This window comes from Brienomyrus brachyistius, chromosome 14 (assembly GCF_023856365.1).
Source record: "Brienomyrus brachyistius isolate T26 chromosome 14, BBRACH_0.4, whole genome shotgun sequence".
In the NCBI taxonomy this organism is placed as follows: domain Eukaryota; kingdom Metazoa; phylum Chordata; class Actinopteri; order Osteoglossiformes; family Mormyridae; genus Brienomyrus; species Brienomyrus brachyistius.
Window position 1 is genome coordinate 18,706,299 of NC_064546.1, and position 108,623 is coordinate 18,814,921.

At 42.3% G+C, this 108,623-nt stretch overlaps 6 protein-coding genes and 1 long non-coding RNA gene across 23 annotated transcripts; 4 read left to right on the forward strand and 3 right to left on the reverse strand.

Moving 5' to 3' along the window:
• Positions 1 to 1,970: 1,970 nt before the first annotated feature.
• LOC125707297 (T-cell activation Rho GTPase-activating protein-like) lies at positions 1,971 to 7,559 on the reverse strand. The gene is made up of 10 exons (XM_048974340.1): positions 7,392 to 7,559; positions 6,156 to 6,230; positions 5,989 to 6,042; positions 5,575 to 5,629; positions 5,231 to 5,385; positions 4,832 to 4,993; positions 4,323 to 4,432; positions 3,900 to 4,068; positions 3,643 to 3,751; positions 1,971 to 3,387 (listed from the first exon to the last, which is right to left on the reverse strand). The coding sequence occupies exons 2-10, from the start codon at positions 6,180 to 6,182 to the stop codon at positions 2,342 to 2,344; spliced, it is 1,887 nt and encodes a 628-aa protein (XP_048830297.1). The 5' UTR covers positions 6,183 to 6,230; positions 7,392 to 7,559; the 3' UTR covers positions 1,971 to 2,341.
• A 2,967-nt stretch (positions 7,560 to 10,526) lies between these two features.
• nenf (neudesin neurotrophic factor) lies at positions 10,527 to 15,290 on the reverse strand. 13 transcript variants are annotated; one of them, XR_007382377.1, is made up of 6 exons: positions 14,796 to 15,290; positions 14,354 to 14,414; positions 12,409 to 12,512; positions 11,210 to 12,105; positions 11,020 to 11,057; positions 10,527 to 10,981 (listed from the first exon to the last, which is right to left on the reverse strand). XR_007382377.1 is itself a non-coding variant. In XM_048975174.1 (4 exons), the coding sequence occupies exons 1-4, from the start codon at positions 14,940 to 14,942 to the stop codon at positions 11,929 to 11,931; spliced, it is 489 nt and encodes a 162-aa protein (XP_048831131.1). In that variant the 5' UTR covers positions 14,943 to 15,290; the 3' UTR covers positions 10,527 to 11,928. The 13 variants fall into 13 exon arrangements, 1 of the variants encoding a protein (XP_048831131.1); XR_007382375.1 differs by having other exon boundaries at positions 11,096 to 12,105; XR_007382372.1 differs by having other exon boundaries at positions 10,527 to 11,171; positions 11,286 to 12,105.
• A 254-nt stretch (positions 15,291 to 15,544) lies between these two features.
• Positions 15,545 to 22,192, forward strand: pacc1 (proton activated chloride channel 1). 2 transcript variants are annotated; one of them, XR_007382366.1, is made up of 10 exons: positions 15,545 to 15,723; positions 16,475 to 16,568; positions 16,709 to 16,918; positions 17,361 to 17,515; positions 18,115 to 18,254; positions 18,374 to 18,515; positions 18,987 to 19,094; positions 19,193 to 21,013; positions 21,176 to 21,272; positions 22,044 to 22,192. XR_007382366.1 is itself a non-coding variant. In XM_048975173.1 (8 exons), the coding sequence occupies exons 1-8, from the start codon at positions 15,691 to 15,693 to the stop codon at positions 19,352 to 19,354; spliced, it is 1,044 nt and encodes a 347-aa protein (XP_048831130.1). In that variant the 5' UTR covers positions 15,545 to 15,690; the 3' UTR covers positions 19,355 to 21,042. The 2 variants fall into 2 exon arrangements, 1 of the variants encoding a protein (XP_048831130.1); XM_048975173.1 differs by lacking the exons at positions 21,176 to 21,272; positions 22,044 to 22,192 and having other exon boundaries at positions 19,193 to 21,042.
• A 3,885-nt stretch (positions 22,193 to 26,077) lies between these two features.
• LOC125707302 (trifunctional enzyme subunit alpha, mitochondrial-like) lies at positions 26,078 to 34,977 on the forward strand. The gene is made up of 20 exons (XM_048974350.1): positions 26,078 to 26,232; positions 27,059 to 27,100; positions 27,181 to 27,251; positions 27,444 to 27,577; positions 27,932 to 28,070; positions 28,214 to 28,333; positions 28,556 to 28,658; positions 28,828 to 28,950; positions 29,421 to 29,539; positions 29,634 to 29,690; positions 29,818 to 29,927; positions 30,348 to 30,482; positions 31,293 to 31,461; positions 32,898 to 32,984; positions 33,084 to 33,224; positions 33,344 to 33,412; positions 33,569 to 33,764; positions 33,882 to 33,996; positions 34,096 to 34,241; positions 34,457 to 34,977. Exons 1-20 carry the CDS (start codon positions 26,166 to 26,168, stop codon positions 34,600 to 34,602), a joined length of 2,289 nt encoding a protein of 762 aa, XP_048830307.1. The 5' UTR covers positions 26,078 to 26,165; the 3' UTR covers positions 34,603 to 34,977.
• Positions 34,978 to 35,462: 485 nt separating this feature from the next.
• LOC125707304 (ras-related protein Rab-10) lies at positions 35,463 to 40,139 on the reverse strand. The gene is made up of 6 exons (XM_048974351.1): positions 39,486 to 40,139; positions 38,061 to 38,121; positions 37,592 to 37,730; positions 37,241 to 37,330; positions 36,832 to 36,933; positions 35,463 to 36,422 (listed from the first exon to the last, which is right to left on the reverse strand). The coding sequence occupies exons 1-6, from the start codon at positions 39,610 to 39,612 to the stop codon at positions 36,336 to 36,338; spliced, it is 606 nt and encodes a 201-aa protein (XP_048830308.1). The 5' UTR covers positions 39,613 to 40,139; the 3' UTR covers positions 35,463 to 36,335.
• Positions 40,140 to 47,772: 7,633 nt separating this feature from the next.
• LOC125708173 (uncharacterized) lies at positions 47,773 to 54,680 on the forward strand. The gene is made up of 3 exons (XR_007382434.1): positions 47,773 to 47,870; positions 49,495 to 49,569; positions 52,953 to 54,680. It is a non-coding gene; the product is annotated as an uncharacterized LOC125708173 (long non-coding RNA).
• A 6,920-nt stretch (positions 54,681 to 61,600) lies between these two features.
• On the forward strand, positions 61,601 to 105,482 carry LOC125707577 (DNA (cytosine-5)-methyltransferase 3A). Of its 4 annotated transcripts, XM_048974813.1 has the most exons (25): positions 61,602 to 61,778; positions 61,942 to 62,001; positions 63,955 to 64,124; positions 64,299 to 64,462; positions 69,041 to 69,145; positions 76,406 to 76,757; positions 81,330 to 81,376; positions 81,491 to 81,637; positions 90,437 to 90,661; positions 91,700 to 91,858; positions 92,577 to 92,684; positions 93,420 to 93,576; positions 94,433 to 94,582; positions 94,988 to 95,032; positions 95,410 to 95,489; positions 96,175 to 96,287; positions 96,543 to 96,726; positions 97,397 to 97,481; positions 98,041 to 98,186; positions 98,865 to 98,955; positions 99,919 to 100,067; positions 100,737 to 100,822; positions 101,205 to 101,274; positions 101,406 to 101,524; positions 102,046 to 105,482. In XM_048974813.1, the coding sequence occupies exons 6-25, from the start codon at positions 76,406 to 76,408 to the stop codon at positions 102,185 to 102,187; spliced, it is 2,655 nt and encodes an 884-aa protein (XP_048830770.1). In that variant the 5' UTR covers positions 61,602 to 61,778; positions 61,942 to 62,001; positions 63,955 to 64,124; positions 64,299 to 64,462; positions 69,041 to 69,145; the 3' UTR covers positions 102,188 to 105,482. The 4 variants fall into 4 exon arrangements, with proteins under 4 accessions (XP_048830769.1, XP_048830770.1, XP_048830768.1 ...); XM_048974812.1 differs by lacking the exon at positions 64,299 to 64,462 and having other exon boundaries at positions 61,601 to 61,778; XM_048974811.1 differs by lacking the exons at positions 61,942 to 62,001; positions 64,299 to 64,462 and having other exon boundaries at positions 61,603 to 61,778.
• Positions 105,483 to 108,623: the final 3,141 nt, after the last annotated feature.

Below are 108,623 nucleotides of genomic sequence, written 5' to 3' on the forward strand. Positions count from 1 at the left end.
AGGCCCAAGGCTGGGGAGATGTTGGTAAATACACACGGCATACATTCTAAGCCATAGGCAATTTACAGATGACAAGTGGACTAATTGCATGCCTTTGGGATACATCAGGAAAGCCATGTGACATAAGGAGATCATGCAAACTCTACACACACAGAGCAGAGGTGAATTTCGAACCTCTAACCCTAGGCAACAACTTCACCAACTGAAACATGATGACATTAATAATTAAAATCACATAGGGCAAAAATTGAATTACAATCTGCAAGTAATAGATTTGGATTGTGTCTTTCACTTGGATCTATTTTCTGGGAAGACCATGCTACGTTCTCAAAAGTTCAGTGCTCAGCAGAATCTCGCTTAGGGCTCCGGAATGCCCAGGGTTACACTGGCAAAAGTTCAGTGCTCAGCAGAATCTCGCTTAGGGCCCCATAATCCCCAGGGCTACACTGGCAAAAGTTCAGTGCTCAGCAGAATCTCGCTTAGGGCCCTGTAATCCCCAGGGCTACACTGGCAAAAGTTCAGTGCTCAGCAGAATCTCACTTAGGGCCCCGTAACCCCCAGGGCTACACTGGCAAAAGTTCAGTGCTCAGCAGAATCTCGCTTAGGGCCCTGTAATCCCCAGGGCTACACTGGCAAAAGTTCAGTGCTCAGCAGAATCTCACTTAGGGCCCCGTAACCCCCAGGTTTACACTGGCAAAAGTTCAGTGCTCAGCAGAATCTCGCATAGGACCCTGCAATGCCCAGGGCTACACTGGCAAAAGTTCAGTGCTCAGAAGAATCTCACTTAGGGCTCCGGAATGCCCAGGTCTACACTGGCAAAAGTTCAGTGCTCAGCAGAATCTCGCATAGGACCCTGCAATGCCCAGGGCTACACTGGCAAAAGTTCAGTGCTCAGCAGAATCTCGCACAGGACCCTGCAATGCCCAGGGCTACACTGGCAAAAGTTCAGTGCTCAGACGAATCTCACTTAGGATGCCCAGGGCTACACTGGCAAAAGTTCAGTGCTCAGCAGAATCTCACACAGGACCCTGCAATGCCCAGGGCTACACTGGCAAAAGTTCAGTGCTCAGACGAATCTCGCTTAGGATGCCCAGGGCTGGCCTTGGAGGTAGGAAACTACCTTCTGCCATCAATGAAAACACATTTCTGTGGCCTCCACAACAGTCACACCGGCTTCTCATTTGGAGATTAAATATTTTTGGCATTGGCATCCCAAAATAATGTTTTTTTTTTTGACAGCATGTTTTAAGGGGGGGATTCTTGTGCGTACAGTAGTAAACGCAGACAAACAAAAACAAGTATGGGAAAAAAAGGCACGTAATGTTGTCATGAAATGAACGGGTGAAATTAAGGAGATGAATAAGCAAGAATATGTTTTCTTATCTTGTCGGACATCCTTCCAATCTGAACCAAGACTGTCTGGCAGCATTAAAACTCAGTATCATTTGACGGATCATGAGCACAAGATCTAACACAGGAAACCCTATCTGTTTTTTCTGATAGCATCGTCGCAACAAGCAGGCAAATAAAATTCAGAGAAACTGTGGTTTGGTTTCCTCTTTTTAATGTGGCTGCAACGTTGTCGTTGAGCAACGGAACATGGGCTTAGGAGAGATAGCACGGCTGGTAGAGACATCTTTAAAGTAGTTAGGTGGGACATGTGAGATTAGGATGGAGGAGTTTGGCTTATTTAGGTCACAGCAGGCATGCAGGCATACAGCAGTACTGTATGTAAGGGAGGCAATATGTTTATGTCGCACCTGCAACCCACTCAAGTTTCGTTATGATTGGTTGCTGGCACAGCCTGCTTCCTGACCTCTCTGTCACGTGTGCCGCTGGATGGATGGCAGGGACTGAACCTCTGCGATTCACACCTTGACGTGCAAATGTCAGAAAATGCCAGCCTTCACCACAAAACCAATGCAGGTAGGCGGGATGCGTGTGAAACAAATACAGTCCCCATCCAGAACTTTAGCAATAAAAATTCAATTTATTGTAGTGAATGAGATAGATAACATTGAAAAGAGAGACAAAAAACATTTTGTCTCTGAACACTATGTTATACAAAGGTACAATTCCATAAAATTTCAGTTACATAGCATATTAAAATAACTGGTAGCTTCTGATTTCTTACATAGCTTTTGAGTGACAAGACATACACACTTATAGAACACACACATAGTATATATTCTTTTATATACAGTATAATCCATAGTTTTCTTACCCAGAAAACATTTAAATCTGTACAAAAATTGTACAACTTCTGAACCTGTAACTTTACAGAAAGCTGGTATATTGCACTAGTCCCTGAATAATTACATGTAAGGGCTCTAATGGTAGCTCACACGTAAGACTCCTTTGCCGTCAGTATGGCCTCTATCAGGGGCTGGCTGATTCTGCGGCTCAGTCTCTTGGAGCTGCCGTCGGATACCGACTCTGACATGGCCCTCTGACGGAAAGGGCCCACTGGGGCTTCCTCTGCGGTTCCCTCATAGGAGAACTTCTCTGTGAACAAGTCATTGGTCGTTGACTCAAAGCTGAGTCTTCTGTCCCGAAAGAAACTGCGAGCGTCCTGCACAGTCTTTGGCTGGAACTGCAGGGAAGCAGTGCTGTTGATTGCTTGCTCATATGAAGGGGGTGGGCTGGGAATCCTGCTGTCCACCAGCTTGAATACCTCTGTGGTGGACATGGACAGTGGTCTTGGCTTAGGCACTGGATCTGGCCGATCTGTGTCGTTCTCGACCTCATTCTGCGCAGCTTCAGACTGGATAAGAGCCTCCGACTGTGTCGGTACCTTCTTAAGACTCCACCTGCTTTTGAACTTTAGATTTTTCGGTTTCTCTATCCTCATGGACATGGAGCGTCTCTTTTCCATTTTGGCGTGATTCTTCGGCTCCTCGCGGCGTACGGTGGAGAAAGCCCGGCGGCTGGGGTTAGACCTCGCCACGCTCTTGGTGATGGTGACAGCATCATCGGAAAGGCTGGAGGAAGCACTTTCCAGGGAGCAGGAGGAGGAGTATGAGCTGTCTACGTGGCGGGCAGCTTGCCTCTTCGAGTTCCGGTTGAGTAACAGGAAGCAGGTTTCTGAGGTCTGTTTCTTCAGTAGCTGGCTGACCGACCGCTCCTTCTTCAAGTCATCATGGCTCCTGGCCACCATAAGAAGGGGCTTCCTGCCAGTAGGGAGGCAGATGATGGGCTCTGAGCGCCTCCTGTTGAAGGGAGGCGATGTGCGCAAATCACCGTTCGTCAAACTGGAGTCCACCTTTAGCCGGTTTTGTTTGTTATGATGTGCAACGCTCAGCTGGCCTTCCATGCTGCCCCCTAGGTCACAGTCGGTATCTGGGTCATTGCTCTCATAGGCCAAGTCTTGCTGGTGCGAGAGTGAATCTGAAAAAGAGAAAGTTTGTTGGTCTTGATAATCTATGCACATCCTGCAGAGGTTAATCTGTGCACCATACACATTCATTCAACACTAGAACATCAAGCAGACAGACTGACAGACAGACAGAGATACAGAAACTTAATGGATCCCAAAGGCATTTGTTTTGCAAAGTTTCTCAGAGAATTTTAGGAAGTACTAGGGATACATGGCAAATGCACTGTATGGAATTTAAATGGAATTTAAAAAAATAAATATTATACCTAAGTTATCAGAAAGTTCTTCGTCGTCAGGGTCTCCAAGAAGAGTCAGAATGTCTTCTCCAAATATTCCACAACAGTCTTCAATCAGGAACTGGGTTAGGGATGTCACCTAGGTGAAAACAAAATAGACATTTCATGAGCATTTTGCTTACAATGTTAAGATCACACTGGTATCACTTTCATATATAGGTAGTATATGACTGAATATATCATTAAGAATGGATTGGCATTAAGAAACATCTTATAATGCTATTCACCTTCTCAACCATATCCACATCATCCCACTGCAGCAGATTGGGTGATATACAGACTGCTAGGTTCTTAGCATCCATTTTATTAGTGCTGGAGTTCCTGCTGATGTGTAGGAGGACACACAGAAGGTGCTGCAGAAGCATGGCATTGGCCTTTGGAAGACTGTCATGTACCCTGAAAAAGTCAATGAAAAGTATATATTACCGTTATTGGGCTTGGTAATTGTGTATCATTCTCATTTATAGTACAACAAGACTTGTATTGCCAGTTGAGGAACATATTCATCTGGAGTCTGTTTTGACAGAAAGCTTAAGGAGGTTTTCACTGGAGACCGAGTACTACTCATTAGATTAGTCGATTCCCTTAATTAAGCTTGATTTTTTTTTTTTTTTTCATGGGAGCTGTTCATCTAGTAAATTGACACTTACAGCTTAAGCTGAATGCGCTTTTCTGCAGGGTCTTCACTCTCCAGAGCCATCATCCAGGCCTGGGAGTAGTCAGCAACCAGCAGTCCCCCAGGAATATGTCTCAGGAAATCCTAAAATTGAAATCATTCAACAGAGCATGAGCTTGACTACTGTCAATACTGCTATTGTCCAAACATGTTGTCCAAAGTACTTTTTCACTCTAATGTCTTTTATGGGACACACTGCACATATGTCATGTCTCTCAAATAAACTGTAACAACCCATTTCCAACATTAGGCCATTGATTCGCAAGACTCTCCCTCCCTTTGATCAATAAAGTATTATCTTATCTGATACGTTAGGTACTGAATGATGCTCCTCACTAAAATATGTGACGATGACATTTTTGAAAATACTATTTTTATTTGAAAGACACCAGATTTCTCTTTTTTTTTTTTTTTTTTTTACAAATAACATTCCTGTGACCCGAAGATGAAACAAAAAAAAATAAAGTCATGTTCTGCTCCTACCTTTAGAAGAGCAGCCAGTAAGGTGGTCTGCTCCACCTCCATTTCCACCTCCACCCCTCTGTCAAGCTGGTCCTTGATCTCTCTCAGTCTTTTGGCATTGGCAGGCTTCCGGAATATTCCCTCAGCAGAAGGACCCCTCTTCAACAACAATTTCAGCACGTCCTGTAAAGGGCAGGGGGGAGAAAATATTCCATCAGTCTCTACATCTGCCACAGAAATCTTAAAGAAGTTACTCTTCACTGGCTTTTATCGTCATACTATATCTTGAGCTATGATGCAATTAATGTGTATCCTGTGAAATTTGAACTATGGAAATTTTGTTTTCTCTCTGCAGCCAAACAGTAGCTATGGATGACAATTCATGATCCCAAACCCAAGAAGTCTAAAGAGATGGCCTACTTTGATTGGCTTAGGAGGGCTTCCGTCTTCCTCGCAGACAGCAGAGAGTGGCTGTCCGAAGAGTGCGGTCCTGAACTGGCAGCCGTGGGGAGCCTCAGCTTGTGAGTCTTTGTTCTTTTGAATTTGCAGAAACAGCCTCCTCCACCTGTTAATGCCTGTTTAAGAAAAACGTGAGTCATTATTACACTTATTGTGTGATGTACGCCTGTGTAAATCCATCACAACTTTTCTAACGCCAGTCTACTTATTGTGCAAAGAACACGTGGAACTTTTTCTTTATTCAGTTTCCTAAGCTGGCAAATTTTTTTTTTTATCCAAAATGGAATTTAAGCGCTCATACTCACCAGTAATCTGGTCTGACACGTTTTCCACTGCAGTGGAAGATTTCCTTACATCGCCCTGGAAACAGATTTAATTATATTAGATAGTGGAACTAAAGATCGGTGTGTAGATATGACTGAATCAGAGGATTTCTCAGCTAGATCAGATCTATGTGCTGCCCTCAAGACAGGAATTCATTTGAAAGAAACCATCTTCAAAGGTCTTCCATCCACAAGCCTGCAGTCCCGGCCTGCTGTCTATCAGCTAATGACACATTTTCTAACTGTTTTTCTCATTAACTGGCATATATTTATTATAAACATAAACTATTTCATCCCCCATGTGCTCTTATCGTTATTGTTTACCTTTATATTATATTTTTTCCGATTGCCGTTATAAAGGGACAAGAATTGCAGAAAGGGGAGTGGAGTACTTACATTTGAAGGCAAGTCGATGCTTGAGTCCATGTTGCCTTCAGTTAGTGTTTTAGACTGATGGGGGGAGAAGAGACGTGTTAGTAAACATTAGTAAATGTGTCTTTAATGCATTACTAAACATCACAGGAATGAAAGACACGCTGTGAGCAGGAGTGCAAGGAACTTACCACTGTGTAACCAACCAGCACTTTCATCAGTACGCGTGGTGATGACTGGGAAATTGCCTTCTGTCGTCTCTTTCACTAAAGTGAGAAAACCACCTTAAGTTATCCGGTTCCACAACCCCTACTTCACCATGACAGGTGCACGCACCATATTTTGTATATATATTTACATTTATTTTGTATGGCAAGATGCTTTTTTCCAAAACGAAAATACAAATGAGGCAAATAGCACAGAGCACTAGGCTGAGCTTCTAATGAATATCCAGGTACAAGAGTAAGCAGCACTGGATCATCTTCCAAAAAAAAGGGAAGAAATTAAAGATACTATTCAAATCAACAGAAAGTGAAACACTAAGAGCATTTGAGGAACTGGTGTATGCTAGTAGAGGTACTGCGTCAAATACAGTATTTTCGGAAATGCAACCCAGCCCTCCTAACCTAAAAGCTCTCAGTTCACTAGCCTGAAGGGGTCCTGCTGTTGTACCATTGGGAGGAGTGCTTAATCTGATTCGGCCTAGAGACCTGTCTGCCTCTATGGATACATAAAGGCTTCATGTTTTAGGAGCAAAAACCTGAGGTAGACGGCCGTACATAAAACACAGACTGGGGATCTGCGTGTACACGTCACCCCAGGGGTGTCAGTCTCTGTCTGAATCAGCTCAAACAAAAATACCATAAAACAAAAAAAACCTAATCACAATAAGCAAACATGAAACCATTATGCAAATAGATGCGGCTCACGAACCCGACAACTGCACTTATGTATGCGAGTGTAATTATAAATGCGCTGCTGATCCAAGTTGTGTTACTCATCCTGAATTGTGATTGTATATTAAAATATATATTTAAAAAACATCACACATAAAAAAAAAATCCATATACTTCCATAATCTGAAATTAGTCCAGTGCGCATCAAAGTTACCTAAACATCTTTAAGCACAGAACCATAATAACCTAAAGGACCAATCTCTCTCTCTCTCTCTCTCTCTCTCTCTCTCTCTCTATATATATATATATATATATATATATATATATATATATATATATATATATATATATACACACACACACACACACATATAGTCTACAGGCTTGCTCTGCTCTGAACGATATTCTATTGCATCTGTAACAGTGACAATAAAGATATCTTCTTCTTCTAAACTTTCCCACTAAATAATCTGAAATTAACAGGCCTGTACAGACAATCGGAACATAATTAAACACCGGAATGAGACTTACCTGTGATAGTATCTAACCAGCTTCCCTTTGCCTTCACGTGGGCTACAGGCAAATTAGCAGCATGGTGTGAGTTACCGACCCCAGCGAAGGCAGAAGCAGAGTGCTCGCTCGTGTACACCCACATGTGCTTCATATACGCAGGAAGCTCTCCGATGGTAATGGGCAGAGGAAGCAGCATCACGGGCTGAAAGCACCACACACTTCCTCTTACCTTAAAGAGCGGTGGATGGATCGCTGTGGAAACTAAAGCGTGACGTGCCCGTCTACGCGGAGAGGTGATTTTTTTAGAGGGTATGGATGGAACAGTGCTTTTTAAAGAAAACTAACTTGGGGTATTTTATTATGTACTAATCTGTGCTTGTTCTCTGCCCCCCCCCGTACTTATCTGTGCTTGTTCTTTGGCCTCGTTCATGGAAAAATTGGTAAACACCTTGGCCAACATTCTGTAGCTCTTAATGAGTATTTTTTCAAGTGGGAAAACAGAGTGAGCAATTGGTTCTGGAACAAGAAAAACAACATCTATACGGGGGTAGAGGGTACGGTGGCGGGGTAGCCAGCAGTGCCGCCTCACACCTTCAGCCCCGAGGTTTGAGCCTCGGCCATAACTCCACCTGCGGCCACTTCCTCTGCTTCCCCCTCCTACAATCCAAAAGCATGTTGATGTTAATTGGAGTTACCAGTCTGCCCACAGCTGTGAACTCAGTGCGTGCCCTGTGATGGGCTCCTGAGTTGTTCCCTGCTTTGTGCTCATATGTTCTGGACCCCCTGCAACACTGTACAGGACAAGTGGTTACAGATGATGGATGGATGGATGGATGGAGGGATGGATGGATGCTTGCTGAAAACAACCACTGGTGAATAAAATCAAGTCAATGCATGTTTATTTTATCAGGCAAGATGAGAGCTGGCCCTTCTTACATGTTAAAGTGCATGTACTGGGTATCTTTAACATACCTGGTCGATAAAGATCTGATTCTGTTCTTCGCTCCTCTCGTCCCTTTAGTCTTCTCTGGCGTCTGCTTACAGAAATCGAGTTCTTTGATGTTTTTTGTTTGAGTCTTTATTTAGCCTCTGACTCTGCATACGCACGAGTTACACGGAGGTGGAAAGACAAAAACAAAAAACCCAACCCATGCGACATGGCTGGTGCAGTGCCAGGTAGACTCAGAGGTCTAGTGACATCATCAGACCCCGTCGCAGTTTGTCATATTGCGGCAGGGGCACGTTAAACCGCAGGTTCTCCATTAACACAGGTGTTACGGCGTCACGGCCGATGACGTGATGCACATGTCAGTTCATGAACTGAAGACTTCCTACTCAACACGTTGGGGAGGCGGGGGGTGAGTGGCTGAGGTGGAGGTCACAGGACTGTAATGTCTGACATTCAAATGATGAAACCATTAAATGCCATAAAATGCCACCTACGATATTTCCAGTATCAACAGTATGTCAACAGTACTGCAGAACTCAAACTGAATAATAAAAACAGTCAGTCACCCACTTACTGTCATCTGATTCAGATGCACGCATTCTAAAGGAATCAAATTAGCTTTTTTGTGTAATTTTGATTGATGTCTATTAGCCACTGAAATCCAGCCTAAGTTAACCTGGTTTAATCTTTCCGGACAACTGGACAGCTTATCCTTAGTCAGCTGAAATCCACATCATTCAATTAAAGCGACAATAGAATCGAATAGTGATACATTACTGGTCACCATAGGGAAATTCCCTTTACGCCTGTCCCATCTTGCTCTCCATGACACAAACATAGGGGCAAGAGCAAGCTTGGGGGGTCACAGCACAGGGTCCACCCGCGTGCAGCGCCCCCGGGAGCTGGGGGGTGAAAGGCCTTGCTGAGGACCCCAGCCATGGCATCAATCTGTCAGGCCTGGGATTCCAACCAACAAACTACTGATGACAGGCAAAGCTGTAACTCACTAAGCAGCACACAGGCCTCGAAACACACAAAAGAGCCAACAAGCATGTGACATCCGACAGAAAAGCTTTCTTATTCTCAAAATCGAAGCTGAGCAAACATTTCCAGGTCTCTGTCCTTTATTCTAACTCCTTAGAAATATTTACAGTACAATGATGTGGAAAAAAATTCAATATGCAAACAATAATTTCAAAAACATTGATATTTTTGACAGCGGCCAGACATTTCAGCAAAAATCCCCTCAGCTCTCATTACGTGACTCACTTGATGAAAAAAACACAGTTATAAAGAGTCTTCTACAGAATTAAGGTCACCCACAAGCTGCCATCCCCATAACTGACTGAAAATTTAAAGTTAAAAACGGACCCAAGAGCCAGTTTCATACACTGTTAACATCAAAAATGCACATTACCCAGAAAAGTGAAGTACTGTGAGAAAATCATGAGTGATCTTTTGCATGCAGCAGTGCGGATGTGTGCCAGAGACCACTGCGATTTAAAAAAAAAAAAGATATGACAGAAAGTGAGATTTGTGACTCAAATTATACTGTAATTGGTAACTTATTTCTTAAAGCCCCCCCAAAAAAATCAAGCATCCATTTTCTCTCAGCCATATGCTTGCTTGGCAGGATAACACGAGGACTGCTTCTATGTGACGTCCTCTGTTACAATTTCATCTATTGAGTCAGAATGATTGAATAAACAAGAATAAAAGACGCTCGCTAAATGTATCCTTCATCCTTCAGTAGATTTGTTTCAACCTCCCACAGAAAAGAGATAAAAAAAGGTTGTTTATCGTCATGGTCTGTGTTTTTTCAAATGCATCACAGAGTGTTCTGGATGCCACATTGAAGTAGCTACATTTGCCTGGGGAAAAATAAATAAATAGGCATAAGAGGAATTTTGGGTAGCGAGGAAGAGCAGTGATGCTGCCCATGTGTTTGTGAATAATCAGTGTTTTTCATTGACGATCAGCATTTCTCTCCCCAAGTAAATACACTCAGACCGTAACGCATCCTCATACCAACACGGCCACCTTTTTCTTGTTCCCACCCACTGTCACTAGATCAGTTTTCATTACCATCCCCAAATAAATTCTCAATACCTTGCTTCAATCCCCATGTTGCGTGGCTCAGTTATCACTTCCAGAACATGCTTTATAGTGTACTACCGCTAACCAGAGACAATGGATAACAAAGGTTGCACGGGGATGCATTTATTAATATTTATTCATAATTAACCTAGTACCAATAATGCATCAATTCTGTGACATCAGAGTCTAGAATTTTCATTTCACAAGCATATCACCCAAAATAAATCACAGAATTTTAGTGTACTAAAATACAGTAAACATATTTTGTACCATAGCAATCAGACACTTCACAAATGCTACAAAATTAGGTAGAAGAAAAAAAATCTAATTGTAGTCTGTAGCTGGAAACCAAAGCTCAGAGGTGAGCATTATACCACAAGGGGAATGGAAAAATATTTCCTTTAAACAACTGTGTCTCAGATTCAGATCGATTCACTTACTCAACTGAGATGGGAATTCAATTTGCAGAGTTTCCCAATCCAGTCCTCAGGGACACACAGACGTTTTTGCTCCCTCCCAGCTCCCTGTCAGACAGTCCACGTTTTTGCTCCCTCCCAACTCCCTGTCAGACAGTCCACGTTTTTGCTCCCTCCCAGCTACCTGTCAGTCAGTCCACGTTTTTGCTCCCTCCCAACTCCCTGTCAGCCAGTCCACGTTTTTGCTCCCTCCCAGCTACCTGCCAGACAGTCCACGTTTTTGCTCCCTCCCAACTCCCTGTCAGACAGTCCACGTTTTTGCTCCCTCCCAACTCCCTGTCAGCCAGTCCACGTTTTTGCTCCCTCCCAGCTACCTGCCAGACAGTCCACGTTTTTGCTCCCTCCCAACTCCCTGTCAGACAGTCCACGTTTTTGCTCCCTCCCAGCTACCTGCCAGACAGTCCACATTTCCGGACTGTCTGCGAGTCCCCAAGGACCGAACTGGAATGTACTACAATTTGGATCCCATTTACACCAGACGTCACAATGAGTTTCCTATCAAATATGACAAGAGCACCGTCCACTGATCCAAAGATGTGACCTCCTTCATAAATACACCAGATAAATTAAATGACAACATACCCTGAAGCCACCAATCTGTGGCATGTTCCGGTACCAGCAGTTGGAATACTGGTGGAGATCAGAGGACTGATAAACCAAAAGCAAATCACTGCTCATAATTCCAGGCTTAAACCAGGTTACAGTTTGAGGTAATGACCTGGCATTGGATTCATGCTCCTTTCACAAAATGAAACAGGCTAAATAGACTTAAAGGCTAAGTGAGTTTAAACTTTTACCCCCTTAGAAAATGTCACGAGGTTCAGTCACAAACAGGACCATGTTAACTACATTACATGGACTGAAACACTCAAATACCTACTTATGCAAAGGCATACTTAACTTTAACTCCATGAAGAACACATTTTAAAAGTATGAGAGACTGACGCACTGTTGTAGATGGTACCAAATATTTGCATCATTGATGTATAAATGTGAGTTTTTTTTTCTTTTAATGCCAGATGGAACAGACTTTTTAAAACTCGTCCTTGATGCTGAAATTGGGCTGATCTTCAGGCTGAAAGTGTTTGTTGGGGCTGCCGTCCTCGTTCAGGATGCGCCTGGCTGTGTAGCCCACAATTGGATATTTCGCTTTGTAGGTGTCTTTGAATATGCTGTCCAGCGACTGCAGCTCTTCCTCAGTTAATCCGGTCTGTCGGGTATAAAAAAAAAACACAAGTTCCAAAGTTACCTCACAATTCAGGCTACAGGAGTGAAGCCACTCCTGATACTGCAGCTATCAGCCTTTAGGTTGAACCCTGTGCCCTAACTGCAGTCTCCCTCCACTGTTCCCATTGCCTACATTCTAGGCAAGCTTATGTCCATAGCATACAAACTGTCATCCATCCATCAATCTTCTAGTCGCTTATTCTGGATGGGGTCACTGGGGTCCTGAAGCCAGATTTTGGCATCCCAGGGTACAAGGGCTTAGTACCAGTTATGTGCCTCTACTTACAGTGTCATGCGTTAAGTCTTCAGGGTCCAGAGACATTTTAGCAACAGCTTTTGTGCAGTCCCTCCCTGCCAAGGCATTGTACGGTGCGCCTCTCCCGTAAAACTCTGTAAATAAAGGAAATGTAATGTTTCACCAACAGCGGCGATTTTTAAAAAGACAGTCCGCACTCTTACAGAAAAGGCAAATCCATAGGCTGACCCACAGTGAACTTAATTTTCAAAGAACAGAATTAATACTCTTTGTGTTATTCAAAATTAGCATGAACTATATAACACAATAAGTGCTGGTTTGATATATTAACCAACCAGGGGAGTCGTAACGGGGTAAAGAGAAAACCCTAAAACATAACAGCATTGGTCTGGGTTGGGGGCCCAATATGATATGCTATAAGGGGGCCCAAATCCATTTAAATAATGTAAATAATTCTGATTTTATACAATTTGTTTTTAAGAAAGCAAATCTCACACACATAAATACACTCAGTAACAAAAAAAAGTTAAAGCATCAAGACGGAGTGGTGGAAATTAAATGATGAAAGGTCATGTGACTGTATCGCAATGATATAATATCAGATCGAACAGAGTTGGCTGTATGGGCACACTGCTGGTCCCACGTCAGTAGGGGGTGGTATCCCCCCCCCCCCCCCCCGGCATAATACATGGGCCGATATGGTGAGGAAGGGAGTCGTACAGCCATTGTATCCTCTCCTGTGGCAAGTCGGCCCACAGCTGTTGTAACTGGCCCTCGAGATCCTGCAGATTGGCAGTTGACGTCCGAGCTGATCCCATACATGTTCGACTGGGGAAAGATCGGGGGACCTGGCTGGCCACAGGAGGACCTCAACGTGAAGCAGGCAGTCCATGTGTGGATGTACGTTGTGTTGTTGAAAGACTGTACCAAGGTGCTGTGTCAGGAGGGGTAAGACATATGGACACATGATGTCACTGATGTAGTGCTGTACCGTCAGGGTTCCCCGAATCACTACCAAAGATGACCTGAAGTCATACCCTATGGCTCCCCACGCCATGATGTCATATCCTATGGCTCCCCACACTATGATGTCATACCCTATGGCTCCCGACACCATGATGTCATACCCTATGGCTCCCCACACCATGATGTCATATCCTATGGCTCCCCACACCATGATGTCATGCCCTATGGCTCCCCACGCCATGATGTCATACCCTATGACTACCCACACCAAAATGCCAGGAGCAATGCCAGTGTTTCTCTACACAACACTGCCACGATTGATCCTCTCCCCTCGGCGCCGCCATACACACACACAATGGTCATCCGTGGTAATGCAGAACCGAGATTCATCACTGAATATGGTATGACGTTACTTGTCATCAGTCCATGCCTCCCAATCATGGTGCCACTCAACACCAGTGCAGGGACGGCTGCGTTTGAACGGCAGCCTACGCATGGGATAGTGAACCCTTAGTCCGGCTGACACCAGTCATCGACACATAGTGCGGGATAACATGGGCTGATGTAGAGAATCTAATCCCTGTATCTGGATGGCAGGCGCAGATGTCTTGGGGTTCTGTAATGCTTGGCGTGGTCTGTCTTAGGCGACCAGAACCTTCACGACGTGTGTTGGTGCCCTCACATGCCCATTGGCTCCAACATCAGCCGACTGTGACATCTGCATGTCCCACATGCCGGGCAACTGCACGATACGACCCCCCAGCCTCATGCAAATCCACAATGCCCCCCTATCAAACTTCCTCAAGTGCTGGCAAAGCTGTTTAATGCATCTAGGCAGCGTCCTCTGTGTCTGGGGAGTAGACTTACCAGCTCCTTGCAAATCCAGTCATTTATATACCCATCACTAGTCTCCACGTAAACCAAATTACATTCAAATAGGACTTCGAGGTGCTTTACTCTTTTTGTTACCGAGTATATGTACTGTATATAAAGTTATTAATTCACTTACCCTTCCCTTTTGTTACGTCAAATACCACTCCTTTCACTGCCAGGTAGATCGGCTTCCCTTCCTGCAATACAAACAATTAAGCTACGGTGGACTTCACACACACCAATTATATAAATCATATTTACACCCACAACACAACACAGTTTTAGCAAAATGATCGATCCCGTTCTGTCGCCGATGTATTATTATATTAACAGTTCACCCTAACTGTAAACAAAAACACACACACTTGTGGCTCCGATCATAAAGTACTAATTTACACTGTAGAGAAGCAGCTTCTCTGCCGATTTAGGGTTTTAAATTATCACATATAAAACCTAATGTGGACAGATTGAGGAAAAATAAAACTCTCGTATGGAGAGTTTGACAGCTACAGTTGTGCTCCGAGTTTTAAGACACGAGAAGGTACTCGACTCGAGTGAAATTACATTATATTCCTCACCTCCTGGCCGTTGTAACTTTGTAGATCGTCGTCAGTGAACAATCGGACGGGTTTGCGCGCAGTTTTCGGCTTTAATGTAACCTCATCCGCAGGACACAGCAGAGCCTGCAGGAGGACCGAGGCCAGCACTTTCCACAGGGCTGCCATTGCGGAAAGCCTCCTCTCACCGTGATGAGCCGCCGACTTCCTGCTTTCTTAGCTCCCGAATTGCATACATAACATATCCATAATTAATAACAACTTCTAAAACGGAGACAGCAGGAGGTCACGCTGCTTTTAGAAAATCAAATCCACAACAACGAAATAATAATAAAACTTTAGGGTGATCACTGTTTGGGAGATACCGGTCTTAATACAGTCTGAAAGATCACGTGAGGGTTCATTCATGACAATCCTTAACGCTTAACGTCAAAAATACTACGGTCTCTTATCACTATGTTATCTATATGTGCAGCGTTTAAAGAAACACAATCACACTTAATTGCACGGTTCACTGCGTTTGCATTGCCTTAAAGGGCACTCCCGTATTTGTATTTAATAAAAAAAGATCTGTATTATATTATAATTCGCAAAAGGTAACTTCATGTCAATGGTATGTGCACGGCACCCAAGCAAAAACAGCGGGCCTGTCGCTGCACGTTAAATGCGAAAGGGCTGTTTTAATGACATGTTTCAGTCTGGAAGTTCTCATCCGTATGGAAGTTCAGGAGGCGGACTTGGGAGGGATATGTGATGTCAGGGCTGTGCAATGTCCCTGCCGGATCATCTGCCTCCCCGGTAACTACTGCATGGAGCTATTTCTATGCATTGGGACTCGTTTTTAATGGTCATCAAATGAGCAGGAGGAAAAAGCTGGTGCCCATAAAAAGTCCATAATAATCAGCCGATTCTCGGGATGACAAGGGAAAACTGTCGGACTTACCAAAAAGTAAGTTTTGTGGCTTGACTGTTAGCTGTTAAAACGTTATATCCCACATTTTGAAAACCCACTGAGCGTTTTAAAAAGTATTTCTTGTCCAGTGTTCTGAACGTGGTGAGCTGTGTTTCGTTGTTTAGTGATCGAAAGTACCAAGAATAACGTGAGAGAAAAATGAACAAATGTTCATAAAAAAAGTGGAGGAGTCTTAACACTCGATACGTGGTCATGTGATTCGTCCCTGGAGCGCTTTTCAATTCTTGATTCATACGTATTCCGCTTGTTGTAAAGACTTCTGTGTTTTTAAAATGTAGACGGATTTACAGCTGGAAGGGAAAATATATAATTTTATTGATATGGTTTTCACGTTCCATTCACAGAGCGTCAAGACGTATATTTGTACTAGATCCAGAAGTTTCCGGTCTGTTTATGACAGGATATTAAGTGGATTTGGGCATGAGATCATATAAAAACATTATTATTATTATTATTATTCATTAATAACAATAATAATAATTATTAGTATTTTTATTTTTATTATAACTAGCACGTCCAACACAACACGTCCTTTTTTCTAATGTTATTGTGTAGTTGTGTTACAATAGGCTTTTTGAAACTAGTGGAAGATAATGTTCAAGTAAGTTCAACTTTTACAGTAATCTTCATTTTTCAAACTGCTCTGGGGGAACATCCCAGAGAATGTACAGTAAAGCAAATAAATGTCACATATTTTTATAATTCTTAAGCTTGGTCTCTATTACAGTTCAGCGATGATGCTCGACAGTGTCCAAGTGTCTGCCAAGAGAATGGCAAGAGCGACCAGATTCTTGATGATGGCGATGACAGCGATTTACCAGGCGGGTGTTACAGTACAGAGCAAACAGCTGTAGATGTAGCAATGAAACAGGAGTGAAAAATGGACTTGAGAGAGTAAAAAAGCTCAGTGGAGCCTCGTGACAGAAATGATGCTTGACTGATGCGTATTATTGATCCTCAGGTGTGGAAGACGACACAGGAAGCATCTCGATAGGGTTCAACAGGGCCTGTCTGAAGAATGTCTTTACTGTTCTTCTTATCCTAATATACGTCCTGCTGACAGCCGTGGCACTCTTCCTCGCATACCAGACCATCTCTGACTTCAGAGAGAAGCTTAGCCACCCGGTGATGTCAGTAACTTTCAAAGAAGTGGACGAGTACGATGCAGTAGGTGGGTGATTGTGGCGTGCGAGCGTCTCCGGCGAAGCAGGTGAACTCCTGACTTCTGAACGGGGCGCTAATTTCTGAATTTCTGAAGACAGGTGTTGGGCAGCTTGTGGGAGTTATGCTTACGCAAAAATGTTCTGAGGGCTGAAAGAAAAATGACTGGTTCGGAGAGATAGCTAATCAGATTGTAAAGGAGGTGGGTCCAAGCAAATAGAGGAGGCAGGACTAACCAATCAGATGTCTCGGTCCGCCTACTCTAGTTGCTTGGACCCACTTCCTCTACAATCTGATTGGTTATCTCTCTAAACCAGTCATTTTTCCTTCGGCCCTTTTAGTATAAGTAAAACTCACATGAGCCGTTGGCCAGTTGCTTCTCCTACAACGCAGCACAGCTGCCCTGCTACACGGCGAACCTGTGACCGGTGTTGTTTTTTATTTTTGACAAGGTATCGCCCTGTATCTGGGGAAGGCCACATTGCTGAGTTGCCAGCACCACCTGCATGACCACATCCCAGCTCTGGTATCACCAGGAAACCCTGGGGATGGGGGCTGCGTGATGGAATCGGTCTCCTACATGGATCCTTACTCCAACCAGACCAGGGTAATCTGCATTGAGCCTTAAAATAAAAAGCTGCCTGACATATTTATACATCATTGTCTATTATTTAAAGACTGATGCAGCCAATGCAAGATGAATCCCTAAATGTGTTATTCTACAGAATTTACTTTAGGTCTAATCTTTTGACTTATTTTTTCCTTTTAAACAGAATTTAACTTGTATACATTTTGTCCAGTCAGATTACATCCATCCATGCATTTTCCAGATTACATATTAGCATAAACCAGTGATTCCCAGTCCAGTCCTCAGGGACCCACAGACAGTCCATGTTTTTGTTCCCTCCCAACTCTGAGGGAACTGGGAGGATGCAAAAATGTGCACTGTCTGGCAAGGAGCTGGGAGGATGCAAAAATGTGGACCGACTGTGGGTCCCCAAGGACTGGATTGGAAAACACAGACGTTCCATCCAGGGTGTACTCCAACTTGTGTGTCTTGGGCTCCTTGGCCCCACGTCTCCTGCATCCCTAATAAACGATTGGAAGAAGGATAAACGGACATACACATACTAATTCAGTTCTTTATTTACATTATTGATTAGCTATCAGATTTTTCAATATAACAATCTTTCTTCCTCACCAAAGGAAGTGACTGTGGTTCAGGGGCCAACCGACATCAGGAATCGCGAGCTGATTTTCCTGCAGTTTAGCCAGAATGAAACAGAAGAAGACTTCAGCTCCATCACTTATATGCTCTTCTACAAATTCGCCGACTTGACTGCAAGGTATAAAACACCCAAACAAAATACTATAATGTATAAAATAAGATAAGGGCGTCATAAATTCTTTTTTGTTGGTTATTGTATGATTTGAATGAATTGATGGTGTTGTCCATTGTCTCCAGCTCAGATAAAGCAGAGTTTATGAAAGAATGTGTGAGGAATTACTCCATGTGGACCTTCTCGGGAGGCTTTCGAACTTGGGTGAAGATGTCCTTGATAAGGACGTCCGGAAGAGGGAAAGAGTCCGTGGAATTCCGGCAAGAGGTAAAGGCCTTTCGCCTTGGAGAACCTTGTTTTGATTTTGATGTCGAGGTCTTTCCTATTTTAGCTGTACTATCTTATCTTTTATTGCCAGCTGTTGAGTGTTTTCTGCAAGCGTAATAGGTTTTTATGCTATTTTGGTTTTATTTATTGTTTTTGACACATTACAAACATGACACATGCTGTGCACCTTTAACCTCTAAGACTTTCTGCAGCTTCCTCTCTACAAGGGAAAATGCATACAAAGAAATATCCTGTAGCAGCATCCTGTCCCCCTCATGCTTAGACTCCCTTTTCAAATGTAACCATTGAGAAACACCAAACAGAATTTAACACAAAGAAATTAGAAGAGGCAAAATCTGGAACTGTTTAACAGAATCGGTACTGACTGAAATTGATCATGATTTGTTGTATTTGCCTTTCTAATTGCTGTTTAAAAAGGTATTTACTTAAAAACTTGCTTGTTCTCTACAGTCCAGTGTGGTAAAGTACAATGACAAGAGGCCCGAGTCGGAGAGGACCAATCAGCTGTTTTTTGTTGTTTTTGAGTGGCGTGACGTGTTCATCCAGGAAGTTAGGGACGTAAGTCATCGTGCAGTTTGTTGTTTTATTGATATGGGGTAACAGCATGTGACTTTGTTTTTATTTCATTCCGCTTAATCTCCTAACCTGCTCGACAGATTGTGACGGCGAACGCTTGGAGCAGCGTCGCGATTCTCTGCGGCGTCTTCATGGCCCTCTTCAAGGTGGCGAATTTCGCCAAGCTCAGCGTCAAGTGGATTATGAAAATCCGCAAGGCACACCTGAGAAGGAGAGCCAAGGAAATGGCACAGGTTACCTGAAGGGCTTTCTGGAGATGCTGCGGAAAGGTCACAGACTTCTCAGGGAACCCAGACATGCCAGTAATCATGCCAACCTCTTACAGATCATTGATAAGATGATAACTGAGTCAACCAGCAGCGTACAGCAGAGATATAGATGATTAAAGTCAGATTTTTGAAGGTTCTTTTTTGTAGAATGTAAAAGAGTGCTAGCGTGTCTTGCTGTGTTTTAGTCAGTAAAAATCAATTTAAAAATTAATTCTGCTATATAATGCATTTAGTATTCATCTAAGCATGACAGTATTAATTCATGTCTTGTTGTTCCTGGATGACTACTTTATCATCCAAGAAGGCCAATTATGTGTATATATTTATGTTTGATTGCTTTTTATTGTTTTTTACACACTGTGTTATGCTATTGTGCAAATGGCCTGTTGGAATTCTTTCATGATGTCTTTCCTTTTAGGGAGTCTTACTTTGCAAGGTTTTGCAATGACAGTTACTCATCTACATCATCCATGAGTATTTCATTGTTACTCCACCTGAATATCAAAGCTGCCGCCATCGTTGAATTTTCTCCCACAATTATGTTGTGCCACATTACTAAACCACTTGTGTAAATAATAACAAAGCTGTCATTATGGGACGCGAGGTAGATTCGTCTGCAGAAGTGAAGAGAGTATGAAATTTCTTGCAGAGGTCATGTGGCAAATCCAGATCCAGCCAGTAAAAGGTCACACAAGGGGAAAATGAAAGGTGTTTCACAATGTAAACACCCCCTCATTAAAAATGTGCTGAGGTCACAGCCTTTAGCCAACAGCAAAGGGGTATTTGACAAGGATGGTGCCAACAACGACTCAGGACTCCACCTAGAATGATACGCAAATCAGATTTTCAACCTCTGTTGAAGAGCAGCAAGAAAGTAAAGCACATGAAAGGAGCCAAGAAATATTTGTAGTTGGACTTGTAATCCACCAATGAGTCCCAGGCAGCTCTAACTTAACCTGAAGAATGGAGCAAAGGTCAGGTCAGAAACGAAAGTCCTGGTCTTGGAGATGCCAGCATGGAGGAGATGGTGTGATGTTTTGGGCTGGTGGTGATCTGCCTGCTCTGGTTTCTTCATGGTGCAAAGTTGACTGCAGTGCTCAAAAGTAAGCCTCTGGCACTAAAGCAAAAGATATTCATGCATGACAAAGTTCCATCACATTCTGCCAAGAAGACAAGAGATGTTGGCGACAGTGGCCTTAAATATGGCCAACTAGTGGAGTGAACAGCATCTTCGCTCGATTTCAGTCCCTCCGAGAAGCAGAGGAGCATCATTAACATTTTGACCACTTATTTGTGATATATAAATAATGCAAATTTGATGCATTTTTTAGTAGTATATACTCATTCATTTTTGAGATAGTGGATAATTCATAATTTGCATTATAGCGAGATGCAGCGTGTATAGAACAATGAAATTCTTGCAGCTTTTAGCCTATTCAGTCTTAGAAAGGCAGTGCTAGGAGTTATATTTTTAATTATGTATTAGGTTTGTTAAAATAAATTGTTTAACATTTTTGATTTTGATTTTTTCTGCCATTTGATTGATAGCTCGCTAGGCCCCGAGACCAGCTGTTGAACAGCAGTGTATTTACAGTGTGTGCGTGTATTCAAATGATCGTGCAATTGCAACTTGTAAGTAAAACACTGGAAATCTTCCTGAACCATTCATGTTTCGTTCACTTGTTTGTTTGTTTGCTATATCTTAATGTTGTGCCAGGTGATGGGAGCGGTTTGGTTTTACTCTGACCTCCTGTGCCCATTTTCTTTCATGTGGGTCCATTGTGTCGTTGGCAGTTGTAGATTTAAACAAGTGGCAGCGAGAAAGTGCCGCAGGTCCAGTGTTCTGTGGTATTTCACTTGAAACTTTCACCACTGAAATGGCAGTTATATCGTAAGTACAACATATATAATATGGTCAATATTTATAGCATGTAGAGTTTTGCAGTCATGAAGCATTTCCATTGTGTACAACTACTGTGAAACAAAAACCCAATTTAAGTGCAAAAAATAGGGTAAAACATTACATAAGTTTTCTGTAAGACAGTATGCAAACATAAGATGCCGTGTTCTGATTAGGGAAGTTGTGGTTCACGGTTTCTGTTGCCTAGTTTATTAATTAAATATAACTATGTTGACATTTTGGCATTTGCCTACAGTCTAGGTTTTCCCATAAAAAAAAACACACTACAATTTTGTGCGATTTAAAAAATATTGTTATATGTCCTTGCAAACCTGACCTGATTCATTATTTGTCATTTTAATAATATAGTATAGCTTAGTGTAAGTATCATTACCGCAGATTTAGGGTTTTTTGCTACACCTGCAGTTACAGGAAGAACGAGAATAGTAACGGAGTGCGACCCTTTGCATGCTTCTGTTTTTTTTTTTTTTAATTGATGAGTCAACCCATGGAATGACGGGGGCGTAGGGGGGTTGGGGGATTACCCAGGCACAGGCCTATGTGGCCCTCACCCCCAATTATGTGGTCCATGGTCACCTCGCAGAACTTTCTGTCAGCTGATACTGCATAGCTACTCTGTTCTGAATTTCAAACGGCACCAATCATTTGTATCATTACCTTTACCCAAACTGTGACCATGTCGAAGGTTAGTTGGATGTTCTTACTTTTTCAAGTAAAATGTGTCTGGTTCTTACTGACAAGCTCCTGAGGCTAAAGCAGGAGAAACTAGCGGTGGCAGCGATAAATCAAGAGAGAGGGAGCGGAGGCAAGACGGAGAGCGGCGTGTCACGTTAAGGGAGAAATCTCCACTGGTGACGTTCATGAGACAATCCTGGGAAAGGCGGAGATTGCTAGGTTATGCTCGTATGGTGGTAAGCAGCTGAGAAGTTGTTTTTGTTGACATGGCGAAAGGTCAAGTTGAGGTGTAAGTTGCAGGTCTAGATGCGTTCCACCAATGAGTCACTATATCACTTTCAGTTTGGCAAGGTTCTAGGTTTGGGGATATTAAGTATGGTTGGATGTGTACATTTATTGACACCACAAAGACATGTGTAAAATTTTTACATTTCCATACTTACAGGTACAGAGGTGGGTGGTGGGTTCACTACCATGGACCTGCACGCCCATGTTCACCCTAGTGAAAACAGGCTAGAGATGTGAGATATCAGTGACCTTGGACCTTTCTTTGAAGACTGACATTTTAGCTACCATGTTGTCTTTGCCTCTCAACACGTATGACTTGCTATTATGTCCTTAGTCACTAGTAATTTCTGACTGATTAATCTGTAGTTTATTCACATCGACAATATATGTAATGTTGCACGTCAGTATTGCACAGAGAGAGCAAAGCACACTTTTGACGGTTGAGTTACTTGAAAATTGTTACAGTAGACTGATTTATAGTAAAAGGCTAGGCAAAGTTGGTACTGCAAATATTTTAAAACCAGCAAGCTCCTATGCTGATCCACGATGAGATTTCCCAGCCCAGTCATAGAATTAACCTGTATAAACGGGAAAAACTGGGTCGGGGTGCAAAAAAAAGTTGAGAACCACCGATTTAAGGTGCATTTTGTGTATGTGTTTTAGTTGTTTTATGTGTTGGGTGGCTTTTTCTGCCATCTTGTGGCAGAACAGTCAACCAAACAGTAATCGGTTTCAAAGGGAAACATCTTTTTAATCCTTTAGAGCGCTAGACATTTCAACTATTACCTAAAGTAACGGATGTAAAAATGGATGGGTGGGAGTTTAAGATATAAAAATACATGTGTAAAGCCCACTCCCTCAGTTTTTATATATTTGTACCCTATCAATGATTTATTCTGCAATTTGCCGGTAATATTCTGATAAATTTACCCCTTCTTGACGAAACGTCTCAGTTTCATACTAATGTTAGTTCTTCTATCTGTATGGCCGAAACCTCGGCAGCCACAAATCTGAGCTGAGCGTGCATTTCTCTTCGGCTGCTAAACCATGCCTGATAAAATGTAATGGGATTTGTTGCATTGCACTATAATTGCGTACTGTATGCCGTTGTTGTATGTGTCATAACACTGCATTTAAGAAACATTTGTTACGCTTTAACAGCTTAGATGCACAGAGTTAGGTTTGCATCAGACAGTGTAGCCAAAGACTTTGTGATTGTTTGTTCTTCTCGGTTAGTTTAGTTAAGTAATATTATACATGTTTTGAGTTTAAAACGGAGCGTTTTCCTCCAGGGACACCGGCGGGGGCGCGCGCCTCTGCAAATCTCTTTGCCCCAAGTGAAATAAAATTTACCGGTTTGAGTGAAAATCTTTTAAACCGTCTGCAAACAGCTTACCTATGAAATGCACAGTTCAGCATTTTTACGGTATAAGACCCGCTTGTTGTTTTAAACAGAATTTGGATCGAGAACGAACAAGAACCACTGCAAGAAACAGTGTTGTTAAATGCTCTATAGATACACACAGATGATTCCGTTTTATATTTCACACTTTTTCCGCGTTTTTGTGCATTTTCTAAATTATTGCCGTGCCTTATCTTAGGTCTTTTAATAAAAACTCACTCGGTACAATCTGCGTCTTACAATATGACATGTCGGCCTACCTAGCTGTTAATACCGGTACAGTATACTTGTTAAAGCAATTATTTCTGCTAGTTCAGAAAATACATTTAGATGACAATGTCTTGTGGGCTAATACGTACTGGTGTGCTGTGTAAACTGTCACTGACGATTTGCTTTTTTGTTGGGGAAGTGGTGATCAGTAGATTGACCGGCTCTGTCGCTGTATTCTCAGACTCTTTTCATGTGCTGTCTGAGGAGATGGCATCAGTGGTCGCTCTGGTTGCCCACTTTCAATCTGTCACCGTCTTGCTGGAGGCAGTAAAGCGACTAGTGGATTCCCGGGGTATGGAGGACCCCAAATTACTTTTGGGGGCTGGAATTGCTGGGCTCTTGGTTAAATTACTTAGCCTTTTCTCACACATTCTACGAAAAACTCTCAAAGGATTAGGAAGACCAGAAAAAACAAAATATGGAAGCCAGAAATAGGCTCTGAGGATCGTTCATAAGAAGAGGCAAGCCAGCTCAGGGTATACAGAGGCAGAACTCCATTTGGGCTGAGTGCAAAAGAGACTTGCAGGAGTGTGGTCTGTTTTTAAGAATTAGTGTGATTTTAAACTTGTAGTTCAAGGGAAATAATACAAATATTTAATGGTGTCCTGATAATCTAATAGTTTTAATGTGAATCTGCTGATGTCTGTTACTTTTCATACTGCAGAAATCCTGCAACGGACACCTCCAAAGCCTGCAAGTGCTGCAGTTGAGCCAGCAGTCTGGCTGCCATCTTGATTTGCACCTCCAGTATGCTCTTCTTGCCTTTCTCAGTTCAGCTGTAGTAGTGTTTGAGGCTCTCTTTCACCTTTGTGGAGCAGTTCTCCACAGCTGGTGAAAACTGTGTCAACTCGTGTACCAGGAGCCCCTGCGGTGACCTGCGGGACACTGACTCCTTACCGTCGGATCCCCAGGCTGATGTCTGAATTTCCGTCACTGGACCATGCTGGATCCTGTACCTGGATCCCAGTCTCTGTATCATAACAGGAAGTACCCTGCTTTACTCCACCTTCCTGCCACGAAAGGAGTCGGCTCTGGTATGTGCTAACTGTCCACGAGCTGTATGTCTGGCATCTGGCCGGGAGCCGGTTCATCATCTCCGCTCGCATTAGGTGCCACGACCTGGCTTCCTACATAGATGTCGCCCAGCCCTCTCAAGGACTTCTCTTCTTCCACCATGAGGGTGTCCATGCCACCACCATCCAGCCTGACTTTGCACCACTCAGCTTGGGGTCCAGTCCCGTCTTGTGTGAGCTCTCTTGCCTGGATCAATAGTGTCTCTCAAAAGCATGGAGTCAAACCTACGTTGACCAATAGAGAAGTTGCCTTGCATAATGAACCTACCAATGATATTTCTCTGGACTAACAGCATGCAGAATACAGGTCACTGTGCTCAGAAGCACCATGTCCTTGGGTGGATGAGATGAATGTGTATGTCTATGACATTTAATAAATGAGGAGATACAGTGTAGGGTCATGTATGTATTGGTGAGTTTATTCTGCAACAAGAAATGCTGGTCCTAGATTCTAGGGCACAATTATTTGGCTGTTTAGCGGACTTTAAAGTGTTCAGCTTTACTCACAGAGTAGTGATCATGCTTGTTGGGATTATCAAACAAACAGTTTTTGACCAATCCAGTTGTTGCACAACAGTGTTTGTAGTCTAAACATTACATAATGTAAATATTCCACAATATGAGCTGTCCTATGCAGGGTTGCGGGGGGTCCGGAGCCTATCCTGGAGACTACAGGCGAAAGGCAGTGAACAACCCAGGATGGGGCCCCAACCCATCACAGGGCACATTCACACACCATTCATTCACACATGCACACCTACAACCAATTTGGCAATTGCAATTAGCCTCAGCATGTTTTTGAACTGCAGTGGGGGGGACTGGAATACCTGGAGGAAACCCCTCAACTTGGTGAGTAAATGTGTGGAGCCATGGTGGAGGCTCGAACCCTGATCCCAGGGGTGTGATGCATAGAGGTAGCTTTGCATTAGGCAGTGTAGGGCAATCCCCTCCCACGCATGCAAAATATGCAGGAACTCTTCTCCTTATAGCATTTACGTGACGTCGTCTGTTGTACACCAGATGCCGTGCGAAAGAATGCAGTTCACACCCCCACGCCTAGGTGGCGGTATCACATTCAGTGAACAGCATTCGCTCCTTATAGAAACATCGACACTTCATTCTGATCTCCGATCTTCCTTTTCGACTGAGGCAAAGATGGCAGGTATCCGAGCTCTGGGTGTCCTTTCCAGGCTTACTTCAAGGAGACGCTGCCTTCTTGCAGGTAAGTGAGCGGTTTTTCCGGACGCCATGAACGTCCCAGCACTTACGTTTGCGGGGAAAGTTATATGCGTTTTATTATGGTGCTCGTGGACCCCGAGTGCGTGCCATGACCCGGATTAGTATCTAAATCAGCTCATAAACTTATGTCTGTGATGCTCCATTTAAAGAATAAACCCACCTGCTTTATTTATTTGTGCGTCATGAAGGTGCTTCGTGGCAGAAGGTAAATCAGGTTCCAAATCAAGTAAATTGGTAAATCATTAACCTCGTTTTGTCATACCTCTTACGAAACTCTGCGAGAAGTTGGTTTGGAGTAAAGTAAAACCTGCAACAGTAACATCTCAGTCTAGTTGTGTATGTTTTTAAACGTGCATCTATCATACAGTGGTATTTCAGATCTCTGTACAGAGGTCACGGTGTGTTGTGTGTGGAAAAGGTTTGACGCGCTATTCCGGTGCACAAGGGGACATTGTTGGGAAACGGCCAAAGGGTGCTTCGTATGTGTGTTGACACTCCAGTCATTCTCAGGGGGCATGGGGTTCGTCTGTCCTTTGCCCTTGAAGCCGAAAATGAAGTTAATATTTGAGTTTCAAAGCGAGACTATTTGAATTGATTGCATTCTGTGGTGCCCCAATTGAGAAACCTATGATTATCTCCACAGTATCTGTATTCATGATTTTTTTTTCCTTAGAATATTTAGTTTCGCTCTAAGCGCGATTTCAGTTCAACAATTTTGCGTCTATTTAAGTGTAGTATAAATTGTGTATGATATAAAATTTTTGTGTGTGTGTAATTTATATCTTTTGTCGTTCGTATGTTATTTTCAGGCCAAGGATGCCGGAATATCACAAGTTCGTCTGCCTTATATGGTAAGGGTTTAGATGTTATCCTACTGTTGTAATTTTTTCACAGCATTCTTGCTGACTCTTGCTGTATTGCCTTTATATAGCTCGCACCCATGTCAACTATGAAGTCAAAGATGATGTGGCAGTCGTACGGATAAATGACCCCAATTCCAAGGTGGTAAATCTGTTTCTGCTTATTGTTTAATAAGCTGTGTATGTCTCAGTAATCGTGAATGTGGCATAACTGAATTTTAACATCAGACTTTTGTTCAGTGTCTGATGGGTTTAAACCCATCTTTCGTCACGTGTTGTAATGATCGTTTTTCTGATTGATAACCTCTTAACGATCTCGCCTGTTGGGTTGCAGGTCAATACGCTGTCCATCCAGATGCAGGCCGAAATGACTGACGTGATGAACGAAATCTGGGCCAATGAAGCCATCAGAGGCGCCGTCCTCATTTCCTCCAAACCTGGCTGCTTCATTGCGGGGGCTGACATCAAGTTAGTCATACTCAATGCACATTTCAACAATGACGACGACTGCTTTTCTGTGCGTGTACCACAATTGCTACATTGTGACTTGGCTGACTTTATACTATTCAGCCATCGGTCGATCTTTTAACAGGGTCAGGGGGAGGGCGGGTCTAGCACACTCTGCTAGAAATGTTAGAAAATTAAATGAGAGGGGAAATAGTGATTGAAGGCGCGGATTTTTCCTTGGAAGCAGCAGGTTTGAGGTCCGTGAGTAGCTGTATGCTTGTACCCTGATTTTGTGAATTCTGAACTGTGATTGTAAGAGTACAAATTCCAGTGACATACAGAAGCCTGGCAATCTGTACTTTTGTCGTGTGACAGCATGATCGAAGCCTGTAAGACCACAGAAGATGTGACGAAGCTCTCCCAGGAAGGACAGAAGATGTTCAACAAAATAGAAAATTCCAAAAAGCCGGTTGTCGCTGCCATCAATGGCTCGTGTTTGGGTGGGGGCCTGGAGGTTCGTTTGTCTTTCGATTTTCATAAAGCCTCTGTAGGGGGAATCCATAACATTTCATGGCTCCTCATATATAGTGTCTCTCACCCCTATAGTGTCAGATCTTACTGAGGGAATAATCCAGCATTTTGGGGTTTTCCTTTCAGTTCGCCCTCGCCTGCCAGTACAGGATAGCAACCAACAGCAAGAAGACCATCCTGGGCACCCCTGAAGTCATGCTTGGCCTGCTGCCAGGGGCTGGTGGAACCCAGAGGCTGCCCAAGATGGTATGTGCCTGCTGGAATCCGGGTCATGTGATTGATACAGAATCTAATGCCAGAGCCTTCCGTTCTCAAAGACTCTAGGCGTTCAAACAGAGTGCATCCTTTCACAGCCATTATTATTATTACTAGGAGTGTAGCTGCTGGATCCCGAATGTTGTTAGTAGTAGGGGTAATAGTAGTAGTAGTAACTTATTGATGTTTATTTTAACATTATTTTATTAACAGGTTGGACTTCCAAACGCCTTGGACATGATGCTGACTGGAAGAAACATTCGAGCAGACAAAGCGAAGAAGATGGGACTCGTACATCAGCTAGTGGATCCACTGGGTAACGTCTCTCTCTCCATGAACAATGATGTTACATGCTTGTCTTTTGTTTAATGATGAACACGTTTCATTTAACAAGATCCATAGCTACACGTCATTCTGCCAGCAGGTTTCTCATTATTCCTGTGTTTTTCAGTCTTCCTGTTTTTTTTTTTTTTTTTGTTCGGCAGGTCCTGGTCTTAAGGATCCAGAGCAGAGAACAATAGAGTACCTGGAGGAAGTGGCCGTCGAATTTGCTAAAGGGATCGCCAATAAGAAAATCCCACTCGCCAAGCCTAAGGGTCTGATGCAGAGTAAGTGTCTTGCTTGCGGCAGGAGGCTCCACAAAATCACACAGAAAAAATTGACGGGAAGTTTAGCTAAATGTACAGCGATTGCCGATCCGTTTACTCCCATTGGCAACACCACCAGCAGACTGTTATTTTAAGGGCTAATTAAATTTTTTTATCTTATCCATTGTGTTTTGTTACAAAAGCTGAAATAGACATCATGTCAGTTTTACATAACTTGTTACCATTTGTTTGTTGCTCTTCCTGATGCTGATCTTGTGCCCTGTGCAGCCCAGGATCAGTCCCAGCCCTCCTTCAATAATCACGTCCTTATAATTGTTTTGAATTGTGAAATAGGTTTTTCTTGTAAGAGCCGAAGTGCTGTGGGCATCCTCTCTTTGGTCCTTGTGTCGTTTCATATAAACGGATGTTCGACGCTGAGTTTCTCGGTTTTGGCAAGCTAGTATTGACATCTGTATAATCTCTCCTCAAAGAATTACAAGATTACATCATGGGAATTGAATTTGTACGCAAGCAGATTTACAACACGGCGAGTAAAAAGGTTATGAAGCTGACCAAAGGGCTTTATCCTGCGCCTCTGAAAATCATTGAGGTAAGTGAACGGATCACAACAGACCTACACTTAAAGATTGACTTTGAAATTATCCATCAATATTCATCTGTTATGTCATTTTCTTCCTGTTCAGTGTGTTCAAGCTGGATTAGACAAAGGACCGGACGCTGGGTACTTACTGGAATCACAAGTAAGGGAAATTAAAAGCTTTAACGTTTTAAATTCTCTACTTTCTGATCAAGGCATTAGCATTTTGTATAACTGATAGGTGCAAACATGGCACAGAGATTCTGAATCGCTTTTCCCTTTTGTTGTAGAATTTTGGTAAATTAGCAATGACCACGGAATCCAAAGCTCTGATTGGTCTGTATCACGGCCAAGTGGCATGCAAGAAAAATCGGTTTGGGACTCCTGAGAAAGAGGTTAAGTAAGTAGACACAAATATTCAAGGGAGAATTCGTCTCGAGGGATGAGAAATGCTAAATCATTGTAGTACAGTTAAGGAATTTGAAAGGATTTGGTCTTGTATAGGTGGTTCAGACAAAGTGGTGCTCAGCTCTGTACCTGTTTATCCATCTAACCAACTAATGGAAAAATTAATTTATCCCTTTTCTCACTACTTGCGCTGGGCAGGGCTACATGGTAAATGGAGTAATAATAATTTATATATAAGATCTAGGCTGCCGTCGTATCAAATATATCGTTGGTGCTGAAATCAAATCGCCACGCTACAAGTAAACAAACCATTTTGACATTATCGAACCACTGCAGTATTTTAAACACTCAGTGAATTCCTGTAAGATTTTTTTTTTTTTTTTTTTAACTGCTTCTGGTTTAATCCTGACAGGACTCTGGCCATCCTGGGAGCAGGTCTTATGGGGGCAGGCATCGCCCAGGTGACTGTGGACAAAGGCATCTACACCATCTTGAAGGACACTACGGAGGAGGGCCTGAATCGAGGCCAACAGCAGGTCTACAAAGGGTGAGTAGGACACTGGCTGCTTCTTGTCAATGAGGGCTGCAGAAAAATGGTTATATTATTAATCGATTAGTCGATCACCTGATTACACGATTAATCGATTAGTTGGGCCAAAACACGGTTTAAAGGAAAGTGCAAATGCTTTTTTTAAAAAAAAAAAAACGTGTATCTTATTAAGTTAAATTTGAAACGGCAGCTTTACACAGTATTGAGCAATGTTTCTCAACGCGGTGCTTGGGGAGCCCCAGACAATTCACGGTTTTTGCAAAAATGTGGACTGTCTGGCTGGGAACTGAGAGGGAGCAAAAATGCGGACTGTCGGGGGCCCCCCGGACCGGGTTGAGACTCGCTGGTGTAGAGAATTGCTGTCTAAAGTTGACAATGGCCAAACAAAGATTTACCATCTCCACCATATTTAACTTGCTCATACTTCAGTATACCGTGTGTTACTGTAATACTGCTCAAGCCAGTAAAAACAAATAATTCAAAAATATTTACCCATTTTACTACACCACATGTATTTGTGTTTGCGACACATCTGCTCTCTGTTGGTCTGGACTGATATTATTGCTGTACATACGTGCTGACTGCTGAAGAAGCCATGCACAGACTACGATGGCACACGGAAAATGAAGTATGAGCAAGGATTAACTATTCATTATACTCAATTTACGTGACAAACTTACATAATGCAACAAATCAATGACAGAATTCACTGTCGCTGATTTTATTAGCCCTGCTGTCAACTGAATCCCAACCCCCCACAGTCCCCCCACCCACCCCACTTGAGATTTCGCCTCACTTTTTCCACAGCTTGAATGACAAAACGAAGAAGACCATTACGACGTTCCAGAGAGACACCGTACTCTCCAGTCTGAAGGGACAGCTGGACTACGGCGGGTTCGAAAACGCGGATATGGTCATCGAAGCGGTTTTTGAAGACATTCGCATAAAGCACCAAGTCATAAAAGAGATAGAAGCTGTAAGTAACAAGTCATCTTTCAAAGGGGGGGTGGGTTTGGGGGTTCAATTCCCCCTCCCAGTTTCCAGATTTGCATGTTCTCCTTGTGTTGAATGGGTTTCCCATAGCTACTCCAGTTTGCTTCCTCTGTGTGTGTGTGTGTGTGTGTGTGTGTGTGTGTGTGTGTGTGTGTGTGTGTGCGCCCCCTAGCTTCTTATACAGGATGTACCTCAGCATTATGCTGCCTGGACTAGGTTCCAAGCCCCTGTGACCCTGACTACCATTGTTGCCTTCAGACAGATGGTTTGAATCCCATAGTTTGTGACATTTGCATACCGCCTTGTGTTATGCAGCGTTCTGCTGGGAGTTCCGGTTTCCTCCTACGGTCCAAAGACTTGCAGTTAGGTGCCTGTAGCGTGTGATTGTGTGTATAAGTATATATCCCCTGATGGCCTGGTATCCTGTCTGCGATGCACCCCAACTTTGTGCCCTATGCTGCCACCTTGTGACCCTGATCAAGATGAGTGTTTGGAAGATGAATAAATACACCCAGGCACAGGTCGTACTTAAAATAAAGCAGGACAGTGTATTGAGGAAGCTATATATAGTTACTCATCTTTATTATTTGAATGACATCCTTAATCATACGTAACAAAATACTGAGGATATGCTGTATGGAACATTGCAGAAAACGCCGTTTGTGTTTTTGATGTCCAGGCCTGTTTTAAAATGACTGTAGGAAAATGCGCTTGCTTTGTTATGTTAAACCGTAACATTTAGCCTTGAGTATCAGAGTACTGAGTAGACGGAGAACACTGAAAAAGACAAAACATGCTTTACAGTGACCGTGAGGGGAAAAAAAGCTATCCATCGTCAGTGACGTGTTTTCCAGTGCTGAGAGAACAATGCGGGGCAGACACTGGACAGCATTCCACACACTGGCTGGGACTCGAACCCACAACCCGGGGGAGGGGGGGGGGGGGTGGATAAGGCCAGAGTTCTTCCCATTGAGTCACAACACTAAACTTAGGAAATTTAAAGACTGAGAGTTTACAGATGAAGGACATATCAATTCACAAAAACTGTTATGCCAAATAATACCTAGAACATTGATCGATATGCAGTTCTGTATTTAACAGCTGATATCGATGATAATGTTTTAAATGTGTCGTGTTTAGAAGTTGTTACAACAGCCCAGACCAGAATTAGCAGTTGGAAGATGGATAGATTTCAGTGTCCTGAAGCATTCGGCCAAGTTGAGAGTTTGTCTGTGTGTAAACAGTCCTTCCTCCCAGTTCAGGTAGACCATCCAGCATAGATTATCCATCTGTCCAGATTATCCATCTATCCTATCCTGCTCAGGGTTGTGGGCGTTGATCGTCCAGCTACCAGTTAATGTATATGAAGTAGATACGATTGTTTATGCTGATGTCGTGACAGCTTGCTTGCTGTTTTAGGTCATTCCACCTCATTGCGTTTTTGCGTCCAACACCTCCGCTCTCCCCATCAAAGACATTGCCTCCGCCAGCAGAAGACCAGAAAAGGTGAGTGAGATGTGGACGTCATGGTCATGATGAGTGCTTCTCGATTACAGCTATGCCATGCTAACACTAATTATATCAATAATGCCTTTATTCCTCCAGGTCATAGGCATGCACTACTTCTCCCCGGTGGACAAGATGCAGCTGCTGGAGATCATAACTACTGACAAGACCTCAAAGGACACCACGGCATCAGCAGTGGCAGTTGGCCTAAAGCAAGGCAAAGTCATCATAGTTGTTGGGGTGAAATACCACACTCGTGTCCATCCCCCATGCCCGCCCCACCCTGCCGCCACCAAGTCTCCCGGCTCCCTTGTGCTCCACCATCAGTGATGACCTTCTGGTGTTCCCCTGATTCACAGGACGGGCCAGGATTCTACACCACGCGATGTCTGGCTCCCATGTTGGCTGAGGCTGTAAGGGTGCTACAGGTCAGTGTGTCCTCTATATTCAGGTTGGGTTTAAAACCAGAAGTCCACAGACTTCGGATCGTGTTTGCTGTGATTTTTCGTGTCCCCTTTTTTTTTGGGGGGGGGGGGGGCCTAACATCGTAGCCAATGTTTGGTTTTTCTCACATTATCCAATAGGAGGGTGTGGATCCTAAGAAACTGGACTCTCTCACGACGGGCTTTGGGTTTCCGGTGGGCGCGGCCACGCTGGCCGACGAGGTGGGCATCGACGTGGCCGCGCATGTGGCCGAGGACCTGGGCAAGGCTTTTGGCACGAGATTTGGGGGTGGCAATGTGGAGCTGCTGAAGACCATGGTGGAGAAAGGCTTCAAGGGTACGGTTTTCATTTTTGAAGGTGTCCTCATCACCTTCGTGGTAACTGATTGCTTCCTGCTTCTTCCAGTATACCGTTTTTTACAATTTATTTTTGAAAATTCATTTGTTTCTGCAGGCCGTAAATCTGGAAAGGGATGCTATGTTTACCAGGAAGGAACTAAGCACAGAGAGGTTAATCCCGAGCTCGGAGGGATCGTGGAAAAATACAAAATGGCACCCAACGCGGCAGTGTAAATTAGATTCCTTATCATTTGCCATCTGTTTGTTTGACCCGTCAGTGTGGAGAATGCGTGACCGGTGACATGCGTTGGCGCCTTCTGTCCCCGCAGCTCGTCTGACAGTGACGTGCAGTACCGCCTGGTATCCCGCTTCGTGAACGAGGCAGTGCTCTGTCTGCAGGAGGACATTCTCAGCAACCCCGTGGAGGGAGACATTGGGGCTGTTTTTGGCCTGGGCTTCCCCCCCTGCCTTGGAGGTGAGATCGTCGACATCTTTTTTTTTTTTCTCTCATAAGGGTTGTTAGCATTTTTAAATCATAGCTGACGTATCATCAGTATTTTACACTGTCAGTTTCTGCAGTGCAATGTCCTTTTTAGGGTCAAGTAATACCTCAGTTGGAGGGACGGGGTCGGATGAACTTTCCTATCCGGCACATGAATTGATGTCAGAATTGCCTCCATCTCTTTTCAGGTCCTTTCCGCTACATAGACACATTTGGGGCAGCCGGGTTGGTGGAGAAGATGAGGAAGTTTGAAGGCGTTTATGGAAATCAGTTCACTCCATGTCAACTGCTGCTTGATCACGCCAAGGATTCCAGCAAGAAGTTCCACAAGTAACTGAAGAAGTTGCCAACAAGTGCTCTTACTGCCTCATTAAACAGGAGTGACTGATTTAGTTTTAATCATCAGTCACTTACTTGTAACATGAGGACACTTATTCAGCGTTAGAAAAAAGAAAATCAGGTGTCCTGGTTCTTGAGATGCCTAACTGTATGTATATTGATTTTTTTGTGGTCAGTCCAGGGTTTCATAGAATCCCCTGCATTTTTTGTATGTAGTCTAATAAACAGAAACATAACAGCTGCTTCTGGGTACAGAGTATTTTGATACATTCAGTAAGGTTTGAGATTTGACCTATCGATCGCATCGGCACTGAGGTATGAATGACTCATCTAACAATATGGAATGTGAAATAAAGAGCAAAAAATCTCATTGGTTTTCTTGTGTTTTTCCAATCAGCATTAGGCCAGAAATCTGTGCTCCTCATACCTTAATTCAGATCAGGAATGTCTTATAGAACTAATGCCGATCCTGGCTCATACGTATTTGTATTGTTTTATTAATATTTAAAAATGCTCTGGACTTCAACAACACTGGAAGGTTCCAGGGAGCTGTTAGAAGCATGAAACGATTCATGTGTAGTTCACTATTACTACATATTGAGACCCCTGGCCAATCACAGCAGAGAGTGCTGCTGTATTAAAATCAGTGATGTGCCAGACCTTACCGTGCACTTTTCTTTTGGGGTGCAGAAGCTACCACTGACAGGCCTGAAGGTGGAGGGATTGTAAGAGGAGTCCACGCTTTAGGAAAACTGCTCTCAGAATGATGAGCTCACCAGTGCTGCATCCCCATAAACGTCCAGCACGATGGTACTGTCCATTCCAGTGTGCACCAGAAACCACACACATCAAATGTATTCTAAAGGATTTGCAAAACTTTAATCATTCAAAGTGTTTCAATCTGTCACTTTGTGCAAGTTCGGTTTAACCCCACCCCCCTTCACAAGAGCAGCCTGTGTACAGCCCCGCCCCTTCCCAAACCAAAAAAAAAACATGCAAGTATATAACTAAAGAAACCAAAACCATACATGTAAAATAAATCCCAGTGATAAAAATGATAGTTATCTCAGTCTTATGCAAGGAAAAAAAAAATCAACTGCCTATAGTTCCATTTATTTCCTATATTATGGTATGTGGAAAATAATACTTGTCAAGTTACACATGTTCAGAACGTCACCCATGTGACTCTCCCTCTGTGGGTTACAATCCTACTCCATGTAAGGCACAGGACGAAAAAAAATCAAGCCCGAGTTAAAGCCAAAAAATCTACCGGTCCATCCTGGCACTCTCATATACGGATAATTGCAAAGCCCAAATAGTTAAACATAAATCCCACTACTGTACAAAAAAAAAAAAAAAAAAGTTAATGCTAAAAGTGTTTATTTCATTATTTCCCGAAAACAAGTGTATTTAGGGTCAGCTGAAGTGCACAAGCGTCCATTTTCCAAAGCACTCCCGCTGAAGTAAATGTAGTGCAATGTTTTGCCTACAGAACCCACACGAAAGAAACGGCCGAGAGACCGCGCGGATTTTATGTCTAAACCTTTCGATTTTGTAAAACGTAAGCTGATGTGGAAAAAAAAAAAAAGTTTATTTTAAAAGAAGAGGGAGGAGGGGGGTGGGGATCTTTAATCAGATAACAGTTTACAGCTGGGTTTCTTTATTTTTCCGTGCCCAAAAATCTGACAGGGACACAAAGAAAAAGGGGACAGGGAAGATGATCGATGCTTAGCTGCAGCACTTGCCCTTCCAGCCAGTAACTCCTCCCACGGTGCTGATGTCTACATTTTCACTGTTGGGTTCTTTAACAGGCGTCTGCAGCGTAGTGACAAAAAAAAAGAAGCAGTTTATCAATTCCGCAGCTAAACCGTAAAGATCCGTAGTGCGGCGAGTCAAACGTTTTCCATTGTGTGGGGTACGAATTTAGCGCTATACATAGGGGAGGCTTAGTGCCTTGTGCTAATGGACACGGGCGATCAGTAAGCTATGTTTCGGCAGGGAACGTCAGTCAGCAAGAATGGAGCACCAGGTCTTTGGATCAATGTGATGCTTTCAGACGTGCCAGGATGTTTGAGATCAATAGCCCTCGGGTTCAAGAGAAGTGACGTTTCAAGTACTAGATAAATATATATGCTATATATAAGGGGAAAGTTGCCAAGTGTTACACAAACGAAAAAGGCACACTTCTACAACACAGGGAGCTTGCCAGTAATGTTTAACTCACCTTTCGAAGTATGTCTTCCGCTAACGTGAGAAAGGCCTTCTCGATGTTGATATTAGCTTTCGCGCTAGTCTCGAAAAAGCGTATGCCGTGTTCTTTTGCGATCTAGAGAGGCGGTGAGAAAAGGAAAGGTGTCAGGGACTCCTGCCGGAGGCCATGGGGTGTGATGCTGTGGACTAGGGATATGATCTATAATCCTCAAGGTCCGAGCTTTGCTGATTTTCCAGCCCTCCTTTACCCGTCAGCCAGGTGTGAAGCCTCTGTGGCCAATCAGAATCAGTAATTACCTGGGACTACCAGGGAGAACTGAAAACATGGACTGGATTTGGAATCGAGGTCCAGATTTCAGGAGCCCTGCTACAGACCAACTGAAGTACATTAACAACCAGCAAGCCAAAGCCTCCCATCCTACCTGCTCCCCCTTCGACTTAGGAACCACGCGCTTGTCTTCTATGTCACACTTGTTGCCTAGCAGCATCCGTTCCACATCTTCATTTGCATGCTAACCAAAACAGAATTTCTATTAATCAGATTCGCATATCAATTAGCTCTAAAGTTGCACACAGATATACAGCATTTTTGCATAACCAGTATCTTCTGTTGTCTCAAAAACATAGTAGCCTTTAGCTGTGCCAAATGATTTCATTTTAGGACTGTTAATGACAAACTTTGCTACACACTGCCTAGTTTTATCTGAAAGCCCTAATCAAATTGTCTTTTGGGTGGGATACGGATCCATTTGCACTTCTTAAAAATATCTCACCTCATCTATGTTTCGCAACCACTTGCTGATGTTTTCGAAGCTTTTGGCGTTTGTGATGTCATAGACTAGCATGATGCCCATGGCTCCTCTGTAATACGAAGTCGTAATCGTGTGAAATCGCTCTTGTCCTGCCGTGTCCCTGCAGAGGACACAACATAAAACAGTATTAATAATAAAAAAAAAAACACAACAAAAGCCTGAAATTGAATCCTATCAGCTTCAGAAGTGCTGCTCCTCATCTGACTGACACAATGACCGATATTCCAACAGTTGAGATAAAATTAACAACTCAAAGACACAAAACACGCCATAAATTGACCCAAACAGAAGCCAAAAAATGTTTTCCCGAAGCAAGATAATTACTACCATTTTACTGTGCATGCTTTTAACAATATATACATGGCAAATTGCAATATCAAAAAGCCAAAATCTCAAATGTTTAGCTTTTGCTTAAAATGTTTCAGCTCACCATATCTGTAGTTTTATCTTCTTTCCTTGTAATTCAACTGTTTTGATCTTGAAGTCAATTCCTGAAAATATATGTGGATTTACTTAGTTACCATTCATTTTTGCCACACAGACCTGCAGTTAAACTGGTAACAGGAAATTCAACCAATGCCTCTCAAGTAGTGCATCGTCACTACACCGAAAATCACACTATCGCACATTAACACCCCACACAGTGAAACATTTTGAAATATTTCATCAGAACACTGAATTCTGTCACCAATGACAGTCTGCCAAATTTATGTCTTCCAAATTATATAAACAATGCTTTTTACGTGATGTGTTTAAGGGAAGGTATTTCACATTTACAGAATGCCTGTTTGGGGGAATTGATGGTGATTTCCTATTAAACTTGTACCATTATTAACAAGTACAGAGTAGATGCTGTAGTAGTTCATGAAGTTCCTTGTGAATCCCTCTTTTTCTCACTTCCTGTCTGAATGTCACAATGTGGTTCCAGGGAAACGTGATCCTCAGCTACTGATTACTTATATAGAGAGGGTATGACAATAAAGCAATTCATCTGAGTCCTGCGACAATAGTTATGTCAATATATACAGGCACACCTTGCATGGAATTTTTGCAGTCAACAGTGCAGCCCAGGTTACCTGCCCTATTTAATGACTTGCTATGATGAGCAATGTGTGTATGCTGACTAGCTGTGCTCACGTTATATGATCCCTAACCAATGCTCTCCTGACTAGCTGGTTAACTGCATTCTGTATCCAGCGCTCTCCTGACTTGCTGGTTAACCAGATTTTCTAACCAGTGCTCTCCCGACTAGCTGGTTAGCTGTATTCTCTAACCCGTGCTCTCCTGACTAGCTGGTTAGCTGTATTCTCTAACCCGTGCTCTCCTCACTAGCTGTCCGGAAGTGCCGTCTGACTCGCAGCCGCCCCCGCCGTGCAAAGCGAAACCCTCGCCGAGTACCGGAGACTCATTCCCACCCATCAGGCTAATACCGGTGACAGGAAACTCTTTTAATCTTAGACGGACAAGTAAAAACTGCAGCCTCTAGTTTTCTGGCAAGTTTAAAAAGCGAAGGAAACCCAAAGAGAGCCAGTGCCGCGCGTCCGTCGGATAACAATGCCGTGCCCGGTAGACCATTGTACGGGTAGGAAAGACGGGGTTTACATCATTGCAACACAAAACCCAGACAAATAACCCAATACGAGCAATGCCATCCACACAGGAAGCAGACCAGACAGTAGCCCTGTATACAAAACAAGCAAGGAGAGCCTTTAGCAAAATGGCCAGCCAACCATCGAAGTCACCCAGGCAAAATGGTAAACAGACATCCAGCAACTTCAAGCACATTACATATTTTTTAAAACTTGCTTTACATTAAAAAGGATGGTCTTGTACAGACTAGGCATGTTCGAGTTACCTATAGTGGAAATAAAGGTGGTGTTGAAGGCGTCGTCGGAGAAGCGGAAGAGCACGCAGGTCTTCCCCACACCCGAGTCCCCGATAAGGAGCAGCTTGAACAGCAGATCATAGGTCTTCTTCGCCATTTGGCATTTAATGGAAACGGTTATTGAACAGTGACTGGATTAAAACAGAACAGTGAAACACTCCCGACAGTCTGCTTTTAATTCAACCGCCTTTTTACTTTCGTGCTATATGTCAGCAAGCCGACTAGGACCCTAGTTGGATAATACTAGCTACGAGTATAACTAGATAACGACAACTAAGTGGTGCGCCTTCCAGCTGTGTAACGGATTTTATTTCTTACTATCGATCAATGGTTGCACTCCCGGTTTTATTTTCGATTGCTCTTTCATCGGTCGGGACAAAATGGCTGCCACTAACGTAACGCTAGCGAGTTAGCTAGCTAGCCATTTCAGATTTCTTCTACCCCCTTCATGCCCCAAATATACAATCGATGAGAACGAGTCCTTTTTGTTCCGAAAGCTTAACATATGTTTTACTACCGTCTTTTAATATTATTATATTATGACTTCATTGCAGCCACGCTTATACACTGACGACTGCCACAGCCTTCAAAGGGTACTTCTGGGTGACAACCAAACAGACACGCCTTGTTATCGGTTCTTGGACATATGTTAGTCTTTCCATTGGCTTACGAGGTTGTCGATCACAAACACCACAGCCTTTTATTGGAGTATTTTAGTATCCATCAAGACTGAGTGGGCGTGCACAACATTGACATATACACGTAACAAACTTGATTTAATGGGCGTCTTCATATGGTTGTTTGATACCGAAAAAGAGAAGTCGATTCCTGAAAAGATACTTTTAGAAGGAGCCGACGAACACAAATCATTGATTTACAAAAAATAATAATAATTGCTAGTCAATGTAAATACAAAACTTTTCTGTAGCACAACCGAATAAAAGAAATGACAATAGAACATTATAATGAAATTATTTTAATATATGAATATGACGATTTCGCGCGAAAGATTTGCTATATAAATATTGAATGAAATAGTATACATGCATTAATATGTTATAATATAATAGCATGATGTGTTACATATAGTATAGCTACGGGGAATACGTAGAAATTGACCTTGCACCTACATTTAGTGATATGTATTTTTATTATGATTATAGGGCTAGGTATCCTGATATATACTTTCAGTGTCTGAGGAAGATTAATACAATTTAGCAACTAAATGTGCGCATTGCAAAGCATTTCGAGACTTGTTTCTTTTTTTTAGGATATCAAGATTTTTCTCGCCAGGTATATTGTTCAATATTTTGCACATAGCGTAACCTTTTATTGCATGCAAGAATTAGACACTTTAAGCTTTGTTACTAATCATTTTAAAGTGGAATATAAATCTATTTACATTTCAACCGAATTTTATATGTTATAACAGGAATGTACAGACCTGCTTCCTTACACTCATTCATGTGAAATGGTATTTATTGCTTAAATTCTGTTTATAGCTTCAGGGGGAAAAATCAGTTGGAGAAAATGAATTAGAGTGCGACAGTGTTACTTCTTTTTACGACAATTAATGTCTTTATTTTTCGGAGATATAGGACACGACATTGCTCCTCTGATCTTAAGCGTGCCTGTTTGCCCTGCCATAAATCACTGGGATGTCCGTCATTCGACCCCATTTAACTGTACGTAAGACTCAAACTCTTTACGCGACATTTAACCCCATTATCTTACCCAAAAAATCATGTTAATGTTAAAAAATAATGTTTCCTTTTTCACAATAACACATTTTTTGCTCTCGTTGTACCATTATACCATCTAATGCCCCAGAATAAAAATAAGGTGTATTTTTAGACCTGTTAATGTTGACTTAAAAAAAATCCATTGTAAAGGGCAGATGAGAATGTAACGGTACCACATTCCCACAGTAGTCACAATTCCTATTATTTTTTTTCAATACGAAAATTAAGTGTTTAAAATAGTAGAAAACCGGCTATAAGCGCTGAGGCATAATGCCGGTAATTACCGGTGAATGTGTTCTGCTGTATGCTGTGGTCTTGCTCACTAGGTGGTGCTCTAGCGCAACAGGAAAGTCAGGATAACGTCAGAAGTAATTTTAGTCTAGACCAGGGGTGGGTAATCTTACCCAGAAAGGGGGCTTTCGGGTTTAATCAGCTTGCAATTACTAGTTAAAGGACTGATTGGCTGAAGAGTCCTCACACCTGGGTTTGAACAGCTGACCTAAAGGTTATTCCAAAAACCCGCATACATACAGGTCTTTGAAGATAAGATCGGCCACCCCTGGTCTAGACTCACAACACAATAGTAAATATTCGGATGCGCATCTTTTAAATTCTTTACAGAGCAGGTCTTATGGATCAGTTCTCAGTAGCCTCCACTCTCAAGGTTCTGCACTTAAGTTCTTTCAAAATGATTTCCAAACTTTCATGGATCATAAAGCTAATGAATGGCTTAAATCATCCATCCATCTATCTATCTATCCATCCATTTTCCAAACTGCTTATCCTACTGGGTTGTGGGGGTCTGGAGCCTATCCTGGAATCAATGGACATGAGGCAGGGAACAACCCAGGATGGGGGGCCAGCCCATCGCAGGGCACACTCACACACCATTCATGCACACCTATGGGCAATTTAGCAAGTCCAATTAGTCTCAGCATGTCTTTGGACTGTGGGGGGGGAAACCGGAGTACCCGGAGGAAACCCCACGATGACATGAGGAGAGCATGCAAACTCCACACACATGTGACCCAGGCGGAGACTCGAACCTGGGTCCCAGAGGTGTGACGCAACAGTGCTAACCACTGCACCACCATGCCACCCCTGGCTTAAATCAGATTTTGGTTTGATGCTTCCAAACCAGATAATTCAATCAGCTAAATGTATATGTTGTGTCTCCTAGACAATGTGTAGATTGAATCTAACACTCTGTTTGTGGGACAGAGTGGGTCTGGTGTGTGCCTCATATACAAAGGATGTACATTATTATTATCGTTGTTGTCATTGTTGTTGTATGTATGTAGCTCACATATGGTTTCCCTTTGGAACATTCTGTCTGGTATCCAACTTTTCAGCCTCGCCAATGGTTTTTAAATTATTGTTGGCCATCTTCTTCCGCTACTTGCCAAGATGTCCGTAGGTGTAAATATGTGAGTGAATGGTGTGTGAGTGAATGGTGTGTGAGTGAATGGTGTGTGAGTGCATGCTGTGTGAGTGAATGGTGTGTGAGTGTATGGTGTGTGAGTGCATGGTGTGTGAGTGAATGGTGTGTGAGTGAATGGTGTGTGAGTGCATGGTGTGTGAGTGAATGGTGTGTGAGTGAATGGTGTGTGAGTGAATGGTGTGTGAGTGTATGGTGTGTGAGTGAATGGTGTGTGAGTGTATGGTGTGTGAGTGAATGGTGTGTGAGTGAATGGTGTGTGAGTGAATGGTGTGTGAGTGAATGGTGTGTGAGTGTGCCCTGTGATAGGCTGGCCCCCCCATCCTGGGTTATTCCCTGCCTTGTAGATGTAGCCTCTGGCACATTCTTCGCACCCTAGGTGAACCTGAATTGGACTAGCAGGAACAGAAAGTGGATGGATGGGTCTTTTTGCGCCTTTACCAAAGTATTATTGGATATTTTTCTTGGCATATTCCCAGACACTACTTAGATAGCTTTAGGGCTTCAGGGTTCTGGCTTAATTTAATCGGGAGCTTTCTTGTTTATTTTCGTTAGATAGATCTATCACATTCCTAGACTGTGGATCCATTAAAGATTTAAAAGATCATAGAATTGTGGGAATACCTGACACTTAGCAATGTATGAGCTGCTTCCAGTATCCACTGACCTCCTTCACACGCGATACTGAGAAACTGTTCCAAGAAGCACCACTATTGATAGCACTGAAAGAATGCAGTGGCTGTGGAAATGTATTATCTGCTGACAGAACAATTCTCAGCAATAATGTTTAATTACATTTCTCTCCCCTGACATTAATCTGTCAAAATGCATTTTCATATAGTTCCTACCTTAGACTAAAGGCTATGCCAATGGATATTCATGACTGGTAGTCAAACTGCAAATTATTATTATTTTATGTAAAGGATATTAAAAATACCGAAAGAGCACTTGAATGATAAATCTATTTAGTGGCAAATTTAGATGGGTAACTTGTTAAAATATACTTCTGCTTTCAATTAATTTTAAGTCTTATTAGGATTAAACGTGAATCTGTAGGTTGATTAAGCAGTTGATTCAAATAATCATCAAAGCTCTCGGTCGTGTAATGTGCTTTTTTTATGAATTTTCCTGGTTTGATTTTGTGATATACATGCTTGTCATGTTGTGCTTCCTGCGGCGTAACGTTTCAAAAGGAAAAATTCCACCGAAATGACCAATGAAATAACCACTGAAACGGTTTCCTATCGCACGTGCCTCTAAAATCTATTCAAATCCCGATCTGATGGACATGGTCGATTGGACAAATGTGGTTGAAAAAAATCCTAATTGTTCAATTACTCATAAAAAACAACCACGCTGCTGTCTCAAAAAGACCCTCCTTAGATACAATCAAATACAATTTAGGCGCATTCTGCCTAAACCATCGTTTTATCTAAATAAATTCGAGGAAACTCAGATAAGGGCCACAATGAAGAAGTACAGTCATGCCAGGCTTCAGAATAAAATGGCTTCCCGCTGCTTTCCTCTGAGCTCGCAGGTGCCGCGCAGTCGCCCTCATTTTGTTCCTACACTAAGCAGCGCCCATAATTACAGTTCACTAGTTGCTGGTCTGGCAGCAGCTGCGGACGGCCGGGACACCGCGACACCGTTATTAACGGACGCTGTCCAAGTGCTGAATTTCCCATAATCCCACTGGGGGAATTACAATTGTTTGCCAGGATGTTACAGCCCACGGCAGCTTGGGAAATGATATTTTTAATGTTTTATGCAAAAGCACTGTGAAAATCCATTAAATTGTGGTCCATGATAGAACATGGATCTGCGCTGTTCACAAAACCTATCATAGCTGATCATCTTCACTTAATATTACCAGTAAAATATATATACTAAGCAATTCCTTGATATCATTATTTAATTTTAACCTATTGTGTATGTGTGTGCGCGTGGTAGCACCATCTCAAAATCTCAGTGGTTGGATAGGATGTACTTTTTGCAAACGGTTTTTTTTTTGGAGTATATTCAGTTCCCGCTTCAGTCCACAGGCATTTTCTTGTTACTGACATGATTTTTCCCCCCAAAAATGTTCCCTTATATCTAGTCAGGTTCAGTGTATGTTGGTATGGTTGTATTATCAGCATCTTGATAAACTGCATGAATGAATACTAAAAGAATGTTTTAATGTCTAGATGGTTATGCCATGAATAGACTTACATTTCCCCAACTAAGTGACACTGTCTAAATTTCAGTATTTTGTATTCTAATGTAAGACTTATGTTTTGCATATTTGTTTTTACAAATATTATAAGCACAGGGCGTCATATTCAATGTTCTTTTATGCTAGTCAAGTTATACAGCATTTTGTTGACCAAAATTAGAAGCAAAATGAATACTTTGCATATTCTTCTGGTGACATCTGCACAAGAGCTAAAGGCTCTTGACATCTTCTAATGACGAGGGGTTGATGGAACCGCGATGGTCACCTTGTCAACATATTTGCAGCCTGCATGTGATATGCCTTGTGTGATTGACTGTTGGTTTTGACAGCGGGTGAATTGATTTTAGAATAACGTTTTTGGCTGGTAGGCAGAAATAAAATTTATGGCTCGTCCAGCAACTCGACCGGTTCAGTAAATTTCGCAAATTTCGAGGTGGGTTCAAACTCGTAATTTTGCAAATCGGCTACGTGCCTGCGCCTTTTGGGGTTCTAAGTCCCCTTTTCGATAGTTGGCAATCACGTAAAATTACCGAGAGCCATCCTTCCGGTCAGCAAAATATACCGGGGACTCGATCGAGCACCTATCACTCCAAACACTGTCTTTGCCATTTTCACCGGGAAGCAGTGCTCGTTTTTTTGTTCTGTAAACGCCAGCTTCTTATATAGTGTCTGTAGAGGCACATTTAAGATACAGACTATATAGGTAATTTCCACCTTTTATGCAAGAAAATTTATTCTACTATCTGTAAATTTTACACAGCTTGTAAGAATCGACCGTTTCCAATACGACAAAAATGCGATGTTATAGAATTCTTCAGAACACAGTTCCTTTCAAACAACATCACTAGTAACCGCAACGATTTCAAGAGAATGATCCCGAGAGACATTTCAGCTAATCTTCAGCTGAGATACCGATCACAAATTCCACCACCACCCCCATAAATCTACCTTTAAATGGAGCAGTACTGCTGACTGATGATGACAGAATAGGGATAGAAATGCTTCCCCCCAATGAATATTACAATGGTTGATAATAAATTCTATCTTTGATATATCTTTTATGCTAGTCTGTATACAGTAAAGAATGTTTATCAATAATTAATCGTACAAGCTTTTTATGCATAAAAAACACCTAAAATACGTCTCTGTGGCACCTAGGCAATGTCGTTTACTCCATGGTGTTGTCCCGTTTTGGGTGACACCTCTCCATTTCAGCATACAGACTCGAGTTTCAAAAAGTACTCTTGTAGTTTTATATTATTCTATTAGTTGTTTAATACCGAATTATGTTACACGAAACGTGAAGCTGTGTTTTAGCCGGCTATCTACTAGGCTACAGTATTGTAGCTATATCACATGCATTAAATTACCTAAAATTAAATATTCTTTACTGGATTTTAAAGGCAAGGCTATTTTATCTAACTAAGTTTAAACATCTGGTAACCATTCCTACTTAATGTTTTAGTAGCTGTAGACTTTTTATAATTCTACGTTTTTTTGCACTTTGCTTGCGTGTCTTTAAATAGGCATAGTTTGTGTAACCTGAAATCCCCCCCGTAGACATACACTGCAGCCAGCCGATCAGTTTTTTCACCAAATCATGTGACTCCTTGGCCCTGCACCTTACAACGTTGTTTGAATTACAGAATAAGGAGACAGAGAATTATTCATTCGGTGTAGTGTTTAGTAAGTGAAAGTCTGGTTTTCTGTTTAATAATTTGCCCTGTACAGTCCCCTGTTTATGGAATAGATACGGCTCCTATACTGTATATATATATATATATATATATATATATATATATACTGAGGAAAGGTTTACCAACCTATACAGTACATGTTCGGGACGCCGAATCGGTCTCAGTCTTTAAATCTTAAATTGGGCACCATCTGAGCCGGAGTCCTGGTTCAGTCCCATGGAAGGCTGACATTGCGAATGTGACCCTGTAACATCATGGGGACAGACTTGGATCTGCTGCCCTACGCAGGCCAGTGTGGAGAACTGACTCATTGATGGACTTTGGCTTTGACCCTGACCACAGTTTAAAGAGATTCATTTTCAGTTGTTTGATCTCTATAAAGAAGTTTCACTTTATTGAAATATGCGATATAGACAGTAATAATGGTTATATTCCTGGCTTAGATGGTTTGGCATTATTTTTTCAATTCCTTTAAGCAACCTGTCCTTGTATGAGACATTTTAGTTTTTATAATCCTTGTGTAGAAGTGAGGTATTGAAGAACAGCTATTTTATAAAATTTGTGTAGCATATTACAAAACGTAACTCAGTTACATTAACGTGATTTCAAATCTAATTTAATTAGAACGTTTATATGTTAGAATTTAGCAGTAACATTTATTCTACCTACTGTGATACCTACCTACCTAATTTTCAGCTATTGTAAGTACATAGAAACACATACAGTAATGGCGAAAGGCACTGGAACCTTAGATAGGCCTATGCAAAGTTTTGTGTAAACTTTCCCCTTTTAACTGAAACGTTGCTTGTATCTCTCAAAGAAAATATTTTGGGAGTATTTGAATAACGTATTGAAAGAGCACGTAGGCCTATGTTACGCAATACAGACACTTGAAAGGAAATACTTATATTTACTCATTGAGGATGGCCGTGTTTATGCCCTTCATTTGACGTATATTTTGGGGAATAATTTTGCATATAATAATACTGTGACCTTTTGTGCGCACATTAAAATACATTTGTGCGAAAGAGAGTAATTCGGCCTTTATGAACCTCCCACGCCGACATCGTTACCGTTAACAGAAGTGGCATATTGCTCAGTTATTATTATATATGTTTAATAAATAATATCGCGGTCACGTGACGCCCCGTTTCCGTAGAGACGGCTGGGATATAGCGCGCCCCGATGCTCGGTCGCGAGCGCAGTGGCTCGGGCGGGTGGTACGTTTAGATGGCTGAACAAGTGCTTTCTGCAAAAAACAAGGTGAGTGAGCTCCTTTACGTTATCATGCATTAACGCTGTGCATGCCTCCCGTTAGATGTTCTTAAGGAATCCTGCCTGTAATTTACTTGCTTTTGAGAAATGACATGATGCTAAGAGACAGCGCTCGCACGCGAGAGTGTCTAATGCCTATGTGTCTCTATCACTTTTTGAGTGAACTGGAAGTGTGCGCGACTTTCTCACATGCAAATTAAACATTATTTACTTAGTGGCAAAATAAACACCGTTACACACCTATGTTTAACAACACCGATGTACTCCATAAAATAATCTATACTAAACCTTTTATGCATACTATAAGATATTAATATACATATGAATGTTTTTTCAGGAATGGTAATCTACCGAGTTTCTACATTCACATTAAATATTGTGTGGTCTTTTCATAATGAGGATATAATTACTGGTTTACTTCTCTTATTTCCTCTACATGGTACCAAGTCTAATACAGGTCTGTTCTCTGGGCCAGATGATGGTTAATAATGGGACCAGATATGAAGGTTCCTGCTGAGAGTAATAAGCACTGCATGGATGGAATACAGATAACAGATGTGATTAGTGGCTTTACTGGGGCGGACAGGTAGCCCGGCCAACCTCCCCGTGACGAAAATGGATCAGCCACGAGTAAAGACTGTGTAGGGATGCACCGGAATGCAGACACTTTTCTCGAAAGAAAAAAGTTGAATTATTAATGCTTTCGTGGATATCGATTGTTGTGTTGCTTGGGCAGCAGTTTGAATCTGGTTCTTAGAGAGATCGAAAGCTGCAGCTTCACATGAGGGGGCTCATGTGGGGGGAGAGGACACTAGCAGGCTCAAGATGGGGCCGTGGGGGATGGGATTTAGGATGCTGCACATGAGGGCTGTGGTACCGTAATAACACAGCGGAGCACATCTCTCTCTCACACGCGCGCAAGCTCTCTCCCTCTGCCTCTCTCTCTCCCTCTGTCTCTCTCTCTCCCTCTGTCTCTCTCTCTCTCCCTGTCTCTCTCTCTCTCTGTCTCTCTCTCCCTCTGTCTCTCTCTCTCCCTCTGTCTCTCTCTGTCTCTCTCTCTCCCTCTGTCTCTCTCTGTGTCTCTTTCTCTCTTTTTGTCTTTGTCTTTCTGTCTGTTTGTCTCTCTGTCTCTATCTCTGTCTGGCTGTCTCTCTCTCTCTGTCTCTCTCTCCCTCTGTCTCTCTCCCTCTGTCTTTCTCCCTCTGTCTCTCTCTGTGTCTGTCTCTCTTTTTGTCTTTGTCTTTCTGTCTGTCTGTCTCTCTGTCTCTATCTCTGTCTGTCTGTCTCTCTCTCTCTGTCTGTATTTCTTTCTCTGTCTGTCTGTCTCTCTGTCTCTCACACGCGTGCACAAGCTCTCTCTGTATCTCTCTTCTTGTCTTTGTCTTTCTGTCTGTCTCTATCTCTTTCTCTGTCTTCCTGTCTCTCTCTCGCCCCCTCTCTGTCTCTGACAATAAAGGCTTGTGAAAAGTCAAGTCTCTCTGTCTCTCTCTCTCTTCCTCTGTCTCTATCTCTCCATTGTAATTATTTTTATATTTCAAATGAAATTTGATGGGTTGTATTCTGGTTTGGGATCTGAAGTTTACCTTGAAATACATTTTCTATTGTTGTTCAGTCAGATGTGGTCCTTGTACGCTGACATGAGGGATACCCTGGTGATGTATTCTGGGATGGCCATTCCTTTAAAAAGGTAAGCTTGATGTGAGCTTGTCCTCAGTAGTGCTGAGATGTTTGTGAGTGATGTAGCCCGTGGATGTTGCCGCCACAGCATTGTCTTCATAGTGCTGAGTGACATTATTCCTTCTGACCGCAACACTGCTTTGATCCTTGAACTGCACGTTGTATATCTGCGTCAGGAACAGGGTCCCTACCAGTGCTCTCTTCAGAATGACAGCAATTAGTTTATGTGTTTAGTGTTTTCAGGGGAGCTGCCTCACATCATGAAATGCAGCATTAAGTCAGTGCATGCAATGTCAAATATTGCGGATTATTCAACATGGCATGCATATCCTGCCTAGGCTGTCACCTGTCTGGGGCCCTGTGATGGGCTCCAGGCTGCTTGCAGTGCTGTACTGGACCAGTGGTTGGAATATTGATGGATGGATGGATGGATGGATGGATGGATGGATGGATGGATGGATGGATGGAGTGTTTGGCTTTTCAGGTGCATAAACTACAAATCCAGACCAAGATTTTGTTTGTACCATCCAGCTGTGCATAAAGAGTCACAGTCACAGAGAATCAACTGGTTAGTAGAAACCAAATCTTGGTCTGGATTTGCAGCTTCTGGTCCTGAAATGCGCAACACTGGATGGATGGATGGATGGATGGATGGATGGATGGAATATTCTGTACAGTATTGCAGTTTAATATACTGAAATTGAGAAAATAGAAAATCAAATTAATTTTTATTTACCAAAATTTATGTTTATAGTAATTGTAATTAATGCCAGTGATTAGAAAGCTATTCAACCTGGTTTATATTGCAGGGAATGTAAGTAATTATGGTGTCAAGAATATCAAGAAACAGTGGGAACTAATATTCTGTAGCTTATAAGAAAAGTAAATAGCAGAATATAAAACAATGTTCTATTTAATATAATACAGGGTGTTTCCCACAGAAGTATGATCATAAAAAGGCTTAGTTATGGCCCAGAGCCTCTGAGATTTTTCGAATAAAACTAAGTCACTTCAAAAGACATCAGTGATGTCTGGTTTCTGCACCACATTGCAAACATAATGTTCAGGGCTGGAACATTTCTTATTCGGTGCGTTTTCGGGTCCACAGTGCTTCAGAAAGCTGGCTTTGAAATTCCCCGCTGACACAGATGCTCCCTTTAGCTGAAGAATTAATCCTGATCGCCCTCCTGAAAGACACACATCAGCCGCTCCAGCGCATAATCGACCATAGTTGCCATACTGTCCAGCAGGGGGCGAAGGAGGGTCTGAAACCGAATCATATTATTGGTCACAACTGTAGACACCAAATCAGAAAATGTCAGCGCTGGAAAACAAGCTGATATGATAGACAGAAAGTATAGTTTGGGTTTTATGGTAAAGCTGGTGACTAAACAGTATAAAATGTTATAAGATAGAGAGCAATTCATACCTTAAACAGCCCTTCAGATTAGACACACTGAAGGCTCCAGAATAATTACAGTCCTCTTTGTCTGGTTGTGTTGTCTTCTACATCCCAGTTTCATAGACGTCCATATCCTGTTTCCTACATAGTTTAAATGATTTTTTTTCTGCAACGCACAAACTTTTGACAACCTTGACCACCTCTTCAGGAGTTTTTAACAAATTCCCAGAAAACATGCTGGTTCAGACAGACGCTTCGGCAGCAGACAGGAGAAAGATTCTGCTTCAAAACACTGGATTGTGTATCTGCACCGTCCTCTTATGCCTGGTGGGCTTCCGAAAGTAACGTGACCAAGCTGTGTGTCCAAGATACCCCCATGACAACTTGTCACTGTTGAGTGTAAATAATCAATGCACTTGTCAGGAAACAAGCCTCGTCTTTGTTATCGATTGGATGCATGCAAATGTAAGCGTAAGTAATTGTTCCCCAGAGATACTGCTTGTCGCATACATGAATCTGAATGGAGAATTCTAGAACACAGGAGAACACACAATCTATATCAGTGACTTTTTTTCTATGATTGTAGGAGAAAGGCCATAGAAGCACAGTGAAGGCAGTAAACTGTACAGATATTGGGGGGGGGGGGGGAGACAATTTGAACCCACAAATAGCTCCGGTGTCACCGTACTGTCCTTCATGCGCAGTTTTGCTCCCTCCCAGTTCCCTGTCAGACCGGGAGCAAAAACCTGGACTGTCTGCGGATCCCCGAGGACCAGACAGTGAAACAGGTCTCTAAGTCCGGTGTTTTTTCAGTAGCTATACAGCGCATTCAGTGTGTTCATACAGGCGGACTTGTGTTGCCGATGAGCAATCTTTCATTTCCCTGATCTGTATAAATGACGGCACTTTACCTTCGGCCTGGAGGCTACGGAAATCTGACGATGGAGAGGCAGTAAGAACCTCTTGCTCGCTTGCGTTGTACTTTCTTTTCTGTCGTGCTTTTCTTCCAGCAAGGCGTCAAATAACGTTGTTGTAGACTTTTCTTTGGCTCGGAAATCACATTTCTCCTTTCTTATATACTTTTATGCATTTTATTTTTATGTATGCGATGTTTACGTGTATTACGTGTATTTTAAAGTGGGCAAATTAACGGAAATGCTCCCATCATGTCATTTTGCATCGCTACATTTCATTTTCCCATCTTATCTTCAGTTTCCTCCTCGATTTCATACAGAACCTGATGATTTTTATACTCCGATACAGCACTCTTTATGATTAGTGGAGTTATTCCGTTTTGCAGTTTGCCAGTCCTTTTAAAGACGGTATTTTAGCTACATAATAACGAATGAAGAACATTTCGTGTAACACAGAATTGCTTGGGTTCTTTCCGAAGGATGTTGCAAAGCAATATGTATGCTGGATCAGGGACGGATTACGGACCGGGCCAGCGGGGCCGCTGCCCAGGGGCCCTTGGGGTGCAGGGGGCCTGTGGGGCCCCTAGCCCAAAACAATGCCCAAAAAGCAACGCTTATCAACAATGTTTTTTCGTTTGTCTATTTTAGAGGGCCTATATTCTTTGATCCTCTGCCTACAAGGGCCCCTGACCCTATAGGGAGGGCGTTTGGCTGCCAAGGGCCCTTGAATTGTGGTGGTTGTGGTGGTGGTGCTGGTGGTGGTGGTGGTGGGGGGGGCCTCGCGAACGTTTTGCCCAGGGGCCCACACAACCCATAATCCGTCCCTGTGCTGGATGATTTGCTATTCAATCGTAGCGATGATTGACGTGCCATTTGGAGGCCTGAAGAGCCAAGGAGAAGTCAGGACATCCTTGACGAACGTTTGACCAGATGGCACCTTAGAATAATAGTCATTTTTAATTATATGCCACCTACGTAGTGAAGTTGGTTGTGCTTGTGTTCCTTATTAGAGCTCATGTAGCATGTGAGATCTATTGGCTGACCACATGTCGCTTCCTGTGTTTTCACGCATCTCAGACAGCCTGAGCTGATTGGACGAGGAGCATCAGCTGATCACCCAGTGAGCCAGCAGCACTGCAGTAAGTGGTGCGTGTTGGGCACAGTGAGAGTGGTACTGCCGCACTGAGTGGAGCCATATGGACACCAACAATAACACTGCAAACATGCCTTCCCTGGTACTGCAGTCAGTGTGGGTACTGACACTGACCTCCCATGCAATACATCGCCGCCATTTTCACCGACAATATTCCTGTTTTTGTCAACTGTGAAACTAAATCAAGTCTGTTTAAAGCCCTTATTGTGACCATGACAACATAGAAATAGCTAAACCATGTCTTATATGGTCAGATTGTTTTGTAGAATCTATCTGTGATCATTGTACATTAAAAAAGTACTATTGGCAGTTATTACTGGGCCGTTACGAACATTTGTCCCCACAGCAGTGTCCTTCTGTCGATTCAATCTGCAGTTTTGACACCACTAAGCAGCAGAGGCAACTTATTGCAGAACTGGAGAATAAAAATAGTCGAAGGTGACCTTGTATATTAATAGCAATTCTTAATATCCGTGTATATTAATAAGGAATTACAAGCAGTTTGGTTGCAACAATTGAGTAAATTCCCAAAGGAATCAGTTTTGCCAACTTATGCCTAAAAACATTTTTGTTTTAATTGTATAATGATGTATACTGCCTAAGAATAGCTTGCTTAACTGCAGGTATTTTCTGTCCTGTTGTAGCGACATGCCAGTTAAATATGCAGCAATGCAGCACATGCGACATGACCTCGCGTGTCTGCGTGTGTGCGTGTCATAGCAGCGAGATCCCACGGGAGATTCCCAGCCTGTCCTGGAGAAGGCGCTACAGAGCCCTCTGCTCCTGGTGACCCTGCAGGACAGTAGCTGGATGGAGGGCAGAAGGACACCCCAGTCACATGGTCTGACACGACACGACACAGGAAGCTTTAATACCCTCAAAAGTCCTCAAAAGACTATTTACATTCACATTTATTTATTAGCTGACTCTTTATTTATAAATCATGTTACCTGAATAGTACATTTATACATTGTTGCTACTGATTACGACTGCAATTACGGGAATTTTTATTTTAATTTATTTAGACCACTGGTCCCTCCCACATCCCCACTGTGTGCAGTGTTCTCAGTGTAGGTGGGTGGCACCAGGGGGCAGCAGACAGGTCTCCGTAACCATGTTATAATCGATGCACATCAATAACACCATGAGCTCTGGACTCAGATGGATGTCAGAGGATGTGGCTGAACTGGAGACGCATTTTACTGATGGCCCTTGTCCAGTTTACTGACATGTAAACCGAGGTTTTGAGGCTCTAATTTGGTTGTATTAAGTAATAATAATTAATAGTAATAAACCACAGGTAGATATGCTCCAGACCGCTGGGACCCTGCAAGTGGGATTAATCGTTATATAACATAGGCGAAGAAGCTTTGGGTTATATGATTAATTGTATGATTTTCAAGAGACATTAAGCCTGTAAGCCACATATGAGCCATATAAGTATTTTTATGGATTTATTTGACTTAGTTGCTGCCTACATCCAGTGTGTTTCTTGCTGCCTGTTGGACAGAAACCGTTTTAGATACTGAGGCAGTCAGTCTGCATCCTCTCTTGCCATCCTTTCTTCTCACCTGCCTGCTCACCCCCTCGTCTCCAGCGCCGTTCTGGATCTTTCGTTCGCCCTCTTCATCTGGTGACTAGCAGGATGACTGGCAAACACAGGGCGGGGGGGCGGGAGTTAGCTTAATGTAAGCATGCTGTCTTGTTACCACGGCACCCACCCGGCGCCCACTCAGGAGGTGGGGGGGGGGGGGGGGGGAGTGTCACTGCTTGTATTGTCAGCTTCCCTACTGAGGTTACAGTTCCTAACATGAATCTCTTAGTCCTCGCTTCACCGTACATTATTCTTTAAACAAACCCTGCCACATAACTGGCCTGATTTTACAATGTTTTACTTTGTCAGATCCTGTTATAATTACTATAGTAAATTAATATGAATGCTGTAAACACCAATTAAATACGAGTTTCAAGATTTCTTGTCCTTTTATAATCAAAAACATAAATGTCATTACAGCTGGATATAATTTGCTTAAGAGTTTGTGATCAGAAGGTTGTTGGTTCAAGACCCGCCCTTGAACAAGGCCCTTAACCCTAGTTTCTCCCGGGACTGGATGGTCCTCCTTTTCTCACTTTGCATAAAATGCTAAACAAATATATAAATAGTATTTGTATTTTACTGTAAGATCGTGACACTATGTCACTATGGTATCACCATTTCTGTTTTGGATTAAGAGCAGGAATGTACAGTGCAGACTTCCCTTCTGCAACCCCTCTGTGCTCCAGTCCCAGCTTTGGTGTCAGCCACACCCCTCACGTGTCCATCCAATCGCTGTCCACCCTGAGAATGACATCGTAGGAGACATTATCTTGCATGAGGGCTGGTTCACACGAAGGCTCCACTTCAGGTATGTGTCCATCTGCCTTTCACCTTCATTCTCATTGACGTCAGTACTCACATCCACCCCTGCAGCCATTTTGGCCGTGAAATGGGGTAGGGGTGTCCACCAGGGCTGTAGTGGTGTCTTGGTAGGTGGGTATACTATTATATCGTATAATTGCATAGACGCTCTCCTCCTCTGATTAATACGCATTTCTGACTATTTTTAGGTGTATATACGGCAAAACCATTTTTTTAGAGGTGGGACTGCACATTATACCTGCATATACCCAGGGCTACATCTCTGGTGTCCATAGTAATTCGTGGTTTTCCAGAGACGTCTGCCCATCTGCAGACCTTCCAGGAGCTCATCTAGTGTGGAGTTAGGCCATGTGAGCCAGAACTACTGTGTGAATTCGTCTATGCGAGGAGTAGGTGATACACGTTGAAATGTGCAACGCGTTTCCTAATACGAGGGGAAATGAGACGTGTAAACGTGAAATACTAGCTTGTGATGTTTGGCTCGTGGTTCCTTCTCAGCTGATTATCGCACCGGCTGAAATCACGTGTTTTCAAAAAGGGATTTCACTGCCTCAGAGATATCCTTACGAGTGTAATACAGGTGTGAGGGAGAAGCTTGGTGATAGTATTTCAGTTGCACCCGGTTCAATTACAGATCCCACATCATCTCGGGTAAAATCTCGGGCAGAACTACAATCCCATGCAGCTGAAAGTTCCAGAAACGTCTTTCATTCTTTTATGAAGTCATCCTAAAAACGTCTGTAGTTTTCCTTTTTTGACCCGTCGCCTGTCTCTCGCTGTAGGCTGATGTAAAGCACTTTGAGACAGTGTAAGGTTATGAAAATGCGCTACGCATATAGAATTGAGTAGAACTGTAGAACTGAATTGAATTCCTTGTAATTCAATAATTAGGTATAATAATACATATTAAACATTGCATAACTTAAACAGACACTGACAGATGCATCAAATTATTCTCACAATTCCAGCAGGTGGGTGACTGTAGTGAAAGCTTCATCATTACAGACTATTTATTAAACAAGGATTAAGCAGGTATTTAGCGGGTTTAAAGCAGGTGTGTTTTTGTTTGTTTATGGTCTATACCGTAGTTGATTCTAGACCCTAAGGGCTAAATCCCAAAATCGTCCCTGGACTACAATGAGTGTTGACTGTCTATGTTATTTTTCATTGTCCACACTGAAGTCTGCCGAAATGCTTCCCAAGTCTGTTATACAGAAGGTGGCTGCGAGGAGAAGCACTCGCTGTGCAACAGTGAAGACAGGTGAGTTTGGGCAAGATGGTTAAGTTGCGGCAATGATAATAATAGTCATTAAAAATGTTATATAAATACGAGACGTCAATGGCATTGCTGTTTCCCAGCTTGCTTGTTCATTTAGAGTAACAGATGGAATAATGATCGAGATCAGTTAACTCCGTATGTTTCACCTTTTACAGGTAAGACACCACATAACTTGTTAATGATGGTTTTAGCGGAAAGAGGAGGCCCAGTCAGTTATCCTATATTTATACATTCTAACAGTTTTGCCTGTTCCATAAACCATTGTGCCAGACCCTCATTCTTTTTTAATTTCTGAGAAAGGGGATGGTCTCGAGACGCCCCTGGACTTCAAGCCTCAATGTTATCCGGTTTCAGTGACAGTTTTGATAGTTTTTCTGCTCTTAATTAAGAAGAATGACCATGGTGTTTTAGAGATGGTCACTGTTTTTTATGGAGCCCAAAGCAGGACATTATATTGTATCCTTTCATTGTGTTGCCAAGGCTTCTAGATATTTTTTTTTCTCTTTTTTTTGTCACTGAGTGCCCAGATGTTGAAATTCACTTTCTGGACCTTTGCGTGTTTTGGTTGCCGCTTGCTGCATGTGAAAGACTTTCAGCAGCTAAAACCCTGACGTGAAAACGATGTGTTTGATGACATTGGGGATTGTGATAAATGCGACCCGTCCCAAAAGTGCAGAACCCACAACGGCCTCTTCAGTTGTTTATGTGCATTTAAGGAGTTGCAGCAGCAAAGCTTTCTTAAGTAATTAATAAAGGGGATGGGTAACCCAGATATCCTCTTTGTATTGTTATATAATGATGCATTCAGTCATTCAGTTCAGTATACATTCAGTCTTTAACACCACCTCTGAAATGGCAACAAATTCTCACAGCAGTCTCTGCGGGCAATCGCGTTTGCTCAAGAGAAGTAGGTTAGAAGTTTTTCCATTATCGTGAAAAGAATGTGTATGCCAGAAGAGATCGGTATAGGGTCCTGAACACAGGTCCTGAACGCTGAGGAATCTGAACACATATGTGCTAACTCTAAACTTGGTTTCCGGCACATGGATATCATAGAGACCAGAGGGAGAAAATGTTCAGCTCAGTCACATGAGACCACGGGACTGTGGGAGGAACTGGAATAAAGGCCCACAGACTTACTGTGGGATACTGTGGGATACACCTTCTGGCGAAGCACGATGGTATTTTGAAAATGGATTTTATGGAGTAAGTAGGTACCAGAGGCTGCGAACACATGTGCACGTCTGCATGTATGTGTGTGCGTTTGTGTTCTACCTACGCTTTCGGTCACATGTTTTCACGCACCTCAGGAGGACTGTTCCTGGATCTCCACCAGAATAACCACTGCATTCGTGCCTTAGATCAGTCAGCTTTGCCCCTGCACACTAACAATTGCACTTCCTGTATGTAATTTTCATTGGAGACAAGGACAAGGACATGGGATGACATGACCCCCCCCCTTCCCAAATATAAATATCTGAAGGCAAAACTGTAGACTGTCCCACTCATTTATGTATATATAGAGAGCAATAGAGTGGAAGACTTTTATTTTGAAAACATTTTGCTGCTTTCATGTTGTAAGCGGCAAACCCACCAAATGCACCACTAGACCAGGCACCTATAAAATCTTTGTCCCGATTCTTTTGTCACACCCTCTGTCCAGTCCCGTATCATCCCTGCAGCGCCCAGCTCTGGTGACGGGCAGGGCTGGAGGCCTCATCAACGTCGGCCATTACTAGCCGGATGGAGCTCTCCCAGTCGTAGGGCGCAAATGGCACTGTTTACAAAATGCTGCAAAAAGTGCTGATGATCGTAAAAAGAAAAGGTCTGAATGTGGAAACGGTGCATTTAAAATTAAATCTATGTGCTAGTTAAGTACAATCTCAGTATGTAGTCACAAACAGTCCTGTGCAAAGGTCTTAGGCAGTCAAAGAAAATGTTTATGGCTGTATATCTTGGTAGTAATTGTGTGTTTGTTCCGAAAAAAATGTCTAGATAAACTGCACTTTGGTTCCTAAACCTCTCCTTAGGGCCACCTCAGCCACATTGTGTATTTGCTCAATTTCTCCATCCGCGCTCAAATAATTAATTTACTTGATTTTTTAAATAACTCAATGCGGTATTGATTAGCCAAAAAGGGTGGGGTAGTGGTCGACTCGAAAAACACATTGGTGAATTGCACGGTTGCTGCAAATACTGTGGTAATTTTAGGAGATGTTGTGAAATGGCTGAGAGAAAATCATAATCCTACACCAACATCACTGAAACATAATTTTTTATGACTGCCTAAGAGTTTTCACAGTACTGTAGTTAGTTGACATTGATGCAATTGTCATAATAATTAGTGTAGGTTTGAATTTTTCTGACATTTTTATTTTCAGGGAACTAACCTGGTTTTACTAGCGCAGACCCTTGGCTAGATGACTCTCTGTTCCAGGCAGTAGCGCCCCTCCCAATCTCTCTTCAGCCTGTTAAGCGGTTTTCTGCGAACATGATGTCAGTGATACATTCCATTTGCCACTGGCTACACTACCACTCTCTGCTCATGCTTCTTAATCTACCCTGACTGATGTACCTACAGACATGCATACGCATCAATGCTTTAAATAATCCACCTGCAAGATTCTTTATATTTTAGTGTATTAATACAACTGATTCTAATTAAAATGTGATCCCATATTAATTCTCATTTACTGTTTACCTAACTTGGGTTGTAATAAGAATGCGCTCTTTGACATAAAAGTGGTAAATGAACATTGCATTCCCCAAGAACCTATAACCAAATGGTTTTTGGAGAATTTGGGATGGAAGTCTTGTTTTGTAATTTCATCATTAAAGTAAATTTGATTATTAAATACGAAGAATAGTTGTGAACGATTCAGGGGGAATTGAATTGGATGGACACTTTCATCTGTGGATTGTTTGAAGGAGATCAAAAGTGTGACGTTAAAGATGATGTAGAGGCTGTAGATGCCTCTTTGATAAGATCCATGTCTTATGAAATATTGGGACATGAGGAGCCCCAGAAGTACAGGGGACACTGTCACTTGAGTGACAGGGGACATACTCACATGAGTAATAGGGGACACCCTCACATGAGTGACAGGGGACATACTCACATGAGTAATAGGGGACACCATCACTTGAGTGACAGGGGACATACTCACATGAGTAATAGAGGACACCCTCACATGAGTGACAGGGGACATACTCACATGAGTAATAGAGGACACCCTCACATGAGTGACAGGGGACACCCTCACATGAGTGACAGGGGACATACTCACATGAGTAATAGGGGACATACTCACATGAGTGACAGGGGACACCCTCACATGAGTGACAGGGGACATACTCACATGAGTAATAGGGGACATACTCACATGAGTGACAGGGGACACCCTCACATGAGTGACAGGGGACACCCTCACATGAGTGACAGGGGACATACTCACATGAGTAATAGGGGACACCCTCACATGAGTAACAGGGGACACCCTCACATAAGTGACGGGGGAAACCCTCACAGAAGTGACAGGGGACACCCTCACATGAGATACACCTCTAGGTAAAACAGTACTGGACAAAACTCACAGCAACTCCTTAAATGCAATGAATTAGCCAATTAGTCACTTAATTAACAAAGTAATTGTGCATTATAACAGGCTATGAAGAATAATTGGATATACAGTGTGTGTATATATATATATAATAGAAAAACCTTTACATTATACTGTACAGTAAATACTTGTGGAGCAGCAGAGCAGTAGCACTTGAAGGCCGGCTTATACAATGCAGTTGCTTATATGTACAGTATTTCTATTAATGTGGGAAGTCTGGAATATTTTGTGGAATAATTTCTCAAAATACATTTCTTTACGGTATTGTAGTGAGTATTGTTACTGCATTTTCTTAAGCCATATCATATTTCATGCTGCTGGCTTGAATGACAATAGAGTATTACAAAGTATACTGTATTATAATGCTTTAGTATTAGAGCATCATTACGGCACTTTTTAATAACCGATTTCTGCTATTGATACTGTAGCAGATGCGAGTGCATTCTGACTTTAACCCGAGCAGGTATTACACTCATGTAGCCCATGTATAAACCGATCACTTTCATACTGACTCCATTAGATATCTCTTTGATGTTTAGTATTGTTTTCATTGGATAGCTTTTTTATTGAATAAATTTAAATTAAAATATTTTTACGGCTTTGTTGTTATTGCTGTTGTTTGAAAATATATATGTTGAATGCAAGATTATATGTGGTGCAGCTCCACAGCTGTAAGATCCTAATATCTAAGAATTGAATTATCCTCTGCATCCAGTTTATGTCTCGAAATCTTAAATATCTATGCATATATATATATATATATATATATATATATATATATATATATATATATATATATATATATATATATAGATAGATAGATAGATAGATAGATAGATAGATAGATAGATAGATAGATATATGCATGCTTTAATAATTACACCCTTAATAATGGATTTCATTAAAGGCTTTTATTTTGTATACTAAAATGAACAAAAAGATTCTGGGTACCTTAGAAGTGCAGGCAATATTACAGCTGGACTTAATGCATATACAATTAATCCTAAATTACATGCTAAATTACACGTAAAACTATGGTTACTCTCCAAGGTAACCATCATTTTCGTGACTTGCTGTGTTTGCTGCGTGGATGAATCGGTGGTATATATTAAGTTGCAGCGCTGTAAAATAAGGATTGTTTCTCTACTTCCTCTTTCACATCATCCACTGACGATTGTGACTTGCGATAAGTTTGCGAGTGAAGGCAAACGACGCTCATTTGGTTGGGGGCGGCGGGTGGGGGGACACGCCAGTCCAAAAATCTTACTACATTTAGGACCTGGTGGAAACCATCGTTGTAGACCGGCCTCTGCAGTGTGATCGGAGCAGCTGGAGTTCTCGCCGGCTAGGGAGGAGATCAGGGAAAGAAACAGAGGGACGATCCGGGAGCTTGAGCAAGCGAAAAGGGTTAGGCCTGGAACTGGCAAAACGGGTAATTACCACTGTGATCAACTAATTACAAATATTGACCTGTTATTAAAAAAAATCACTCGGCTATGATATCCTTCTGAAACGTAACTCCCCCCCCCAAAAAAAAACCGGAAGGTATTTACTAGTCGAGAAAGCAGCAGCCTTTTTTTTTTTTCCTTTTGCAGATGTGTGGTTCAGGCATTGCGATCTGCACTTGAACTTGATGACCGTTTTGTAGCGACCAGGTTTGTACTGAGTACATGTCGCGGTCAACATCGCTGCGAGGAGAACTATTTAATTATTGAGCCGTCTGCCACATTGAATCTGAAACCGAGCGCTTATATGTAGCCAAAGACATTGTAACGATTTGGATTGTTAATCCTGCAGATGTGACCTTATAAGCCTTGCCTTCAGAAACCTAATGTAACCAAAATGTAACTATATTTCGGTGAATTTGCAATCGATTAACCTGACCTTGGTACCTAGCAGTATAACAAAGATTAATGAATCATGTGTCAGAATTGGGATTTTATGCCGGATGTTATTAAAGATAGTTTATACCTTTTGGTATATAAACTCATAATACATTTCACACCTATATAAGGCCGGATAGATCTTCACCGTATTACTTGCCCACAGTAAATAATCGATCGTCGATGGAATATATAGCATATTTAAACGCTTTAGCAAAAATAATGAATATTTGACACGCAAAGATATACATTTGTATTTGCATTATATATAATACATATTTAATACATAGGCATATAAGATATATAAGTAGAAGAGTATATACCACTTATGCTCCTCACATAAGTACACTACCCATTTCTTGTAATATAATTTAGCATAGGCTTATAAATGTATTACAGCCCTTATTTTGAGCGAAGTGATGAGAATTGAAAATTAATGCACGTTATATATCATAATTAATGCACGCACACTAATTGTTAATTGTTGCCGACTTTTGTGTATTTGACGTAGACGCTTCATATATACAGTATATAATAAAGACAAATAAGCCACCCATTTTTGGTAATATCATATAGCATATATATACTACAGCCCATAGTCTGGATGAAAGCAGTAATTGAAAATGAACGCACTTTGCAAACAAAAGTCAGTAATAATAATGTGTCCTTTGTTTGGAGATCGTTTTATATCTCTATACACATACAGAAATACACCACCCATTTTTTGTAATATTTATTGTTTTACATCACGTATGTATTACCTATTTGGCTAGATGTTTAACTTTTGAGTATTTACCTATATGTGTAATAATTCTAGAATGAGCATATACTCATCTCACTGAAGCGAGGAATTGAAATTGAACGTGCGTTAAATGAATTACTAATTGTTGTTAATGTTTACAGTATTCTTGTAGGCCACATACATAATATCTCTTAAAAATGCCTTGTGCTAACTCCCATTTGCATGTAGCACAAATAAAATTAGAATTTCATTGCACCCATAATGCACTAATCATGACCACAGCTGATTGTGGATGTCAAATGATTCACCTGTTATCCTTTTCTCCTCTTCTGTTGCTGACATTAACACATGAGCATATGAATGTATGAGCTACATTTAAGGGCTTTTAATAAATATGTTTTGTTACAAAGAAAAACTGTTATGGTGGAGTCAGTTGTCACTTAAAATAGTCCTGCATAGTGTTTGTTGTATGGACTTCAGTTAATTGGTGACCCGAAGTGTTTCAGTCAGAAGTTGTAGCTAAATTGTACCACAGAGCCCGTTTTTGAAAGTTGGGTGGTTTGGCGGGCAGGTGGGAGGTGTGGAGGGGGGGTTGGGGGGGGGGGGGGGGGCTAGGGGTCTGAATCTGCCGTCAGCTTTGGGATTTGCAGTCGTCTCATGCTTTTTATATATAATGCTTGAGAAGGAGAAGTCATTTTCTTCTAAATCAATTAATATTTAGTATTTCATACTAAATGTACCTTGGTACGTTCCCCTGAAATACACCCTGAAATAATAATCCAGCATACATGCTTATCAGTTTATTTATTTGAAAAGATCTGTTCTGTAAAACCATCGCATAATGCACCGTAAAGTTTTTAAATTATTACATTTTATAGCTTTAAACTTGGAAATCATTCAAAACCGATCATACTCCGGATTACGGGTTTCATGCCAAATATCGTATCATTTAGGCAATGACTTTTTTTTGTTCTCGTTTACAGGGAAAAGAAAGAAGTGAGAGAGGAACCATTTTTCTTTTATTTTATTCTTGTTTGTAACACACGTCGTCGGCCACGCTGTTTTGGTGATGCCATCCAACGTCACCGCTCCTGTAACCAACACATCCTTAAGGAGTTCAGAGGCAAACAGCGATGCTTCCGGAAAAAGGATGGTAAGGAAGGCCTCCATGTGGAACAGAAAGCATAGAATGTGCTCATGCAATTCAAATCAGTTATTTGAACTTGATCTATGTAGAGGGAATTTGTCCTGATTGAAAACGAGTCATTCCGCTAGAAATCAGTAGATTATTATGATTTACGCTTTTTTTTTGTTTCGTTTTTTGTAGATGGATATCTTATGAAGAACCTTGCGCACTATTTGTACACCAACTACACCAAGTGTACAACAGCAGTTTTAGTCCTGCCACCCTATTGTTTGATTATTTTAAATCCATTCAGGAATTGCTTCTTAATCAAAATGTGATCCTCTGTCAGTCATCCTCTGCAGGAGGTAAAGAAAAAAAAAAGCTTTTAAAAAATACAACTTGATTAATCTATTGTTGATTAATCCGTGTTGTTAGTTTCTATGTTAATATAAGTATTCTGGATGCTAGGAGTATTTGGGTAAATTATCGTGCTTCTGGTTTTTATGTGTGGGAGCTACTGGTTTTTAGAAATGCTATTTAAATAAACATAGTTGCCTCTCCAGACTTTCCAAACAGCTATATTGCTCTCTTTGGTATGTTAGGCCTATTACTCTCCTTCAGAGGAAAACCATATAGAGGTCGTCGCCCTAGGCTTGATCTTAATAGTTGATGTAGTGGGTGGGATCATATCACAGGATGGGCACTTATGTAATACCTTTGAGTACTTAACCTTCTATCCTAAATTGCTGTATTGCATTTCTAACCGAACAGTTACTTTCGCCTTTGGCTGGTGGTCTCATTCAGCTGTGGTGCTTTCCGCTTACCTCTCATACCTACAGGCCAAATACAAACCCTGTCAGTGAAACAGAGGACTAAATTCACTTTGGGGGGGGGGGGGGCGGGGGCACAGGTGATTGATGTGGTTCAGCTCCACTTGTTCGTCACCCTGCCTCAGAGCTGGGCCAGGCTGCCCACCAGCTATTGGCTGCCGGCGGCGAGGGTCATCCCTCTCGTCCAATTGGAGCTCAGGGCTGTAGCACGACGCCAGCTCATTCGCCGCTTGGCTACAAGGCCAAAAGGCAAACGGCACCTGGAATACACTAGCAGCGATGCTATGACATAGCCACGGGGGGCAGCTCTGGCAACATGTTTTGGCAAATTACAGTTTCTTAATCTGCGCAGGAGCAGCGCAGGATCTGCGCAGTCGTTCCGGAGGTGTGAGTGGTATTGCTCTCTATGCAGAAGGTTTATTGCAGGGTGGTGGCCATTGGAGGATAAAAATACCCAGTAGTGCCAGAACGGTGGATATTCTACTGGGAAAACTGTAGCAGTCCTGTTGCCTGGCAACCTGTGTTGGCCTTAAATAACCTGTAGCTGGTGGAAATGCAGAAAAGAGATTAACTCGATGTGAGAGTTCGCGTGAGGTGAGAAGAGGTGGCAGGTGTCCCGATATGCTTCTCCTGTGGGCGATTATTTCGTCAAACCACACACCACTCCTAAATTTTATTATAATTGCACAGAAGATGACATACACCTGTATCATGTATATACTGGACCTGTGCAGTGTATTCAGATATGGGTACCATCTTGTGCCTTTTTACTCTGTTTTCTCTCATTTTATTTCCTCTATTTCGTTCTCATTTACATGAGTTGCCCAGTGATAAAACATTAATAGCAGGTTTAGATAAGTATGGTTTCAGAAAATGTTTTTGGAAAGACAATTAATATACATTTCCTTCAGCGATGAGTCACTTTTAGCCGTTGTGCGGAATAATAAAATATGAACATTTCTAAATTAATAATTATTAGCATATTTCAACGCAGTTTCACACATTCAGGTGGATGTGTGGACTTCCCCATTTTTTCCCGTGAAATATCTGGACGTTTATTTGTTGGAATGACAGGAGGACAGTAATCATATCATCGGTGCCATTTCGAGCCGGGGATAGACTCTATCTATGCCCTTTGAAGAGGAACGGTTACATACCTGTGGGTCTCGGGTGGGCCGTCGCCTTTAATTGAATGATTGGCTTTGTCAGCTTAATCACGGAGCCCTTTGATCGTTAGGCCACTAATGATAAAGGGCTTGTTTATCATTACCTGCATAGTTGAACAAACTGACTAGATCCCAAGGGATTCCGCATGCCTGAAAGGTCATGAATGAGTTTATGAGGAGACTGAGTTTGCCTGGATGTGACGGTTTGGTGGAGATGAAGGGAAGGAATATCATAAAATAATAAAAATGAACCATTTCAGTTGTTTCTTTCATCATCCAAAGCAACATGCATTTCTCAAAGGTACAACAAAAGTTCCCAACCTGGGGATCTGAACCTATAAAGTCCTGGCTAAAAGTCAAAATTCTTTATACGCTAAACTATCTTCTGCTCATCTAGGCCATCCTTGAACTCGTTGGAGCCATAATCCATTGCTCAGCCTCTCAGTCCCGATGACAGCGGTTGCTAAGTGGGATTTTCGCCCTAGCAACAAACCTCTAACTTTAGCAACCTGTCTGTAACTGGAGTAAAGGATCTCTGTAGGCATCAACCGACATCTAGGTTGATCTATGCAACCGGGGCCTCAAGGTCTGTCACCGAGAGTGACGTGAATGGAGATAACTCCGTGATAGGCATTTTATCAGGATCCATTCACCTTTTGTCCTCATTTATGTGTAATTATATAGCAATGTGGCTGCTTGCAGCATAGCTGATAATGGCAAGTGTAACTAACTATGGATCTGTTGAACTCTGAAATCAGTTCTTTGAGGATGATTTTGAAAATGAGTGTTTGCGATGTGCCGTTTGCCTTCGCCGTCCGTGGCTTTGGACAAAAGTGTCTGCCAAATATGCAAATGAAAATGAAAATGGTCGTATGCTGAAGCATCCCATTGTCCTTCGGCTTCTCCTGTACTGACAGGTGTGGTAAGGTTAAGATATTTGTCTGAATTTGTGTTTCTTACATTTTGTCACATCGGCTCACTACTCTTGAGCTCCAGCTACTGGATCTGGTGGCCAAAGCAGAGAAAATACATTTTCAAAATGAATAAGAAAATTTCAGATTTCATCTGGATTAACAAGGTGATGTTATATTCTTTATATATAGGGTGACCAGGTAATGCATGATCCATAATCCCATCAGGGACACTTTGAGGTACTTGAGGTTTTTACAAACTACTTTGGTTAAATTTCCTTTCATGTGCTTTACCTGTTCTTTTCCTTGATTGAGAGACTCTTCCAGCTGTTTCACATTAACATTAGTGACACGTGCATGATCATAGGAGACTGACCAATCAGCACGCAGCAAGAACTCGGCGCTTAAATGTCCTTCCTGACATGGATTATCATATTAACAATGCCTTATTTGGATCTTCCTGAATGTGTTTCCTCCACAACAATAAATTGATACGGACCTGCCAGTGGTTAACTTGAGATGGTGTGGCGATGGTGATTATCATTCAGTAGCATAATTCGATAGGGATTAGCAGATTGAGGCCACACCATTAGATGGATGGGATTGGATGTCTTTGGACTACGCGTTCTTCCAGTCTATCTATCCAGCCATCATCTGTGTTTAGAATAATTTGTAGTATTTTACATTCCAGTATAACAGTATCATAAACCCAATTGATTTTCTGGTGTTTTTCAAAACTGAAATTTGCAGCAAAGAATATTGTTTTCGAAACCTGCTGATATTTAATGTTATTAACCACACCTGGGGCTTTAGAACGTTCTATGAGGTTCCTTAGGCTTATCTGGGAAAAAAAAGCACAATTTCTCATTTCCTAGTTTTACAGATATATAACCTTACAGATATATAACCTTAAGTCATTAAAGGTGTCACACTGACCCGTGAAACAAATTAATGAAACAAGAAAATAGACCAAAAAAAGCAAGAGTTATAGTTAATTAAATATCTATAAGCAAATACAAGTTTGTGTGTTTTGCGTACAGATGCAGGAAATCCACATGATGACTGAAGCTCATCAGTCCTTGAGCTTCCTCTGTCCAAACCACGGATCCAAGTCTTTTCACCGCAGTTTGAACTCCCATGAACACGCGTTCACAGCGCAGCTCCGGCTGCACCAATGGCACAGCGATGGCTCTCTCGTTTGCCGAGTGTCGAGTAGAGCGGAAGGCTCGCTGAGGTTAGACTGTCAGCACTCAGAACTGTCATCTCCAGATGATGAGGAAGTAAAATATGAGCTGCAAGTTCCATCGTATGGGCACCTCGGTGACACCACCGACCACGGGGCTGATTTGGCGCCTGTCACCACCTGTGTAGGATTTCAGGTCTTAAATGTTCTAAATGGGAAAAAAATATTTAATATTTTATTGAGACATATCCAAGTACATGACTGTGTGGTTCCTTTCCACTGCAGTAAAATATATTTTTTTGTGTGTCTTCAAAGGGTGATGTTTTCGTTTGATCTTTCTTATTGTATAATTTCACCTAATATAAGAATATCCTTAAGGCTTGTGTTATATGGGCACGGCATATTTTTGTGCTTGGAACATAATTGAAATAATTACTGCCTGGTTCTTACTTAATAACCCAGGTTTATTGTGGCAAAATGGTGTACCTCTTTGATTTATAACCTGCATTTGCTTTGCATATATCAGTAAGGTCAGTGTAGTTCTCATATTGTCTTTGCTGGGAAGAGATACCAGGCATTTTCTTGCATGTTTTTCGTAGATATAATTGCTATTGACATATGCAAGTAAAATGACCTAAGATGACCTGCGCATTACACGTGGGACAAAATGCAGCATGAATCACGAGTCCAAATAAGGAATAACTTCTTAGAGGTTTGCATTTTAAGGGAGGTCTTTGGGCCACAGCTACCAATATTGAAAGAGGAAATCCATGTAGCTAAAGTTACAAAATTAACGACCGTATGAAGGGGGCGGATGAACGTGCCATAACTTTGGCTGTTTTCATGTTCACAGAAGGGGGACAAGGCAGATGATACTGTCATCCGGGAGGAGAGCTCATCTGATAGCGGCCCGGCGAGGACCGTCGGCCGGCCTGGGAGGAAACGTAAACAACTTTCAGTGAGTGCGATTCCCGGCGTCTTTAAACGTGGAGTGTAATCAACACCCATGGCATGTCTTCTGTTACCTGAGGTCTTAACGACAGTCAAAATAAATTCTGAGCAATGATGGATGTTGTACAATTAGCTTCTGCTGCTGCATGTTAGCCTTTACGTAATTTTTGCTTGTTGCAGTGAGCAGTGTTTGCACTTTGTGGTTAAAAAAATGAGGTGCATTCAGGCAAAATTCGAGACACTTTCTTCCAAGTGCCATAGTGTTTTTCCTGTGGATTTTCTCATAATTGGGAGCATTGGCTATTCGTGAATTATTCCCGGTCTACGGATTTTGAGCAGTGAGGACCGGCTGGTCCTGGCATCCATGCTTCTCGTCAAACCCTTTTGGTGTGCGATGTCGTCCTTGAGTGGCGCGGTCTGGGGGAAGCATGCCCCATGCTGTCGCCTGGCAGAGAAGGAGCCGTAGCGAGCCCTTTGTTGAACTGTCGTCGAGCCACCGCGAGGGTTCTCGGCTGAAACTCTGAACTGCTCTTGGACGGAGAACAAAGGCCCGTTGATAGCTGGCAGGACAGCCGAGTCACATGGGTTCGACGCCTGGGGTCAAACGCAGCCAGAAATGGCGTTGGGATTTGTAAAGACGCTCGCTAACATATGCTAAACCGCTTGTGTTTTGATTATATTTTTCGTGTTTGTAAAAAATAAATTTCGAGGTAAGACTACTGTAGAAATGCTTTCAGTGAAGAAACAGAACTTTCTGAAGAGTTTTTTTTTTTTATTGTGAAGTCTTAATTTGATGTGTTTCTGAGCTCTTGACTACATTTGGAACTGATAATTCTAACTACTGCTGTAGTATCTGATCAAGGTGTGCAAAGTATTTTAGATTTCAAAGTTGGTGGTGTTTGCTGTTTTTACTATTACATGCTGTTACCATTACGTGCTGTTACATTACATGCTGTTACCATTACGTGCTGTTACGTTACATGCTGTTACCATTATGTGCTGTTACGTTACATGATGTTACTGTTACATGATGTTACTGCTACATGGACACTCGACAGCCTTGAACGTTGAATATCGTGTAACACCTTAGCTTCTCTCTTGTTTTCATGTGGTGGTGGTGGTGGGGGGGGGGGCTACAACTAATATAGTGTTTAAAACATTTTAAAAGTATACACACATTTCATAACAGAAATATGAGCGTGGAAACACTCAAATATCTCGTTTGAATCTGTTGAACATCTGTAGGGCAGGTGTCATGTTTCATGTATATATTTCTTACACTTTACCACATTCTAGGTATAACGACAAAGACACACTGAGATCAGCTGGTTTGTTCGCTTTCCAGTTGTCGTCACTGAGAAGAGATTATTATTACACTGCAGATCCAGTGCAATTTACAAGCAGCAAAGAAACTCACTGCTTGGGCTGAATGGGGGGTTTGGCTATTACATTCCCCCGCTGGATGTTTTACATTTTTCTCATTAAATCGGGACTCTATCTAATAATCACGATTGATCTATAGATAAACGATCTTACATTGATCAAAGTGCAAAATAATAACTTTGCTGTGTAGCAGATTTTACGCATTAATATTGTTCTTTTCAGTACTAAAATTAATAATATTCTTTATTTTGTCAAGTAGCTCCCTCATGACGTCGAGACTGATTCCAAGCGTGTTTTTGGGTGTACTCTTTTCTTCTATTTATTGTCATTGCATTTACTAAACATTAAGTACATTATGTAACAGTAAGCAATAAAGAGAACGCAAAATAACGTTAATGTGATTGTTGTTTTATTAAGAACCGTTTTTGTGTTCCTTTTGTTTAATAGATAACCTTTTGATAGCAGAGTCGAACACAGAACAGAGAGAAGTTTCAAATATAGGCCTATAAAATAAATGTAGGTAATATCTTCAACAAAAACAAATAAGCTAACGTATTATAAAAATGATGTGCAACTTTTCAAAAGCTATGTTAACAACTTAATATGGGCCATTTCTGAGTGAATACCAACATGTAAATATCTGTTTAATCTGCAGACCTTCTAAGTGTCATCGCCGGAGGCATGTGTCGCCTTATTTGAACGTAAAAGTGACTTGATAGCAACTCCCACTTTATAAAACCGAAATCTTGCGCTGTCCTGCCCCACATTTAACTTTAATCTCGCATTATTCTCCCTCATTGATGGCTCCTTGTCTATCTAATCTAGTATATGGGCGGAATTCTTTACCGGAGGCAAACGATCAGGACGCCCAGAAGAAGAGCTTGCTCATTGCTCACGTGTTCTCCTGTACTTTAATTTTCAGGTTATTTAGCGGTGAAGTGCATTGCTGAGCGAAGAGCAACGGGAAGATTATGTATCATAAAGCATGTAGTACTTCTGACATGGTTTGTATGAGCATCCACGGGACGTCTTAGCGTGTTTGGCCGTAAATCTATATACCGTCCAGGGCTTGTGACAGAAATTTTAAAAGGTTCCTCATAAACTTTTTAAATAGCTGGCAGCAGTAGAAATTATGATGTCTATCAACCCCACTAAAACTAATATATCTGTAGAGTCTGGATTTCATGCCAAGACTGAAATGGCTTGTACTTGTCATACACGTTATATTAAGCTTTTAGGGGTCTTTCCAGTGTATTTTTCCCCAAAAAAGTTTTTATCGCTATCTACAATTAAAATGTTTACCAGATGTACTTTTAATTTGACTTGATTTACGTGCGAAAGAGAATAAATTTAATTGATTTTTCAAAAGGGAAAAAAACATCTTAGGCTTTAATTTTCAGGGTTTACATTAATTTTTTTTAGAAAGTGCATACATGCATTGTCATTTGTTATTATATGTCTTGTATGTTAGGGTTATAAGTATGCAGGATGGAACCATAGGCGGGTACACCCCTACAATCAGCAGTCTGGCATTTCTGCTTTGTTTACGGAAATCGGTGTTTTCGGTGTTTAATTGCTCCGTTTACTCCTTGGCATGACAAATATGATTTCCCGAGGATATTGTGCAATAATCGCCATTTTATGCGTAGATTTATGGCTTTATATTTCGAATATTATTGCTAAAAACTTGTATTTTTGCTTGCATTCTTCTAAGGTCTGCAGCGTAGCTATTTCCTATGACAGCCACCATTTACTGGACCAGCAGCGCCTTCCATGTTAGGGAAACGACAGGGAGTCCTTTGGCAGACAATGGAGTCTGCATCTTTTGAGCCCTGAATTTAACTTGATTTATAGCTATTAACGATTGAATTAAATGTTATATTTATGTCCTTCAACAGCAGATCGCCATGTTTTAACGAGCGGTGAAAGAAACTAGTCGGCTTTATTTGCATGGACGGTAAATGACACGCAGTCTACCCCCGTAAAGCGTTCGGCCGCCGATGTTCTTCCCTAAAGTGCCCCAGATCTCAAAAGCTGTGCTTTTGATGTTAGTCTAAAAATGCAAAAATCTGTTCGTGATTATGTGCACGGTGACACAGGATCCAGCCAATCAAACACAGTGTCAGTTTCAATCAATCCGACACAGGTTTCTTATGTTCCCAAATATACGATTAAAAATATATATGGAAAGAAACACGCATTCTGCATGCGTGTTATTTCGTTTTTTAAACACTTCCCTCAGTCCATTTACAGACACTACACTTCACCCGGAGACGGTGGTGATAATTATGAATATATATGTTGTGTGATATTGTATATGGTAACAGGGTGTATCATGTACACTATTTACTGCTCATGTATATTGCATTTTGTATAAATAATGCATTGAATAATTTGTCTTCATATTGACCAATAAATCATGCATCATGAATCTTCATTACGAATTGAAGGAGAACAGGATTTCTTTAAACAAATATGAAGGCTGGGAGATTATGAGCAAAATCAGTCGCTTTGTGACATTAATTTCTTGACCACATTTACTTTGGCAGAGACGTAGGATGAAAGTGGACTTCATGCGCTCTGCAATACGTATTATGTATGTGATTACTTATAGTCTAACTATGATTATACCGAGGAGATATTTTCACAGAGCTATTGCAAACAGGTATCGTGTAGAATAAATTAATTTAAGAATGTATATTAATAAATGAAAATAAAAACAGGTCTATCGTGCTCACCCCCTATAAAAACACTGCATGGGCAGTGGAATTAACAGTGTCTGTTTCACAGAGAGGGTAAAAAGCTGATTTTGCGAAATGATCGAACACATGAAATGACGCTGATATTAATGGATGAAAAAGCGTTATGTACAGATCAAACGTATCGTCCACCCTGGAAAATAAGAAATGGTTTATTAAAATCGTGTTATATTTGCATTAACCGCTCCTAGGCAACCGGCTAATGATGTGAATAAAATCATTTTCTAACTTATATTCTGTGTGACACTCTGTCGACACAGAACTTCCACAGTGACCAGTGGACATTTCCTTGTGGTTGCAGTGGTGGCTTATTGGTTAGGGAAGTGTACTTTTGCTCAGAAGGTTGCTGGTTTGAATCCCTACCCAGCAAGGTAACACTCTCATAAACATTAGCTGCCCACTGCTATATCACTTATGGTTTGAATGCAGAGGACACATTTCACTGTGGTGTGTCAACAATGACAATTAATTGCTTCCATTTTAAGCGAGAGGACTAAAGGAAAATGGCCTGCTTTGTTGTCCCGGTTAAGTAATGGGAGCCTCTTTTTTAATGTTGAAAATGGCGAGTCGCCTTCACAGCCCATCCAGGGTAGATCGTGCAAAGTCAGGAATGCTCGCTTGCTGCGTAGGAAAATTATTTTTAACTTAACACGGGGGATTGGATTAAATTTTACCGATTACATTACAGTTGACATTGGGGCTGTGGTATCAGGGATGTATGATATACTGGAGAAGCAGTCCTTGTCCATCTGTCTACCATGACTGTTTATCCAGTGCAGAGTCCTGGTGAGTCTGCGTGGTGCCCGTCCCCAAGAGCATAGGGTACCAGGCAGGGGACACCAGGCGGGGTAGGGGACACCAGGCGGGGTGGGGGACACCCTTACCTTGCTGCAGGGGACATATTCACAGCCTGAATAATCATGGGGAGGACAGGTGTACCCCATACACTGAAATGTACACGCATCTGAATGGGGGGGGTATGAAATCATGTCCACTTGTTTGTTTACTTTTGAAAAATTCTCCAATTTAATAACATTGTTTTTTAAAAAACAAGGATATATATAACCCTCCAAAAGCACTTTTATCCACCTACACATCTAATGGTAGATTCTAGTTATATATCTTTCCATCCATTTTCTCTAACTACAGAGCACACACAGTGTTCACACCTGCTTGTCATTTGGTAACTCCAGTTAACCATGCCATGTTTTTAGACTGGGGGGGGGGGGAAACCAGAGTACCCAGAAGAACCCCCACAATGATGGGGGGGGGGGGACATGCAAACTCCACACTCAGATTCAAACTCAGGTCCCAGAGGTGTGAGGCAGTACTGCTAACCGCTGTACAGCCATGCCGCCCCTTTGTAGTTGGTATGTTTTACATAACCTCTGGTTACCTGACTTAGGCATTCAGGTAGTGGATTAGCACAGGAACCTGGACTGGCTCCCAGATGGAGGACTGGATTGAGACCCGTCTGTTTGAGAAGCTTGAGAGGCAGTGATCACTGTTTCCAATATGAATGTTTTGAAGCTGACCCCTGTGAAAAGGTCATCCTGCCCACGTACTCCAGAGACGGCTCACAATTTGTTGTCTAATCCTGCAGAATAAGCATCAGTAAAAAAAAAAATCTAATTCACAACTTGTGTTTATACCAGGGATATTCAAATCACGGGTCCCCCGAATACTGCTGATTTTCCAGCCTTCTTTTACCTGTGAGCCAGGTGTGAAGCCTCTGACCAATCAGAATCAGTAACTATTAAATGATCTACCTGGGAGAACTGAAAACAAGGCCTGGATTTGAACCGAGGGCCATATTTGAGTGTGTGTGTGTGTTTGTGGGGGGTGTTTAGGCTTTATAATTTCACCCATGTACTGTTTCCTGTAAGGGGCTGCTCAGAAATGTTATTCTCGATATTGTAAGTTCAGCTCGCTGGGCTTCCAAGTTACGTTTCCAAAGTTCAGGTTCAGCTTTCCAACACCTCCTGCATTACTTTTTCGATCCAGCAGCGGTCTGACCGGAGGGGCATAAACGTCGGTGCCAGCTGAGTTATACCCCTGCATTTTTGTGTCAAAATATGTCAAGTCTTTCACCGTATCTAATGTAAGCAAGGCCATGTGGCCATATATCATCCAGCGTTTCAGGTCCTCGACTGTCTATTTCTGAACCACACGATCCGAAACGCATTTTTTGCACCCGCCCTATACTTAGCCAACACACATTTTTGATGCAGCGGTCCGAGGGGGTTATCAGTTATCTCTGGAAGAGTCAGGTAGGCGGTTTCTTTGTTGATTTATTCTACCTGTCCTTCGGTTCCCAGTTTTATATCGGTTACCTCTGTTTACTTTGTCCCTGGTAACCTAGACTTGTTGACTCCTGCGGAAAAAAGTCAGTGAAGCGATATTAATATGTGTGTGTATGTGTGTGTTTTATTTCCCAGAAACCCCACGTTCCGCCATTCATCTCTGTTCCCCGCTCATTAATGAAAAGACGCATCTATAAAATAAATGCACGGCTTGCTTTTAAAGGTTTTCGGTTTATTTATCAGACTACAAATGTCTACATATGGAAATACATGTCGCATGCAAATTCTTCCATTCTATTTTCCGAATAATCTTCTCTTCAGCTGCACAGGACTCTTTACATCATTCTTGTTTTTCATCCCGAAATCACATAATTTCTCACCCATTCTGTTAAGTTAATATTTTGAGTCCGACTGATGTTTACATTTGCACAGTTTCAGCAGGACAAAGACTTTGATTGATGGTGTCTAATCCGCATTGCGTGATACTTCAGGCCTGCTAAGATTCTGCTTGCTTATATGCAATGAAAAGTAAGTCATGAAGAGATTTGTAGACCTAGAGGATTTTTAGTTTATGCCCAACATGTGTTGAATGGAGCACTTATTCACTGATTAGTCAAATTTCTAGCACCAAGACTGTTCACTTAACTTAAACTTAGCTTATCCTGTTTTTTTGACCATACACTGATGTTCGGTTGAGGGTCCGATGACGTCAGAGGTGTTTTGAAATTCTGCCTTCCGTGTTATATTAGCCATTAGTGTTCCCCTGCCAACACCTTACTGAAATGTTGAAGTTGAGTTGTGTGTCTTGTGTTTCTTATCCAGATGGATACCTCCAGTCTCGTGAAGCAGTCTCAGTCTGGCTCAGAGACTCCCACTGGTGCTGACAGGAAGTCTCAGGCGCAGGTCTGCAACGGTGACCTGGACTCCCACACAAGCGGTGCTACATCCAGGAAGCAAATGAGGAAGGCCCCGGAAAACGGAGTCTCCAAGGATCCTCCCTACAAGGCCGAGAACGTTCCAGATCAGGGCAGCTTCAAGAAAAGCCGAGCGGGGTCCTCTCAGGAGAACGGGTATCTCGCCCACCTGGACCAGGAGTCAGATGCAAACGGAGAACAGGTGCCCTCAACGCCGCAGAAGAAGCGAGGGAGGCGGAAACTGGAGCACCCGGAGAAATGTAAGCGCTCACATTTTTTTTCCCTTCCTTTAAACTCAAAGAGGCCGAAACATAGTTAGTAGTAAAAAAAAAAAGTAAAAGCATCATTTGAGGAGCATTAATTATGGGTGATAGTGTATAACCTTCCCTACAAAAACGTAATCTAAATTCACTTGCTCATAATTGAGCAGGTGAATGAGGTTTAGCGAAATAAATATTCCAGGCATATTTATGGGAACCGTTTGAACGGGTTGAGGCCGTCATTTGCTAATGGCGATTTTAGCTTTCTGCTCAGCACATGTCTCAGACCTTACAGCTCACTGGGTGTTTATGATTATATATGTTGTCCAGCTGCCTGAACGGACAGCTTGTTCATAAATAAAAGTAGGCAGATTAAAATTAAATGGATAAATAAAATGCATTATATAAGTATGATTAAAAAATACCTTGCTTTATAAGCACAGTGGGAACAAAGTGCATGAACAAATTATGAACATTAATGGAAGTTTTGATATATTTTTATCCTTCCTCTCAAAAACAGCTCATCATTACAGATATATGATTGAGGCTGTATACATTATATTCCTGGGCTATTACGCACTGCTGATAGTATTTGTTACATAACCTGTTTCAAACGGTGTAATAGGTTATTTTGGAATGTTTCAGTTGCCTAGGTATGTTTATGGTGATTTGCATAGCGTGGTTTATACTCAACTTTTACTCTAAGATTTCTATAGGACTCATTGTAATCAGGAGAGGCCTGTACGGTCATGAACCACGTATTGTAAACAGGAGAGGCCTGTACGGTCATGAACCACGTATTGTAAACAGGAGAGGCCTGTACGGTCATGAACCCTGCATTGTAATCAGGAGAGGCCTGTACGGTCATGAACCACGTATTGTAAACAGGAGAGGCCTGTACGGTCATGAACCCTGCATTGTAATCAGGAGAGGCCTGTACGGTCATGAACCATGCATTGTAATCAGGAGAGGCCTGTACGGGCATGAACCACACATTGTAAACTGGAGAGGCCTTTACGGTCATGAACCATGTATTGTAAACAGGAGAGGTCTGTACGGTCATGAACCGTGCATTGTAATCAGGAGAGGCCTGTACGGTCATGAACCACGTATTGTAATCAGGAGAGGCCTGTACGGTCATGAACCGTGCATTGTAATCGGGAGAGGCCTGTACGGTCATGAACCGTGCATTGTAATCAGGAGAGGCCTGTATGGTCATGAACCGTGCATTGTAATCAGGAGAGGCCTGTATGGTCATGAACCGTGCATTGTAATCAGGAGAGGCCTGTACGGTCATGAACCGCGCATTGTAAACAGGAAAGGCCTGTACGGTCATGGGCCTTCTACTTGTGAGCAGATGTCACATATCTGTGGCATGTATGTCTCTAGGGGCCTGTTTCGGGTAGATGGGGGCCCCCTTCCACTCTGCCGTGAGTCCATTTTTATACTGCAGAGAGGCCTGAATGGCTCACATCCGTCTTATTACTGGTGCAAGTGGGACACTAGGGGGCGTAACGGCTCGGGTGAACGGCAAGAATAATCTCAACAAGGCTTCATTGTTTTTCTTTGTTTTACTCGTGTCAAATAAATCCTCAATCGGCTTGTTTGATACCGATTCGGCTTACAAAGGATCGACGTGGATCCATGCGGGGCTTTGCAGTGATCTGATGAGATTCCTAAAAAACATTAGGAGATTCAGTCGTAGGCTAGAGAGAGGCACGTGCTCAAATGCTGCATGTCCATAGCCTGTGTGAGGAAAGCAGAATAGCAGCAAACTCACAGAAACACATGGAAAGCATAAAGTAAGAGGGGAAAAAAAACAGTCACGTACACGGAGACATGCGCGCGCAACGCTCTCGTGTCCCGCAGCCAAGCCGCCAAGAGATAACCGAACGCTTCATCGATCTCGTAAACGGGGTCTGATAGAAATTGTAATATAATTTGATCTGTTAGAGGCGAGCGTACAGCAGAGCGGATAGAATGACACAGAGTCAGCCGTGGATTTTGGCGAGGGCCCAGTTGGCACTGCGTCTATGGCAGGGCATGAAACCAAACCTTCACACAAACCCAGTGACCTTGGTGGTTGGAAAAAAAAAAAAAAACCTTTACCTCATGAATTGGTTATTTACTTACGTAGCCTCTTTGACTTGGTGGGGGAAGTCACTCAAGGGCAATGTTGGAGAGGTATGTGGGGAGGGGGGCAGTTTTGCTGTTTAAATTACACCCTCAAGGCTGGTCTTGCAGTTTAGGAATCGTGTGCGTTTCTACGAGAGCATTACAGAAGATCCAGCTTTCTCCCCCCTCCATCTTGCCTCTGCTCTGCTCTCCGGGGGAGGGGCGTTCAGCCGGATTGGTTGACGGAGATGGCAATTCCAAGCAGCAGCCTCATTAAAATTCAGCAACCCCCCAGGTTGCAGACGCCTATAGCGGGTTCAGGTTGACGTTGGTGGAGCTGTTTCACGCTGAGAATCCTGTATGAAGAAGGAAGGATCCAGGCGCCACATTTATGGCACAGAAAAGATGTTTAAATGGTTCAGAAGCTCACTCAGGGGACCCTCTGTGGAAATGGAGGTACCAAGCGTACAGTCTGCATGCAGAGAAAATTCTGGAATCCTTTATCTACAACATTTTATAATCATCAAGTATCTTTGACTGCAATACAGTTCATGCGCACACACAAACACACATGGAGTGCTATATCTGAATGTAAGGTCATAGCTAATTACAGATAATATGGTTAATAAAAATATGATGGCTGCCCCCCACCTTTCCCTCATGTCTTGTTAGGCTTTGGAGAGACATGGAAGCTGCTTGTGTAAATTTGGGAAATGGACGTGCTTCAGAAAACACCATCCGCGGATCAGAGTAACAAGAGGCGGCCAGGACAGTTTCGTGGTGCTGAAATGTGTCAGTTAAAATTATGGGGAAAGTACCCTGACAGACAGATCAAATCCCCTTAATTTAGGGATTAGACAGGAGAGAGCCAGTGGATTAGGTCAGAAGGATACCATAAGCACATTTGTTTGCAGAGAGGAGGGCGGTCAGGATAACAAAGGCCTCTTTATTCATCCGGAATCCAATATCAAATGTAAATATTCGGTTTATTGATGAAACCGACAGCAATTCCTCATCAGCACAGTTCATTTAGCATCTATGAGCAAAACGTATTTTGCCTCGTTTCCACCACCCTGGTGCCAGTGCTGGACTTTTTCCCAAATCAGAACTAGTTCCGCATGTTTCCACCACAAAAGAACTGGCCCAGGCCCAGAAAAAATGGCTCCAGCACCAAAAGAATTTGCGACTGTAACATCAGTACAAGTGGAATGGACAATCACATCCAAACCTTCCGCATATCTGGAGAATTCAATCCATAACCTATATTAACCTAATATCACCGGTGCTGGCAGAGAAAGACCTTGCCATCTTATTAGTGGAATAATGTTACATCATTTTTTTAAATTATTTTGCGGAAAGTGAAAGGTCGATTTGCTTGCCAGATTTAATAATAAATCGTAAACATGTCACAGGTCGAAAAATATCGTGGCTTTCGAGTGGCAAAGAGATCCAGAGATGGACAGCAAAGTTCAGTCGTTAGCAGTCTTTGTGTAAGTGTGACCCTTAAAAGGAGAGCAGTAAACCAGCGAGCAAGAATAAACTCACACACAGACGGCGAACCTTTACGGAGACGAAATTGGATAAAGGCCGTAGAGACCACAATGAGTCATACTCTGAAAACTTTTTTTCACTTCAGCAGCTTATAAAAACTTAAAATCCGAAACAAATCAAAATAAATCCAACAAATCGGAATACAGATGAACCTTTACTTTGCTCTCACTTCTGCGTACGTAACATTTCTCTTTCGCTCTTTTTTGAAACCGGTGGAAACGCGCGCAGGTTCCTAAAAGGCACAAGCTAGAACCAGTCCAGCATCGGCACCAGCACTGTGTATGTGAAAATGAGGTATTTGCGGAGCACTGGTCATTATGGGTAATTTTCTATTTACAATCTAAAAGAACATGGACAACAGTCCTTAGAAAGTCTCGGTTTGGCGATCTAGTAAAAAAATCAAGGTTTCTGTACCTTTGTACCTTTCTGTACTTTTATCTTTCTTTATCGAGTACATAAAAAATATTAATAGCCTAAATTAATATATTAGTAGATTAAAGTCATATAAATTCCGTTAGCTCCGTTAATGGGTGCAGTACTGGTTTAATTGGTACGTCTAATCACCCTATATGAACCTGAAATGCTTTGTAAACATGAAACGCCAGCAAATGAAAACCTCTTAATGAAAATCTTGAATTCACCCAGCCTCCTGTGTAGCCCTAAAAGATCAGCAGTAGCTGAGAGGTGTAATCTGAAGGTGATCTAGAGGTCTCTCCATCCTTGAGGTGTCAGGTGCTTGCATTGCATTTATCATGATGTGAAATAAAGATTCTATTAGAAACCCTTTTCCCGAATCTCATTGTCATACGATTGGAAATAGTACTGTATATTTTACACAGTACAGCTCCCACAAATCCATTAACTCATGTATCATTCCTCAAAGTGCCATCCTTTTTTCTCTGTCAGATGTGGAGGAAAACGAGGACTGTGACTCCGAGACGGTGAAGGGCGAGGTGAGGTACCTGTTATGTTTCCCTGTGCTCGTCCCCCTGCCGTCCCGCCATGCAGATCACACAAAGTAAAGGAAATGTGTCTGCCTTCTCTCACGGCCCTTCTGCATTCATCAGGGGGGTCGGGGCAGAGCCCGCGGAGACCAAGGCTGGGAGATCAGCCTCCGCCAAAGGCCGGTCCAGCGCATCACCTTCCAGGCCGGAGACCCTTACTACATCAGCAAGCGGACGAGGGACGAGTGGCTGGCCAGGTGGAAGATGGAGGTAGGTAGCTGGTGCCTGGATTCATGGCTGTGTTTCCCCCTGGGGAGGGACTCTGCTGTCCCATCCCTTAAAAATACATGTATGCTAAATCAGGGCTCTCAGGACATCGACCGTGAGACACACACATTCCAACATGCTTACGCTCCACACCTTCTGTTTCTCACGCGAAACAGTATGGGATAACGCCCACCAAAGTGTCCCGTTACATCGAATTAATGCATGTGGCACAGTTCGTTACTATCCCAGGTTATACAGAGTTAATAGCCACCTACCAGCCAATCAGAAAATAGCATTTGTTGCATGTGATCCCGCTACAGACACGTTATTACATGGATGTGCACGCAGAGTACAGACAGGGTGGAAGAGACAGAGCAAGATCTGATAAATGCGGTAGGCAGGACTCTACAGTGTCACGCATGGACTGTGAGACACACGCCGCACCTTTAACAGATATAATCTCACTCTGAACTTTCGATGAAACTTGAGAGCCCTGCTAAATGCTAAATGGTTGCTAAATGGATTAAGGATGATGCTAAATGGATTGTTTAGAATGAAGGATCTCAATTGTGGGTGAAGAATTTCATTAATCAGTGGATAAGTCAGTTGAATCTGGCAGTGGCTCCTGGGTTAGGGTGTGAGAGTAAATACAGGCGTCTGGAAGTCTTTACTTAGCTTCTATTTCGAGAAAAACAAACCGTTTCTGTTGGGTGTCACATGCTGGTCGGCTGCGTTTTGTCCGATTTGAGGGCAATGTAGATCAGGGGTTATAGGGCTTTGCCTGTGACCAATAGGTTGCTGATTCGAAACCCGTGGCTGGCAAATTGCTTCAGGGACACTGTATGTAGGCTGAGCCTGCACTCGGACCCCAGACTTCATTCTCAGCTGTGTGTGTGCCTACGTGTGTGCCTTAAAGGAGAGCATGATGGGATATCTGAAAATAATCATTCCAGTGTTCCTTTTATTATGGTTCACATAGGAAGAAGGCCGATATGCTGTGTGAGTGCCGTTAAATCTGAATTGAGGTGAACAGTTGCAGAAGTCGTACCTCATTTCGACTCTGGGGCATTTGTGTCTGGGTCATAAAAATGAAAGAGAATGACCGTGAAACACTGAATGTGAAGGTCATCTGGGCAGACTTGCTTATTCACTTGCTAATTCATTGTTCTCTTCACGCCTGTGCCCTATGTTCGAGCTTCCCAACAAAAAATGGGTTCCTCTCCATCCACATTTTGCAAAAATGACCGTCCGTGGCCCCGTAACACCGCTAGCGATGCTGCCGCTAATTAGTTAAATGCTGTTTCAGCGTTTTGCATCCAGCTGACAGCGTTAAGCTACTTATTCCAAATCATTTACGTGAGGTCCTAAATGAGGCAACTGTGGTAGCTGGCCAGACTTTTTGCCTGAACAATTTTCTCCTCCTTTTTTGTGGAATTCACAGTTGAAAGGTTTTTTTACATTTATTTTTCTTTGTTTAGCTAAATTTCTGCTGGCTTTATAGGTATATATGTATTTCCTTTTTAAATTATGACATACATTACATTTTGCAGGCTTATGTTATTTATGTGTAAGCTGGAAATGCAATGGTTCATATTTACTTCTCTAATGCCTGTGGTCATACACAGACAAGCCTTAAAAATAGTATCAATACCGCATTTTCAACTTACCACACAATACTGGTATTACACATTTATGTTAAGTGTTAGGGGCTACACGGCCTGGCAAATTCCTAACAGGCTTTTATGCATTTTGTTAATTAATATTTGTTGATTTTCTGCAAGGTGCACAGTGAGCTATGAAGAGCATGTTGTAAGGCACGTGTCACTACCTTCCCAGAATGCTTCAGTGTTTCTCTGGAGGAATTAACTTGCTCAAAGTATTACATTAAAAGATACAGCTTTGATATAAGCCAAAGAGCAGGCCAGCCTGTCTGTCTTAACTTCAGTGTAATTGTATTTCAAACTCAAGGGGTCATTTATCGCTGATAATTATCGGTGTCATATCGGCTTAGAGAAGGGGAGGGACAAGAGGTGGCAATGTAAACAAACAAAAATATATATATATTTTTTTTCCCTAAAGTAATTGCAAGCAGCTGCTCCCAATGTTACCGATCAAACAAAGCAGAATGGAAACAGAGCACGGATGATGTTTATGGCGTGCTATCAGCGTTTGACATTAAATCGGATGGGGGGTAGGGGTGGTCATTTCGAAGGCTCGGTGTCACAGGGACTCCAGAGAGAAGCTCTGTTCGTGTTCAGCAGGAGGACCGAAGCCACCAGCAATAAAACTGCTGCCTCTCTGGATGTGACGTGGCCTCGGACTGACATCCGTCCAGATGATGTTCAACCTTTCTGCCGCGCCTGGGATACGCCGAGGAGGCGGCGGAGATATTAAACTTTCAAGCTGAGCCGTTATATGTACGCTGAACTAATGGAAATGGAAAAGTGTGCTCCTTTTAAGCTGTATAATATATAACATACTGCTTCTATCCTGTTATTTTTAGCAGTTTTTATGTTCAGTGGTTTTCTTCCAGCTCCATTTTCAGTGTGATACAGTTTGGCCTTTTTCTGTACTTTTTATTTGTTGCTAAATTTCCCTGCACCCTGCTAACATTCCTTAAGCGACAGCCGCGGCATGCAGGGATCGTTCCCCGTAGCACTTCCAGAGGCGCTTTATAGAAACGTTTCAACGGGAGCAGGCGGTAAATCACTAGACAGGCTAAGGAACAGCAAAAATAAAAAAGAGTGGGGGGAGGGAAGGAGTGGGGGGCTTCTGGTGGGGGTAGCCGGACTGACGGGTTGAATTATCGGTTTGAGTTCCTGGCGCGGTGCCGTTGCCACGCAATGGCGGTGAGCGTAAGACAACCCCCCCCCCCCCCCCCCCATCCCCCATGCAGTGGGCCTGAGCTGTAGCCTAGTTTTCTGTGCAGCATGCTGTCCCCAGCTGACCTGGGTTTGGCCACAGCAAGGAGGAGGCGGAGGAGGAGGAGGAGACCACAGGAGGAAGCTGCACGATTGAGGCTCCTCCCATCCAACCCCAACGTTGGCGACGTTCCACCGTGCGAACGCTCCCCCTGCAGACCCCCGGGCCTGATTATTAACACATGTGGCCCGGCACATGGATTCACCTCCAACTTGACGACATCCCCTAGTGGCCCGTAATGGTCCTGCAGGAGGTGTTGCCCCCCCCCCCCCCCGCACCCCATCACCTGGGGTTCCTCAAGTTCGTAGCATCCTCCGCTCTTGCTCAACAGCTGAACTTGATTTCAAGCGTTTCCAGCCGGAAAAACAAGCCGAAAAAGCCCCCGCCTCGATTAAGACAAATAAAACCACCTGAGGAATCGTAGTTTCGTCACCACGGTTACTGCAAGGTGTTGCGATGTAGCATCACTCACGGCGACTCAGGCCTCCACGACAGTCCCAGAAGGATAATGTCACGATGCGATGACATCCTTCCACTGCTATTTATGTCCTCTCGTCGTCTCAAAGAAAACGCTTTCTGTAAACATCGTCGCTGATTGCAGGTGTGAGTCTGTCATTCGGAAAAAAATAAACCTCACAGCCAAAATCCCCAGTTGCTGTTACCAAAATGGACATTGCAAAACCACAAAACACTGTTTTCTGGTTTATTTAAATGCAGTTTAAATTATGTCTCTTTCATGCCTTTACATTTCATATAAGTTGGAAGAGAACAACTTGGCTAGAAGGACTCAGTTTATTGAACTGATCTCTAGATGTTTATTTTTGTCCTATGCTTGTAATCACATTAATAACTTTAATGAAAATGTTACACAGATATATACTTTTTAATGTTAAGTTACACATAGGAATGATCTTCCTACGTCTCATGGCATGTTGTGTATCTTTCTTTTTGAAGAAATAATACAGCAGACTGACATAATCTGAGGGAAAACAATATGAATTTTGTTGATGTTATTTTCATTCTTAGAAGCGGAAATTCCATGAAGACTTGAATAGGGCGCCTGCGTCTCGAGCGTCTCCCGCCTCCTGCCCTACTGGCACAGGAAAGGGCTGTCAGAAATGTGTCTGACGGATAAAAATATTGTCAGGTTGGCAGGACATGCTCTGTCTTGTCCAAGTTCGCAGATCTCCCAGTGACAGCAGGAAAATAGTTCCCGAAACGTGCCCACTTGTCTTTCAGGCGCAATTTGCGACTATATTCAAAACAAGGCAATTTTAAAATTACAGTCAAGAAAGGTGCCTCAACAAGTGTGAACTGAAAGAGCGGGAACTAAGTGGATTTAATAATCCGAGTATTATTTTTAAATTCTTTTCAAATGCTGCCATTAACCCGCCTCAATTATTAATGTATATCATATTAAACATGTACAAATAACATTAAAATCAAATTGCCATGAGCTCTTAAACGTTACACATTTCCTACATTATCCAGGCTTTGGTTTAATACAGGCATCAAAGGGATAGTTTTATATTGCAATACAAATACCACTTGCTTTCTCAGAAAGACATGCCCTTAATAATAATATTCCTTGTTTTATAGTCGGTCCCCCTTGTCCGGCCCTGTTTGTTGGTCTGGCTCCTCCCCCAGATATGGAAATGAACCTTGTGCCATAGATATGAGGGTGAAGATGAGGTTTGCAGCAGATTTCCAGCCTGCATACAGACAGCCTCCTGGCTCACAGCCAACGTATGCAAGTCCTCTCTAGCCAACCAGAATTCCTGTTGCCGATCACCTGACCTTGAATTCCCAGACAAAGAAATGCTTTTTTTTTTCTCTCTTTTTTTTTTTTAGAAGCAAGCTCCTTTAGCCTGAGAGTGGGGGGTAAAGAAAAAATTTGATCCACACATTGGATTTAAAGTTGCGTGCACCAGAGTTTATGGGTACGTGCATTGCATTGTTTGCTTAGTAGCACAGGCGTATATGCCTTTTTCTGTTCAGCCTTTTTTTTTTTGCAGCAGCAGATTTTACATATTGACTTGTGGTATTTCTGGAGAGTTGTTACGGTGCATCTGTTCCAGGGAACTTAAAGGGAAACCGTCACTTTAAATGCAAAAAAGGGAAGCTAGACTTTTCAGCCGGCTACGGAAGGACATGCGCTGGGAACAAGCTTTTCGGAGGATACATGTTTGCAAGATGTGGTTGTGGTTTCTCAGATCCTTGCATTTGCCTGTTTGAAGCGAAGCCGGGAGATTTTTTCCTGCTGTATTTCTTCACTCTGCTATACTAAACTTGACAGTGCATGTTTGGAATGGTAGCTGTGCATTAAAGATTTGAGATGCATTTGTGTTTCTCTCTGTTATTTCAGTTAACCCCGAGAAGGTGACAGAGAATATCGAAAAGCACAAAATCGCTGTATTTTATTGTCAAATTTACTCGGAGGGCCACGAACTTGCATTTTAAAAATTCTTTTACAAATCTGTTGATAAAAACGAGCCATTAATGTGCTCATTACTCTAAGGGATATTGTGATTTTTTTTTTTCCTTATGAAAAAAAAGAAAAAGTCTTGCCACTTGAAAGGTAAGAATGTTTAAATGTTGCCTCACCTTGTATTTATGTGTATCCAAGAGTAATGTTTTATATTTTAAAAGTATTTAGGAGTAGATAAGCATACGCTTTTAATCTGTATATTATTGTTATACTTTGTTTCATATTGAAACAATAATTTGGAAGTTGCCGCAGAAAATGCTACGTTGAAATCTGATTATTTGGCACAGCCTGCAGAGGTGAATGGGTTCGTGTTTTGAAGTGCAGAGTGCGGAGAACTGGGGCGAAGCGCGGGTTCTAGAGAAATTCATTGGCTCACGAGCAACTAACTTGCAGTTTCGTGAAAGAAAGGTCAGCCGGTTCAGGGAGCTATGAGAAGACTGCCCCCCACCCTCTCCCTTACCCCCCTACCGAACAGTCAGCCAAGCCTCGTCAATGGGGGGTCTTGTCTAGCGGGCAATGAGGTGACATCAGGACACACAGATTCCATAGCCGCAGATTACATGTGCGGGTAAATTCATAGCGGTTACTTCAGCAACTGCCAGGTCAATAAAAGAGAAACTAGACCTGATTTAAACCCCTGTGTACCATTTTGACTTAGAGTACAGTGTCTCTATATAAAATCGTACGACTTTACGACATGCAAGTAACGTTATGCTAGCTTAACATTTGTTAGTTGTTTTCAACATTGAGCCATTTGTCAGTGACGTTGATGGCTGTGTTTTATAACATTTGTATGTATTCTACATTACAATAAAATCATGTGCCAGATGAAAGGAGTTACGATAAACAGCCGCTAGCCCGCAACTTAAGTTTAGGCTCTGGCACAAATTCAGTGAAATTCTAGGCTCCGTTGTGTGTGTTATAACGAAAGTACAGTTGTAGCTGCATGTCACTTCTTGGCATTCCTTGTTTAAAGTTAGCTCAACCAGTTGCTGAGTTTGTGACATATTACATTTATAAATACCCAACTGCCGCGGTAAAGTACAGTTTAAGAACTTCTAACTTGGGAAGCAAAACAGAGACGGCTTCTCTTTGAAATGCAGTTGAACTTGGTGTCTGGAAAACGTACGGTATATGCTAAACGGTCAGTGAATTTAGTGTAGCATACAGTAAAATAATGTGGTTTGTGACATCTACCACGGGTAGGAGATAACTAATCCCTGAATGTAATGCGAGAATTGTGAGATGGCATCTGCAGAGTTTTATGGAAATAACTCGGGCCATGGGAGCTGGGGTTACAAAAAAAAACATGAAAGATCAAAAACATTTCAGTTCTCCTAGAATTAGTGCAGTAACGAGCAGCTATTAGCCTAACTAAGTCCATCAACGCCATTTGAACGTTATTCATTCCAGTTACGAGGGCTGGGCCTTAGCCAGCAAACAGCATGACCCGCGCATTTAAATTTATATAGGGGGGGTTAAAGGCTTGTTGAAGGCGTGTCACTGCAGCAGTATGATTGAGTTCCAAACCACTGTAAATAGTAGCTCTAAGCTTGATTACTTCAATGATGAAGATTTCAGAGTTGAGTAATACGGGAAGAAGTTCCAGAAGAGCTTCATAAACCTCTGGAAGCTCCAAGAGCACTGAATATCGCTGTATTGTCATAAATTGGTGCCCCATGCACCGTTAGCTAATCCATAATATTTGCTAATCTTTCACATTATATTTTTCCACGAACATTATTTGCATGTAACAGTTCAATGAACCTGTGGGCTGAGAAACCTGTTGTTTTATTGAATTGTTGATGTTTCGGCGGACGGGGGAGTATAGAACTTCAACTCTTCTTCAGTGTTGGCTGAATGCATATATCACTTTATTTTTGGACGGTGGATCATTTTGGGATTTTGCCATTATTCTGATGTGCCGTTGAGTGTTTTCCCACACAAACAGCTTGTTGCCATGTTATATTGGCCAGATAAGGTATCCGTATATCACAGACCCTGACTAGAAATGGTGAAAAAGTAAAATCGTTGATATTCCCTAACCATATCACTGATATTGATGTTTTCGATGTACTTGTATGAATTTGGGGAAGGTATTATGCTAAAATTTGGAGGGATTTCAGTGATACAGAAGTTGTGGTGGAAGTAAGAAAAAGATTTATGCTGGGTGATTGTGAAAGCTGAGCTATTTTTACACATGCAGGGGGATCTGTTGTAGGTTCTGGTTACTGCATAAAGCTCTTTATTGCCCACAAAGCCCTGGGCGCCTCAGCCTAGAGGACAGTGTATCAGCTTATGTTTGGCCGTGACTTAAAACAGGTGGATCTGGGTATGATCAGAGAATATCGTGAGACCCCGTCCACCATGCATGAACAACAGATGAAATGTCAGTCATAGTTTTATTATTGTTTTTCTGTTTTCCCTTTGTGTTTTCTCGTGCAAGAATGACAAATTGTAATTGAATTTAAATGCAGTATCCCCACCTACTGACCTGAGAACTGTCAGATCATTTAACACTTCCTGAAGTGGTTTTCCCTGTCTTGATACTACTTTACCAACAAAATATTGGATTGTATTGGATTATACCTGATATATAATCAATATTTGGGTAATGGCTTCCTGAACCATTTGTCTTCCTAACAGTCCCATTCATTGTCAGCGTATATTCACTTACTAAGCATTGATGTCAACAGTAGTATACACAGAGTGACATCACAGTTGGATTTGTAGTTCACTGTAGTTGGTGTGGAACTGTAGTCAGTATTCAAACTACAGGCCAAATACTTTGCTTGTCCCTCCCCCCTGCGACACTGGTATGCAAATTAGTATTTATGCATTATTTCTTATTTAAATTTTTTCTACTACTCACCCATGCTTCATTCATTCTCCTTGTCTTCCTCTGTGTAATCTGAATATCAGTAACGTTTAGCGATGCCCAAAGAAAATGTATTTTTCGTGACTTTGCTGTGCCCTGAGATTGTATTCAAATTCAAATTCGGATGAATTTGGTGCTGGATCGAGTAAAGAAGAAATGTGTTTTACTCGGACAAACCCGTGCTGTCTCCGAAGGAACTCTGATAGCCAGGTGGTCACTGTGGAATCTCCCAAGATGCACCACAGTTGTCCATTTTAAATGAGAAGGCGGATTGGTCAGGGTGTCGATCTGCTCTGCTCGACTTCCTGTTGTTAAGTGCGAGGTCCAAGATTGGAAGCGACTAAATCGGAGTGAAACTTGAGTAAACAACTGATTTAGGCTTTGCGCCTCTTCTTCGATTATTTGCGGGCCTTGTCGTTCCCATTACCGCGCATTTTAAACAGCCATTCACGAAAGGAAGCAGAGTTGCGTGGTAATGCTGTGACCCGTGAATTCTCGTCTTCCGTTTGGACAGGCAGAGAAAAAAGCCAAGCTGGCTTCCGTGATGGACACCACAGAGGGGCCAGAGAGGCCTCAGCTCCAGAAGGAGGAGGACACCGTAATCCCCAGTCCCCCGCCTCCCCAGCAGCAGCCCACCGACCCCGCGTCCCCAACCGTGGCCACCACCCCAGAGCCAATTTCCGCAGGGGGCGGAGACAAAGCCACACCCCAGTCCGCGGACATGGAGCTGGAGTACGAGGTGAAGTACTGCTTAGTTGTCATGCTGTTTTACCCAGTGAAGGACGCGTCAAACGATCCGTTTTAAATAAATCGTTCAGTATGACTTGCTCAGGGTGGGATCTGAAAACAGATATGAATGACACGACATGAATAGGCTTTTTTTTTTTTTTAACAAACTGGGGGACATAAACAAACACAACACAGTCATACTGGCAAACGAAAAAGGGAAACCGGGCAGGGAAAAGAGGGTGAGACAAAACGTCAGTCTGTTTCATATTACAGTAACAGTGAAGGACTCGTCTCCTCCCCCCATTTTATAAATTCATATAACACACATGAACCACCAACACTGGAAGTTCATTGAAATTCACGTAATCCGATTATCTCAGTGACGAAGTCGTTAGGCTTAGAATTAAGCTGGGAAAGATGTTGAGCCCCGTAAACTTTGTGAAAACGGACACGCAGAGTTTTGCATCAGTGCTTAGGAGTGTGCCTGAAACGCAGCTGATGCATGTCGGTGATGCATGAATTCACGCAGCCCCATGCTGGTGAGTATGTGTGCAATGCAGTTAATGCATTTCTGTGATGCATGGCTTCACGCAGCCCCATGCTGAGGAGTATGCGTGTGTGTATGCACGGTTAATGCCTCCAGGCATACTCTATATGTTAACAGGAAATTAAGAATTAAGTAGTTTTAAAGGCTTCCAGCATTAATAACAATGAGATTTCTGGGGAATTTGAATAAACAAACCCAATAAACGCTATTTTACTCATTTGTAAATCGATGTCTGTCTGACTTTGATTCTAAAGCCTGACTGCTGTATTTTGGCCTACTGATTCCCTTTTATGTTATTAGAGAACTGGGGTTTGTTGTTGGGGAGAAATTGTGTCTGATGTAACTTTGTTGAGAGACAGGAAAGACAAACGCTGGGTTGGATTTATAATTAGAAAAATAATTTGTGTATCCTGATGGCCAAAATGATGTGGATCCTGCACGTGGGATATTCCTGGTATATTAGTATGGAGGGGCTGACCTGCACGCTGAACCCTGCTGCAGGACGGGCGTGGTTTCGGGATCGGGGAGCTGGTCTGGGGGAAGCTGCGGGGCTTTTCCTGGTGGCCAGGGCGCATCGTGTCCTGGTGGATGACCGGCCGGAGCCGAGCCGCGGAGGGGACCAGATGGGTCATGTGGTTCGGGGATGGCAAATTCTCCGTGGTGAGTCCCACCGTCTCAAAGCTCCCGCTATCTGCCACAGTATTTTTCGAATCCGCTTATCAGTTTTCACCATGTGTATCATTTTGGGGCAGCATATTTAACTTTAAGAGCTGGGCTGTACTATTATTTCTGGATCAGCCGTGGTAAAATACCAGATTCAGCTTGTTCCAGTCTACCTTGTTTACAGCTGTAAATCTGAATCCGCTAAACCATGCTCCAGAAAACCATGAAGGCGGCCACAGTTTCTGGCCAAGGCTACAATCAGATCACCGACTTTTCCTGTACGGCAAACAAAAAACTCCTAAACTTTAAATAATTTTGCCTGTTACGTGCAATAAAAACACCAGCATGTGCTAATTGCTAATTAAAGAGAAAATTTCTGGCAATGGAGCCTCGCTGCGCCCTCGTTTGCCCTTCTGGCTTAAATAGCATTTTGGAAACTCTCCTGCTTTTACAAAATAAAGTTCTCTGTTACTGTTTGCCATTACTAAACATTGCCATTCCATGTTTATGCCAAGCTTTCTAAACATTGCCATAAGAAACCGTATACTAAATTATACACATTATGTTGAGGAATTTGTTTAAACTTAGTTTCGTAATCATTTAAAACATTCTTGTTGATCGTTAAACATGAGACGTTAGTCCTGAACGTTAAGACAGGCCTATCTGTGTCCGTAATGGACGGACGTGTAAAATCTCATCTCCCTTTTCTTGGCAGGTGTGTGTGGAGAAGCTTTTGCCTTTAAGTTCATTTTCCAATGCCTTTCACCAGCCAACCTACAACAAGCAGCCCATGTACAAGAAAGCAATCTACGAGGTGCTCCAGGTGCGCTGTTTATGGGTTTAATCTTTGGAAATTGCCAGGAATCAACAAATTATAGTTACTGTTCAAGTGCAATAAGTTTGGAATGAATGTGTTTGCTGTTTGCCGCTCATTGGCTTTTCATTTCCATGTTTATGAGTTCAGTTACATCATTTAGCGTGTTCGTGTTTGATCTTTAACGGACTGGCATCCCAGCCAGTTCTTGCTGGGGAAAAAAAGTGATGAGTTTGAAATTGCCTGCTAAAACATAATGAAAAGATATTTATCTTAATACAGTGCTTACTGATGGGGGTGTGGCTCAGTGGGTTAGCATGTTGTTCCTCTGATCAGAAGGTTGCCAGTTCAAATCTCAGGGTCCCTAGAGTGATTTTACTGCTGGTCCCCTGAGTAATGTCCTTAATCTCTAATTACTCCTCTGATTTGGCTGATTCTGCCTCCTCAATGATGTCCATTGCTTTGAATACACACATCTACTAAATGCAATAACATTAAATATATGTTTCAAATGCAGTTTTATGCATGCTAAAAATACAGAAAATATAGACCTGTATTTAGCAATATAACGTGTTTACTTTTCAAACCACTGCAAAAAATGTAAATTGGCAAAACATTCTGGGGGGGGGGCATTTAGCCTGGGCTGGCCAGAGACTTACAGATGGGACAGCGGATGTTGCGTAATGCGTTCATGATTTCCAGCCATTGCTCTGAAAGCCAGGCGTCCCTTCCCAACCCTCACAGGTAGCCAGTGGCAGGGCCGGTAAGGTCTTCCGCACTTGTCCAGACAGCGACGAAACAGACACTTCCAAGACCGTGGATATGCAGAACAAGGAGATGATTGAGTGGGCCATAGCAGGCTTCCAGCCCACTGGTCCCAAGTGCTTGGAACCCCCTGAAGGTATGAGGTTCCCCAACCCCAAAAAATGACATTTGACTGTGGTCTAAGACGGATTTCCCCTAGCCTTTGTGAAGCACTCTGTGAAGCTGAGCATCATTTCACATGCCCTTCTGCCTTCGAGTATGTTGAGGTTGAATTTTAAACTGTAACATCAAGTACCGTTCACTCTTTTCAAGTGGAACTTATATCAAAGTGTCATTGCAATATGCTATGCAGTATTAACAGAGGATGTATGAGTGGGTGTTCCCTTAAAAATTACTGCAGAGGTGATCCTGAAGCCAAATGCAAGTGGAGAAAGAATTCTGATAGTAGCATTACGTTAAATGGTATTATTATGAGTCTCTGCTTCTGCAAGGTACAAAAGAATGAACCTCTAGCTATCTTAAGTGTGTTATTTGTTCAGCCATGTTTGTGGGGCACCGAAGTGGTTCAGCCTTGAATGATCTGGGTAGTTGGCTGCTGTTTTGGTGCCCCCTGTAGGAATTTTGTGTACCTGCGGCAGGGGAGCTGTGAGTTATAATAGAAACGTCTCTCTTCCAGTTAGCACAGCTAGTTTTTACGAAACTCTGAGGCCTTGTATTGTGTAAAGAAAGCAATAAATTTTGTCAGGAGTGAATCGAGGAGGCTAAGAAGGTATCAGGTCTGAAAGGCTTTGCAAATAACCGAATCATAATACAGGTAAGCCTTGGGAATAGCTTAATTGAGAGAAATTTCTAGGAATAATTACAAAATAATAATATATTTAACGACAATCAACAAATCAAGAGTTTATAAGTTTAGAAGAAACTGGGAATCGACATCTAACGCTTCCCAGCTTCTCTCCTTGGTAATTCCCTGTGTCTCCGCTTCTGTGCAGAGGAGCGTAATCCGTACAAGGAGGTGTATCCCGAGATGTGGATCGAACCTGAAGCCGCCGCCTACTCCTCGCCACCACCAGCCAAAAAACCACGCAAAAACACAGCAGAGAAGCCCAGGATTAAGGAAATCATTGACGAGGGGACTCGAGGTAGAGATTACTAGGCCACCCTGCCTTCAGGTTCCCTTCCACTAGGTTCCCATACCACTGAAATCACGTAAAACTGCGAAAAGTGTATCAGTTATATAAATACAGCGATGCCTGTGTTTTCTTAAAGACCATGCAGAGATTTTGTACATGGTGCTTGTGCAGGTGTGTAGCTCTTATCTGTCACCTGTGCGCAGGTCATGTGATGTTTATTGACTGCATGTACATCTTGTAAGCCTTGAGGTATATCTGTACTGTCCCACCATGTAACCACGTAACCCAACTCCTTGAAGTTGATGTAACTGTTTACGAGGTGGGTGTCCCCAAGTGAATCCTCAAAATGGCCGTGCCCTCCTCCCTCAACGTTAACCTTTTTTTTTTTGTTGTCATTCCTGTCTTTTCATTAAGAGAGACTTGTCTATGACGTGCGGCAGAAATGCAGAAATATAGAAGGTGGGTATTACTCATTTATGCTGGCTCTCTGTGTGAAATAAGCCTGTTCTACAAGGGACTCTTGCGTTGTGATAAAGAAAGAAACAGCCGTAGAAGATGCATAGCATCCTGTTAGAAATCACAAAATTTCTCTGATTATAGTAGAAAAAGTGTGTCATAAATAATTTTGTGGGAATTCTGACAGAAAGTGGTCCGAGTACGTACTAATTCTAAATATTTGGTTCATCCAGTGTGAATCCATATGGTACATTTACGACCGTGTTCCCAGAACTGAGTGAAAGGTTCACAGTTCCAGCAGAGAGTTGCACGTTCCTTCCGCACATGAGCAAAACGAAGCGAGGATTCGCATGAGCTAAAATGTCCTTTTTCTTGCGTAGATATTTGCATTTCTTGCGGAAGCCTGAACGTTTCCCTGGAACATCCGCTGTTCACGGGAGGAATGTGTCAGAGTTGCAAGGTAGGGACACATCACCGGGCCTGTCTGGGTGTGCGTGTATGACTCTAAAGCCAGGACGTGGCAGTGCATGGGTCTGATCCGTCTGCCAAAGTAGCACGGGCTGCTACTTACTGTATTACCTGTCTGAAAAGATTTGTAGTGGCGGTCATCAGTGTACATTACTGTGGTTGTTCTACACTGGGTTGTGTAAACTCAGGATAGTGAAATTGTCATTTTAATTATTATCACCATTGTCTTCATTGCAAACCTGTCCAGTATAAGATAGATTTTCCTCACAGGCATTTGTAGAATTGGCACACTTTTAGCTACGTTTCTGGCACAGAGGGCTTAAAGGCTGTATTTGTGATCAGATGGTTGTTGGGTCAAATCCTATGGCCGACAGAATGATGTCTTTGTTGGGCCCTTGAGCAAGACCGTTACCCCTAATTGTTCCAGGAACTGGCTGAACCTGCTTTCTCAACATCACTTTGAATAAAAGTGAATATAAGTATATATACTTCCAGTACCACCTATACATAAAGATGCTTAATTATAGCATTTTGTGATATTGCAGCAGGGTTGCCTGTAAGAAGCGTGTTCGATAACTATTGCGTATGACTATAATATGACACCAGCCAATGAGAAGCTGGGGAATAGAAGCTTTGCGGGCTCAGTGGCGATCACTGACGCCATACCCCTGTCTCAGAACTGCTTCCTGGAATGTGCCTACCAGTATGACGATGATGGATACCAGTCCTACTGCACAATCTGCTGCGGAGGACGCGAGGTGCTCATGTGTGGGAACAACAACTGCTGTCGGTGAGGAAACCGGCAGGCGATGCCATGGTCACTCGGAGCATCTTAGAAAATTGTGACGAGCCTGTTTATGAAAGTAACCGATGTGCGTCCATTAATGAGCCCTCTGTTGACGTTCCAAGGAATGAGGTGTGGTTTCCGACATGTAAATTTAATAGACAGGGGTTTCATGGTCCTTCACTGAAATGAAGCTCGCTCCAGCTGTCTTCTTTCTTGGTTGAGACTCGCTCATGACCAAGTGTTTGCATCTGCTAACAGGTGCTTCTGCGTGGAATGTGTTGACCTCTTGGTGGGTCCAGGGGCGGCCCAGGCAGCCATTAAGGAGGACCCCTGGAACTGCTACATGTGCGGCCAACAAGGCGTGTTCGGGCTCCTGGAGCGCCGGACTGACTGGCCCTGCCGCCTGCAGCATTTCTTCGCCAATAACCACGACCAGGATTTCGTGAGTGTCCACGTCCGCAGAGGCCCTCACTTCTCGTTTTACGCCACTGAATTTCTTGCCAGGTTTGCATCCACTTTAGGATGCTTAGGTAGCTAATCGTACTCCACAAACAGGGAATTCATGTGGTTTTAGGACCCGTCCAGTACCACTGCTGCAGACACTTATCTCATTAGTGTGATAACTCAAAAAGTATTCAATGGATCTTTTTTTTTTTAAAAACTTTCCATTTACACTGTATGGGTGACAAACTGGAAATTGTCAGATTTTGAGACATATCACACCAAAATTGACATGATAGCAAAGAGAAGGGCAGCCTTAGATGCAGATCAGGTGAACCTGATTACATTGAGACAAGTCACATGAAGTTAGGGTTTTCAAAAATATTTTGGAGAGGTGAGGAGGGTGTATACAGGGAGTTAGAGACTGCAAAGATTGGAGGGTATGGGAGGAGTAGGGATTAGGTGGGGGGTGACGGGACCATCTGGGGAATATATTGTTGTCATTCTGACAGCATTTAGCTAGACAAATTGTCTCCATATACTGAGCTCATTCTGCAGACTGTCTTCTTAGACCCAATCATACTGCTACCATTCTGGACCCAGTGTGATGTTCTCCATGTAGCATAACTGCAAATCCCGTGTTAATCCGTCCATTTCGCCCCGTGTACCAGGATCCTCCGAAGCTTTATCCACCAGTCCTTGCTGAAAAGAGGAAGCCCATTAGAGTCCTGTCACTGTTTGATGGCATCGCGACGGGTGAGGTGTTACTCTGTTTTTGGATGCAGGAACAATCTTTGAGGTGGCTTTGAGCATGCAGAATATTCACAATAAAGTTTGTCATAGTGATAAGACGTTTAAAACAGCATTGTGACACACTGTCCAGTATGCTCTGAGATCTCTAAGATATCGCAGGATTGGTATAAGAAATTAAATGGGTATTTTTCGTGAGTTTTTGGGAGTTTTGCGAAAGTTGCAGACGATATACAGAAACTGTTTGGAGAGCCCCAAGTGTGCTTAAGGCAGCCTCTCGCCTGATATGTCGCAGTGATCTTGCAGTGATTTTTTTTACTCATGTTTTTCATATCTTTTCGTTTTGGTCACCAAGGGGACCAAGGCGACGAAAAGCTTTTATTCAGTTTTTCCAAATTGCAGGGGGCCTGCACCCCTAACCGCCATGATTGTTAAGAGTCATCGGTACTGCCTGATGTCTGACAATACCACCAGATAAATAATGGATCAGTATGGCACAGTGGCAAGAACCGGTTTAGGCTACAGTTCGGAGGTGCCCTCTGATCTTTGACTCATCTGTGCTCAGGCTTGCTGGTGCTAAAGGAACTGGGGATACAGGTGGAATGCTACATTGCTTCAGAGGTGTGTGAGGACTCCATAACCGTGGGCATCGTGCGGCACCATGGCCGCATCATGTACGTCGGGGACGTGAGGAACGTCACACGTAAACATGTGAGTGCCGGCCTGGGCTTCCTGAAGTGTGTGTGGCCACATGTGAATGAGGTTCTGCGAATGAGGTTCTGTGAATGAGGTTCTGTGAAGTGCTATGTGCACAGTATTTCACGTTTGCTTTTGAAAATATGAATGGATTTGTGTATAACGAGTACATATAATTTATTTTCAGTATTCATGCCATAATGAGTAACTTAATTTAGTTTAAGCTATTTAGCTAATCTCAAGCTGTGTTGTAAACTTTCGATTGTGGTCAGGAATAAGTCCTCCCAGTGGTACAAGTTCTGTTTTTATGTATATTTTGCACTTTGCTGTAATTTTTGAGTACTGTTTTTTTTGGGGGGGTTACATTTTTTGATATTCACAGATACCTTTTGCTCCCCCCCCTCTCTCCCCAGAACAATGAACTTAAACAGAAAAGTCTTAAAGCTGCTCAGAAGGTTTAGTACCATATTAATAAATACTAGATTTCACTTTCACTTTCACTTTGGCATGTCAGATGCTTAGTCACATGGTGACGCACTTGGGTGATCCTTAGGGTGGGCGTGTCTTTGTGTGTCGCACACTTGGCACTCGCTAAGGATTTGTGGGTAATCCAGCACTGGACAGATGAACGCAGCTGGAATCTAGGGCCTGTCATAGCGTGACAAATGTTACATTTTCTCCTCGATTATGCAGATACAAGAATGGGGCCCTTTCGACCTGGTCATCGGAGGAAGCCCTTGCAATGACCTCTCCATCGTAAACCCTGCGCGCAAGGGCCTTTATGGTACGAAGAGCCGAACCACCGCTCACTGCACCGTGATTCGCTCACCATCTGCCCTGTGGTTCCACACAAAAGCCAGTCAGTTCAATTCCTTATACTCTGTAAAGGGGAAGGAGGTGTATCCTGGTAATGACCAAGTTGCTGGTAGAAGTTAAGTGAGTTTTGGAAAAAGCAAAAAATAAAGTTACCATAAAACTGAAGTTTGCATTTTTTTGAAAGTTTCATTTCTCAGTTGCACACTTGCGTTAAATTGTATAACAGGCATTTTTAGCATTCTTATAATATTATGTTAGTGTTTTGAGCAGAAATATATTTCAGGCTTATTTGCATTGCGCCCGTAGCCTCCAGCATAGGCTCTAGACCCCCGTGCTCCTGCCCAGGACAAGCAGGTATAGAAAATGGATGGATAAACGTACAGTACCAGTTAAGTTTGGATGCAGCTACTGAAAATCATGTGTTTTTCAACAAGATAAAGGCCCTAAGAACACCTTGAGGGTATGTAGTAAGAATTATCTTGTGAACAGGCAGAGAGATGGAGTGCTGTGACAGATGACCTGCCCCCCCACAAACCCCCAACCTAAACCCTATAGAGCTGCTCTGGGATGAGCTGGATAGAAGAGTAAGAGTAAGGTAGCCAACTTGTGCCCAGAACTTGTGGAAACTCCTTCAGGACTGTTGGAGAAGCATTCCAGGTGGCTACATCTAGAAGCTGGTTTAATGAATGCCAAGAGCCTGCAATGCTGTCATCAAAGCAGAAGGAGGCTATTTTGACGAGTCTAAACTTTGTGAAAATTTTGAGATGTTGAATGTTTCTCTTAGTTGTTGCAAGATTTGATATGTACTACTTCATTGCCTGGAGGCCTTTTACTATAAGGTGGGTCGTACAGCTAAAATAGAGACAAATACATTAAAAGCAGGTGTTTCTAGAACTTGGACTGATACTGTAACATAAGCATGTCTTCCCAGAGGGCACTGGGCGGCTGTTCTTCGAGTTCTACCGACTGCTGCATGAGGCACGTCCCAAGGAAGCCGACGACCGTCCATTCTTTTGGCTCTTTGAGAACGTTGTGGCGATGGGCGTCAGCGACAAGAGGGACATCTCTCGTTTCCTGGAGGTGCCTGTCCTCTTATACGCCATTCCAACATCAGATCGTTATCTGCACCAGGGACCAAAGTGACACTAATTACAAAATTTAATTTTGACGTATTATTGCAATAATTAGCTAATATAGCTTAATCTTTTAACTGCAATGGTTTGTAATATTCATAAGTGTTGCAGCATATTTTAATTAGTACCATCTCCCAAGGCCAATAGGTGACTGAAATTTCCGTAGTGTGTGATTATGTGTGTGTGCCATATGATGGAGATCGTGGGAGTTTTACTTACATAAAAATGTTCTGAGAAGGAAAAATGATTGGTTCAGAGGAATAGCCAATCAGATTGTACAAGAGGTAGGTCCAAGCAACTAGAGGAAGAAGGACCAAGACATGTGATTGGTTGGACCCGCCTCCGCTAATTGCTCAGTCCCACCTCCTCTACAATCTGATTATCTCTCTGAACCAGTCATTCCTCCTTCTGCCCTCAGAAGATTTTTGTGTAAGTAAAACTCCCATTAGCTATGATGGACTAGGTGTCCACCTTCCTTTTTCGGATGTGTTTCCTGTCCTGTGTGACTCACTACTAGTTAACCAGTTAAGGAGGCTTGATGGGTAGATGTCACATGCTAATTCGGTATCATTGTGCACAGAACTGTGAGCTGTAATATTCTTCACTTCCCTTATAGTGCAACCCAGTGATGATTGATGCCAAAGAGGTTTCAGCTGCCCACCGAGCCCGTTACTTCTGGGGTAACCTCCCCGGGATGAACAGGTCAGCGGCAACATCACCAATCAACACAAAGCCACATCCCCAAGTGACCACATGCTGACCAATCGGATTCCTGTCGCCCTTAGTTGTCGTGTCTGATTGGTTATTTAAGGAGTAAATGCAATGAAAATCACAATGTTCTTCCCAAGGCGTCTATTAAATGTCTGAAGTAGATTTAAACATGAAAAGTACGTGCTTTAAATTCAACCGTAGTAGTGTTATGTTTATAACACACATATGGTATTGTAAATTATAGTTATTGTATTGTATGTATGCACAGTTACATTCATTTCTTCATTTAGAGTATTTTGCATTGAGTGGTTTTCACACTGCTGTCTGTGACCACATAACTGTCACCATCATCCTCTCCCTCGTGTCCCTGCAGACCGCTAACGGCCATGAGCAGCGACAAGCTGGACCTGCAAGACTGTCTGGAGCACGGCAGGACGGCCAAGGTGAGGCCTGGTCGTCCGTGCAGCTCCTCACGCACGTGGACAGATTAATAACACTGCAGAGTGGAGCCAGTTATATAGAGCGAGACAGTGACATCATTCTGTGTTTTGTTTTTTTGTTTTTTTTTACTCAGTTTGGAAAAGTAAGGACCATAACAACTCGATCCAATTCCATCAAGCAGGGCAAAGACCAGCATTTCCCTGTCTATATGAACGATAAGGAGGACATTCTGTGGTGCACCGAAATGGAAAGGTAGGATGGACACAGGAAAAACCTCTGTATATGTACTGCTACTGGGGGCTTCATCTTGTAGACATTAAATCATCCTTCCACATTTTCCTGGTTCTTGGTTGTTGTGTGCATCACTTTCTGCTATCCAGTAATATTGTCCTGCTCTGCAGTGACCTTCTGATAACCTTTACTTATTTTTGGAGGTAATATGACCTTACGTCCTGGCCTGTGCGTAGGTAGGTGGCTCACAGACTGACCACAGACCACTAGTGCCCAGAGAACTCGGGCAGTTTAAGTAGCAGAGGATGCCTTTTGGTCTTACAGGCAGAGAATTGTGGGGAGGGGCGAGGGGGCATGAAAACCATAAAAGGCAAAATGTAAATATTTGCATTTACGTATATTACGTAATTATTCACTTGCTTGAAATCGAAAACGGATTGGTTGTTCTTGCTTTTCTTGCCGTTTGTCATTACGACGGGACGCCCGCATTGGAGCCCTGGTACTGACCTGTTTGTTCCTTCGCCCCATGTCCTGTCTGCCAGGGTGTTTGGCTTCCCTGTCCATTACACGGACGTGTCCAACATGAGCCGGCTGGCAAGGCAGAGGCTGCTGGGGAGGTCATGGAGTGTTCCGGTGATCCGCCACCTGTTTGCGCCGCTCAAAGATTACTTTGCGTGTATTTAGACGACCCGCACTATTACCACGAGCGAGAAAAATCGATGAGAAATAGAGTAGAAATACTCTTTACATTTTACAGTTTTGTTTAAAGCTAGATTTTTTTTTTGTTTACTTTATTACTTGTATTTGAAATGCTATTCTTTTATATTATTTAATTTTTGTAATGCCATTTTAATTTTCAGCTTTGTTACCCAATATTATACAAAATGATTTATGTGTGCAAGCTGTACTTGAGGCAACACTTTTCTTTTTTTTTTACAGCACTGATTAAAAACAAACACATTGTCTGATGAGATTATAAAACATCCGAAGAATATCGTCCACCAATACCCCTTTCGGTGCTCCTCATGATGAGATTTTTACACAAACAAGCAGTATAAGGGCTCGTCGTAGTTTCGTTTTGATGGTGATGCGTAGCTAAAATCGATAAATAACAATCAGGTATTCAAAGAGAGGCTCACTAGTTCAAAACCACTAATTCAACATTAGAACACTGAAAGTACATTTTTATGATTCGTGAACGTCTTAAACAAGCCAATTTACCCTTTAGCTAGCCAGCTGAATTAAGTAGCTACTAATAGCTATCATTGATTCTGTTTCGCTAAGCACAACAAATGGCTTAAATTTTACTTGATCGAATGTTGCCACCAAGCGCGGCCCTTGCCAAGTGGAGGCAGGTTGTAGTGGGGTTGACGATGTTGAGAGGAACTCTGAGAAGATGTCGCATAAAGAGGCGAGCAGTACTGCCCTCAGGTCACATGCATCAGGGTGTGATAAGACACGTCAGCCATTAGACAGCTAGGAGCATGAAGCGCACCACAGGATAGAAATGCCATGATCTCTTGAATTTCTGTTTATTTTAGACCCTTCTGTGATTGGCCTTGGCAGCACTGTGGGGTATAGATGGAACAGGTCTGTTTTATGGTCACATGTATCAGCATGTTAATTGAGGAATCGGTCACAGTGCGCTGTTAACGGATCATACCAAGAGTGTCCTCCACTCAAACCTTCCCTCCGGATTTCAGTTACTGAGCCTCAGAGAGCTTGGAAACAAGCCAGCAAACCTTTATCATCCGTGGAGCCGGGGGCCCCGGCCTCCGGCTGACTCTCGATGGTCAGTTCATTCACAGTATGCTTCCTGTTTACAGTCCATAGCGCAAACGGTACCGCTGCAAAATGGCGACAATTCTATGGTGCTTCAAGGATGATGAAAAACATCCGCTCTCATGTGGCCTTAACAAGCTTAAACATAGTCAGGGAACGCTGGAGGCAGCTGCCAGGTTGGACGCAAGCGTTTCGCTTCCCTTTTGGTCACAGTAAAAACAAACAAAATAAGTGGAAGGCGGGACTTCCTCCGGCCTTTTGATGTCTTGAGGGGAGGCCCGTTATGATAAGATGCCATTTAGCATTTTGTCTCTACCACAGCTTTTGTACACAGAACTGGTGCTTCTCTCCAACCCCTACGGCCTTCTCCTGTGGCAGCACAAACCAAACCAGCCAAGTGGGCAGCGATGTTTTTTGTCATCCGAAAAAATTCCTCATGATCGAAGACCGCTTGAGATCAAATGTGACATTTTCTAGTTTTACGCAGACTGACGTAAAATCTACTGTAGAAACGGGCAAGAATGGGAGTCACCAGGCCGCGTTTTCGTACCCTGGTGAACAACCCCTTTACCGATTGACACTATACGCTATCTTCAGTCAGGTGCAAATATTACAATATGGTGCGGCTCAACATTAGTCTTCTGTTTTATATCTTTTTTTTAATTAAAATATTTTTGTTGTTTTCTTTTTGTTTTTACCTCCAACCTTTTGATGTCCCTTTTTCGTGTGTTTGGTTTAACCCCTGTAGTACTTAATCATATAGGGCTGTGCCAATAGAATAGCCAATGACAAAAAAAAGGGGAGTCGGTATTTTTGTAATTAGAATTTTATCAGCTAACAAAACAACTCCGCTATCGCAATTTAGCGCGATGGGAGTACAACTACATACCTTCCATAAAAATGTTACTCCCCTTTTTTTCCACTTCCTCTGTTTATGGTAGTTTGTTACTGTGTAACAGTTGGCATGTTTGAGTGTTACTATTTCCATACGGCCTTGGCAAATGTATCCGGCACCCCTGGATTCTCAAAATTTGGAAGGTAAAGAATAAATTTCCCCCAAGAATTTCCCCCTGGGATCAATAATGCTTATCTTAAAAATATGAACTAATTAGGTTTTAAATTCAGGGTTGCCTGGCACCTTTGACCACAGGCTGTACAACCGGTAGTAGGGTGTACAGTATACTTGAGAAAATAACTGCTTCTGAAAATCTACCAGATCATGGCCTAGTGATTTTCTGCTCTATCCCTGCAATCGGTATCTTTATCTCTTACCTTAATCCCAGATAAACTTCATCCAAATTTGCCCCTCTGGTTTCCATAACGTCTAGAAGAGGTTCACGTGAATTCGCTCAATTTAAAACTTCCTGAGCGGTAGTAAACAATAAAAAAACAAAAAAGTAGTGGTTGTTGTGGGAACTGAGTAAACCGCCACAAAACAAGTTCGCGAATAGCAGGTGACGCAATTCCAAATGATTAATCTGATGAGTTTGGTGTATTTTGACTGAAAAAAAGTGACCCCGATTTAGACAAACTGTGACAGAAGGCTACAGCCAGAAGTAAACTGGTTTTTTAATCTGTTCTTTACCATTGCACTGCATTTATTGGGACAGCTTCCATTTATTACTATATTCCCCAATCCCTGCCCCTTGCTACTCTGAACAATGGCAATTCCTAGATTTTTTTATACAAAGACAGGTTGGCCTACTGTTTTCGGTTTGTTACGACTTTTTAAATTACCTATGGGATGTACAAATGATTTCTTTGCTTATATATAATGAAATAGTAAAGATTAGGTTAAAGAAACATTATAAATGAATTTGTGTAAACAAAAATAAGCTACTACGTGTAGGGACAGCGAGTTTGAACATAACTCGAGGCCCCATTTTGTATTTATAGATGGTTTTATGTCTGGCTGAATAGTGTATTGTCATAAATTTGTCGAGTGATCTTAACAATAACCTATTGGATAGTTTTGCATTCGTTTTTTTCTGCACAACCTACACAGCCCTACATACGCTATTATTTGTTTCCTTTTCAAATATATCTATATCTATCTATCTATATATATATGGAGGGATTGTTGGAGTTTCATAAGGTGCTAAACATTTTATCTCAATGAAATATATTATTAGAAAAATGAAATCAGTTTATTCTGACAATGACTGTTTTTAAGTTCCGGCATATTTTTTTTTTTTTTCGCTCTTATCTGAAAACATTTAAAAAAAAGGCATTTTAACTTTGTACTTGAAAAAAAGAGGAAATTAAATACAGAATTGCAATTTATTTTAACTGAGGAAACACTGAGGTCCCTTTATTTGGGGAGAATGTGTAATAATATTTGAAATTCAAAAAATAATTTGGGGGAAAAAAACTTTACTGTTACAAATCTGATTCCCTAACATAAATGATTTAACATTCCAGCTGTTGGTCGTTTTGGTTTTTCCTCCACTGGTCATTTCCACTGTCGCTTTGGTATTTATTGACATATACTGATATACTGTACATTTTAGTTAAGCTTTTTGCAGGTTGGTTCTCTGCATTTCTTAAGTGACTGTATTTCTGTGTACCATTTGTTTTGTGTTATTGCGTTTAATGGATTATAACCCCCCTCCCCCACTCACCCACCACCCCCCAGGTCAGTGAATATACTCAATGTAGCAGTAAAACTGGTGCAACCTCTCCAACTATTTTTGTTTCAGTACCTGGAAGACGAGAAGAGAAAGGCTGTCTTATGTACTTGTGCTGGAGAACACTTGAATAAATGTACTGTTTTGTGCAAAAAAAAATGTTGCCGGAGTGTGGTATTCATTCATGAGTATGCAGCCCTTGGGCCATTTAAAAACTGTGTGAGCCGAAGTGGCCCACAGGGTGTTCGAAAGAGATACTGACACAAAAAAAGCAAATTAAAGGAATTTATATGCAATGCATCCAACCAAAGCAACTGACCCCATTCAACATTGCTGTAACCTGGGCTTGTGGGAGAAAAATGTTCTGAGGACAGAAGGAATAATGATTGGTTCAGAGTGACAACCAATCAAATTGTAGAGGAGGTGGGTCAAAGCAAATAGAGGAGGCCGGGCAAAGACATCTGATTGGTTGGTCCCACGTCCTCTACAATTTGATTGGTTCAGGGAGATAATCGATCCTTCTGCCCTCGGAACATTTTTGTATAAGTAAAACCCCCTTGAGTGTAATCTGGGGTCAGTCCCAACAGGTACATCTAACTAGTTCTGGGTAGGACCTACTTTAGCCTCCCGAACCACTTCAGGTGTTGTTGTGAATTCAATTCAGAGAAGCTTTTCTGTACACAACTTTTGTACTAACCTTCTTTTTTAAACTCGTAACCTTCCAGTTAGCTTTAATGAGTGGGGCCCTTATCCGCTGATCGCCAGCAAGGTTTTTGCAGGCACAAAAGTACCGCTGACTGCCTTTTGATCATGACACCATTATCTGTAAAACTAGACACTGTGCTGTGTGAAAATCCCAGCTGGATGGTCGTTTAGATGCCGGAGTCACCAGCGGTTCACCCCATGGATCTGTAAGGCTTCGTAGCCATTTATATATTTCCTTGACCATTAAGTGAAGCTCTTGACCTTGTTGGCAGCCAAGTGATCTGTTGTTTGCAGAATCTGACTATTGCATTAGCATGCGTGTGTACTGAATAAGCAAGCCGCTGAGTGCATCTCATGGCCTGCGATTAAACAACTTTGATTATGTATTATTATAAGGTTTCATTACAGTTGTGGTTTTTTTTATTTGGCTCTCTGATAAACGAAAATGGATTCAGGTGCTAAGAGATTTTGCTCTAGTCTGTACCTCACCTGTTAGTAAGGCTACTGGTGGCAATACTGTGAAGGTGATTATTTTACTTCTTCGTATATATTTCAAGCAGGGCTCTGCTGACACTTTTTGAGAGGCACTTAGCACCTTAAAAAGTCACACGCAAGCTCACATTATATACTTTTAAATAGTTGGGGCGAAATAGGAATGGTGATCCCAGCCATTTCATTTCTGACAATAAGGAGTGATAACCTGGGTTTACAAAATGTATTTATTGTAGGATTTGTAATGATACACACCTTAAAGAATATTCAGTTTAACAGGACTCAAAACTGAAGTTATCTGTCTGCCTGTAATTACCGCCCATATGATGGACGGGCACCATTTCGAGGGCGAAATCACTCCACGTCTTATGCTATGACAGATAATTGTTACCTCTACTTGGGTAAATGAAAAGGTATTTGGGATGATAAAAGCCGCTATCAAACACTTGTGGCATCACCAGGTGTATGTAATACTCGGCTATAGGTTCAGCAAAACTTTCATCGGATAGCCTACCCTTATGAAAATTTACCATGGTTTTACTATGATTAAATAACCATGGTTTACGATGGTTTTTTTGGGTAACTATGGAAACCATGCTACAGTTAAACCCTAGTATAATCTTGGTCATAAACCATGGTTTTTGTTTTACCATGGTCTTTGTTTTACCATGGTCTTTCCAAACCATGGTTTTCTTATTTAAATCTCTAGCTCCATTGATCTGGTTTCACAAAACTGTAATGCAATAATGGATACATCAAACAATTAACAGGCTATTTGTAATGTAACAGCAAATGTAATTAAAAATCCTACGTCATGCTTCCATCTAGCTAGCATCTCTGTGTGTATAAGAGAGAGGAACAGAAGGAGAGACAGATATTCAAGATTAAAGGTTGCTTGCTAAAACAAATAACATGATGTTTCATGATAAGTGAAAGTGTGTTGTGTGTGTGTTCACTGTTGAAAGAAATGTTGAATGAAATCATTTTAAAGTTATTAATTCTACAGCCAATGTACAGTCTATCAAAAGATTCTACAATAAAAAAAAGTGCTTGTACAGTAATACAGTGTTTTGCAATATCATTACTTTCATAATAGCCTGCAATGGGCCCATTTAGGATTGGTGTGGGCTGGCCCTGGTCCACACTTCCAGACAAAAGCCCGGATGGGCCCCGCAAGGGCACATCTGCTGGGTCCTTTTTAAAACCATAGTAGTACCATAATTACCATGAAGTGCTATGGATAAACCATGGTAGTACTCTGGGTGGTACCGAAGTACCATGAGGTACCATAGTAAAACTATGGTTACTGCATGAAAACCATAGGACACCATAATGAATTTTCATAAGGGTACGAAGTGTCCCACGCACGCTTTAGGAGTTCTCTTGCTTATTTTTATATCATATCTTGTCAGATTAAGTCGCGGTAAAGTCAATTTTTCTTAAGATCTCTGGCTCCCCCTAGTGTCCGATCCAGGGGAATTTTAATACTCAGTATATTCGCTCATTGCCGCCGA

Bases quoted from the DNA above. Each gene is read 5' to 3' on its own strand.
- LOC125707297 (XM_048974340.1), bottom strand. From the start codon at position 6,182: ATGAAAGTGCTGGTTGGTTACACAGTG. The intron at 6,043-6,155 runs GTAAGTTCCTTG...TCCCCCCATCAG, and splicing joins TGCTGGTTGGTTACACAGTG to TCTAAAACACTAACTGAAGG. The intron at 4,069-4,322 runs GTAAGTGTCAAT...TGACTTTTTCAG, and splicing joins AAGCGCATTCAGCTTAAGCT to GGTACATGACAGTCTTCCAA.
- nenf (XM_048975174.1), bottom strand. From the start codon at position 14,942: ATGGCAGCCCTGTGGAAAGTGCTGGCCTCGGTCCTCCTGCAGGCTCTG. The intron at 12,513-14,353 runs GTAAGTGAATTA...CTTTATTTACAG, and splicing joins TGACGTAACAAAAGGGAAGG to AGTTTTACGGGAGAGGCGCA. The intron at 12,106-12,408 runs GTAAGTAGAGGC...TATACCCGACAG, and splicing joins AAGACTTAACGCATGACACT to ACCGGATTAACTGAGGAAGA.
- pacc1 (XM_048975173.1), top strand. From the start codon at position 15,691: ATGACAAGGGAAAACTGTCGGACTTACCAAAAA. The intron at 17,516-18,114 runs GTAATCTGCATT...TCCTCACCAAAG, and splicing joins CTTACTCCAACCAGACCAGG to GAAGTGACTGTGGTTCAGGG. The intron at 18,255-18,373 runs GTATAAAACACC...CATTGTCTCCAG, and splicing joins TTCGCCGACTTGACTGCAAG to CTCAGATAAAGCAGAGTTTA.
- LOC125707302 (XM_048974350.1), top strand. From the start codon at position 26,166: ATGGCAGGTATCCGAGCTCTGGGTGTCCTTTCCAGGCTTACTTCAAGG. The intron at 28,659-28,827 runs GTAACGTCTCTC...TTTGTTCGGCAG, and splicing joins TCAGCTAGTGGATCCACTGG to GTCCTGGTCTTAAGGATCCA. The intron at 28,951-29,420 runs GTAAGTGTCTTG...CTCTCCTCAAAG, and splicing joins GCCTAAGGGTCTGATGCAGA to AATTACAAGATTACATCATG.
- LOC125707304 (XM_048974351.1), bottom strand. From the start codon at position 39,612: ATGGCGAAGAAGACCTATGATCTGCTGTTCAAGCTGCTCCTTATCGGG. The intron at 37,731-38,060 runs GTGAGCTGAAAC...TGTCCTCTGCAG, and splicing joins AAGATAAAACTACAGATATG to GGACACGGCAGGACAAGAGC. The intron at 36,423-36,831 runs GTGAGTTAAACA...ACTACGCTGCAG, and splicing joins CGGAAGACATACTTCGAAAG to ACGCCTGTTAAAGAACCCAA.
- LOC125707577 (XM_048974812.1), top strand. From the start codon at position 64,041: ATGCCATCCAACGTCACCGCTCCTGTAACCAACACATCCTTAAGGAGT. The intron at 96,727-97,396 runs GTGAGTGTCCAC...CCCGTGTACCAG, and splicing joins ATAACCACGACCAGGATTTC to GATCCTCCGAAGCTTTATCC. The intron at 98,956-99,918 runs GTACGAAGAGCC...ATGTCTTCCCAG, and splicing joins TGCGCGCAAGGGCCTTTATG to AGGGCACTGGGCGGCTGTTC.